We start from the raw sequence: 130,156 nt of genomic DNA on the forward strand, positions 1-130,156 counted from the left end.
ACTCAAAAGGCACATATGTAAAGATATCTGAAATCTTAGGCTTTTTACTGTTGAAATGTGACTCTAGAGAGGAGTCTAGTTACAGTGGTTCACAAGAGAAGGACCGACTTTTATTTTTACTGTTGAAATGTGACTCTCTAGGTGAGGAGTCTAGTTACAGAGGTTGTGGTTCACGAGAGAAGGACCCTTTTATTTTTGCTGTTGATGCTGATAAATCTTAGGTTTTTACTGTTGAAATGTGACTCTAAGAGAAGAAGTCTAGTTACAGTGGTTCACAAGAGAAGGACCGACTTTTATTTTCTGTTGAAGTGTGGCTCTCTAGTGAGGAGCCTATTACAGAGGTTTGGTTCACAAGAAATGGACCCTTTTATTTGATCCACAAGAGAAGGATCTGGTGGCTTGATAAAAAGATTCAGATAGTCGGGTTGAGTTAATTCCGTGAGAATCCAAGTCCAGAAAAGGTTCTCCCGACTAGACGCCAGTTGAATGGTTTAAACGACTGGGAGTCTCCTTGAGGAGAATCAATAAAATAAAATAAAAATACAAGTTCAGATAGTCGGGCAATGGTTGACTTGGCACTCAACTAGATGTACTGTGAGGAACTCAAACTGAATTCGTGTGTTGATGTTGATATGTAAATGCAAAATGTAAATGTTGAAAATGTTAACCTGAATGTTGTGTAAGATTGGCCGTTTCATGAGACTAACTAGTTGATAACTTTTAAGAGGACCACCGAGTCCTATTTTGCCTGTTATGCAGCCGCTGCGCTAAAAGCTGACTTGTACTTTTTTCCCTCTTGTGGTGTTGGTATTTCCTTAGTTCCTAGAATTAAATTGATAATTATTTTGGAAGCGCTCGAGTTTGTTAATATATTGTTCCAAAAGGGCGATTCTGATACCTTTTGGGAAAATATATAATAACTCGAATTCCTGAAAAACAATAATAACTTTTGCAAAATAATTCCCAAAATTAAATTGATAATTATTTTGGGAGCGCTCGAGTTTGTTAATATATTGTTCCAGAAGGGCGATTCTGATACCTTTTGGGAAAATATATAATAACTCGAATAACTGAAAAACAATAATACCTTTTGCAAAATAATTCCTAATAATAAGTTATTGAAAATTCTTTGTGTACGAGGGTGGGACATCAGAGATAAGTCTGAGTTGGCACCAAGAATACATTGCTGGCCTCGGCCAGTGACGGGCTAAGTACACCAAGATAGTCGGACCTTACCCGAAATTCTATATACATATATATATATACTGAAATAGCCATGGCCGTCACTACTATCCCTGATAGGTTGTGAGTTTCCACAGTTAAAAGGTCCTATTTTAGATAGGTTGTGTGGTAGGTGTGTTTTGACGTATGAGTGGATAAGATTTGACCCATCATTAGGTGGGGGAGAATCACCGAAATTGACCAGAGGTAAATGTTTGTATGTATGTTTTCTGATAGGAATTGGACTCCTGCTGGGCACTCCTTATGAGGGGTTGTTGTGTGAAGCTATTTTGAATTACTTTAAATTTACTTGTAATATAGAAGAGGTGGCTAAGGGATTTTTAACAGTACCAACCATGGGGGGGGGGGGCAAATCCTCACAAGAGGTCCCAGAATTTACTGGGGACGAGAAATGCTTGATGTAATTAAAATGGAATCCAGGGATAGCTTCAAATCTCCATTATATAACCAGGTGGAGGGAGAGGAATGGTTTTGAGGGACGTCTGGACGCAGATAAACTCGAATCCATGCTTAAAACAGATACATAAGGTGTGTAAAGGAGAAATGAGCAGTGAGAGAGAGAGAGAGAGTAGGAGGGGGCAAGTACCCACTGATAGCCTTACCTAATCGATGGGGGGGGGAATGAAAGGGGCCCCAGCAACCTTAGATGTATACAGTAATAATAATAATATGCCATTTAGCAGACAGGCCATGAACACAGAGGACGTGGCCAGAGCGGTAGAAAGAATGACCCACCCCATGACAGGAATAGTAAGGTTTGGGCTGCCGTTAGAGGGCAGTGGGTTTCAGGGGATGCCCATAGGACACTTTTGCCATGGGCCGATTACGGAGAGTATGTTGGGAAAATAACTGAATTGTGTAATAGTCTCAGAGAGACATGCAATCCATCAGACAGGAGAGAGGAGAGAGAAGTCCATCCCCCAGCTTTGAGCGTGAGAAAGAGGAAGATAAGGCGTGATTAGTCCTTGAGGGAGAAATAGTAGACTCTAGTGGGGGGAAGACTAAGGAACCCTTTTGATCCAAATTGTGAGGTGTTTGAATTGGCTACTATTGACTCAGCACTTCAACAGGAACAGAGAAACCTAATTTGGCATTGACAGTAATGGGTATGAAAATTAATTGGATGATGGGGTTTTGTGTTGAATTAGAGACAGTGAGACTATTAGTCAATACCTAGGAGAGAAGAGAGGTTACGGTAGCAAAGACAGACAAGAAGGAAATAGTAATAGTGGAGACAGGAGTGAGTGGAAGTGTTACAATTGTGACAAAACGGGACATTTTGCTAGAGAATGTGAGGAACCGTGGAGTTACTGCAAGGAAAGGGCACCAGTTAAGAAACTGTAGGCAGAAGGGGAAGAGAGAAATCAGGAGTCCTCATGACCTGGCTGTTTGGTTGTTGTTTTTTAATTGGGGTTTTCAAATAGAAAACAACACACCTAGTATGATGTTAATAAAGTCTTGTTGTTTCAATTTTGGAGGGTTTTCAGCAGGTCAAGGGTTATAGGTCTTAAAGGTGCACACAGTGAATTTTATGGATTTTTTAGGTTTTGGCTGAGTTTGGGGTATATATGATTTCTTATGAGAATGAATGTCATGAGGACTTAATGAACACTTGGGATAACTAACATTTATGAAATATTTAGAATAATGGTAATTGTTTAGTATACTATGGGATTAAACAGTTCGTTAAATGATTTCAATGGCCTCTGAACTCTGTTTTAACATTCTGGTGTTAATTAATCATCCACACTAGTACATTCTAAAGGCATGAGAGGAAGACTTTAAGATAGTTTATTTTACTAAGTTGAGGGTAATTTATAGTACTGTGAAAATTGTGAAGAAGATTATAATTTGGTAATAATATATTTGATTTGAACCATAAATAACAGAAGAGAGAGTGGAGGAATGGCAATTGGATAATGAAATACCAATATTAACTAAAGTGATTGTTTAGGTAGGTGGTAATATTGACACATGGCCAAATCATGTGTCAAAGAGGGGGATGGTTGGATTAAATATTAAATATATACGAAGGAGAGGACAAAATACTTTAAAAAAAAACATGTATGATAGTTTATTAACCACACCTGTATGTCAGAGGTTTTGTGCCCCACAGGTGAACTAAAGGAGAAGGTGACCCACTCTATCTAACCAGGAGACTGAATCAGGCCTGGCGGGAAGGGCCCTACCAAGTACTGCCTTTGCCAGCAGAATAGCTGAGAGATCCATCTGGGTGCATGTCACACACTGTACAAAACCAGCTACACCTGACGAACAAACACAGAGTTAGGAGAAAGATCCGATCACCACTAGGGTTCGGGGGTTGCCTCCTTAACGAAGATTCCCTTACCCTGTCTGATCATCCCTGTGTGAGTTCGATAGAAGGTAAAGCAATGGGTTGGCCTCTGGCATCTGACATGTTCTCAGGGCAAGGGTGGGGATTCACAGGTCTCCCGACGGTAGGTAGCTGTCTGATTGTGGGGGCCATATTCCTAACACACACGGACCCTCCTGTTTCAGCCAGAAGTGGTAGTTAACCTAACACAAGTTGAAAAGGCATAGGAGACAGCTAGACGTAGGGAGAGGGGAAATTCTAGAGTAAACCTCTCTGAGGGAGGTAGTGAGACCGGGGCTGTGGTAAAGATAGTGCAAAACTATAGACCTGGAGGAAGTAGTACAGGTGGAAACGGGGTATAGAAATCTTAACCTGTGGTTGGAATGGATTCAGTATACGGCAAAAAACTATGTCTAAAGAGGACTGTTTTGCCTGTAGGACAGCCAAACCAGGGATAACAACTACTCCGTTCCCCTTGACAGGCTTTAACTCTCTGTCAGGTTTTTCCTCCATGCAAGCCACCTGGGAATGTGGTGAAAGAGTCTTATGGTAACTTGCACTATCTGTTTCCCCCGATAACAAAGTCATCCCGACCTGGGTTGCCTCAGTTTGAAGTCACAGGGGATTCTTATTATTGTTTTTCTAGGACTAGTAAGGATAGGATACAGGGTAGGGCCTTTTAGCTCCTGCTCCCACACAGAGAATGTCACACCTAAAGAGACCATGACTAATCTCTCCTCTTTGTTGCAGCCAGAGGATTTTAGGAGCCAAAAACCAGACCCGTGCTGACATCTGATGGATGTGTGGTGATAACTGATTGTGAACTCACCTACATACGCAAACAATCAAACGTGTCAGAGACTGGTGAGTTGTCACATAGAAAGTAGGACCTCCTCCCGGGATCCTTTGATGAAAGGATATATATTGATGGGATCCACAATCAGATCGCAGCTGGGTTTGAATCAAGTATTTTCTGGTGGTCAACAATTAATAAAAATGTAGATTGGATAAATTATATTTAATATAACCAGCAAAATATTTATAAACCACACTCGTGATGCAATAAAGGGATTAGCTGAGCAGACAGCGGCAACTAGCTTAATGACATGGCAGAATAGAATAGCTTTAGATATGCTTTTGGCTGAGCGGGACGGGGTTTGTGTTCTGTTTGGATATATGTGCTGTATTTTCATCTCCAACAATATAGCACCGGATGGGCCTGTGACCAAAGCGCTTGAGTGACCATCACCACGCTGGCGAACGAACTGGTTGAGAACTCTGGTATTGATAGCTCCATAAACGGTTGGTTTGATAACATATTTGGTAAATGGAAAACTATTGTTGTGACTATTCTGGGTGAAGTTATGGCCTCTATGGGTATACTTGTTCTTTGTGGATGTTGCCTTATTTCCTGGCTGAGTGACTGGTTTGGTGAGTACTCTTCTATGGTGGTTACTGGATTTCTGACCCTAGTAATTGTGTTTTTGCTGTTAATGTGTTGTGCTGCTTGCATCGTCCCCTGTCTCAGGAGGTCAGTGGTAGGAGTGGTGCAGGCGTCAGGTATGATGCTGTTGTTACCGGCCCAGGATGATGCAGGTGACTCTGCTACTGACTCTGAGACCAAGCTGGATGATCCATGTTTTGCCTAGTAAAATACATACACGCATTTATTTTCAGTTCTTGCTCATTTATTACCTTATGTTTTTTCTAACCACTGTGATTGTTTATTCTTCCTGATGTGAAGGTAAAGGATTCCTGGGTGGCTGGTAGCCAACTCAGTACATGTTAGGTGTAGGGGAGGAATAGTGGGTTTTTTATAAACATTAAATGTTGTGATTTAATTTCCATATCCTGTTATTCTTAAGGGTGATTATACTCTGTTTAGAGTGACACCATAAAATTGTTGGCTTTTATTTTTAATCGGATCTGTATGTGATGAATAGCTTGGAAGGAATGCATTAAGGAGGAGCACTGTACTGATATGGATTGTTTCACATAACAGGCTGATAAGAACACTCTCTCTTTGTTGTCTGTGAAACTGTCCTTGAACATGGGTACATGGAGTACAGTTAGTGTCTTTTGGGTGCTGACTGTTATACCATTAATAAAAACGTCGATAGAATTAACTACATACATTAATGTTCAAAAATTAGGCAATTGGACACAACAAGGTTTTGAGGAGGTGCATGGCCAGTTGGCTGCAACCTCTCTCATGGCTTTCCAAAATCGTATTGCTGTCGACATGCTCCTGGCTGAAAAAGGAGGAGTATGTGCTATGTTTGGTGAACAATGTTGTACCTTTATTCCCAACAATACAGCCACAGATGGCAGCTTGACTGTCGCCCTGGAAGGGTTACGAACTCTTAATGGCAAAATGAAGAGCCACTCAGGGGTGGATACTTCAATGTGGGACTCTTGGATGGATGCGTTTGGTAAATATAAAACGCTTGTTTCTTCTATACTTGTATCCATCTCTGTTTTTGCTGCAATTCTAGTGCTTTGTGGATGCTGTTGCATTCCATGCATACGGACGCTGACAACCAGGATTATAACCACCGCTATTGATCCACATCCTGCAGATAACGGTCAGATGTTTCCTTTGCTTGCTATTGACGATGCTGACCAAGGATATCTGGATGATGAATAGCATTTAAGCTTTTTGTCACGTCTCTTGTGAGACGTGAAGAGGGGGAATGTAAAACTTTATCTTCTGATAAAGTTTTCCCTATTTTGCCAATTGCAGCTTTAAGCTTTTTGTCACGTCTCTTGTGAGACGTGAAGAGGGGGAATGTAAAACTTTATCTTCTGATAAAGTTTTCCCTATTTTGCCAATTGCAGCATTTAAGCTTTTTGTCACGTCTCTTGTGAGACGTGAAGAGGGGGAATGTAAAACTTTATCTTCTGATAAAGTTTTCCCTATTTTGCCAAATTGCAGCATTTAAGCTTTATGTCACGTCTCTTGTGAGACGTGAAGAGGGGGAATCAAAACTTTATCTTCTGATAAAGTTTTCCCTAGTTTGCCAATTACACTGTTAGCTTGTGTCACGTCTTAAGTTTTCCTTCTTTACTGTTACTTGGTCACGTCTCTGGGGAGACGTGAAGAGAGGGATTTGTCGTAGTAAATATATAATGTTATAGCTTGGTCTGACTAAAATCTTGTGCATGACCCATCTTGTGTTGGGCCTTTGTATTTAATACAATGCACAAAAGACTTCTATCTTGTCAGCCTTATCAGCAGGTGGCTATGGACAACACCCACGCCATAGGTCTCTCAGTTCTTCCAACTCACGAGTTCTTGCTCTGAGGACACACACACACACACACACACACACACACACACACACACACATCATCACTGATAAACACACACACACACACACACACACACACACACACACACACCACTGATAAACACACACACACACACACACCACTGTTAAACACACACAAACACACACACACACAAAAAACCCCTTCTCTTAGGCTGAACATCTGAAGACAGAGAACCCGACTCAGAGCCAATGCAACAGTGACACTAGCCTGGAGGTGACCTCGCCCAACTCATCAGGACCAATCAGAAGATCAGAACGACTAGATTCAACCTACTTCATTTTATTGTATAAAATGTCAGCACACAATGTTTAGGGGCTCTCTCAGATATCTCCCTACGAGATTGACGAACGGGTCCGTGCACGCGATTCCAGATATCTTTACCTCTGAATAAACTGCCTTATATTATACAATTATCCACCTTGTCCAAAAGTCTCTACTTGGTCTCCGTTCTCCAGTAAACTTGTTTTATCAACAATAACCACATTGAAAATCTGTGGTTTGAATTGAAGAGGTCAGTTCATGGCGCAAACTAAAGATGTCAAGGATCTGGAAAGATTCTGTAAGGTGGAATAGTCTAAAATCTCTCCCAATTTGTTCTCCAATGTCATAAAACATTTTAGAAAAAGGTTCAGTGTCTGGTGTATTGAAAATGGGTGATCCAATCATTTTGACACCTTGATTTTTTAGATTATTTAGATTCTTGTTGTAAAGATCTCTTCCTCTAAGCAATTGTATAGTATAAAATAATACAAATAATCATCACTGATTTATTAGAAAACTGTATAGCTTACTTGTTGACTGTTAACTTATCAAGAATTTGAAACATAAATTAACATTTTACGGCAGTTGGGTAACTTGAAATGTAGGTACATTAATATATGTCATACAAATTCATACTCTAACTTTAAATGAATAGCTATGATATTTAAAGTGAGTGTTATTGGTAACAATTCACATTGATGTATCCTAGTAGTTAACATGCGTGCAGTTCATAAATAATTAATTAACATATTGGCTAGGAGTCGGTTATGTTCTGGTAATGTACTTCACTGTATGACAGGGACTGGTAGATATTGTAATCAACAAGTTTAAATCAATATGTGGAAATATATCCATTAACCCTGAACTTGGATGTAGTAAATACAAGTATCTGCTTTGTAATGATTTAAACCACTATTTTGAATGAGATATTTTTTTGCTAAATATTTCTAGCTTTTATTATTTTTATTTCATTACTTTTTAAGATGTATTCTTTGTATTTTGTTTCTTTAAATCAAGTAGTAGTAGTAGTAAGTACTGCACATAAAACTAAAATGAGACACCCTGTGTACATGGTAAACACTGCCATCTGGTGGCAACATAAAGATTATGGACGACAACAAACCTGTTACGCCACCCTATTGTGTTACGTTACATTGGGCTCCTCTCGATAAAAACCTGTTTCAAGACGTTTGTGATCTAATCGAATTAGAATAGCAGTTTACTCCGTGAAACAAAAGAAACTGGTTGGTCAACTAAAACAAGTATTTTGTAGAGAAAAGGAGGAATTACATTTTTCCACCAAAACTTTTGGTTGAGTAGACTGTAGACTACACACTTAGAAATTAGGTTTCTTCATGGGTTCTTTGGTTAGGGTGATGGTTCTTTCTGTAACCATAATTAATGACTGAACGAACTCTTGGAGCCCTTCAATGATTCTTTGCCGTTCAGAAAAGGGTTCTTTACTCTTTTAGCGATAATTAAAATGTAGGGTGCCAGCTCATTAGCATATTTCGGGGCGTGGTTTGGGCTCAGCTATTTTTGCGCAACCATGAGTGAGAGTGCCATTCCAGTTTATCTAAGCTGTTGTGTTATATTACTGGAATCATTTAGGAGTGTTGCAATGTTTGCGGTTGTCCCGCCAAATTGTGCGACTTTGAAAACGTGTTGCAGGAATTTGGGATTTTCTAAATTGCACCACAGCTGCTATTGCATTTCTCTTAAAATATACAGCTGTGGAAAAAACTAAGAGACCACTGCAAATGTTCTTTAAACAGCATCTCTACATGTATGACAGCCATTCCATTCGAGTGTCTGTTGAATTCCAACACAGGCACACCTCATTCTACTGAATTAGGTACTGATTAGGTGATCACATGAACCAAATCTTATTTAACGAGGAAAAGTATAAAAACCACTGCAGTGGTCATCACTATCCTCTTGCAATAAGACCCAGCTGGATGGCAACAGTGCTAATAGGACCTCAAAAGTAATATTACTAAAAAAATAACTATTGACCATGCCAAAAGAGTTGAAAAGGAAAGTTTTGAGTGAGGAAAAGAAGGGTTCAATTCTGGCTTTACTGGCAGAGGGATACAGTGAGCGTCAGGTTGCTTCTATCCTTTAAATTTCAAAGACGGTGGTTCATAAGAACAAGGTCAAGCAGCAGACATTGGGGACAACAAAGCTACAGACCGGCAGAGGGCGAAAACGACTCTCTACTGACCGGGATGACCGCCAACTCATTCGAATGTCACTCAACAACCATAGGATGACATCAAGTGACCTACAAAAAGAATGGCAAACGGCAGTTTGGGGTGAAGTGCACGGCGAGGACGGTTTGAAACAGGCTCCTAGGGGCAGGGCTGAAGTCATGCAAAGCTAGAAAAAAGCCCTTCATCAATGAGAAGCAAAGAAGAGCCAGGCTGAGGTTTGCAAAAGACCATAAGGATTGGACTGTAGAGGACTGGAGTAAGGTCATCTTCTCTGATGAGTCCAATTTTCAGCTTTGCCCAACACCTAGTCGTCTAATGGTTAGACGGAGACCTGGAGAGGCCTACAAGCCACAGTGTCTCGCACCCACTGTGGAATTTGGTGGACGATCGGTGATGATCTGGGGGTAATTCAGCAAGGCTGGAATCAGGCAGATTTGTCTTTGTGAAGGACGCATGAATCAAGCCACGTACAAGGTTGTCCTGGAAGAAAACGTACTTCCTTTTGCTCTGACATTGTTCACCAACTCTGAGGATTGGTTTTTCCAGCAGGACAATGCGCCATGCCACACAGCCAGGTCAATCAAGGTGTGGATGGAGGACCACCAGATCAAGACCCTGTCATGGCCAGCCCAATCTCCAGACCTGAACCCCATTGAAACTTCTGGAATGTGATCAAGAGGAAGATGGATGGTCACAAGCCATCAAACAAAGCCGAGCTGCTTGAATTTTTGCGCCAGGAGTGGCATAAAGTCACCCAACATCAATGTGAAAGACTGGTGGAGTGCGGTAGTGTTCTTTGTTGTGTGTCCGTGTAAATAGCCAGTTTTTTGTATTTCTTTTGTATTTTTCGTACATATTTCCCTATCACACTTTTCATGTGTCTCTCCTCAGGCCGGTGGTTCCTGGTCCTCTGGCTGATGCCGTCCCCCGGGGTACGCCTCCTCCACCCCTGGACATTGACGGGAGTCCAGCGTATTCGGTGAGGGACCTGCGGTACTCCAGGTTCCGTGGGGGACGGCTCCATTACCTGGTGGACTGGGAGTGGTATGGTCCTGAGGAGAGGAGCTGGGTTCCGGCTGGGGACGTTCTGGACCCCAACCTAATTCGGGACTTCCACCGTCGCCGCCCTGACCAGCCCGCTCCTCGTCCTCGGGGTCATCCTCCTGGCCGGTGACGTCCAGCGGCTGGAGCCGCGCGTCCGGGGGGGTACTGTCACGTTTCCTCCCGTTGCTCCTCTCCGGCGCTCTGATTCGCCGGTCTACTGAGCCACCGGTCTGAGCGCACCACCTCAGCAACACCGGAATGGAAACCCAACGCACCCTAATCACCTCCAGCGCACCTGCACCTCATCCCCACCCCTATGCAGCCCTGGACTGTTCTGTGATAGTTGTGTGTGATTGTTTAGCTTCGTGTCGTTTACTCTGTCTTTGTTATTCCTCTTTGTCATTGTTAAGTAAACCTTGACCTTGTTAATTCCTGCGTCTGCGTCCTGCCTCTTCGTATACTGAGTACTCGTCACAAAATTGGCCATATACCCCCTTGTGCCTTATTATTTAATCATAGCAGTCAAACAAGTTAAATCGACATCCATTGATGGAAAATTACCTGGCGAGTTTAATAAGGGCAAATTATATTTTCTATTGCCACATATTCAAATTCCTTTATTATGTCATAGCTTGAAATAATTATTATTTTGAGGAAACCCACATTTTTCTTCTAACGTCGTTACCAGTTACTATGATATTCCTTCTTAATTGGCTCGATAACGTTATGGAAAAATGGTTATTGTTTAGATATGGCAACTCCTCTATTGCTGTGAAAAAATAAATTGGGCTAGTCATTGGACTGGACATTTTTTGCTTCACCTGGCAACCCTACCAGTTACAGTGTCTTGTGAAAGACTTATGTAGGGCCTTGTGTCAACAGTTGACAAATTCAGTGGTTCTCAATTCTCTCCTCAGGGACCCCCAGCACACCTGATTCAACTAGTTAATTAACACAATAATAATGCCAAAGGAATTTTAACAATATATTATGGCTAACCAGAATAAGAAACTCTGTATGGTTCTTCAAAAGGGTATTTGTAGAACCTTTGAGATTGAGAAAGGTTCTTTATAGAACCATTTTCTATAAAGGTTTTTATAACCCTTTTTCTGTGTTATATAGAACCTTTTATTAATGGTTCTTTATAGAACCTTAGGAAAGCACCAAAAAGGGATCCACTATGGTTACAAGCCAAAGAACCCTTATTTTGAGAAATTGGCCAGTGTTACCTAGTGTTGATTTTTCAGTGTAACATTTCAATTTTTGATTCAGGAGTTAAATTAACTATGTAAGTGTGAATGCAGGTTGCAGGTGAATAACATTTCAAAATGTTGGATATCCCCACTCTGTCTGAATTCCAATAGGTATTACACATCACTTTGCAAGCCAGCATAATGTGACTTGCAGGCTTGATGTGGCCTGTAAACCATTAGTTTCAGGCCACTGTATTAGGGTTAAACTAGGCCCTCAAAATAAGGCCTTATGAAATACTTATTGTATTGTCTTAAAGAATGTCATTTTAATGATAACATATTCACTTAGGGTCTTACTTGGTGAAGGCAGGGTTGCCAGGTCAAGCAAAAATGTCAAGACAATGACCTCTGAAAATCCGCCCACAAGGCCTGAAAACTTGGCAACATTTTGTTTTTGCCACATTTATCCATGAAACCCTTTTTCCATAACGTTATCGAGCGAATTAAGAAGGAATATCGACGTCATTTTTAACGACATAGGTTAAGAAGCAAAATTCGGTTTTCCATCAAGATAATAATTTTTGCAAGTTTAAGAAAATATAAATTGCCCTTATTAAACCTTCCAGATATTTTCCATCAATGGATGTCTATGTAACTTGTTTTGACTGCTTTGATTAAGCAATAAGGCCCGAGGAGGTGTGGTATATGGCCAATATACCACGGCTATGGGCTGTTCTTATGACATAGCCCTTAGCCTTGGTATATTGGCCATATACCACAAATCCCTGAGGTGCTTTATTGCTATTATAAACTGGTTAACAACGTAATTAGAGCAGTAAAAAGTACTTTTTTGTCATTCCTGTGGTACACAGTCTGATATACCATGGCTTTCAACCAATCAGCATTCAGGGCTCAAACCACCCAGTTTATAATTGTAAATAAATCCAGTTTGTGCATAACTATAGATAAATCCGACAGGAGTTTGAGTGATGAAAGATGGACAGAGGATCTCGAAATCTCTGTGCAAGAATCACTTGGAAGAACTTCAAAAAACGAATGTTTCTGGCAATTGTTCCGTTATGTGCCAGATGTTAAGACTATATTATGTGCCAGACGTTAAGACTACAAACCGTTATAAATGGCCTATTTGCGAGATTGACTTGTTATTTCAATAGGCATAGGCTACTGCCAAAAATCTGGGTTTTAATTAACGCCCCTAAAGTCCTTCTAGCGCTTTAATGTTTTATGGAAAAAGGGTGTCTCCATAATGACCAATCAAAATAGCCTACCTACAACTGGTAAAAAGTTGTCACGACATGCGCACGTGCTGCTCTGTCTCCGTGACTCAGCCTCTGCTGCAGCGCTCTCTCAACCAGTGCTCTCTCAACCAGCGCTCTCTCAACCAGTGCTCTCTCAACCAGCGCTCTCTCAACCAGTGCTCTCTCAACCAGTGCTCTCTCAACCAGCGCTCTCTCAACCAGTGCTCTCTCAACCAGTGCTCTCTCAACCAGTGCTCTCTCAACCAGCGCTCTCTCAACCAGCGCTCTCTCAACCAGCGCTCTCTCAACCAGCGCTGTCTCAACCAGTGCTCTCTCAACCAGTGCTCTCTCAACCAGCGCTCTCTCAACCTGTGGTCTCTCAACCAGCACTCTCTCAACCAGCGCTCTCTCAACCAGCGCTCTCTCAACCAGCGCTCTCTCAACCAGCGCTCTCTCAACCAGCGCTGTCTCAACCAGTGCTCTCTCAACCAGTGCTCTCTCAACCAGCGCTCTCTCAACCTGTGCTCTCTCAACCAGCACTCTCTCAACCAGCGCTCTCTCAACCAGTGCTCTCTCAACCAGTGCTCTCTCAACCAGCTCTCTCTCAACCAGCACTCTCTCAACCAGTGCTCTCTCAACCAGCACTCTCTCAACCAGCGCTCTCTCAACCAGTGCTCTCTCAACCAGCGCTCTCTCAACCAGCACTCTCTCAACCAGCGCTGTCTCAACGCACACACACCCCTCTGGTCCTTCTTCCCAGCATTCAATTCAATTCAATTTCAATTTCAATTTAAGGGGCTTTATTGGCATGGGAAACGTATGTTAACATTGCCAAAGCAAGTGAAATAGATAATAAACAAAAGTGAAATAAACAATAAAAGATTAACAGTAAACATTACACTCAGAAGTTCCAAAATAATAAATACATATCAAATGAACTGCTGCACATGCTCAGATACTTTGTGTGACTGTGTGAAGTCTTGCATCGCGATCATTGCAGATCATATCTGCAGTGCTGGTCATAGCAACTTTATAACACTAATTGTACATTTTAATAATTCAATGTAAGGATATCAGCAAGTTATATACTGTATATTCTTTTGTTATTATGTTAAGTAGGAGGGAGAATGGCGGAGCGGTTACTATGTGGGCCAAAAAGAGGACATATCAGAAGAAAACGACACATGAAATGTACACATGTTCTGATTCTCTACCCTTCATCCAGAAGTGTGCACTTGTTCACGCCCCCTCGTGCATTTGAAAGTGTTGGATTGAGGCAAGAAGGTCTCAAGGAAATGTCCACAATTTTCCTTACACCACTCCATTCCTTTTAAATTCATAAGGTGGAGTGTACACTGAGTGTACAAATCATTAAGATCACCTGCTCTTTCCATGACATAAACTGACCAGGTGAATCGAGGTGAAAGCGATGATCCCTTATTGATGTCACTTGTTAAATGCATTTCAATCATATGTTGTATGTGTGCCATTCAGAGGGTGAATGTTGAGTTGCACCCCCTTTTGCCCTCAGAACAGCCTAAATTCGTTGTGCATGGACTCTACAAGGAGTCGAAATAATTCCACAGAGATGCTGGCGCATGTTGACTCCAATGCTTCCCACAGTTGTGTGAAGTTGTTTGGATGTCCTTTGGGTGGTGGACCATTCTTGATACACACAGGAAACTGTTGAGCATGAAAAACCCAGCAGCGTTGCAGTTCTTGACACAAACCAGTGCGCCTGGCACCTACTACCATACCCCGTTCAAAGGCACTTACAGTAAATCTTTTGTCTTGCCCATTCACCCTCTGAATGGCACACATACACAATCCATGTCTCAATTATCTCAAGGCTTTAAAATCCATCTTTAACAGTCAGTCTATGTCATGGAAAGAGCAGGTGTTCCAAATGTTTTGTATACTCAGTGTACATGGAAATTGATTTCATGAAGTCCGCATACAAACACACAAACACAACATACTATAATTCATGCAGTATGAAAAACAGGAAAGTACACAAGTCAGACATATTATGCAGCCTACTGTCTGGTCTACTGTCTGGCCTACTGTCTGACCTACTGTTTGACCCTACTGTCTGACCCTACTGTCTGACCTACTGTCTGACCCTACTGTCTGACCTACTGTCTGACCCTACTGTCTGGTCTACTGTCTGGCCTACTGTCTGGTCTACTGTCTGGTCTACTGTCTGACCCTACTGTCTGACCTTACTGTCTGGCCTACTGTCTGGCCTAATGTCTGACCTACTGTCTGACCCTACTGTCTGGCCTACTGTCTGACCCTGTCTGACCCTACTGTCTTGTCTACTGTCTGTTCTACTGTCTGGCCTACTGTCAATACTACTGTCTGACCTACTGTCTGGCCTACTGTCTGACCTACTGTCTGACCCACTGTCTGATCTACTGTCTGACCTACTGTCTGGTCTGTCTGACCCTACTGTCTGACCTACTGTCTGACCTACTGTCTGGCCTTCTGTCTGGCCTACTGTCTAGTCTAATATCTGGCCTACTGTCTAACCTACTGTCTGACCCTACTGTCTGGCCTACTGTCTGGTCTACTGTCTGGCCTACTGTCTGGCCTACTGTCTGGCCTACTGTCTGACCCTACTGTCTGACCTTACTGTCTGACCCTACTGTCTGACCCTACTGTCTGCCCCTACTGTCTGGTTTACTGTCTGGCCTACTGTCTGGCCTACTGTCTGACCCTACTGTCTGACCAACTGTCTGGCCTACTGTCCTACCCTACTGTCTGACCCTACTGTCTTGTCTACTGTCTGTTCTACTGTCTGACCTACTGTCTGACCTACTGTCTGGCCTACTGTCTGTTCTACTGTCTGTTCTACTGTCTGACCCACTGTCTGGCCTACTGTCTGACCTACTGTCTGGTCTGTCTGACCCTACTGTCTGGCCTACTGTCTGACCTTACTGTCTTACCCTACTGTCATACCAACTGTCTGACCTACTGCCCTACCCTACTGTCTGACCCACTGTCTGGCCTACTGTCTGACCTTACTGTCTGACCTTACTGTCTGATCTACTGTCTGACCTACCTTCTGACCCTACTGTCTGGCCTACTGTCTGGCCTACTGTCTGACCTACTGTCTGACCCTACTGTCTGGCCTACTGTCTGATCTACTGTCTGGTCTACTGTCTGACCTACTGTCTGGCCTACTGTCTGACCTACTGTCTGACCCTACTGTCTGGCCTACTGTCTGACCTAATGTCTGGTCTACAGTCTGGCCTACCTTCTGACCCTACTGTCTGGCCTACTGTCTGACATACTGTCTGATCTACTGTCCGACCTACTGTCTGATCTATTGTCTGGCCTACTGTCTGACCCTACTGTCTGGCCTACTGTCTGACCTAATGTCTGGCCTACTGTCTGGCCTACTGTCTGGCCTACTGTCTGGCCTACTTTCTGACCCTTACTGTCTGGCCTACTGTCTGATCTATTGTCTGGCCTACTGTCTGACCCTAATGTCTGGCCTACTGTCTGGCCTACTGTCTGGCCTACTGTCTGGCCTACTGTCTGGCCTACTGTCTGGCCATGTAATTGTATAAGGCTGTACTTTTAAAGAAGTTCAAAGGAGTAAATGGAGCTACACCACAACAATAAAACTAAATGTCCTTAAATTGTCCCTGGCAAGGATTATTCTCATGAACTTCATATGGACAGTATTTAGGCAGTGATGTCAAAGTTGCAGGGCCATATATAAGTTAGTTGTAGACTCAATTACCGGTAACTTAAATTATGATTTGGCCAAATGCTGATGATCAATAATACACATTTTCCATTATATTTCTTACCCTCTATGAAAGGGCTTCCAAGAGGTACTGGTACTTTGGATCCCATGCCCAGCGTGTGAAGCTAACCTTCTCAGGAAATGAGGACATTTCTGAATATGTCACATCCAATAACCTTTGCCCAGTTTCATACTTTTTCTTAGAATTCCGAGTTGGATGAACATTCAAAACAATTTTCCCAGTCAAAGCTTTTTTTTTTTGTTAGCTGATACGTAAAATACATATCCAGACGTTGTAAGATCTGGCAGGCGTCAGCAACGCCTGGGGCAGAGGACTGGCCCAGTGTCTCTCTACCATCCGATGCAGATTAAACAAGTTAGTTGAAAAATAACTTTGCATACCTTCCGAAATCACTCACATTTCATCATTGAAAGTACTGACACAGGATTATTGAATAATTGATTATTCAGACCTCAAAATGACCCATAATCGCATATTGGAACAAAAATATACTTAGTTAATCATTACATGACTTTCTAAACTATGCTGGTATTTATTGTTTTGTCCATTATTAAATATGGTTATATTATATTATTAGCTAGAAATTGTATTTATATTAGTAGCAATAATTTATAAATGGCACCCTACAGGGTTATATATGGAACACATTTTGGTTCAGTTAAAAAGAACCCCTGGGGTTCTATATTTGTTTCAGTGAAAGAGTATAGGCCTACGAATGGAATCATTCTGTCCCCCCGCCCAAAACAAACTTTGCAATGCAAACAAATCACTTTGGTTTAACATGCGTTGTTGTTGTTCTTTTGATACTTTTCCCATTTCATATCCATTACATTGATAATACTTTTAACTCCGGTACATCCAAAGTGAAAAACATAAGCAACTGTACACCTTTATTGTTGACACATGCATTTGATAAATGTTTATTCACAATTACAGTATAAAGACCTTGAAATCCCCAAAACGCTCCAGTATAAAAGACAGAAGACGAGAGGAAAGTCTGATCATTTAAATAAACATTACAGAGCAACGTGGAAAGGTCAAGCTTTCTCATAGCAAAAACAAAAAAGTGTATCTGTTTGCCACATTGGCTCCAGACACCACCCTCCAGATCGATTGCCACTTCGAAAGCCAGCAGTTGAGGGAGATTAGAGAAGGGTAGGCCTCTTCAGGCCGTACAGCTCTATTGATGCCCTGAATGTGTTATAACGTTTCAAGATTTGCCTTGACAAACTTGTTGCCATTGCTTGACCCACTGAAATGAAAGAAAAAACAAAACAGTGTTACAGTTAGTTAGTCTTACAGTTAGTATTACAGTTTAGATAATGATATCCTAACGTGCATATAGAACTTCAACAATGGTACAAAGATTTTCATTACTCTCACCTGCATATTTCCTCATTAAGCCGCACATTAATTTACGTTCCAGAGCAGAGTGGTAGATGGTATTCGACACAGCTTTTGCCCAACGCAGCTTTGAGTATTCTGTTGGACTCAAAGCTGGCAAGTGACCACCGCTGTACCACATTATGTTTTTTCTCCATTGCCTACATCTTTTTGTCTGCCCTGATAAAACACAGATGGCAAACAAATATGCAATAAATAGTAGAAAAAGTAACGTGGCATATTTTCAAAACAGTATTCAACACAATATGGCAAATGTAAAAATCTAATGTAGAAATTACTTTTCTGTCATTGAAACCAGGTCCACCACTTTGGTTCCTCCTCCTGATGTTATGGGTTTTTCTTCTTCTGGTGAGATTATTGAAAGCATGATGGGCAATAAAAGCATGCAATGTAAAAAAAAAATTCCTCCTGACAGCTAAAGGTCCCGAAGCTTCTGCGCATGTGCGGGACCCTCCACTCCACTCACGGTCTCCGCTCCACTCATAGAGAACAGGCTAGCCTACTCTGGCGAATGGTGTTCGTTTTTAATAAAGTTAGATCAAAGCTGAGAAATAGGTGGCCGTGGTGGAAAAAGTTTGGTAAACCCTGGTGTAGTTGATGGCATTGCATCCTGCAAATAAATATTGGAAAGGGACATTGCATACATGTATCTGGGAAACTGCATGGGCCGTCTTCCTTAAGTCTCCGCTGGACCATCTTTGAGGAAGGACTGGGACTACAGTCAGATAATTAACAAAAAAACATTCCCGCAAGGTCTGAAAAACTATTTCTGCAGATGTGAAATAAATGTTTAAATCAGAAAGACCTCTCAAAGCACTTTACATACACCTTATCCCCCACCAATGTGTAGCACCCACTTGGTGATGCATAGCAACCATACTGTGCCAGAACGTTCACCACACATCAGCTATCAGGGTGGAGAGGTGAGGAGTATTATGTTGTGTGCTCTTTCTGAATGTACTCCTCAATCGGAGTTTGTCTTAGCATAACGTTCTGCTATCTATGCCTGGCCATACTGTGATACCCTGGCATTAGATTTGGTCCTACAGCTCCTTATTACACCCACCACTGTTCACTCTACGAGGAATGTAGTCTACACACTCTGACAACACACCCCAAATAAACTGTATACACACTCATTTATGACACCTTCAATTGTAAAGCCCCAATCTTCCACTCTAAACTCCTCAAGTCAGTCTACAGTACTAATGTCACTATGTTTTGGTTTTCAAAAGCATTCAGGGGCGCAACTTTCACTGGGGACGGGGGGGGCACATTCTGAAATTGCATTTTTGTCCCCCTTAGTTTTATCATTGGAATGTGATACAAAATGAGGCAACGGTGTGTTTTAGAACCATGCGGATTCCTCCGAGCGGTCGGGTAGGCTGTTTGGAGTGTTTATCCGACTGGATCAAAATTAAATAATAATGAGTTATGTGACCCCCACTTCTAAAAACCAAAGTTGCGCCCCTGAAAGCATTTATACACTCTGCTGCTACAGACCGGATCATCCGTCAACATGACTTGAGCCTCCATCAGTTTGTCTCTTTACCCCATTTTATCAACAGTGTGAATGAACCCATGCCACCGATTGGATGCTGGAAGACATCGGACACAAGCTTGACCCAAGACGGTTTGGATGCAGAAAGGGCAGGTCGACGACAGACGCCTTGGTCAGCCTCCTAGACATGAAGTCCACTGATGCAAGTAAGACCATCTGCACCATAACAACAACAGATTGCCAACGCCTTCAACAAAGTTGACCATACAGTGGTAACAAAGTGCCTGATTCAGCTATGAGTCAGAGAGTCCATTATCCCCTGGGTCTGTAGCTTCATCTCCAACAGGAAGCAGAGGGTGAGGTATTAAGGCACCCTCTCATCGTGGCAAGTTGCAACAGCTGACCTGTGGAGAGGCTTCTTAAGCCGTTTTCACATTGGCAGTTTGAAGTGACTCAAATCCAATTTTTTTGGCAGATCCAATTCGAATCTGTTCTTTCCACATGGAATCTGATATTTCAAGCCACATTTCAAACCACCTTCGTAGGTGGTTTTAAATTATACAAATCTGATTCCTGGCCATGTGACTTGTGTCTGAATGTTCAAATCTGATTGATTTGCCCTCAAGTGGTTTTTAGACTGTTGTTTGGAATATCTTGTTGCTTGCTAGCTACTCTGTTGACAGAGTACCACCACCAATCAGCCTACACCACTGCGCACACACCCATCATTACTATGACAACTAGCGTAGCTATGTCAGCAAATTACTGCTGTCTGAACACACACAAATCCGATTTGGTCACTTGTAACTTGCTGTTTGGACAGTTAGTATTCAAAAACGGATAATAATAAATAATAATGATTTCAGCATTATGGCCTGCAGTGTGAACAAGGCTTTAGACCCTTCTTGGACCTTCTTCCTGGCCCTCATTGACAGCACACTTCAGAAGTTCGATCACAGGTGGATATACACGGATGACATTTCAGAATGCATAAGGGTGGGGCAGCTCTTCAGCCTTCAACATGTTCTAGAACAGATGCGCTGCTAGGTCAATGTGCACTCCATGCAGTTCAACCCAAACAAGTGCAAAGTCCAAACAAGTGCCAAGTTTGCTTTACAAACAACCCACCCCCTTTGGAACCCATGTATCTTAATGGGCACACAGCAAACAACATCTGATATTTAACTGCTTGGACCTTGGATCAAGGATGTCCAGGTGGACCAGCAGGTGCAGTCCTTGGTGAAAAAGGGGAACAAGAAGCTCTTTGTGGTTCTCGGTGGCTCAGTTGGTAGAGCAATGGCGCATTCAACGCCAGTATGGTGGGTTCGATTCCCACTGGGGCCACCCATTCAGAAAATGTACGCACAGATGCTTCGGATAAAAGCGTTAGCTAAATGGCATATACATATTATTTTATATATATTTGTGCTGCGCCGTCTCGAGTGTTTCAGCATCAACAGACCCGGCCTGGTGACCGTCTGTAGGCCTGTACTACAGCACAGCGCCCGCTGGCATTGGCACTCCTATCTCACCTCAACCATGACTGCACAATTGGAGTGAATACAGAAGCGAGCATGCTGGAATACCCCTGGACCACGATACAGCGGCTACACATAAGCACACTCAACCCTCAACCTCTGCCCACCATCTCCCCTAGTCTGACAACAGGAACCTCTCCACCAATCACAACATCTGGATGAAAATGGCACCTGTCAAAGGTCATCCGTCCCCTACACCAGGGGTAGGCAACCCTGTTCCTGGAGTACTGCAGAATTTTGTTCCAACTACAAACCACACCTGATCAACTGAGCTAATTGATCAATTCAGTGATTGCCTAAACACACCTGGTCTTCCAGGTCGGTTAAATCAAAAACAGGGCCAGGGTTTCATACCCTTGCCCTACATGAACGCCAACTCCAAACAAATTCCACAACAATAGTTCCCTAAATGTATGTTGCATGTATGTTTTTTTTTAAATCATGCAATTCAGAGTTCAATTGTATTCTGCCATGTGAATGAATTAAATTCATTTGAAAAAATTAGGACAAAAAACTAGTCCTGTCTAATAGATATGTCACTGTAATTTTAGCCATGAATTTGCCACAAGCCACAGCATACCGATACGTTTTCTAGATTGCTTGTCATCAGGACGCCATATGAGGCAGTCAAGGCTCCCTTGCTCACAGTATGAGGGTCAACAACGTTACGATAATGGTCTTTAACTTCTCCCAATATCTTTTTAGCTATCGTACACACAGAATTTAGTTAGAGAAGGAAGGCAGGGGCTCGAGTGTAAACAATCGGCTTGTGAAATCGCCCAGTGTGAAGGCTACTATCAGGCCTTGTTGTGCAGTGTGCTTTGAATTTGAAGCAGAGATCCTATTGCATAGTGTGAGATGCTCCCACCATTTCAGATTGGTGAAATTGTACTTAACATATTTAGCTTAACATACTGTACATCTTTCCTCTTCCAAGCCTCTTCTTTACGTGTCTCCTCTTGACGAGCCTCCTCTCTACTTGGCTCCTGCACTGCTTCATAGAGAGGGAAATATTATTAGATACAAATGTAATTGATCAGATATATCATGCAACATATATACAATTTGACATTTGAGATTTTAATAGGTATTAATGCTATCACACACACTGAGGAATCAGTCTTACCTTACGATGACATTGCAAGTGCAGATATTGCCCTTCCCTTAAAGCCAAGGTAACTTGTGACCTGTGGTCAGCATCCAACCCAGCCTATAATAAGTAGCCGTATACCTGTAGCTATGTTGTATATTCATTATATAGCATGCCTACCTGCAACAGCTCTCAGCATATATGTAGGACGGTACACACTATTCAACCATGGTCCTGTAGAGCCGTGAGGGAAGCAGGCTTGAGGTCAAGCTCTCCAGTGTGTTAGTCCTCATAGTGTTAGCTGGGACAAAATCCTGCACACCCTGTGGCTTTCCAGGAACAGGGTTGCTGACCAATGCCCTACATGCCATGACAGGTCAGGAATGCCTGATCCCTACTAACCATAGTATAAGCAGTCCTACTATACTTTATAGCAAAGATAGTTTCTTGTTATTGTGGTGTTGGCCTTAAGACTACTCAAACACCCATAAATGCAGTCTAGAGTTTGAGTTAATTTTTACAGGGACAGTGCACATTAATCAACGTTTCAGTAAAAGTGCCGGTTTTAGCCAGCCGGCTAATTTTCAACTGCAGTCCCTTGATCTTGATCTGGACCTGGGCTCAGAACCCAGTGTCTTGGTCCATTGGCACGAATTCCTGAAAACCAACCGCTAGCCCCTGGGAATTTGTGGCTCTGGAAGAATTGGATAGGTGTAAACAATATACTGGTAGCTCCACCTTGACCTCTGATAGGCCAGGTGGGATTAAGGAAATGTCCTGGGTGTGATATGTTGCTCATATACTATTACATTGCTGGTACACTGGATTTTTTTTTGTTTAACTAGCTATGTCTCAAAATGCTTGCTGGAGCTCTGACCTTGACTTTGCAAGACACTGCTTCTCTCTGCAATACAGATACAGGCAGGTAGCTAGCTAGCTAAGTATACGTGCAGGTAAATATAATATAAAACCACTACTAACAATTTCCCTGTTAAATGTATCCGTTCACAAAACGGTCAGTTTACGTTTGCTTGGTTGGCTAACAAATAACGTTAACGTTAGCTAGCTACAAATAGCTAGCTAGTTAGATTGGTACGTTGGCTGACCGTTTTGTGAACGGATAAATCGTAAGCATCGCATTCAGCTTTGATTTCTTTACTTCGCAAAACTAGAAATATGATTTGTTGCAAACTGACTAACTAGCTGGCTATCTATACCCATTTCTTGATGTTCCATTCTCATCCATGACGTATTCTTGCGGTCTGTGTCGCGTGCGTCTAGCAAAACGTAAACAAATCGTTAGGACCAATTAGAGTAGAGTTGCTGACTTCGGACGTCAACGTGTTCTTCTTCTTCTTCTTCTTCGTCGTCGTCATCTTTGCAAGGTTGCCAGATCCATTACAAATTCACTTGGCTTGAAAGAAGGGATCTACCATTTGTTAAACTAACCATTTTCCTAACCTTAACCTGAGTATCCTAACCTGCTGCGTAAATTCTCCTAACCTGCTGCGAGATGTCAAATCTGACATTAATTTAACAAATCTGGATGCCTTCGAGCGATGACCATTAAAAATGGACATAGAGGACAATAGTAATGGTGTCTTTTTGTAGGCACTAACTCCGCCATGGTTCGTTGGGACAAAGCCTATTTGGGAAAATGAATACGAATTTTTGTAGGGTTTTTGGATAATCTTCATCAGCTAACATCACTTTTTGTCAGTTTTGAAGCATGTATGTAATTTAAAAAACCACATAAAGGCTTCATAATTCATAAAGGTCATGTTAACTGACTGATATTATCCCATGAAACAAAACATATAAGATCTCCTAAGCCTGTGTTAATAACCTCAGATCTTATTTTTGGTGTTTATCCCAAAACCCTATTCTTTCCCCATTAATTTTTGCCATAGGAATGGCTCAAGAACTAGAGGTAACTCACTTCTGGGTTTTAGGACTACAAGCTGGCGAGCTCTATTTTAGGCCAAGTTTTAAAAAACGCGGTGAAAATGCTTCCCACCACATCACTAGACTTGAGCTGGACGTGATCCCAATGCTGCGACCAATGTAGCGGAAGAAAGTGAAAGCTGCAACAGGGACTCTAACGGCCGTTGCTATGAAAGCCTAGTAGGCCTCTGGATAGAAGCATTAGGCCTACAATACTGGCAGATGCCGTGTTACAATAGCCTCAGTATATAACATGATTGACACGACCGTAATAATTATCATGAAACGGCCTTGGAAGTGCCATAAGTGTAAGCCAACATAATTCATTATTTTACATTAACCTGTTTAACTGCATTAATATGGCTTAATTGATCATAGTCCATACTCGTTATAGTTGCAAATACACCCATCTGAGCATTAAATACCATGCAGTTGCACCAGGGATTTTTAAACCAAACAGATTTTTTTTTGCAGGTCTTCTGTTTCCCCAAATGTATTGATGAAATAATTTCCCGTCATAAAAATTTATCCCCTTTCCCCAATCAAATACCTTTATCGTTACCACAAAAAACTGAGAAATCTGTATATTTCTCCAATCTGGCAAATTAGCCATACAGTGGCTTGCAAAAGTATTCATCCCCTTGGCGTTTTTACTATTTTTTTGCATTCCAACCTGTAATTTAAATGGATTTTTATTTGGATTTCATGTAATGGACATACACAAAATAGTCCAAATTGGTGAAGTGGAATGAAAAAAATACGGGAAAATGGTACTTGCATATGTATTCACTCCCTTTGCTATGAAGCTCCTAAATAAAATCTGGTGCAACCAATTACCTTCAGAAGTCACATAATTAGTTAAATAAAGTCCATCTAAGTGTCACATGATCTGTCACATGATCTCAGTATATATACACCTGTTCTGAAAGGCCCCAGAGTCTGCAACACCACTAAGCAAGGGGCACCACCAAGCAAGCGCCACCATGAAGACCAAGGAGCTCTCCAAACAGGTGAGGGACAAAGTTGTGGAGAAGTACAGATCAGGGTTGGGTTATAAAAGAATATCAGAAACTTTGAACATCCCACGCAGCACCATTAAATCCATTATTAAAAAATGGAAAGAATATGGCACCACAACAAACCTGCCAAGAGAGGGCCGCCCACCAAAACTCACAGACCAGGCAAGGAGGGCATTAATCAGAGAGGCAACAAAGACACCAAAGATAACACTGAAGGAGCTGCAAAGCTCCACAGCGGAGATTGGAGTATCTGTCCATAGGACCACTTTAAGAAAAAAGCCATTGCTTGAAGAACAAAATAAGCAAACAGGTTTGGTGTTCGCCTAAAGGCATGTGGGAGACTCCCCAAACATATGGAAGAAGGTACTAAAATTGAGCTTTTTGGCCATCAAGGAAAACGCTATGTCTGGCGCAAACCCAACACTTCTCATCACCCCGAGAACACCATCCCCACAGTGAAGCATGGTGGTGGCAGCATCATGCTGTGGAGATGTTTTTCATCGGCAGGGACTGGGAAACTGGTCAGAATTGAAGGAATTGTGGATGGCGCTAAATACAGGGAAATTCTTGAGGGATTCCAGAGAATTTAAGACTGGGACGGAGGTTCACCTTCCACCAGGACAATGACCCTAAGCATACTGCTAAAGCAACACTTGAGTGGTTTAAGGGGAAACATTTAAATGTCTTGGAATGGCCTAGTCAAAGCCTAGACCTCAATCCAATTGAGAATCTGTTGTATGACTTAAAGATTGCTGTACACCAGTGGAACCCATCCAACTTGAAGGAGGTGGAGCAGTTTTGCCTTGAAGAATGGGCAAAAATCCCAGTGACTAGATGTGCCAAGCTTATAGAGACATACCCCAAGAGACTTGCAGCTGTAATTGCTGCATAAGGTGGCTCTACAAAGTATTGACTTTGGGGGGGTGAATAGTTATGCACGCTGAAGTTCAGTTTTTTTGTCTTATTTCTTGTTTGTTTCACCCCAAAAAATATTTTGCATCTTCAAAGTGGTAGGCATGTTGTGTAAATCAAATGATACCAACCCCAAAGAAATCCATTTTAATTCCAGTTTGTAAGGCAACAAAATAGGAAAAATGCCAAGGGTGGGTGAATACATTCGCAAGCCACTGTAACCTTGTATAAAATACATTATGAAATAAATGGTGTAATGTACATGAAAAAGTGGAGCCTTTTATTAAATGCATTATAAAGACAATTGTAATGTAGGCTTGAAATATGAAATGCGTTATGAAAAAAATGGTGTACTTTTGCCTACACAAGTGCAGCAGTATCCCAAAGTATTAAGTGAAACAAGCATATAAAACAGTATTGGTATAAATAAACATTAGGTTACTATTATATTCTAATTATTATTATAATTATTTCGGTGACAACCTGATTGATTAACAATGTTGGGTTATTAACACGTTTGTTTTTTTATATAAATAAATGTGGGAAACAAAAAAAAGGCAGTGTAGAACAGCATTGCCCATCATGCATTGCTCCAATTACTTTCAAAAGATTGTTCCAAAATTTGCCCCAAAAAAAGTTACGTCGCACAAAAATGTGTCTTTTCACACTAATTAAGACACACAAAAACGCACAAAATCTGCTGCAATACTTTTTGTACATATTTGCATGATTTACGTGTGAAATTGATTTGCAGCAAATATTTTTAAGAGAAATGCCATGGTGGCCGCGGTGCAGTTTAGAAGTAGCCCAAAAACCCGCCACCAATACATTTTCACCCCAGACATCGTTTTCAAAGTAGCCCAATTTCAGGAAAACCACAAACATGTCAACCCCACCCTACAATTCATTGAATGGCAAGGCACTCTGGGAAATATGCAAATAAGGCTTGACACTAAGCAGTGTGTTAATTTAACACTGAAAAGTGTGGACCCGTGTAGGCACTGGAACAGTGTTAAATTTAGTACTCTCAGTGTTGATTTAACACTGGCGCATTTGCTGTGTAGCCATTTGCATACTGTATGATCTGTTTATCGGATCCTGCCACGTCCACTGTTTCCAGATGTATGTTCTTCACCTTTGTCTTCTTTTAAGGCTGTTATTTTACATCATTATCATACATATTGTTATTAAAGGCCTAAAGGGAAAATGTCACAACTCTTTCAACTTCATAGTCCTCATCTTCAGCACTACCCCAACATCAACATATGTGAAAATGGCACGTTTTCTATGTTTTGTGGGAAAAAAAGATGGAGGGAGATAAGAGGGCGATAAGTGTTTCCAATGACATCATCGGTGTGCATCATGTGATTTTAACCAATTATGAGTAGGCGTTGACTACTAATTGTCTACTAATTGGTTGATGATGTCATTGGAAACACTTATTTTCCTCAATCTTTTTTTTACTACAAAACAGAAACGCAACATTTTCACACATGTTGATGTTGCAGTGGTGCTGGACATGATGAATATAAAGTAGATTTTTTTTTTTTTTTCCCTTTAAATTAGAATGATGATACATTTGTGATCCAATGATCAGTCTAAGACAGATACAGTGTGTAGTCAGCTATTTGCTCTCAATAAATACAGTTAGTTTGTTTATTTGTTTGGTCTCAAACTAATTTGACAAACTAATCATCATCTTCGCATTAATCCAACGACTATTTCAAAAAGGAATCCAGCCCTTTAAGGACTTGCTCCTCTTTTGGGTTGCAGACAAAAGGTAGCTGAAATTACACCCTTTGCAAGAAAAGCTCTGGCCCTTTGGGTATTGTACATCAACTCTATACTCACAACGACACATCATATTGTGACTGTAGTCTCTCAATTGCTACAATTACAGTTCTGCTCGCCAGCATGAGCAGAGAGCAGGCCAATTGGGCCTTTAACAAAAGACTCCGGACCATTTTTGTTGTTGGTCAACTACTTTCCCTTCTACTCTTCAGGACCTATTCTGTGACAGCAGTAGGTAAGGAATTCAGACAATTCTGTGGATGTGTATTCAGGCTACAATTGAGGCTAGACTAATATTGTATGAGTGATCACAGTGACTAATAACAGTTGTAAACAGACAAAAAACAGCCATTAGTTGCCATTAATACATTTATGATAACATTACCTAACTATGCATGACAGACCACTGTTAAGTATTTCAAAATTGGATTCGCACTGGTTTGCAATGTCATTGAGCTGTGGATAATGCCGTTCTACCAGTCCTTTCATAAGAGCAAATCGTTGTTGTTTTTAAGAGAGTGTGTTGTACTGGACATATACAGTGGGGGAAAAAAGTATTTAGTCAGCCACCAATTGTGCAAGTTCTCCCACTTAAAAAGATGAGAGAGGCCTGTAATTTTCATCATAGGTACACGTCAACTATGACAGACAAAATGAGAAAAAAAAAAAGCCTGAAAATCACATTGTAGGATTTTTAATGAATTTATTTGCAAATTATAGCTGGGCAACACGGACTTTCAACTCCCTCCAAATATTTTCTATGGGGTTGAGATCTGGAGACTGGCTAGGCCACTCCAGGACCTTGAAATGGTTCTTACGAAGCCACTCCTTCGTTGCCCGGGCGGTGTGTTTGGGATCATTGTCATGCTGAAAGACCCAGCCACGTTTCATCTTCAATGCCCTTGCTGATGGAAGGAGGTTTTCACTCAAAATCTCACGATACATGGCCCCATTCATTCTTTCCTTTACACGGATCAGTCGTCCTGGTCCCTTTGCAGAAAAACAGCCCCAAAGCATGATGTTTCCACCCCCATGCTTCACAGTAGGTATGGTGTTCTTTGGATGCAACTCAGCATTCTTTGTCCTCCAAACACGACGAGTTGAGTTTTTACCAAAAAGTTATATTTTGGTTTCATCTGACCATATGACATTCTCTCAATCCTCTTCTGGATCATCCAAATGCCCTCTAGCAAACTTCAGACGGGCCTGCACATGTACTGGCTTAAGCAGGGGGACACGTCTGGCACTGCAGGATTTGAGTCCCTGGCGGCGTAGTGTGTTACTGATGGTAGGCTTTGTTACTTTGGTCCCAGCTCTCTGCAGGTCATTCACTAGGTCCCCCCATGTGGTTCTGGGATTTTTGCTCACCATTCTTGTCATCATTTTGACCCCACGGGGTGAGATCTTGCGTGGAGCCCCAGATCGAGAGAGATTATCAGTGGTCTTGTATGTCTTCCATTTTGTAATAATTGCTCCCACAGTTGATTTCTTCAAACCAAGCTGCTTACCTATTGCAGATTCAGTCTTCCCAGCCTGGTGCAGGTCTACAATTTTGTTTCTGGTGTCCTTTGACAGCTCTTTGGTCTTGGCCATAGTGGAGTTTGGAGTGTGACTGTTTGAGGTTGTGGACAGGTGTCTTTTATACTGATAACAAGTTCAAATAGGTTCCATTAATACAGGTAACGAGTGGAGGACAGAGGAGCCTCTTAAAGAAGAAGTTACAGGTCTGTGAGAGCCAGAAATCTTGCTTGTTTGTAGGTGACCAAATACTTATTTTCCACCATAATTTGCAAATAAATTCATTACAAATCCTACAATGTGATTTTCTGGATTTTTTTTTCTCAATTTGTCTGTCATAGTTGACGTGTACCTATGATGAAAATTACAGGCCTCTCTCATCTTTTTAAGTGGGAGAACTTGCACAATTGGTGGCTGACTAAATACTTTTTTTCCCCACTGTAGCTTATACAGTATAATGATGATTTGATAAGATTTGGTATAGAACAAATTAACTTCTCCATCTCAGAAACCTCTAAAGTTCATCCATCTCTGAACAAAGGATCAACATTACCGGTCATAATACTTTCTTTTCAGGCAATATTCATAAAAGAAAAGAACATGAATAGCCACCATCTCAATGTCACATTGAACAATGGCAACAGGGTAAGAGACATTGTCTGCATTAGAAATTAAATCTGGTCAAACTACTCCAAACAAATGTTCCAGATACTACTGATAGACCTGCTAGCTCACAGGACTGGCCTGGGGGAAGGAGCACACTCGGAGGGTCAACTGAGGGACAAAAACTCACACTGGAACGATCAATGTCAACAGGTTACCATGTCACCCCCTCACTGGGACAGATTTACTTAGTATTTACTCTAAGTGCGCTTGTTATTTGTCAGAGGAAGTGAATCATGAAATGTAAAACAAAAGCTCAAATGAAGAGGTAAAATATGACAGATCGTTTCACGTTTGTTTTTTTGTGTTTTATTCTTTTTGCAAACTCCCTGGTAATTAGTATAGTTTCTGGCAACAATGCAACCATATAAAGATATTTTGACTGGAAATCTGAAACTGATATACACCCTTTTGATATCCCACAGGCTTGCCTACAGAATGGACAACTGAAGAGAGATATGTCGCACATGAGGGAAACAACTCTGTCTCTACACCTTCTGAAGTTTCTGTCTTCCCAAACCTAGACACTGGTCCACGAACTAACTTTGCCAATCAAAAGGATCCAGGGTCAAACAGAAAAATCACAGGTAGTGCTAACTTTTCATATCTGCTGTTTACTTTGAATAATGAATGAGTTTGTGACATTAGAGTTTGTGTTATTCTGTCTCCACACTTTGGCAAAAAAAAGCTGAATTCATACTGTGTCCATTTTCTAATACACTTTTGAAATGCATTTTTCCCCCCAGTCCGTTTAGGTGTGCATGTGGCTCTCTTTGGTCCAAGAGAATTCCTTGTCCCTGAGTTACTTCTTGCCCTATACAAAGAGGTCAGTACTGTTTACACAAATGACTAAACTTTATGCGATCATACTGATACTGTAAAGATACAAATTACGTTAATAACAATAATGGTAAATGTAAAAATACCAAAAAACTTCCCAATGATGATAATCTGAATGTCAACAGTATAAATCTCAACCGAAGTTAAACTGCCCCCTGTCAACCATTAATCAGCAAGTCTAAAGTTCAATGACTGAGCAGTTTCTGTTAGCTTTGATCAGTCACTCAGGTTTATCATTCATTTACTGTGAAAGGGTCAGATATTGTTGTGGTGTTTCTATATTGTATGGCTTGGCAATTAAAAGAGCCATATACGCTCTTGTAAAGAAAGCCATATCAAGAAATGACTACACTAATGTTATCAGAGATTGTGGCTAATTAATGGTTTAGGTTTCAGTTAGGGTTCTTCACACTGAAAAGGCACACATTTGATTAAGAAACACAATGTAGCAAGCAAGCAAAAACACTAATACGCGAGTGCAGTAAGAACAAAGCAACAGCAGGACACACTATGGATTAACTAGGGATTCATGATACTGTAATAACATAGTGCATAGTCAACTGTGTCTGTCTACTCAAGTTATGTTCATAAAGTAACTTCATGATCTCTCTTTTCTTTTTGAGAAGCCCATTCTCTACAGTCTTGGAGAGAAGAAAGGGGTGCTTTCCCTGCGAATAACTGGAATAAGAAAGAGTGACCTCTGACCCCTGAGATTGCATCACATTGGACTCTTCTGAACCTCTCCACCTGAAGATGCAGACCTCCTTCAATTCTTTATTCTCTGTTTTCTTCTTGTTTATTTATATTCTATATCTGTAGTGCTGTCAAGATTACTCTCAAGTTGGTTTATTTGCCTGTTGTATCAGATGTATTAAAAATGAACTTCATTATGATGAAAAATCTTACCGTATAAGTGTTGGCTCACAGCACGAGATAGACAACCCTGCCCATAAGACTAGCTAACCAATAGCAATAGGCTTAGAGTCTTTAATCCCACCCTTTCTTCCTGTGCTTCTTTCCTTCAGCGCTTTGGAAGTTTATTATGTACACATTTCATGTGTGTCTGTAAATAGAGCTCGCACGGACAATAGTCCATGTAAATAAAACGTTTCTTTTGACGTTTTTCTGAACTCTTTGGAGCGTGCCCTGAGCGGTGTGCGCTGTCTTTTAGCTAAATACTAAAGAGCAAAGAGGGCGATTTACTATGGCTTGTCCGATCTATCCAAAGGACACACCGCAGCCACCCGAAGACATCGAATTTCAGCAAGTACTGCGTCAAATTGGAGGTAAAGAGAGTATATACTTGATAAGTGATGCGGTCAAATCGGACGAGGAGGACGAAGACAGTGGGATATTAAAGGAGTTCATTCAGGACATGTTTCATAGCGGGCGCACTGAAAACCTTGGTACGAGCCATGCCAACAACAACACTAATGGTCAGGTTTATTCCTCTCCAAATAGTCAAGGCGATACTACAAAAGAAAATAATGGTACATGCGAAACAGTAATCGACTGCAAGACTTTGCCTCAAGCCCAGGGGAACAAAATACCTCTGTCAACGAGGCCAAAGGATTTAGTATTGAGTGCCAAGTCTGTGGGGGAGGATAAAGGACCACTAAGGCTCAATGGGAACGTTCAAAAGACCAAAACCTTAAGCATGAACAGTTGTAGACGAAAGCGAATAATAGACTATCCTATTATAATATTCATATTCAGACACGAGTTTTTCAGTGGCAGTGCAAACGCAATTTGCCTGAAAGAAATTCTGAAGGACGTTAGGGCACGTACGAAACGTGCCAATGTCCTCCCAGCACTAGTCGGGTTAATACGCTCACTAGGTGAGAGCAAGGAGTCGCGTGAATCTGTGGGAATTCTGGAGGGCCTGCTTCGTTCAGTGTTTCGGAAACATCCCCCAGAAGCCATCTGGGCAGGGCATTTCATTCCCAAAACGGAGGATAGGATGCTCGCCATCAAGAAATATGCCAGCAAAGCCATCTATTCGTCTAAATCGTCAGGTGAAATACACATTTTCAAATGTTTGTGGTTTGTAAACCATGGTCAGTTATTTTATGCACTGTGTTATAGGCCTCATGAATTGTTTGTACTTTTATCATTTTTATGAATGTATGCACACATGACTGTAAGTCGCTTTGGATAAAAGCGTCTGCTAAATGGCATATTATCATAACTCATGTTTAGCCATAGGCCTATAGCCTATGTAGGTCAGTTCATGACACCCATAAGACTGGGGGGACATTTTTCATGCATTCAATATTCTCACAGGCTAGTGGACTTCAGAACAAAGTAAGCATTCAGTAAGCAAACTGCCCCATAGATTTGCTGCCAAATGTTCATGCTCATTATTGCCTTTGCAGATAATTCTGGGGAAAGAGGGAACATGTTTTTCAGGCCATTCCAATGTTTGCCTTGGCCTAGAAGAAGACATGGCTGCCAGGCCAACAACACTTCAGCAAACAGGCAAAGAGGTAAATGTTGTCCTCTTCCAATTCCACTCTCCGTGTACGTCCTTGACAGTAAATGGGGGTACATAACAGTTCAATGTTGTTGTTTTTCAGGTGACACAGGAAGTGCAGAGGAAGGGATTCCTCTGAAGACTGGTGTTCTGTCCGCTGGACCCCAGGCAGATTCAGACTGTGGTGTAACCAGAAAGGACAGTCATGATGACACTCATGGGTCATGAGTTCCCATGTTCAACTGTGGACAATGCTCTCAGTCAAACCCACAAAAGTTGGGCTCAAGGAACATTGGCGTCTGTACGTTTGCTGTTAAGTCACATGACTGACACATTGGCCTTGCAATGGGTTGATGATCAGTCACAGAAGAGTTGATACATTAGCCTGTGATTTAGAACAATTTGAATTTAGAGAGATAACTCAAGTTACGCAACTTAATACATTTAGTGTACATGCGTATCTTGTGAGGTTACTCTGTTACATAGCCATCCATGTATGTTGTCACTTTATATAATTGTAAATGTAATATCTGCTTTTGTTGAGATAACATAGTTACAAAGAGCTCATCTTGAAATGTAAAACAACAATGAAAAAATGTGACCGACAAACACTATGACCATTTACATCATGCTGTTCGGTAAGTATATTGATGTTGTTTTCTTTTGCTTCAGTTTATACTTGACTTCAGTTAACATTAAGCAACTAGTTAGATTGAAAATATTGTTCTTTAACCCATATAGATTTAATAGGCACAATGAAAAAGTGTTAGAAACAATGAGAAACTCAGAAATGTGAAACATTTAGGTGCCTTAGAATTTCAGACTACACTAAATAAAAATGCTTGGTTAAAAACAACCCAGTGCTGGGTAAATAATGGATATGTTTTTGACCTAGCCAGTTGGGACACTTAGTTGGGTTATTGAGCTATGATCCACCGAGTCAGATCAGAAGACTGGTGTGGCTTAGTTGGGGCGTGGCTTTCAGATGGTTCTTTTTGGCCACCTGTGAGAGTAAATGTAATTCCGGTTAATCTGTTCTGTTGTATTGTCAACACATGATAAGGTTGAGTACTGACACTTTTGTAGCTTAATGAGGTTTACACAAGTTGAGTTCCTCAAGTGCCAATGTTTGGATAGTTACCAGTTTGTTATGATATTTAAATAATAATGTAATTAATTGTATATAAAAATATGTAATATGCAAAAATATCTAAGGCAAATTTACATTTGCATTGTACAAACATCATGATGAACAGGAATGACGTTTAACGCTCATGGGTGTCCCAAAATACCTATCTGAAAGTCACGCCCCCAATATGCCACGCTTCCCGAAAATAACCTATGGATTACATAAAAAAAGACCCATCTGATAGGTCAACCAAGCATAAAGGTTAATTAAAAACCCAACATATGGTTAAATTAATCGAAAGGCGTGGCCTATTGGATGCATGGCTTTCGGATAGTTATTTTTGGCCATTTGTGAGAGTAAATGTCATTAATGTTCATCATGTTAAGTTTGTACACTGCAAATTTCAATTTTCCTTAATATTTTTACACATTACATATTTTTATATAAAATGTATAACATTATTATTTAAATAATATAACAAAGTGGTAAATATCCCAACATTGGGATATGCATAGGCACTTAAGGAACTCATACTCTTGGTGTAAGCCATATTAAAGCTACAAAAGTGTCAGTGCTCAACCTTAACATGTGTTGACAATCCAACAGAACAGATTAACCGGAATGACATTTACTCTCACAGGTGACCAAAAATAACTATCTGAAAGCTATGCCTCCAGTCTTCTGATCTGACCCGGTGGATCATAGCTCAATAACCCAGCATCAACAACCCAATTTAAAGAAAACAATGGGTTGTTTTTAACCCATCATTTTTTTAGAGTGTAATGACAATAGCAATTGCACTAATCCAACGGGTTATGGGTTTACTTTAACTTTATGATTTTAAACTAAAAGATTGTATAATTGCACTGTATATAGTTTGTATATGTATTGCTACATTATCTTTCTTGTATGCTTCATTCACTGTTTTCATGCAGTTCATTAATAGTTTTGAAGCCGCTGCTTTGTGATGGAACCAATGGAGTAAAACTACCGTAGTTAATTAATTACAATAAACTTTATCAAATAACACATTTTATTTTCAAAGAGCAACCATGTACTGCATCTTTCTTTAAGTTATGTGGAATGACTGATAAAAAGGGGTTGATATCAAAAAGTTGTATTTTACTTTAGTGTAACAAATGCTTGCTATATAATAATAATAATATGCCATTTAGCAGACGCTTTTATCCAAAGCGACTTACAGTCATGCGTGCATACATTTTTGTGTATGGGTGGTCCCGGGGATCGAACCCACTACCTTGGCGTTACAAGCGCCGTGCTCTACCAGCTGAGCTACAGAGGACCACCTGCTATCTTGACCTACAAGTGATATTTTGCTTTTTTTTCGAAAACAAGACATTATTGCTTCAGGGGCCTTTTATTGCAGGTTCACTAGGGTCATCCATTATAGTAGTTGACTCCCGACATGTTCCTCTGCCCAGGTGTTGCTGATGCCTACCAGATCTTACAACGCCTCGATAAGTATTTTACATACAGTGCATTCTGGAAAGTATTCAAACCCCTTCCCTTTTTCCACATTTTGTTACGTTGCAGCCTTATTCTAAAATGGATTAAATAATGTAAAGGTAACTCGGGTAACTTGTGTTTCCATTGATCATCCTTGAGATGTTTCTACAACTTGATCGGAGTCCACCTGTGGTAAATTCAATTGATTGGACATGATTTGGAAAGACACACACCTGTCTATATAAGGTCCCACAGTTGACAGTGCATGTCAGAGCAAAAACCAAGCCATGAGGTCGAAGGAATTGTCCGTAGAGCTCCGAGACAGGATTGTGTCGAGGAACAGATCTAGGGAAGGATACCAAAAAATGTCTGCAGCATTGAAGGTCCCCAAGAACACAGTGGCCTCCATCATTCTTAAATTGAATACGTTTGGAACCACCAATAATGCAATCATTTTACTAATATTTGCCATATTCTAATAATTATTGTGCCAAGGTCTGTGCAATGTGAAACTTGCACAACTGTAGATCTGAAATAATTGGATGGTGAAACTTGCATCCTGCCAACCAGAAAAGCAAGGCGAAGCAATTCAGGCATTCTTGAAAGTCAGGACAATCCTTGTACTGCCAAGTGACATACTTTTTTATTTAAATTTTTAGTCATTTAGCAGACGCTCTTATCCAGAGCGACTTACAGTTAGTGAGTGCATACATTTTTTTCCATACTGGCCCCCTGTGGGAATCGAACCCACAACCCTGGCGTTGCAAGTGCCATGCTCTACCAACTGAGCTACAGGAGTGAAAAAAGCAGTAGGCATTTAGAATTAAATGTGGAGTGGAGTTTATAGTTACGTGATGATATCTCGTCCCCCGAATACCTTCAAAAGTATTCGGCAATCATCATTAATCGTAAAAACACCGTTTCCATCATCATTTGTCGCAATAAAGTTAGACAAAAGAAAAATCCACCCCTCTCGAACTGATAAAAATGTTGTCTCCTATATCTGACTTTTCCATTACCCATGTCGCAAAGATTTTTTTTGCGACGTTGATTTAGTCGAAACCTGTCTAACATGAACATCATACTTGAAAACTTTAAAGAGGCTATAAAGAAGGGAGAACTACCTGCAGAAGGGAGAACTACCTGCAGAAGGGAGAACTACCTGCCTCTCTGAAACAAGGCGTTATTACTCTTATACCTGAACCACAAAAGGATCTCTTAATTATTGATAATTGGCGTCCAATCACACTCCTAAATAACAACGATGCATTTGAAGTTATGGTAATTTTTTTGCTGATGCTGTTAGAACTCTGCATAATGGCAGAAATGTATCAACCTCTGTCATGGAACATCCTCAAGGTTTAACATAAAATGACCCCGATACCTTTGGGGTTCTGATGGCACTGAGGCTGGTCTGTTCTGAAATGAGGCTTTCGGTCTGCCTACAAGGGCGGCTGTAGGAAGTCGATGATATCCGAGGCTGCCATCACCTCTTCAGGAGTTGGGTGCTGCAGTCTGGTGTCAGTCTATGTGAACTGCCCTCACCCCATCCCTCAGGTGTGCTGCAGTCTGGTTGGTCAGTCTGAGACCACATGACCTGTAGCCTACGGCCCAGACTCCTCCATCACACACAGCCCTCTGGTTCCATAGAGAGGTGGAGGGGCTTCCCACCATAATGGCTGCCCATCCTGTGTTTTCTCTTGACGTGTTGCGGTGCAGAATCAGGTTGCTGACCTACTCCCTACGTGTTCTCCAGACCCTGAAGGGCAGGTTACTGCCTATAGCTGTTAACCGTGTGGTCGGTGTATCAAACTAAGCAGCTCATTCGCGAGACCCTGAATATTGTATTGAATGCAATTTGAAGAGATTAGTATGAAAATGTAGGCACTAACTGTAAATCGCTCTGGATAAGAGCGTCTGCTAAATGACAAATGTAATGTAAAATGTAACATTTACAAAGGAATACGACAAGGTTGTCCAATCTCACCTTTTTAACATTTTTGTTAGTTTCTCAAACCTTATGCTCATTAGTTTATCAATGTCAATTTGAAGGCATTACATTCCAGGCCAGAGAGATCAAGATATCCCAACTGGCGGACGACACCTCACTTTTTTTTTGATAAATATGTTACAAGCTAGATTAGTATTGGATATTGTGAAGCAGTTCTCCAAAATCTCAGGTATTAAATCTTTCCAAATGTGAGACGTTTGTTCTGAAAGGAGCTGTCAATCCAGCAGATTGTAACATCTCTGAAAAAGATACTGTAACGTACCTCGGTGTAAAGATCACCAAAAATCCTAAGGCTGTGAATGATCTTAATTTGAATCCTGCAACTGAATCTATCAAAAATACATTTTCCTCATGGTTAGGGAGGGATTTAAGTCTTCAAGGGAGGGTGCTTTTATCCAAAGCTGAGGGGCTATCTCGTGCATCCTATCTTTTTAAATCTATTGACATTCCCAAATCCACTTGCTGTACCTTAGATAGGCTATTGTACAACTTCATATGGAAAAACAAGCCACATAAGATAAAAATAGATGTTATCACCAACAGGGTTTGTGATGGCGGTCTAAATGTCTTAGACTTCACTCTCTTTAATCAGATATCAAAAGTCAATTGGGTTAGAAGGTACTTTAAAAATCCTCATAGTTTCTGGAATATTATACCTCATTTTGTTTTTCAGAAGCTCGGAGGGCTTGATATTTTACTACAATGTCCCTATATTGTGGGTAAATGTCCTGTGAAATTGGCGGCTTTTCACAAGCAGGCTTTAATGGGCTGGGCTTTGCTGTATAAACACAACTTTTCACTTCATAAATGTTTTATATGGAATAATGGGTCGATATTACAGAGAAACAAGATGTTATTTTACTGTAACTGGTTCTCGAAAAACATTGTCCTTGTCAGCCAATTACAGTGGCTTGCGAAAGTATTCACCCCCCTTGGCATTTTTCCTATTTTGTTGCCTTACAACCTGGAATTAAAATTGATTTTTTGGGGGGGTTTGAACAGTGAGAGACAGAATAACAACAACAAAATCCAGAAAAACGCATGTCAAAAATGTTAGAAATAGATTTGCATTTTAATGAGGGAAATAAGTATTCGACCCCTCTGCAAAACATGACTTAGTACTTGGTGACAAAACCCTTGTTGGCAATCACAGAGGTCAGACGTTTCTTGTAGTTGGCCACCAGGTTTGCACACATCTCAGGAGGGATTTTGTCCCACTCCTCTTTGCAGATCTTCTCCAAGTCATTAAGGTTTCGAGGCTGACGTTTGGCAACTCGAACCTTCAGCTCCCTCCACAGATTTTCTATGGGATTAATGTGCCTCTTCTTGAGCCACACCTTTGTTGCCTTGGCCGTGTGTTTTGGGTCATTGTCATGCTGGAATACCCATCCATGACCCATTTTCAATGCCCTGGCTGAGGGAAGGAGGTTCTCACCCAAGATTTGACGGTACATGGCCCCGTCCATCGTCCCTTTGATGCGGTGAAGTTGTCCTGTCCCCTTAGCAGAAAAACACCCCAAAAGCATAATAATAACCTCCATGTTTGACGGTGGGGATGGTGTTCTTGGGGTCATAGGCAGCATTCCTCCTCCTCCAAACACGGCGAGTTGAGTTGATGCCAAAGAGCTCGATTTTGGTCTCATCTGACCACAACACTTTCACCCAGTTCTCCTCTGAATCATTCAGATGTTCATTGGCAAACTTCAGACGGGCCTGTATATGTGCTTTCTTGAGCAGGGGGACCTTGCGGGCGCTGCAGGATTTCAGTCCTTCACTGCGTAGTGTGTTACCAATTGTTTTCTTGGTGACTATGGTCCCAGCTGCCTTGAGATCAATGACAAGATCCTCCCGTGTAGTTCTGGGCTGATTCCTCACCGTTCTCATGATCATTAGAACTCCACGAGGTGAGATTTTGCATGGAGCCCCAGGCCAAGGGAGATTGACAGTTATTTTGTGTTTCTTCCATTTGCTAATAATCACACCAACTGTTGTCACCTTCTCACCAAGCTGCTTGGTGATGGTCTTGTAGCCCATTCCAGCCTTGTGTAGGTCTACAATCTTGTCCCTGACATCCTTGGAGAGCTCTTTGGTCTTGGCCATGGTGGAAAGTTTGGAATCTGATTGATTGATTGCTTCTGTGGACAGGTGTCTTTTATACAGGTAACAAGCTGAGATTAGGAGCACTCCCTTTAAGAGTGTGCTCCTAATCTCAGCTCGTTACCTGTATAAAAGACACCTGGGAGCCAGAAATCTTTCTGATTGAGAGGGGGTCAAATGATTATTTCCCTCATTAAAATGCAAATCAATTTATAACATTTTTGACATTATTTTTTTTTGAATTTTTTGTTGTTATTCTGTCTCTCACTGTTCAAATAAACCTACCATTAAAATTATAGACTGATCATGTCTTTGTCAGTGGGAAAACGTACAAAGTCAACAGGGGATCAAATACTTTTTTCCCTCACTGTAAGACAAAAAAACAGAAAACTTGAGCGTGCATAACTATTCACCCCCCCCCCCCCCCCAATGTCAATACTCTGTAGAGCCACACCTTGCAGCAATTACAGCTGCAAGTCTCTTGGGGTATGTCTCTATAAGCTTGGCACATCTAGCCACTGGAAGTTTTTCCCCTTAAACCACTTGAGTGTTGCTTTAGCAGTATGCATTGTCTTGCTGGAAGGTGAACCTCCGTCCCGGTCTCAAATCTCTGGAAGACTGAAACAGGTTTCCCTCAAGAATTTCCCTGTATTAAGCACCATCCATCATTTCTTCAATTCTGACCAGTTTCCCAGTCCCTGCCGATGAAAAACATCCCCACAGCATGATGCTGCCACCACCATGCTTCACTGTGGGGATGGTGTTCTCGGGATGATGAGAGGTGTTGGATTTGCGCCAGACATAGCGTTTTCCTTGTTGGCTAAAAAGCTCAATTTTAGTCTAATCTGACCAGGGTACCTTCTTCCATATGTTTGGGGAGTCTCCCACATGCCTTTTGGCGAACACCAAATGTGTTTGCTTATTTTTTTCTTTAAGCAATGGCTTTTCTCTGGCCACTCTTCCGGAAAGCCCAGCTCTGTGGAGTGTACGGCTTAAAGTGGTCCTATGGACAGATACTCCAATCTTTGCAGCTCCTTCAGTGTTATCTTTGGTGTCTTTGTTGCCTCTCTGATTAATGCCCTCCTTGCCTGGTCTGTGAGTTTTGGTGGACGGCCCTCTCTTGGCAGGTTTGTTATGGTGCCATATTCTTTCCATTTTTTTATAATGGATTTAATGGTGCTCCGTGGGATGTTCAAAGTTTCTGATATTTCTTTATAACCCAACCCTGATCTGTACTTCTCTACAACCTTGTCCCTGACCTGTTTGGAGAGCTCCTTGGTCTTCATGGTGCCGCTTGCTTGGTGGTGCCCCTTGCTTAGTGGTGTTGCAGACTCTGGGGCCTTTCAGAACAGATGTATATATATTGAGATCATGTGACAGACACTTAGATTGCACACAGGTGGACTTTAACTAATTATGTGACTTCTGAAGGTAATTGGTTGCACCAGATCTTATTTAGGGGCTTCATAGCAAAGGGGGTGAATACATACAGTGGGGAAAAAAAGTATTTAGTCAGCCACCAATTGTGCAAGTTCTCCCACTTAAAAAGATGAGAGAGGCCTGTCATTTTCATCATAGGTACACGTCAACTATGACAGACAAAATGAGGGAAAAAAATCCTGAAAATCACATTGTAGGATTTTTTATGAATTTATTTGCAAATTATGGTGGAAAATAAGTATTTGGTCACCTACAAACAAGCAAGATTTCTGGCTCTCACAGACCTGTAACTTCTTCTTTAAGAGGCTCCTCTGTCCTCCACTCGTTACCTGTATTAATGGCACCTGTTTGAACTTGTTATCAGTATAAAAGACACCTGTCCACAACCTCAAACAGTCACACTCCAAACTCCACTATGGCCAAGACCAAAGAGCTGTCAAAGGACACCAGAAACAAAATTGTAGACCTGCACCAGGCTGGGAAGACTGAATCTGCAATAGGTAAGCAGCTTGGTTTGAAGAAATCAACTGTGGGAGCAATTATTAGGAAATGGAAGACATACAAGACCACTGATAATCTCCCTCGATCTGGGGCTCCACGCAAGATCTCACCCCGTGGGGTCAAAATGATCACAAGAACGGTGAGCAAAAATCCCAGAACCACACGGGGGGACCTAGTGAATGACCTGCAGAGAGCTGGGACCAAAGTAACAAAGCCTACCATCAGTAACACACTACGCCGCCAGAGACTCAAATCCTGCTTAAGCCAGTACATGTCCAGGCCCGTTTGCTAGAGTGCATTTGGATGATCCAGAAGAGGATTGGGAGAATCTCATATGGTCAGATGAAACCAAAATATAACTTTTTGGTAAAAACTCAACTCGTCGTGTTTGGAGGACAAAGAATGCTGAGTTGCATCCAAAGAACACCATACCTACTGTGAAGCATGGGGGTGGAAACATCATGCTTTGGGGCTGTTTTTCTGCAAAGGGACCAGGACGACTGATCCGTGTAAAGGAAAGAATGAATGGGGCCATGTATCGTGAGATTTTGAGTGAAAACCTCCTTCCATCAGCAAGGGCATTGAAGATGAAACGTGGCTGGGTCTCTCAGCATGACAATGATCCCAAACACACCGCCCGGGCAACGAAGGAGTGGCTTCGTAAGAACCATTTCAAGGTCCTGGAGTGGCCTAGCTAGTCTCCAGATCTCAACCCTATAGAAAATCTTTGGAGGGAGTTGAAAGTCTGTGTTGCCCAGCGACAGCCCCAAAACATCACTGCTCTAGAGGAGATCTGCATGGAGGAATGGGCCGAAATACCAGCAACAGTGTGTGAAAACCTTGTGAAGACTTACAGAAAACGTTTGACCTGTGTCATTGCCAACAAAGGGTATATAACAAAGTATTGAGAAACTTTTGTTATTGACCAAATACTTATTTTCCACCATAATTTGCAAATAAATTCATAAAAAATCCTACAATGTGATTTTCTGGAATTGTTTTTCTCATTTTGTCTGTCATAGTTGACGTGTACCTATGATGAAAATTACAGGCCTCTCTCATCTTTTTAAGTGGGAGAACTTGCACAATTTGTGGCTGACTAAATACTTTTTTTCCCCACTGTATGCACGCACCACTTTTCCGTTATTTATTTTTTAGAATTTTTTGAAATTAGTTATCTTTTCATTCCACTTCACCAATTTGGACTATTTTGTGTATGTCCATTACATGAAATCCAAATAAAAATCTATTTAAATTACAGTTTGTAATTGGCAAACTTCAGACGGGCCTGGACATGCGCTGGCTTGAGCAGGGAGACCTTGCATGCGCTGCAGGATTTTAATCCATTACGGCGTAGTGTGTTACTAATGGTTTTCTTTGAGACTGTGGTCCCAACTCTCTTCAGGTCATTGACCAGGTCCTGCCGTGTAGTTCTGGGCTGATCCCTCACCTTCCTCATGATCATTGATGCCCCACGAGGTGAGATCTTGCATGGAGCCCCAGACCGAGGCTGATTGACCGTCATCTTGAACTTCTTCCATTTTCTAATAATTGCGCCAACAGTTGTTGCCTTCTCACCAAGCTGCTTGCCTATTGTCCTGTAGCCCATCCCAGCCTTGTGCAGGTGTACAATTTTATCCCTGATGTCCTTACACAGCTCACTGGTCTTGGCCATTGTTGAGAGGTTGGAGTCTGTTTGATTGAGTGTGTGGACAGGTGTCTTTTATACAGGTAACGAGTTCAAACAGGTGCAGTTAATACAGGTAATGAGTGGAGAACAGGAGGGCTTCTTAAAGAAAAACTAACAGGTCTGTGAGAGCCGGAATTCTTGCTGGTTGGTAGGTGATCAAATACTTATGTCATGCAATAAAATGCAAATTAATTACTTAAAAATCATACAATGTGTTTTTCTGGATTTTTGTTTTAGATTCCGTCTCTCACAGTTGAAGTGTACTGTACCTATGATAAAAATTACAGACCTCTACATGCTTTGTAAGTAGAAAAACCTGCAAAATCGGCTGTGTATCAAATACTTGTTCTCCCCACTGTAAACAGTGAGTAGCAGCAGCATAAAAAGGGGGGGGGGGGGGGTCAATGCTAGTCCGGGTATTCATTTCATTGACTGTTCAGCAGTCTAATGGCTTGGGGGTAGATGTTGTTAAGGAGCCTTTTGGACCTAGACTTGATGTGGTTAGCTGATACTTAAAATACTTAAGTATTAAGAACTCCTTGGCAAAAACGTCAAAGTTAATTACAGATTTCTTGATTATCTTAGACAAAGATTATGGATATACTGACAAGATGTCTCTCCGCCCAATGGGAGTCATTGTCCTCAAAGCGGCACAGAGGGCTGTCTAGCTCCCGCCTATCCTTTCTTTGGATTGGTGGATACATGTCAGTATTGTAATCCTTTTTTAAATATTCGATTACGGTTGTGGACGTCAACCGCCTGTATTCAATGGAGAGAAATGCTATGCTACTAGCCTCATACCATGAATATGCATAGCCATCTTGAGACAACGGCGATATAAAGTGCTTTTTCTCAAAGTTGCCGGGATGTTACGCGCCCTACTTATATCAGTACACTAGTAACAACTTTATCATTGCGAAACTTCTATTAGATCAAATAAACCTCACGTAGCAAATAACCCATTATTTTTTTGTTTACCAAATTCGACACTCAATGACCTACAAAAACTGCTCGCTTGGTGGGCTAAACAACGAAAAAACACCACCTGCTGGAGGGATACAGATTTTCCGCCGAGTTGGGCCTCTCGCTTCCTCTTCCTCTGTTTTACTGCTTCTTGTTCTTCAGTGGATTTTTTTTAATGGCGATTGGCAACCAACTTTAAGATGCATTATCGCCACCAACAGGATTGGAGTGTGGACCAGAGACAGGGAAGGTCTAAATCCTACCCAATATTCTCGTCTCTCTAAGGAAACTAAATACATCATTAAATACTATACATCCCCTGAAGATTTCCCCAGCAGTTAACTTAATCCTGGCTCTTCAACCCCATTGCTCCTCAAATCTAATAACAATCACTCCCTTTCCCGCCCATATTTTGAGGAAGTATTACTGGGTATGTTGTTGCTCTGGTGGCTCAAGAGGGACAAAACAACAGTAATATTGCCCCTTTTTTCCTCATTCTTCAAGCTAAGGTCTTTAGGGAGTATGCGAGCGCAGACAGTCGCGTCGCATAGCCAAGTTCTGCTAGGAGCAAACTGAACCTATGTATGTGGACGCCTTTACTCAATACAATGGAGTCTCTTGTGAGAGGTGGGGATAAGAGATATCCAACTATTATCTGATATTTCTTACCACATCCTCCACATTTTTATTCTCATGTTTAACTGCTATATGTTTACCTTGTAATTACTCATGGATCTATAATTAACAACTGATGTGAGTGAATTCACTGTCATTATTTCTGACAGAAATGTTATGTCATTATTTCTGACTATACTTGTATTTTTTCTTTCTTTTTCTCTCTCTTCTTCGGTGGGGTTTATCGGCAGTTGGCTCCCAACGTTATGGTGCATTACTGTCACCTATTGTACTGGAGTGTGGGACAGAGACACAGAGACACAAAATCCCACCTGCCAGCCCCGTTTCTCTTAAAAAAAGATAACAAAATATTTGAGACTGTATCTAATGACGTTCTACTCAATATACTCTTTAAACTAATTTCCTGTATCCCCTTCTCCCTCATACTAGATCTCAGCCTCTCTCTTTCCCTATCACACTGCCCACACTGTATCAATACATGCTCCACTGTCTCTGTTTCCTGGCAATAATCACACTTTCCTGTTGGATGCTTTCCTATCACTTTTAATGTCTTATTCAACCGGCTGTGTCCCACCCTTAATCTTGTAAAAATAGCCTCCTCTCTTCTGTCTCTTCCTGCCGTCCTCCCCTCCCCGACTTTCCTCTGTACTTGAAATAAATGCCTGCCCTTAGTATCTCTATTCCACTGCTCCTGCCATCTCTGCACCATCACTGTCCATATCAGGCTTTTTGCCTCTGCCTTGCTCATTGAAACTACAACATCAACATCCCCACTACTAAGTGCTTGTTTAGCCAGTACATCAACTGCCTTGTTCCCCTACACTCCCACAAGGGCTGGGACCCAAGTAAATCTTATCTGTATACCCATCTGTCTAATCCTGCCATGGATTTGTAGTAAATCATAAAGCAGGTCTTGTCTGCTATGTGAGCTAAAGGACTGCAGACTCATCAACACTGCACATGAATCAGAGCAAATAACTACTCTGTCTGGCTTTACTTCCTACACCCACTGCAAGGCCAACAGTATGGCCATCAGCTCCGCCGTATATACAGCCAGATGATCTGTAATACGTTTCCTGACTTCCACCCCACATTCCTGCACTACAAATGCTGACCCAGTACATCCTGTCCTTGGATCTTTTGAACCATTTGTGTAAATGGCCATAAAATCCTGATACACAGTATCCAGACGTCTATTAAACAAATCAGATGGATCAACACCCTCCCTATCTTTCTGTAGTCTCTCCAACACTTATAGATCAACTACTGGAGGTGGGAGTAGCCATGGTGGGTTTACAGGAATAGCTACCGTTGGACTAAACTCCCTTCCAAACAGTCCCATCTCCCTCGCCTGGGTATTACCCAACCACCCAAAGCTTGTGTTCTGTCCCAGCATGCCTGTAAAATCCCTTTCGCAGGATGAGACACCCACTGTTCCAGTAGGTTGACCCAATAATGAATTGCCAGCTGCTGTCTCCTAATCTGCAATGGCATATCCCCCACCTCCACCTGTAGTGCAGGCACTAGTGATTCCTATGTTGTTGATGTGAAGAATATTTGTTGGTCTGTGGTGTGTAATGACGAGCAACCAGACGCTGCACTTGACACAGTTATGAAATAGCTTATCCCAGTTACTAATAAGCATGCACCCATTAAGAAAATGACTGCAAAAAGTGTTAAATTATTATAATAATTTAGAAATTATATGGTTGAGAGGCAAAAGAGATGGCTAATGTCTCCTGAGTGGTGCAGTGGTCTAAGGCACTGCATCACAGTGCTAGCTGTGCCACTAGAGATCCTGGTTCGAATCCAGGCTCTGTCGCAGCCGGCCGCGACCGGGAGACTCATGGGCGGCGCACAATTGGCCCAGCGTCGTCCAGGGTAGGGGAGGGAATGGCCGGCAGGGATGTAGCTCAGTTGATAGAGCATGGCGTTTGCAACGCCAGGGTTGTGGGTTCGATTCCCACGGGGGACCAGTATGATTTTTTTTTAAAAATAGAATATGTATTCACTAACTGTAAGTCGCTCTGGATAAGAGCGTCTGCTAAATGACTAAAATGTAAATGTCTAATAGGTCTGGCTGTACAACCGATTGGCAAACATACTGAAAATTGAGAAATCATGTGACTGAATAAAAAGAAGAAGAAACGACACTATGAAACAAAGATAAATGACATAAAGAATAATAGTAAAAAAAGCTTTGGAGCACGTTAAATCAATTTTTGGGTAAAAGGGCAAACATTCATTGAATCAGATGGCTCATTCATCACAAAACCCACTGATATTCGCAACTACTTTAATGATTTTTCATTAGCAAATTAGGCATGACATGCCAGCAACAAACGCTGACACTACACATCCAAGTATATCGGACCAAATTATGAAAGACAAGCATTGTAATTTTGAATTCCGTAAAGTAAGTGTGGAAGAGCTGAAAAAAGTATTATTGTCGATCAACAATGATAAGCCACCGGGGTTATACCACAGTCGACTGCAGTTTCAAAACTACAATATTTTTCTGTAAGTGGCGCTAGGGGGCAGAAGAACAACGTGTGTAGGACAGGTAAAACAACTGAATCATTCGAGACTGGCTGAATAGAAGCCGGTTTGTGGATAAAAATATACCGAAATGATGTTTTAAATGTTCTAGCTAAGAATAAAAATGTACAGCCTTTTACAATGATTTTAGTCATCATTTTTCTTACCCATGTCCAAGAATCAGGATGGGATGAGCTGTAATTTCATCAGGCACTATCTAGGTATACCTACTATGGGTTTTTGGAAACGGGGCTTTCGTTGTCGAACAAAAATCATTTTCAACAAACAAGTGTCGCACTGTTGTGGACAACGGACAATTTTACTGTCCTTTCAAGGTTTTGATGTTCCATAATTTAATTGTCGCTAACTGAAACGGTAACCTGGGTTCGTGGAGTTGAGAGGGGGATAATAAAGAAAACCATGATAACGTCTGCCGGTAAGCAGTAACATAGCAAATGTCAGCGTTTTGGAAAACGGGAAAGATGGCTAGCTGGCTAACGGTAGCAAGCTAGCATCCATTGATTTAGCTGAGTCACATAGCTAACTGGCTAGCTAACTAGCTATCTACCCAGGTTACAAACGTTTAGCTAGCTAGATACTGTAAGTTAACTAACGTTAGCTAGTTACCTAACTGGCTAGATAATGTTGTTCCTATCATATTGTTTCATGTCTACAGTCGCCATTAACGTTAGTCGTTGGACAATGACGTTAGTTAGCTAGTTGGTTAGCTAATATAGCTAGGCAGTAAGCTGCAGCACATTTGTGCCCAGGCAAACTAGCTACTTTATAAAGTAATGTAGCTGGATCGAATCCCCGAGCCGACAAGGTAAACATCTGCCCCTGGTCAAACTCGGAAGGGAAAGGGGGATCTATAGTCACCTGTACAACTGAATGCATTCAACTGAAATGTGTTGATTAAGGCAGTCCCCCCGCACCTCTCTGATTCAGAGGGGTTGGGTTAAATGTGGAAGACACATTTCAGTTGAATGCATTCAGTTGTACAACTGACTAGATATCCCCTTTCGAGTTTGACCTGTTTAGGCTTCACATGAAACTTGGCTGTGACAGTCACAAATGAGAGGGCGAACGTTAACGTTTTCTGTCTAACCTAGCTAGCTACGTTACATACACTGAAGTGCATCAGGGTACACACACGTATCAGGTTTTATCCATGATGTTGAAACTGACTACACATTCATTGATTTCAGCTGGAATCATCTCTCTGCTGGATGAGGAGGAGCCCCGGCTCAAGGTATCATAAACTTAAGCTTGTTATCCAGTGAGAATACACCAGTGGTCACCAACCCTGGACCTAGAGAAGACGAAAAGCTTTGTACAATAACATTAAAGCCCATAAGTAGCTAGTTAGTGGAAGCAGTTGTGTTAAGTGCTGGACACTGTATCTCCTGGACCAGGTTTGGTGACCACTAACATTCATGTTGACTTGGCAATGATTATCCTCAACTATTGTTTGCGTAAAGTGTGTCTAACATTGTTTTGGTTTTTTTGCTTGTAGGAGTTTGCTCTGCACAAGCTGAACTCCATTGTCAATGACTTCTGGGCTGAGATATCGGGATCTGTTGACAAAATGTACGTTTTAAAATAAGGAAATAAAGCTAAACATATTTGCATGGTCAGTTTAAAGTGGCAATTTTACGTTCGTTTTTTTTACACCAGCTTCAAACAGCTGAAACAACAATATTTTTGTTTATGGAAAATATTTTTCACAGCGTTTTCGGTGGTATGTTGATTCACTACACTATACTATCTTATTTTGCCACATAAACTGAAATGAGGCAAACTAGAGTTTTACCAACCAGGAAATGGCGGAGCGATTTCTGCATAGTGCAACTATAATTAGAATAAAACAATTACTTAAGGGAAAGTTTTGTTAAATGGCTTTATTTATAAACGTTGTTCTCTCCTCACAGTGAGGTCCTGTATGAAGATGAGACATTTCGGAGCAGGGCATTTGCTGCATTGGTGGCTTCCAAAGTGTTTTACCACCTCGGAGCGTTTGATGAGTCGTTGAACTACGCTCTGGGTGCAGGAGACCTTTTCAGTGTCACAGACGACTCTGAATATGTGGAGACCATTATCGGTGAGTGATGTCACAACTGCATGTTTTGGTATGCCCAAGTACACAATCAAATCAAATGTTATTTGTCACATACACATGTTTAGCAGATGTTATAGCGGGTGTAGCGAAATGCTTGTGCTTCTAGCTCCGACAGTGCAGTAATATCTAACAAGTAATATCTAACAATTTCACAACATATACCCAATACACACAAAACTAGTAAGGAATGGAATTTAAGAAAATATACATATATGGACAAGCAATGACAGAGTGGCATGGACTAGGATACAGTAGAATATTATAGAATAGAATACAGTATATACATATGAGATGAGTAGTGCAAGATATGTAAACATTATTAATGTGACTAGTGTTCCATTTCTTAAAGTGGCCAGTGATTTCAAAAGGCAGCAGCAGCCTCTGTGCTAGTGATGGCTATTTAACAGTCTGATGGCCTTGAGATAGAAGCTGTTTTTCATTCTCTCGGTCCCAGCTTTGATGCACCTGTACTGACCTCGCCTTCTGGATGATAGCGGGGTGAACAGGCAGTGGCTCGGGTGGTTGATGTCCTTAATGATCTTTTTGGCCTTCCTGTGACATCGGGTGCTGTATGTGTCTTGGAGGGCGGGTAGTTTGCCCCCGGTAAATGCGTTCGGCAGACCGCACCACCCTCTGGAGAGCCCTGCTGTTGCGGGCGGTGCAGTTGCCGTACCAGGCAGTGATACAGCCCGACAAGATGCTCTCAATTGTGCATATGTAAAAGTTTGTGAGGGTTTTAGGTGCCAAGCCGAATTTCTTCAGCCTCCTGAGGTTGAAGAGGCTCTGTTGTGCCTTCTTCACCACACTGTCTGCGTTGGTGGACCATTTCAGTTTGTCAGTGATGTGTATGCCAAGGAACTTAAGCTTTCCACCTTCTCCACTGCGGTCCTGTCGATGTGGATAGGGGGGTGCACCCTCTGCTGTCTCCTTTGTTTTGTTGACGTTGAGTGAGAGGTTATTTTCCTGGCACCACACTCCCAGAGCCCTCACCACCTCCTTGTAGGCGGTCTCGTCATTGTTGGTAATCAAGCCTACTATTGTTGTGTCGTCTGGAAACTTGATGATTGAGTTGGAGGCGTGCTTGGCCACGTAGTCATGGGTGAACAGGGAGTACAGGAGGGGGCTGAGCACGCACCCTTGTGGGGCCCCAGTGTTGAGGATCAGCGAAGTGGAGATGTTGCTTCCTACCTTCACCACCTTGGGGCGGCCCGTCAAGAAGTCCAGGACCCAGTTGCACAGGGCGGGGTTCAGACCCAGGGCCTCGAGCTTAATGATGAGCTTGGAGGGTACTATGGTGTTGAATGCTGAGCTATAGTCAATGAACAGCAATCTTACATAGGTATTCCTCTTGTCCAGATGGGATAGGGCAGTGTGCAGTGCAATGGCGATTGCATCATCTGTGGATCTATTGGGGCGGTAAGCAAATTGAAGTGGGTCTAGGGTGACAGGTAAGGTAGAGGTGATATGATCCTTGACTAGTCTCTCAAAGCATTTCATGATGACAGAGGTGAGTGCTACAGGACAATAGTCATTTAGTTCAGTTACCTTTGCTTTCTTGGGTACAGGAACAATGGTGGCCATCTTGAAGCGTGTGGGAACAGCAGACTGGGAAAGGGAGAGATTGAATATGTTCATAAACACACCAGCCAGCTGGTCTGCGTATTCTCTGAGGACGCGGCTAGGGATGCCATCTGGGCCGGCAGCCTTGTGGGGGTTAACATGCTTAAATGTCTTAATCACGTCGGCCATGGAAAAGGAGAGGCCACACTCCTTGGTAGTGGGCCTTGTCAGTGGCACTGTGTTATCCTCAAAGCGGGCAAAGAAGGTGTTTAGCTTGTCTGGAAGCGAGATGTCGGTGTTGGTGACGTGGCTGGTTTTCCTTTTGTAGTCCGTGATTGTCTGTACTCCCTGCCACATACGTCTTGTGTCTGAGCCGTTGAATTGCGACTCCACTTTGTCTCTATACATGTTTTGCCAGTTTAATTGCCTTGCGGAGTGAGTAGCTACACTGTTTGTATTCTGCCATATTCCCAGTCACCTTGCCATGGTTGAATGTGGTGGTTCGCGCTTTCAGTTTTGGCGAATGCTGCCATCTATCCACGGTTTCTGGTTAGGGTAGGTTTTAATAGTCACAGTGGGCACAACATCACCTATACACTACCTGATAAACTGTCACCGTTTCAGTATATTTGTCTAAATTATTTTCGGAAGCTACCCGGATCATATCCCAGTCCGCGTGATCAAAACAATCTTGAAGCGTGGATTCCGATTGGTCAGACCAGAATCGTAATAATGACCTCAAGGGCTTCTAATGCTGATCTTTAGGCTTCCCTTTTGTTACATTACACATATTCACCTCAACAATGTTCAATTTATGTATACCCACTGTTGCTAATTTAGATATCAACACACTGATACCACAAATCATGGCAATTGATTATTCCACAGTGATATACAGTGCCTTTGGAAAGTATTCAGACCCCTTTACTTTTTCCACATTTTGTTAAGTTACAGCCTTTTTCTAAAATCGATTAAATAAATAAAAATCCTCAGCAATCTACACACAATACCCCATAATGACAAAGCGAAAACAGGTTTTTAGAAAATGTTGCACATTTGAGCTCAGGTGCATCCTGTTTCCATTGATCATCCTTGAGATGTTTCTACAATTTGATTGGAGTCCCCCTGTGGTAAATTCAATTGATTGGACATGATTTGGAAAGGCACACACCTGTCTATATAAGGTCCCACAGTTGACAGTGCATGTCAGAGCAAAAACCAAGCCATGAGGTCGAAGGAGTTGTCCGTAGAGCTCCGAGACAGGATTGTGTCGAGGCACAGATCTGGGGAAGGGTACCAAAACATTTTGGCAGTATTTGAAGGTCCCCAAGAACACAGTGTCCTCCATCATTCTTAAATGGAAGAAGTTTGGAACCACCAAGACTCTTCCTAGAGCTGGCCGCCTGGCCAAACTGGGGGAGAAGGGCCTTGGTCAGGGAGGTGACCAAGAACCCGATGGTCACTCTGACAGAGCTCCAGAGTTACTCTGTGGAGATGGGGGAACCTTCCAGAAGTACAACCATCTCTGCAGCTCTCCACCAAATCAGGCCTTTATGGTAGAGTGACCAGACGGAAGCCACTCCTCAGTAAAAAGCACATGACAGCCCGCTTGGAGTATGCCAAAAGGCACCTAAAGCAAAGCTGTCATCAAGGCAAAGGGTGGCTATTTGAAGAATCTCAAATATAAAATATTTTGATTTGTTTAACACTTTTTTTGGTTACTATATGATTCCATATGTGCTATTTCATAGTTTTGATGTCTTCACTATTATTCTAAAATGTAGAAAATGCTAAAAATAAAAACCCTTGAATGAGTAGGTGTCCAAACCTTTGATTGGTACTGTATGTAAATGTGATATTTCAGTTGTAATATTCTTTATTAATTAGCAAAAATTCAAAAAATCTGTTTTTGCTTTGTCATTATGGGGTATTGTGTGTAGATTGATGAGGGGAAAAAAACAATGTAAACAATTTTAGAATAAGGCTGTAACCTAACAACATTTGGAAAAAGTCAAGGGGTCTGAATACTTTCCGAAGGCACTTTACAGTAGTTCTTTGATGACTTCTGGTCTCTTCCCCCGTAGCCAAATGCATTGACCACTACACCAAGCAGCGGGTGGAGAACGCCGAGCTTCCTGAGGACGAGGAGAAGAAGAGCATCGACCCCCGGCTAGAGGGCATCGTCAACAAGATGTTCCTGCGTTGCCTAGGCGACCACAAGTACAAGCAGGCCATCGGCATCGCCCTGGAGACACGCCGCCTGGACATCTTTGAGAAGACTATCCTTGAATCGGTCAGTGGTTCCCGGGTCGTCTTTTGAACACGTTCTGTTTTGGTTCCACAGATTTTTAAATTTGGCGCCACTTCTACTTAATGTAATAAATTACAAAATGATTAGCTTAATGAAAATCCAGAGATCCATGACTTTTGGTTTAGTGTACATTTTATTGGAATGTTTTTATTGTGGTTTCAAACGTTTTATTTTTTTCAGTAACAACTTACAACATTTCATGTTGAAATCCTAACCCTCTTCTTTCTTCTTGTCTTGTACAGAACGATGTTAGTGGCCTACTGGCCTACAGCCTGAAGGTCTGCATGTCGCTGATGCAGAACAAGAAGTTCCGCAACGAGGTCCTCCGAGTGCTGGTCAAGCTCTACATGAATCTGGAGAAACCTGACTTCATCAACGTTTGCCAGGTAACAGGGAGAAAGGACACTTCAACTTGGGCTCTGATTTAAAAGAATATCCATTCAGCTGCCTGCAGTTTGGTGGTGCGTTGGTTCTCTGATTTCACCATCTGAAACAGGACCATCCTGACCCAGCGGAATTACATAGTAATTCAATAGCAAATTACTTTGAAAATAAAATAGTCACGTGCACACATTATTGTTAGGTGGTAGGTGAGAAACTCTGCATGATGAAATGAAAAGACCCACAAAATATTGTTCACCTTAATTGTAACAATGTTTCCGTCTGCGGTGGTAGATGTGCCCAAACCCACACGTGTTGCCAGCAGAGGCAGTCCCTTTGAGGCTGACTAGAGTCTGTTGCTCTTCATTCACCCCCACCTGAATCTCTTCGGTTACTGCAATTCAGCTTTTAGCTGCAAATGTGTACAATATAAAATAAATCCACCATACTAATACAAGGAAGTAACCATTTGACCACCATGCATCACACTCCAATTTAGTCTCTTTTCCTTCTCTTTCTCCTCCACAGTGCTTGATCTTCCTGGACGACCCACAGGCGGTGAGCGACATCCTGGAGAAGCTGGTGAAGGAAGACAACCTGCTGATGGCCTACCAGATCTGCTTCGACCTGTACGAGAGCGCCAGCCAGCAGTTCCTCTCCTCCGTCATCCAGAACCTGCGCACCGTGGGCACACCCATCCCCGCCGTGCCCGGATCCACCAACACGGGCACCGTGCCCATCCCAGACAAAGACAGGTGGGTGAGGGTGCAGTGACAGGGTGGGAGGGGTAGGTTGAGGAGAGGAAAAAGGGTTGGGGAAAGATATTAAGGGAAAATGGGAAGGAAATGTAGTAAGATCGCTTTAGGTAGAATATCTTGACACATCACAGGTAATTTATTGTGATACAAAGTTCATTTAGCCAATATGTTTTCTCCTTTGTCTCAGTGATGCTATGGAGACGGACGACAAGGCCGCAGACATTGTGAGTACCTCTACTTGGTGCTTCTCTGTGGCTGTGCAGAGCTGTTGGCAATTTTAAATAGTTGTTCTTGTCACCCAAAATAATGGATCTTCCTTTCCTCTGCTTGCGTAGAAGGACGAGCCTAAGGATCAGAACGCAAAGATGATCAAAATTCTCAGTGGAGAAATGGCCATCGAATTTCATCTGCAGTTCCTCATCCGGAACAACAACACAGACCTAATGATTCTCAAGAACACAAAGGTAAAGGATGCCAGTATGAGTATTAAACAGGCTACATATTGGATGTTAAATAGGCCTATGACATGTACTGCAATATAAAAAGGCTTTCACTCAAGTTTTTGTTGCTTTGTCTACCAGGATGCGGTCCGAAATTCAGTGTGCCACACAGCCACGGTCATAGCCAACTCCTTCATGCATACGGGGACTACAAGTGACCAGTTCCTCAGGTAGAGCCACTATGCTATACCATCACCAGCTATAGCATAAACACATTGAGAATATCACCTTCACACTTGATAACATACTCTCCAGGAATTCACATTTTATATAGAAAAAAGTAATGTATCTTTACTTGTGATGGTGGTAATGGGGTACATTCTATTGGTGTGTGGCAGACCTGGCTTCTGAAATATTTTTGAAATAACGTGGCCGAAATCAACCACTTCTATTGGAAGTATTTCAAATAACTCCTATAAATAGGATGCTATTTGAAAAATACTTATTTCCAAATGCATTATTTCAAATACTCCTAGGACCTGGGTTCAAATGCATGGGAGTACTTATGTGAATTTGAAAGTACTCTGTATTAAAGGAAAAGTTTATTTCCAAATGCATTCCAATATTCAACTACTTGTATTTCCCCCCCAAAAAAAATTATTATTTGAATACTTACTTTGAAATGTTTGTGAAAATAATTGAAATAGTATTTGACCGAAGCCTGGTGTGAGGATATAAAGGGTCAATGCTGTGTTTGGCTGTGTGATGTGATTTTATTCATTATTTCAACAGAGAGAACTTGGAGTGGCTTGCAAGAGCCACCAACTGGGCCAAGTTCACAGCCACAGCCAGTCTTGGCGTCATTCACAAGGTAAACTTTTGCTGAAACAATTAAAAACATAAATGGATATCTGAGACATCTTTTGGTTTTCGGATTTTATATATAAAAATAATAATAATAACAACAACATATTTTCAGGGCCACGAGAAAGAGGCGCTGCAGTTGATGGCCACCTATTTGCCCAAAGACACCTCCCCTGGATCGGCCTACCAGGAGGGAGGCGGCCTGTACGCCCTCGGGCTAATCCACGCCAACCACGGGGGGGACATCATCGACTACCTGCTCAGCCAGCTGAAGAACGCCAGCAACGACGTGAGTGGCAACATGCAGACACGTCACATTTCCCCTTGCTCAATTCCAAATCAACCCATAGCCCCCCTACCCCTTTGGTCACTTTAGATTTGATTGGATGTGTGTGTAAAGGCATCCGCATATTTCCCAGCCGAAGCAATTCGGAAGAGTTTGTGCATATATTATAAAAACTTTGAGGACTCGTTTTCATGCACATTTTTAAATTGAGAAATACTGAATTAAATATATTAGATGTATAATTGCGCGACTAAGATCTCTTCGGCAAAAACATCCAAATTAATGACAGGTTTCTTGAATTATCTTAGATTAATTCTGACTATTTTGAGGAAGTGTATACTGGCTACGGCGTCTCAAAATGGACAAACAGCACTATTGCCACTTTTTTCTTGTTTTTCAACTGAAGGTCTGTTAAGGGACTATGGGAACACACTCGTTCAGCGCCAGTCGAACTGAAGCATTAAGCAATACGTAGATAATTCCACGAAGCCCATCAAAGGGACATCATGTCACATTTGAGTTGAATACAACGTTTTATTCATGTCTGTGATGGCCATTTTGTTTGGTTTGCTTTGTTTCCTCCCACAGATTGTCCGTCACGGGGGAGGTCTGGGCCTGGGATTGGCTGCCTTGGGTACAGCCAGGCAGGATGTGTACGACCTGCTCAAGTCTAACCTGTACCAGGACGACGCAGTCACAGGTACACGACCTGTTGCAGTTCATATAAGGAAATCAGTAAATTGAAATTAATTAATTCGGCCCTAATCTATGGATTTCACATTATTGGGAATACAGATATGCATCTGTTGGTCACAGATACCTAATTAAAAAATGTAGGGGCGTGGATCAGAAAACCAGTCAGTATCTGGTGTGACCACCATTTGCCTCATGCAGTGCGACATCTCCTTCGCGTAGCGTTGATCATCAGGCTGTTGATTGTGAAATGGTGTCCCACTCAGTTGCTGGATATTGGTGGGAACTGGAACATGCTTTTGTACATGTCGATCCAGAGCATCCCAAACATGCTCAATGGGTGACATCTCTGGTGAGTATGCAGGCCATGGAAGAACTGGGACATTTTCAGCTTCCAGGAATTGTGAACAGATCCTTGTGACATGGGGCTGTGTATTATCATGCTGAAACATGAGGTGATGGGGGCTGATGAATGTGGTCACACGTGGTCTGCAGTTGTGAGGCCAGTTGGATGTACTACCAACTTCTCTAAAACGACGTTGGAGGCGGCTTATGGTAGAGATTTGAGCATTAAGTTATCTGGCAACAGCTCTGATGGACATTCTTGCAGTCAGCATGCCAATTGCGCACTCCCTCAACTTGAGACATTGTGTTGTGTGACACAACTGCACATTTTAGAGTGGCTTTTTATTGTCCCCCAGCACAAGGTGCACCTGTGTAATGATCATGCTGTTTAATCAGCTTCTTGATATGCCACACCTGTCAGGTGGATGGATAATCTTAGCAAAGGATAAATGCTCACTAACAGGGATGTAAACAAATGTGTGAATACAATTTGAGAAAAATAAGCTTTCTTTGCATATGGAACATTTCTGGGATCTTTTATTTCAGCTCTTGAAACATGGGACAAACACTTTACATGTTGCATTAATTTTTTTGTTCAGTATGTCTCTGTAGCCCTTAGAGTGTAACATGGGATGTCAATTCCCCATTGGTAGGGGATTCAGAAAAGCATCTTGAAATATTTACATCTGTTGATATACATTATGCTTACAACAAAAACTGCATTGCATGTGCAATTTATAAGAGATCGGAGATACTAGCAACTTGTTAGAAAATCAACACTGTGCTCCTATTGCCAGTTGTTCAGATTAGAAAGGACTTTTCTTTGGTGCCATCATGCGGCGTTCATGTTTTCCCCTCTGTTCCCAGGCGAGGCGGCGGGGCTGGCCCTGGGGTTGGTCATGCTGGGCTCTAAGTCGGCCCAGGCCATCGAGGACATGGTGGGCTACGCCCAGGAGACGCAGCACGAGAAGATCCTGCGCGGCCTGGCCGTGGGCATCGCCATGGTCATGTACGGACGCATGGAGGAGGCAGACACGCTCATCGAGAGCCTCTGTAGGGACAAGGTAACAGTCAGACTTGGATTCACACGCACAAGGGCTGACCCCATTTAGACTTGGAATGCATTCACACGCACAAGGGCTGACCCCGTTTAGACTTGGAATGCATTCACACGCACAAGGGCTGACCCCGTTTAGACTTGGAATGCATTCACGCGCACAAGGGCTGACCCCATTTAGACTTGGAATGCATTCACACGCACAAGGGCTGACCCCATTTAGACTTGGAATGCATTCACGCGCACAAGGGCTGACCCCATTTAGACTTGGAATGCATTCACACGCACAAGGGCTGACCCCATTTTAGACTTGGAATGCATTCACGCGCACAAGGGCTGACCCCATTTAGACTTGGAATGCATTCACACGCACAAGGGCTGACCCCATTTAGACTTGGAATGCATTCACGCGCACAAGGGCTGACCCCATTTAGACTTGGAATGCATTCACGCGCACAAGGGCTGACCCCATTTAGACTTGGAATGCATTCACGCGCACAAGGGCTGACCCCATTTAGACTTGGAATGCATTCACACGCACAAGGGCTGACCCCATTTAGACTTGGAATGCATTCACACGCACAAGGGCTGACCCCATTTAGACTTGGAATGCATTCACGCGCACAAGGGCTGACCCCATTTAGACTTGGAATGCATTCACGCGCACAAGGGCTGACCCCATTTAGACTTGGAATGCATTCACGCGCACAAGGGCTGACCCCATTTAGTCGATTGTTTGGTTGATAGGCTGTTGGTCGACCGGGATTTCTTTAGTCCAGCAGTCGCAATTATTTGTAGTTTTTTTTCATGGTGCACAAGATGCCCGTCTGATTCACGCCTGTGTAAGTGGACTAATCCATTGTGGAGGCAGTCATCACTCTAAGACGTGATTCTGAAATTGTATATGGTTATATTATGTAAAAAAATAATGCTGCAACACTAATACATCTAATATACTGTATAAGAAATGCTATTTGTCCCGCGTTGAATATGGTCGCTGTCTGTGGTTCTGAAACATAATCTTCAGTGTGCCATAGAATTGGCACCTTTCCCTATGTTGCTATGTGCATATTAGCAAAATTAACCAGCATATTGGGATTGAGAACAATGCCTGAAGCCCTATTTGGACGGGATTAGTTTTACTGGGGGAGGTCAGGTAATGTAATTATGTGTACAAGCACAACACCACATCTGTCATTTTAGTCCCTTCCGAATCTGCCATGTCAGTAATTTGTACATGGCAGGAGAGTAACAATTCCAGCCAGAATAACCTACTGTTTTTTGGCGAACTCCAAGGACCTCTGATAATACTAGTCCCGTTCGAATCAACATCCCTGTGTTTTGAGAGTTTGACAGGTGTTGCTCATGGTTTGAGCAAGAAAACAATAACTGATTGGATAAATTGAAAGAAGTGCTGCGCGTAGCCTATATGTGAAGTGCTGCGCGTAGCCTATATGTGAAGTGCTGCGCGTAGCCTATATGTGAAGTGCTGCGCGTAGCCTATATGTGAAGGGCCTTAATGTATTAACTTTCATATGTTTTGTGTGTATGGATTGAATATTGGCAAATACATCAGTAAAAAATATTGCGCTTAGTTAATGTAACCCTTGCTGTTAATAGATCGCAACGCAGCATACGACTGACCTAAACGTTTGAAAATGATAAGCTCACTTTTGCATCCATAGCCTTAAAACGCATCTCAAGTGCAAGGACGCTGTTTAGCTCACATCTGAAGGCTGGGGGGCATTTAGGATTTCTACGGCGGATCGCTAAAATTACATAACCAACGTTCTCTGGTAATACTAGTCCCGTGCGAATGGGTCTCTGCCTAATTGTCTAAGAAAATTGAGGAGAGAGCGAACCCCAACTTTTAATTAGGTCTATAATCAATAGCCTAACTGTTAAATGTTCCTGGCTTTATAAATCATCCATAAACTGTATGTCTACAGAAATAAGACAGATCCTGCTTCTGTTGCCTGTTTGAGTGTTTGTTTAATAGCCTATCGATTCAGTGAGCACCAAGCCTCACGCAACGGCGAAATGTTGGATCAAGCAATTTCACAGATATGGCTGTTTTGAATCTTTGCTTTGCTGTAATACAGGCTGGTGTTACTTATACTTTATTTAGTGTTTACACTGTTCCAAACAGGCAGAAAAATATTGTAACCTAGCAGCACCTGTTTGTCACACACACACTACTCACGCAAAGCTTGCTCCTATACCCTCCTTTTTCTTGATCTCCAGTAGTTTCCACAACTAAGTCAAATGTCTTCCACAGATCTGACCTCCCCTTTCCCTCCTGAGCAACCAGTAAACATTTGCCCGTTTTCAAGTTTCTTTTTCACGTCCCCCCCCGCATCCATTTTGCAGTCGACATTACCGTGTTCGGATTTGTTATAACCCATTTATTGACGTGATTATGATAGGCTATAGGTCAGGCCCTATTGTGTCGCGTGCGATTGCTTGCATGTTTCACGTAAAGAGAGCAAAGGGTTGAGGGAATGTTTTTTCCTAAACAAATTAGGGATTTCGGTAACAACTTTTCAGTCAGAAACAAGAAAAACTAAATGGCTGAAAGGTTGTTGCAGCTTCAGCACAATAATCACTTGCTGTGCTGTGGTGCCTTTTGGCTGCAGTAGGGAGGAGAGGGAGACGACGTGCGCCAGCCAGTCACCCAGGCACTCGCTGTCATTTTTATTAACACAGCGTGACGATCGGGCTCTTTCTTGAGTAATTTGTGTGTCTTTTTAATTATTTAATCAAACAGTGTGCTTATGAACACAAGCTCAGTTCATATGTAGTTGGGTTTTATTCAAACACATAGGGTGTGTCTGTCCTATATAATATGGAAAAAATAAGTTTAAACATTTCGACCAATTGATTGGTCGAAAGAACAGGACTACTCTCGGTCGACCAAGATATATTTTTAGTTGGGGACAGCCCTAACACACACTACTTCCACTATGCCTGGCGGTGATGGGTTCCACTATGCCTGGCGGTGATGGGTTCCACTATGCCTGGCGGTGATGGGTTCCACTATGCCTGGCGGTGATGGGTTCCACTATGCCTGGCGGTGATGGGTTCCACTATGCCTGGCGGTGATGGGTTCCACTATGCCTGGCGGTGATGGGTTCCACTATGCCTGGCGGGGATGGGTTCCACTATGCCTGGCGGGGATGGGTTCCACTATGCCTGGCGGTGATGGGTTCCACTATGCCTGGCGGGGATGGGTTCCACTATGCCTGGCGGTGATGGGTTCCACTATGCCTGATGCGGTGATGGGTATATTACTTTTTACCACTTTTCATTGTAGGGCGCCGAAACTCGCCTAATACCGATATATTGACCTTCATTCCTTTTTTCCTTGGCTATGCACCCATGACTGTTGACCTTGTTGCCTATTGTGTGTGATTTTGCTTTTTTTCCAGCCTGTAGTCATCTCCGTTTCAATTTTACTGCGACAGTGAACAGTGTCCTGAACAGTAGTATGAATTGTACATGCAGTACCCATACTTAAATGTTCTAGATGTCAAATAAGTGGTATACCTTGTTGACCCCACATTGTTGCCATGACTACCTACTGCTGCAGACTCTTGTCTCTTGGCTAAGGCTCTGTGTTCTGTCACTGTGTCTGTTCTAGGACCCCATCCTGCGCCGCTCTGGAATGTACACAGTGGGCATGGCCTACTGCGGCTCCGGGAACAACAAGGCCATCAGACGGCTGTTGCACGTGGCTGTAAGTCTTCCCCTTCCTCACGCAAAACACCGACAACCAAGAATCAGAGTAGGGATAGCCAAGGTATTATGTATTGGAATTGCGAGGACGGTTATGACAGACAATAGTATACCTCACAGTAAATTAAAATGTGTTGGTATGTTAATCGCCATAATGAAAGTCTTTGGTTGTACAGGAAGCCATAATATATATATATAATTTTTTTGTGTCATTTAGCAGACACTCTTATCCAGAGCGACTTACAGTTAGTGAGTGCATACATAATTTTTTAATTTTTCATAAAAATTCAAACCAGGATCTCTAGTGGCCTTAGACCACTGCGCCACTCGGGAGAATTCATTAATGTTATTGTTGCTGGGGAAGATGGTTGAGTTGGTATTCCTACAGATGGCATCCGGCACAAGCTAAAGATGCTGTGATATAAGAGCTGTTTATGAACCTAAGTATAGTAGACTCCTGAGTGGTGCAGTGGTCTAAGGCACTGCATCGCAGTGCTAACTGTGCCACTAGAGATCCTGGTTCGAATCCAGGCTCTGTCGCAGCCGGCCGCGACCGGGAGACTCATGGGCGGCGCACAATTGGCCCAGCGTCGTCCAGGGTAGGGGAGGGAATGGCCGGCAGGGATGTAGCTCAGTTGATAGAGCATGGCGTTTGCAACACCAGGGTTGTGGGTTCAATTCCCACGGGGGGCCAGTATAAAAAAATATGTATTCACTAACTGTAAGTCGCTCTGGATAAGAGCGTCTGCTAAATGACTAAAATGTAAATGTATAGGCTTTCCCGAAATCTTTGATATCTTGGCTGATTGGGAGTTTTGCATTTTGGTGTTTGGGCAGGAAAAGTATTATTATTGGATGTTATCTCCTCACCCTACTACGTTCTTTCTGCTATTAATACATTGTTGTCTACCTGTCAGGTAAGCGACGTGAACGATGATGTCAGAAGGGCAGCGGTAGAGTCCATTGGATTCATCATGTTCAGGTAAGGCCCTATGCTATCCCCTTTCCTGCCAGCAGAGGTCCCCCTACTTTCAGCGTCTTGGTCCACTGCTAGTCTCCTAGCCAAGCTAACTGATCAATCAGCCCCTACATGTATACACAGACGGCATTCCTCTCATAGCCTGGGCATAATTTCCAAATGCGTTTGGAGAATGTCAGTTTATGTAGCCTTATGTAGTTTATTCATCCCGATCGTTAAAACAACTAAAACAAACAGTGAGATAGATTTCTTCCGCCTAGACCTCAGATAAATAGATGTGGCTTTTCCACTCCTGATTGCCACTGTGGCCGTTACCCATCTTTGGCCCTGAGGTTAACCCACGTTTCCACATTCCAAGAATTGGGTTTTCACAAGTCCCACAACATAGCCTGTGGAATTTTCACCCTGCATGGCTAAAGAATCGATGTTGTCTGAACACTGTTTTCGGTTTTAAGTAACCTAGGGCATGCAGTAGGGTTAACTTTTAGCCCAGATAGAGCTCTGGGCTGATCTGCGTTTTCTTATAATAATAATAATATGCCATTTACGCGGAATTGTTTATGTAAGTGCCAGGTTTGGGCTCAATTCAGAATTAAGTTGAGAATGCCTCATAAATTCAAATTCTTGAATTTGAATTGAAGTGGTAAACAGGATGCAGAATTGCAATTTGAATGAAAGGAAATAGAATAGAATTCAGTGAAATTCAAATTCCTCTTCTATATTAGGTGTAGTCTATACAAATATACATCTTGTTCATAAAACATCATCCATGTCATAATTTATATCTATCATATATGTATGTACAGTACCAGTCAAAAGTTTGTACACAACTACTCATTCAAGGGTTTTTCTTTATTTTTACTATTTTCTACATTGTAGAATAATAGTGAAGACATCAAAACTATGAAATAACACATGGAATCATGTAGTAACCAAAAAACTGTTAAACAAATCAAAATATATTTGAGATTCTTCAAATAGCCACCCTTTGCCTTGATGACAGCTTTGCACATTCTTGGCATTCTCTCAACCAGCTTCACCTGGAATGCTTTTCCAACAGTCTCGAAGGAGTTCCTACATATGCTCAGCACTTGTTGGCTGCTTTTCCTTCACTCTGCGGTCCGACTCATCCCAAACCATCTCAAATGCGACCCAACCAAATTCACATAGAAATGTGTGTTTTAGATCTGTCATTCTCGCTGAAAGCAAGTCTAAGTAGCTTGTTCTATGTGCACTATTTCTATGCTTCCCGTTCAGTTTCATTTTTTATTTTCAGTTTTGTACACCAGCTTCAAACAGCTGAAAATACATTATTTTGGGTTAGGTATTTCACAGCGGTTTAGATGGTACAATGATTCTCTATATTACACTTTGCTTGTTTTGTCACATAAACTGAAATTAAGCGAACTATTAGAATTTTAGCAACCAGGAAAAGGCGGAGCGATTTCTTCATATTGCACCTTTTTGAGTACCTTACTGTGATTTGTTTTAAATAAAAATGTTCAAAATTAGCTTCTTAGCAAAGAGCAATTTCTCAAGCAAGAATTTTGCTAGGACTGTCTGGGAGTGGTCTGAGTGGGGAGGGGAAAACAGAAAACGATCTGTTATTGGCAGAGCGGTTTGGAACTCTCTTTCTTATTTGTCTATTAACTAATTAACGCCTGGTGATGTCACCAGGCAGGCCAAAACTCCATGGCTCGGTAGTGTGATAGACGTGCTGCTGTGCGTGTGTCTGTGCGTTAGCCAGATGGCAGCCACAGATCGATAAGCAGGATTTTTGACACTTCCTCTGTCCTCAGAACGTAGTTACTTTCCACGACGAGGGAATGTTTGGCCTTGACATTCCAGGCAGTCTTTTCAAACAGCTCTTACACTAAAGGGCATATCATCATTTTCACAATTTCAGTGTTATTCCAACCTCCTAGTATGGAAATATATATGAAACACAGGAAAATCTTGTTTTTGAGTGCACTGGGCCTTTAAATTCTGTTCAATATAGGGAAGATACGACATTTCCCAGAATGCATTAGTTTAACCGCAAGTTGACCCTGAGGACTTCAAAAAGAAGCCAAACAAATGAAATGGTCTGATAGTGAGAGCAATTGTCCCATAAGTTTTAAATGGGTTGTTAAGGTATGTAAACAGAAATAAAAGGTTTATAATGATGATGATCAGTAGTTCTAAGCTCATCAGGCTACACAGTCTGAGTAGTAATCTCCAAGAATCAATGGGTTTACATTATATCCAAAAAGTACATGTCCACAAAATCTTTGCACCTATATATATATATATATATATATATATATATATATATAAGGTAGGGTCTAATATAACTGCGTTGTTTGTTAAGAAAATATAATTGGCTATTCTAAGCACTAAGGTTAATATGGAACGTTGTTTCCGCAGAAAAGTGATATTATTTGGTATCTAGAAGTGTGACCTGTCATTCAATGAAACGCATGTTCTATGACTGATTGAATTAGATTCTACTTCCTGTCACTCAAATTCTACATCCTGTGGGGTGTGGCCAATTCAAATTCCAAGTCATGAGTTGAATGGGATTCAATTCCAAAATTCTGAATTGAGCCCAACCCTGTTAAGTGCTGGGTATCTATTGTCATTTGAAAAACCAACACAGTTAAATGTTTTGAAAGTGTGCTTAAGTTTCAGCAATGTGAGAATTTGTTTCATGTCCAAGTTAAATCTATGGGACATGAATAATCTTTGAACCACCCTTGTTTTGGTCTGTGCAATGGTTTTCGGTAGTCTTGTGTAATTAAGTGCAATTCATGATCAAAGATATTACACATTTTGAAGTGATTTTACTCTTCAGAAAGCCTAACCTACATCAAGCAGCTGCAAACTATCCCTCACTTTAATAGTGTTGGCACTCTTAAGTGATCCTGTGATTGGTTTGCGGAATATCAAAATGACATAATGATCAGCGTCTCCTCAAATGGACGACAGAATTTAGATGCACTTTTAGCTGAGAGGATATAATTACTTCTTGGCTCCTTACAGGTAGTTCAGTGTCTTGAGGACGTTGGCTACATGTCGTCCTCCCGAGTCACACATAATTATTTTCGGTCTGTTTACGGAGGCTCATCATTCATTCTCTGACGTGAATTTACCCATCAGGCAACACTGCAGCATTAAACAGCATCAGGCAGCACTGCAGCATTAAACGGCACTGGGCCAAGCGAAGGAATATGGGGGGGACTATTTTAAGCCCAAAAAAGGCTATGCGATATTGCCATGATCAATTGGCTGTTAGATAAACCTTGTGTAAGTCCTTCCTGTGTTTAGAGATCCTCCTGAGCGGCAACAATTCAGCCGAGCCCTCACTCCCCCATCGCTTCCAGGCCCCCTTACAGTCTTGGGAAACCAGGACGTGGTGCTCAGAGCTGCTGTCTCTGAGTGGGTCAAAGGTCACTCCCCAACTGCTCCGAAAGGCCATGGGTATATTCCTCCCCACCGACTTGTCTCATGATGGCAGAAATATGCATTGGAAGTTGTATATGAACCGAACATGGGCTCTTGCAGTACGTTTCTGTCCACATGGTACACCCTGGGGACTTCCTATTATTATAGATTTTATGCTGTGGACTCCCTTTTAATTTGTTACACTCAACATAGAAATCCCTTTTTGGTGTATTATGTAAATTGTTTTTGAGTTGTAACGTCACTTAATTCACTGGTACGGCGAATGAATCAAAATGCTCTCCTTTTTTTATGGCCACTCATAAAGCAATCGTGACCCTATGCACTTACTTTCAGGATTCAGCCTCCGCGTAGTCACTGTTTGTGACTATGAACTGCAAGCGCAGTGGTTTATGGTGTGTTTACTTTGGCTCCCGTGTCCAGTTAGCTTTGCTTCCTTCGTTACCACCCCATCAAGGAGACACTATGTAAACTCTGATGAAAGTGAAACACTAGATCGGTCGTTGCGGCCACAAAACATTTTCAGGGACAAAGACAACGTGTTAAAATAAAGGTGACTTGGTCTGTAGTTACATCTGCATTTCAAGACCTATTAAGAACTGTAAAAAAAAAAAAAAAGACAGTTTGGGCTTTTCTTTAAGCCAAGCACAGTTTTGTACATTTATAAACCATCACATATCCATCCGTAGGCTGTACATTTTATAAACCATCACATATCCATCCGTAGGCTGTACATTGATAAACCATCACATATCCATCCGTAGGCTGTACATTGATAAACCATCACATATCCATCCGTAGGCTGTACATTTATAAACCATCACATATCCATCCGTAGGCTGTACATTGATAAACCATCACATATCCATCCGTAGGCTGTACATTGATAAACCATCACATATCCATCCGTAGGCTATACATTGATAAACCATCACATATCCATCCGTAGGCTGTACATTTATAAACCATCACATATCCATCCGTAGGCTGTACATTTATAAACCATCACATATCCATCCGTAGGCTGTACATTTATAAACCATCACATATCCATCCGTAGGCTGTACATTTATAAACCATCACATATCCATCCGTAGGCTGTACATTGATAAACCATCACATATCCATCCGTAGGCTGTACATTTAGTTTTTGACAAGCTTCCCATTTGCAAAGGTTTTGTCTATGTTGCATTTACATATAATAATCCACTTGGATGTTATAACACTTTGGGAAAATAGAATTTGTGACTTTATAACAAATCTGTTCACGGTTATAAAAGCACTTACCAATACATTGCAGTTAAAATGGGTGGCATTTATAAAGTGTATTCTTCAGAACTCTGTGTGATGTGGAGGGCTGAACGTGTAGTTTATATGGGAGTGAGTGTTTGTCCTCTCAATAGGTAAGCATGTCATCTCCCCCATGGGAATTGTCCATAGCAGAATACCAAATAGCCCAAGGTGACAGGAGTAGCATGGGAATACACATTGTATCCACTGAGAGAGTTTCCAGACAGTCGTATGTCTTCATTCCTTACATATCTGTCTGGCGGCCTCGTTAAGGACAATCCGACCTGAGCTTTGTCGGGTCTTTTTATTGAGGGTAACTTATCTCGACGCACCTATTTGCTCTCTCATTTTACTCATAATGTTCAGCAATCTCTGTACAGACTCTGAGGGCCTCTTCTTTCTGGCCAAAGTGTTTGACAGAGATGGGCATCTCCTTTCGTTTCGCCCTTGTGAGCACACAGTGTCTTCTTTTAATAGCACCGAATCCACAAAAGTGATGCTCATGGGAAGGTGTCTTGTCACCTGAACCCCTGGACAACTCAAGCCTGGTCCGTCTTTTACACATGACTTTCTGGTTCCAATTATTTCCCTTTTTTTGCAGACTTAATTTTTCTGAAAGCACTACACATAACTGACATGCTCTTCGGGTTTGCAATCCTCATTCTCTGTAAGGAGCAGGGTGTCCAGTACAACGCTAGCGGAGGACTGCATGTGTGCTTGCCGTCGCCTCAGCGGGCTCTGATAGCTCACCGTCCCGATGCCGTTCATCCCCCGCTTCATGAACAGCTTAGAGTTCTCCGCCACAGATGAATGGAAGGAGATCCGTGTCAGATTCCTGCAGCCATGCTGTTCCCTAGTTTGCCTGGCTGGCCTGTTAGTAGTGGTGCTGCTGTAGTTGCAGGTGATGTAGCGTGTGAAGGCCTGGCGGAAGGTCTTGTTGAAGAGGGTGTAGACCAGCGGGTTGATACCCGATGACACGTAGCCCACCCACACGAAGATCTCCATCAGACGGCCGATCACGTTGACGTCGCAGCTGGCGCAAAGCACAGAGGTGACGTTGGTGATGAAAAACGGGCACCACATGACCACGAACAGAAGGAAGACGATCCCCAGCACCTTGGAGGCTCGCTGCTCATTGGTCAGGTTCTGCATGGACTTCTTGCCCATGGTGGACATGCGGCGGATGGGGATCTCGTCACCCGTGATGGGGTTGGCGGGAGCAATGGATTTTCCCGGCGGTTTCTCAGTTGTGGGAGAGGCCACGGACTGCTCCCTCTGGAAGACTGAGGACACGGTTGGGCGAGTGAAGCGTTGGGTCACCTTTGACCTGAGCAGAAAGGCTTTCTTGCGCAGCACCTGGATGGTGAGCAGGTAGATGATCATCATGATAGTTAAAGGGATGAAAAAAGCTGTCATGGAGCCAAACATGATAAATTCTCTGAAGCTGTCTGGTTTCAGGAGGCAGGTGTGGTTGCTGTTAAAGGTGACATTGTTTGGAAGATGGTAGTTTCTCAGCCCCTTGATGGGAATGGGAATTGCGATACCTGTGTGAGAGAGAGAGAGAGAGAGGTTTGGTCAGTCAAATCATCAATCCAAACTTGGCTGTCTACAGTGTTAGATGGAAAGACTAATACTTGGTTGTTTTGGGAGTAGATACAGGATCTTCTCACAGCCTAGTTTCCCACAGTGGTCACTTTATGCTGCTTTGTTTTTGCATTTTATTGTTGGACATGAAATCTTCACATCTGCTTTTCCTTTTGATGTTGCCAGAGTATAAAACTGTTTTAAAGCTTCAAGCTTTCACGACTGAGGACAGCGGAGGTAGCGCAAAGGGTAAGGAAGAACAACTTCGTTCTGTGACTTCTGGAAGTTCTCATTCTTTGCTTAAAAATCTAATAAACGAACCATATATTGCCAGCTATAATACAGTGACAGTGAACACTACACCCTGGACGAAGAGACTCTTCTACTGTCGTGGCGTCTAAGTGCTGCTCGCGTAACTCTTAAGCAATCATCTGGTTTTGCTCAGGAAAATAAAGTAAATGTGTAGAACCTAGTCCTGAGTGAAAACTGGGAGCGTCCTGTTGTGGAGGAGTCTGAACGCTCTATGAATACCATTAACCTGCAAGTCTGCATTTCGTTGGACGGTGTATACCATGTGTGTCCTGTATATGCGACTAATAAAGCTTTAAACTTGATTAATACCAGGCTGAACTCTGCCAAGTCCTCACACCAGTCTCCCAAATGCTTCAGCCAGAGGAACAAGTCATGGCTAACGATTGTTAACGAGCATAGGGGTGTTTAATTTCCTTTCATACCGGGAAGCTAATATATAACGGATAACATATCATTAAAAGCAAACCAGTGTGCTTATTTACCAAGGGTTCACTGGCCAGTCATCAACAATACAGACTCGGGCAGTGGACGCTGAAATAATAAGAAGACATTCGATCAGGAAAATAAAACGATGTTTATGTCTCAAACTGTCTTGTTGGACTGTGTCAAATAACCCATTTGGGTATAGGCTTAACATTGGGCCAAATATGGGAAACCGGTTTGAGTCTGACATTCCCTCGTATGAAACATGCTCTGTGTGAAGAGGATTCCAGTGGTTCAGCTGCCCCATCTCCACCTCGTTTATGGTCTAAGATGAGGGCCTTAGCTTTATCCCCTGGCCCTCATCCTCTCTTCAGTCTTTATCCCATGGCCCTCATCCTCTCTTCAGTCTTTATCCCCTGGCCCTCATCCTCTCTTCAGTCTTTATCCCATGGCCCTCATCCTCTCTTCAGTCTTTATCCCCTGGCCCTCATCCTCTCTTCAGTCTTTATCCCCTGGCCCTCATCCTCTCTTCAGTCTTTATCCCCTGGCCCTCATCCTCTCTTCAGTCTTTATCCCATGGCCCTCATCCTCTCTTCAGTCTTTATCCCCTGGCCCTCATCCTCTCTTCAGTCTTTATCCCCTGGCCCTCATCCTCTCTTCAGTCTTTATCCCCTGGCCCTCATCCTCTCTTCAGTCCAAATGTCCTTTTGTCTCGTAGCCTAATTTTACTGAAAATACCAGAGGCTCTTTAGGGTTGCTTTTCTATTCAGTTTTGTAAAATTGCGGATTCCTATCTGTTCTGCAGTGCACATTGATGTTTATTGTGAAGAGTAAAATGGTTACTGGTCCAGGAGTCCTGAAATATGGTTGTAGTTTGAATGCTTGGTTTGTCTTACATTTACATTTTACATTTTAGTCATTTAGCAGACGCTCTTATCCAGAGCGACTTACAGGCACAATTAGGGTTAAGTGCCTTGCTCAAGGGCACATCGACAGATTTTTCACCTAGTCGGCTCTGGGATTAGAACCAGCGACCTTTCGGTTACTGGCACAACGCTCTTAACCACTAAGCTACCTGCCGTCTTGAATGTTATTTTGGCTGAAAAACGTTTCTGGAATAAAAATATGTGATCCATAGTGTTGCAGCAACATTTTAAAGCCGCTGCATATTTTGCAATTGTAATCCTTGTGTTGTGTCACTACGCTTTTTACAAGGGCAGTGATGTGAAATAATTACCTTCCTGGGGTCATACTCTCAAAATCATTTAACCTCACTTTTTAATTTTATGCTATTTTTGTGTAAATCTCTCTGGCTCATTAACTGGGTTTTCCCACAGGTCCCCTTGACTGCTACCACTCTGATGCGCTGTTACTCTTTACGAAGTGTTATAGTGGCGGGTATAGTTTTAAGGGAGGTACTGTATGTAAACGTTTTATATAGCTTTTGCTTTTATTGCATCCGGCTTTCTTTTCTGACCATAAACCAGGCACGTCACATCACAGACGCTAAGGAATTGAACTGCAATGACATAGCTTAAAGAAAGTTGTTCAAATTAACACTTTGGAGACATTGCGGAATGCTCCTGATATCAACACAGGACAAAAAACACAGAGCAGCTTACCAATAGATATGAGCCACACCACCGCTATCTTGGCCATGGCTTTGGCCCTGGACTTATACTGGCTGTGCTGAATGGGCTTCTTGATGGCGATGTAGCGGTCCAGTGAGATGGCACACAGGTGCATGATGGACGCTGTGGAGAACAGGACGTCCAGGAAGAGCCAGATTGGGCAGAGAAACTCTGGAAGAGGCCACCCGGAATCTGAGAAACAGACAGACGATGGAAAGCATGGGATTGTTAGCTGCTCTCATAGGCCAATACGGAACCATTTTAAGATTAAAACTATGCCTTTCTAGACAAATTCTCAAACTTGATTACTGTGGTGCTAAATCTTTTTAATGTTTTCACCCTGAGATAAGCCTAATTGAATTTGGATTTCAGTGACTAAGTCATTATAAACAGGATAGTAATAAGTTACTTGAATGGCTATCTACACTGAACAAAAATATAAAAGTGTTGATCCCATGTTTCATAAGATGAAATAAAAGATCCCAGAAATGTTCCGTATGCACAAAAATGCTATTTCTCTCAATTTTGTGCACAAATTTGTTTACATCCCTGTTAGTGAGCATTTTCTCCTTTGCCAAGATAATCCATCCACCTGACAGGTTTGGCATATCAAGAAGCTGATTAAACAGCATGATCATTACACAGGTGCACCTTGTGCTGGGGACAATAAAAGGCCACTAAAATGTGCAGTTTTGTCACAACACAATGCCACAGATGTCTCAAGTTTTGAGGGAGCGCGCAATTGGCATGCTGACTGCAAGAATGTCCATCAGAGCTGTTGCCAGAGAATTTAATGTTCATTTCTCTACCATAAGCCGCCTCCAGCGTCGTTTTAGAGAATTTGGCAGTATGTCCAACCGGCCTCACAACCACAGACCACGTGTAACCACGCCAGCCTAGGACCTCCACATCCGGCTTCTTCACCTGCGGGATTGTCTGAGACCAGCCACCTGGGCAACTGATGAAACGGGAGTATTTCTGTCTGTAATAAAGCCCTTTTGTGGGGAAAACTCATTCTGATTGACTGGGCCTGGCTCCCCCAGTGGGTGGGCCTATGCCCTCCCAGGCCCACCCATGGCTGCGCCCCTGCCCAGTCATGTGAAATCCATAGATTAGGGCCTAATTCATTTATTTCAATTGACAGATATTTTCTCATATGAATTGTAACTCAGTAAAATTGTTGAAATTGTTGCATGTTGCGTTTTATAATTTCAAGGACTCTGCGTGGGCTTGTATGTGTAGGAGGCAAATAGAAATTTGTCAAAGATGCCCAAATAAAAGTGGAAATCTGGGAAGTGTGAAGATGTTCGACATTCAGTCATGCCAGTTCTCTTACTTTAGTGATGCAGGTGTTTTATGTTTTTAATTCCTGAGGAGGAAGTAGCCCGTTTTGAAAATGGGACTAATGGGACATTCTATATAGAGCTTGTGTTGTGGATACACCAGTGATGCCACCAGCATTGGGGAGATTCACTTCAATAGCTAATGATTAAAACCAGCTCTGATGTAGGGAATTGGCTATTTTAGTAAATAATTAATTTACTGCAGAGAAATGCTTCTTAGGACTATGTATGGAGCTGAATGCGCTATGTTCTTGATGTAGATGTGTTCAGACCCCTTCTCACCAGACGTGTTTGTTTATTTTGGGTCCCAGGCGTGAAATTGGCGCATAATTGGGCTGGATTGTGTCCCATTTCACATTAGCATTGTAAAATGTGCTGTTGGAAAGGTTCTTGATTGATTTTCTTGTTAACTTGTTTTGCTGATGGCTTGTATTTCATAATTCAAACATTAGTGGATATGTTTGTTTTTATATACAAGTATTACTTGTAATATAATATAATAAATGGGCTTTTGAACACATTGTTATCTAAGCACAATATTTTAGTGTTCTCCCTTCTACATGTTTTATTGGGGTCAACTGCGCACCATTTCATGGGCTTTGTTCAGCTCCACGTCTACTGAGCACCATTTCAGGGGCTTTGTTCAGCTCCACGTCTACTGAGCACCATTTCAGGGGCTTTGTTCAGCGCCACGTCTACTGAGCACCATTTCAGGGGATTTGTTCAGCGCCACGTCTACTGAGCACCATTTCAGGGGCTTTGTTCAGCGCCACGTCTACTGAGCACCATTTCAGGGGCTTTGTTCAGCGCCACGTCTACTGAGCACCATTTCAGGGGCTTTGTTCAGCGCCACGTCTACTGAGCACCATTTCAGGGGCTTTGTTCAGCGCCACGTCTACTGAGCACCATTTCAGGGGCTTTGTTCAGCGCCACGTCTACTGAGCACCATTTCAGGGGCTTTGTTCAGCGCCACGTCTACTGAGCACCATTTCAGGGGCTTTGTTCAGCGCCACGTCTACTGAGCACCATTTCAGGGGCTTTGTTCAGCGCCACGTCTACTGAGCACCATTTTCAGGGGCTTTGTTCAGCGCCACGTCTACTGAGCACCATTTTCAGGGGCTTTGTTCAGCGCCACGTCTACTGAGCACCATTTTCAGAGGCTTTGTTCAGCGCCACGTCTACTGAGCACCATTTCAGGGGCTTTGTTCAGCGCCACGTCTACTGAGCACCATTTCAGGGGCTTTGTTCAGCGCCACGTCTACTGAGCACCATTTCAGGGGCTTTGTTCAGCGCCACGTCTACTGAGCACCATTTCAGGGGCTTTGTTCAGCTCCACGCACCACTTGCCCTTTTCTCCTTTTTTCATTTTCCGAAATATTTTCAGTGGGATATTTAAATAAACTTTGATAGGTAGGTTACTTCTTAAGAGTATATTTTTGTGGGCCCTTTTGTAATTGCTGTCATCTGTCTACTTAACATGGGCAGAGATTTTCTATTTTTTTCCTATGGGAATAAGCTCATACTCAACTAATTATACATGGGATGATAGTGTGCTTAGACCAGATTTTAAAAAAAATCTGTCTGCTGGTAACGTTTCTGATGTATAAGTGTTGCCAAGGCTACAGAGGTGTCCATCCAAGGCCACATTTCTAAGACAAACTTGTGAAGTCATTGCAGTGGACCAGCTTTGAGAGTGAGAGAGATGCAGAGAGAGGGAGATGGAGAGAGAGAGAATTCTTTGAAAACAGAGCTACCAACCTCTAGGGTGAGGTCACCATTCCAAAGTGGGGGAAAGGCCAGTTTGGACTCAAATAAAAACAAAGCTGAAAATGCTGTCTTGCTGTGTCTGAGTAGTATTATTGTCATTATGATAATCATTATTGTTGCTTACTTTAGAAAATGTCCCCGTTCCAGCAAATACCGGGGTGTAAACGATTTGACCTGAGCCGTTGACGTCTGTCAAACTCTGATTATACAAGACATGCACACAGTTCTGAGGGGCCTTCTTACTTTATATGGGAATTATTTTGTTCTTCTCTTTGAGTGCGTCTGTAAACGCATCCTAAATCTGGTCAAAGCTGATCTGGTTATCAAAAATTGTTTTATGATCTTTCTGTATGATATTGATCAGGGGTGTCTCACTCATTATGAAGGTTTTTGGTTTTTCCTTTAAGACCTAGAAAACCAGGTGAGGGGAGTTCCTTACTAATTGGTGACCTTAATTCAACAATTAAGTACAAGCGTGGAGAGAACCCGCAGACACTCGGCCCTCCGTGGAATGAGTTTGACACGTGATATATAGTGAGGGGAAAAAAGTATTTGATCCCCTGCTGATTTTGTACGTGTGCCCACTGACAAAGACATGATCAGTCTATCATTTTTAATGGTAGGTTTATTTGAACAGTGAGAGACAGAATAACAACAACAACAAAATCCAGAAAAACGCATGTCAAAAATGTTATAAATTGATTTGCATTTTAATGAGGGAAATAAGTATATGACCCCCTCTCAATCAGAAAGATTTCTGGCTCCCAGGTGTCTTTTGTACAGGTAACGAGCTGAGATTAGGAGCACACTCTTAAAGGGAGTGCTCCTAATCTCAGTTTGTTACCTGTATAAAAGACACCTGTCCACAGAAGCAATCAATCAATCAGATTCCAAACTCTCCACCATGGCCAAGACCAAAGAGCTCTCCAAGGATGTCAGGGACAAGATTGTAGACCTACACAAGGCTGGATTGGGCTACAAGACCATCGCCAAGCAGCTTGGTGAGAAGGTGACAACAAGTTGGTGCGATTATTCGCAAATAGAAGAAACACAAAAGAACTGTCAATCTCCCTCGGCCTGGGGCTCCATGCAAGATCTCACCTCGTGGAGTTGCAATGATCATGAGAACGGTGAGGAATCAGCCCAGAACTACACGGGAGGATCTTGTCAATGATCTCAAGGCAGCTGGGACCATAGTCACCAAGAAAACAATTGGTAACACACTACGCCGTGAAGGACTGAAATCCTGCAGCGCCCGCAAGGTCCCCCTGCTCAAGAAAGCAGATATACAGGCCCGTCTGAAGTTTGCCAATGAACATCTGAATGATTCAGATGAGAACTGGGTGAAAGTGTTGTGGTCAGATGAGACCAAAATTGAACTCTTTGGCATCAACTCAACTCGCCGTGTTTGGAGGAGGAGGAATGCTGCCTATGACCCCAAGAACACCATCCCCACCGTCAAACATGGAGGTGGAAACATTATGCTTTGGGGGTGTTTTTCTGCTAAGGGGACAGGACAACTGCACCGCATCAAATCTTGGGTGAGAACCTCCTTCCCTCAGCCAGGGCATTGAAAATGGGTTGTGGATGGGTATTCCAGCATGACAATGACCCAAAACACACGGCCAAGGCAACAAAGGAGTGGCTCAAGAAGAAGCACATTAAGGTCCTGGAGTGGCCTAGCCAGTCTCCAGACCTTAATCCCATAGAAAATCTGTGGAGGGAGCTGAAGGTTCGAGTTGCCAAACGTCAGGCTCGAAACCTTAATGACTTGGAGAAGATCTGCAAAGAGGAGTGGGACAAAATCCCTCCTGAGATGTGTGCAAACCTGGTGGCCAACTACAAGAAACGTCTGACCTCTGTGATTGCCAACAAGGGTTTTGCCACCAAGTACTAAGTCATGTTTTGCAGAGGGGTCAAATACTTATTTCCCTCATTAAAATGCAAATCAATTTATAACATTTTTGTCATGCGTTTTTCTGGATTTTTTTGTTGTTATTCTGTCTCTCACTGTTCAAATAAACCTATCATTAAAATTATATACTGATCATGTCTTTGTCAGTGGGCAAACGTACAAAATCAGCAGGGGATCAAATACTTAATTCCCTCACTGTGTGTGTGTGTGTGTTTTTTATTTATTTTTTTACACTGTTTGTATTTAGGTGACCCGAAAAAACGCTTAGGCGACCCGCCCAAGGATTACAATGGTAGAAAAATCCCTGCTGTCATTTTTACATTTTAGTAATTTAGCAGACGCTCTTATCCAGAGCGACTTACATACATTTTCATACTGGCCCCCCGTGTGAAACGAACCCACAACCCTGGCATTGCAAGCGCCATGCTCTACCAACTGAGCTACAGGGGACTGCGATAGCGTTCAATAATTAATCAATTATCAGTTCTAAACTTGTATTTTTCTTCTCTATGCTGCAGCATGATCTGTTTTCCTGCTCACGTGACAGTTGGTGGTCGGAGCATGTCTCCGGAGCTGCTAAACTGGAGTAGCGCATATTCATCCTGAGTGGCGCAGTGGTCTAAGGCACTGCATCGCAGTGCTAACTGTGCCACTAGAGATCCTGGTTCGAATCCAGGCTCTGTCGCAGCCGGCCGCGACCGGGAGACTCATGGGGCGGCGCACAATTGGCCCAGCGTCGTCCAGGGTAGGGGAGGGAATGGCCGGCAGGGATGTAGCTCAGTTGATAGAGCATGGCGTTTGCAACGCCAGGGTTGTGGGTTCGATAATAATATATATATGTATTCACTAACTGTAAGTCGCTCTGGATAAGAGTGTCTGCTAAATGACTAAAATGTAAAATGTAATCCTGCTATTTTCATTGTGGCCAACAGGTCAAACATTCCACAAAAAATGAACAAGTCACTCTGGAAAAAAGTAATTACAACTCTTCGGTCAGTAAAAGAGTTGTTCAAAAAGAACGAAAACGTTCGAACTGCACATCAGTAGTTTTGAGGCAAGAACTACTCGCGGTTAGTCTGAAATGTCTCCCGCAGCCAGGGTTTGGGATGGAGAGGAGAGATTTATCCGGGCAGACGCAGAAGAAAGTGGATAAATGGTCAAAAACTGAATTGCTATTGCTTTCTCTACGTTTATTTTAAGCAAATCTAGTTGTTGTGGTTTATTTGGAATGTAGAGTCTCTAGGGTTTAATGGTAGTGGTGTATTAGCGATGACATGTCGCCGTCCTCTGGGAAATTTCAGGTGGTATTTGGATGTTAGCACTGATCCCCTCTCTCGCGGTTTGCCTGTTCTTAGCGCCGCCGGCCTGGTTGTACACGGGCCGTAACTGGCCCACCCTGCCGAGTGGCTGTAAAGGCTCAACGTGAAGCACTGAACTCTGTTTATGTCCCCCCCCCCCCGGCTGTGTGCTCAGTCTCCAGCCAGTAGAGAAATGACAGCTGCCCCTGCACAAACGTACCTTGCGTCCATTCACACATTCAGACATGGAGCTCTGTGCGAACGTACATGTGCACACACACACACAGCCCCCCTCCCTCTGAACATGGGCTACTGCTCTTCAGAAGCCTCTGGCTGTTATTTATGTGATCACATGGCCTTGACTTTGATGATCCCCTCCTTTCCCTCCGTCTAGGCCCGATGGACATCCATTAAGATTATCCCCTCCTTTCCCTGCCAAGCACAGACTAGGTTGTGTGTATGTGTGTCACAGGACCGTTTACTCCAACAGAGTTAATGAGGAGTAGTGGCTCAGCTAAAAATTCTGCGTCAGGAAAAAGCAGACTCTGCTAGAGAGGGGGTGTTTAATTCTGCACTTTGAAGCACAGCTGCATTTGTAAAGCTACGCCACTTAGTGGAATCGAATGCAAATGTTTTTCCAGTTCGCTCTTGTATATTTTTTTATTTTCCCCTCGTGACCTAAGTGAATGAGTGTCCGAGCTGAGGGAGAAGATTGGTTTGTGATTGGAAGTCGTATGTGAAAGTCATGCAGAAATTGGGTCGTCGTGATCATTGGTACCTGATGGGGCTGTGCCTCTTCTGTGATTACACAGCCAAAGGGAAGTACCTTGTTTATTGTCCACTCTCTTGTGTTTTTGCCATCTGCTATAATCTGTTTATACTGTAGCTGGCGGAGATTCAGCAGTATCTCTCATGGTGTTTTTTTTTTTTTTTTAACTGCTGTTTTTCAATTATTGTCAATATGCATGCTTACGGTTGTTCAGTTAACAAAATAAGGCGGCAATTCTTGTCGTCATCGAATGAGTACTAGATCCAATTTAAATGTTTTGGCTACCTACATTTACATTTACGTCATTTAGCAGACGCTGTTATCCAGAGCGACTTACAAATTGGACTACTGTGGTGGATTTCTGCTTTGCAATGCACATTTTGTGAAACAGTGTGCTCAGGTGTTTCTCTGGTCTCAACTGACAGCGGCTTTTTATAATAGCGGGGACTGGGGTGACCAAGTGCGATTTAAACCTGATTGATGGGAGCCAAGCCAAGCTAAGCACAAGTACGAGGCCAGCCTCTGTGCTTGAATCAGCAATTATGCTGCTGTGTTGGGGCCAAAAATAATCATTCAAATGTATGTTGACGTCGAGGCAATCGACTAAAGATAGTTAAACTTATAGTTATAAGATATTTAGCTGGCAAACATTAGTAGGATCGTCACGAAAGTTTCCATTTGCTTCGTGCATGTGCTCTTTGAGCCAGTCACATGGTATGTTTTATGTTGAATGGCTTCATAATGAAAAAAATAATGCAACAGGCGAAATGAAGAATGCCATCTGCTTTATCTGTTAACCTAGTGCACAAGTTGACTGCAGGTATTTATTTTAAATAAACAAATTGAACATTTTGGTATTGAAAATCATACCGTGGGGATTTCAGAATACCCCAGTGTACGGTATACCACCCAAGCCTCGTATCAGTGGTGTCTTGAGTTACAAGTGGTTGAATGTACCAGGTGAAGGGGTCCTTTCTGATGGCACGGCAAGAGGGCAGCCATGTTGGGGTGACTTACTGTAGAGCACGGTGATGAGGGCGATGGGCATCACCAGGAGTCCCACCAGCAGGTCGGCCACCGCCAGGGACATCAGGAAGTAGTTGGTGGCGTTCTGCAGCTTCCTCTCCAGCGACACGGCCAGGATGACCAGGATGTTGCCCCCGATGGTGGGGATGATGACCAAGATGATGAGCAGGGAGGCCCAGCGTGGCTGAACTCCGGCCACCTCCCCGGACCCCGAGCCGTTGGCCGCCAGCGGGGCCGCCTCTGGCTGGGACATGCTGCTGTGGAGGGGACGGCTGGCCTGGGCGCGGGTCGGGGCTCTGCTCTGGCTGCCTCAGGGGGCTTGGTCAGCATGGTCACAGGGTCCCAGGGGCAGGAGTGGGCAGCTCAGGTCCAGCACACAGGGCAGTGGCTCATCCCCGGGCACAGCGTATAAACCAAAAAAACGGCCACTTCACAATCAAAAAAGCCCAGCTGCTCCAAAACTGAACAGGTCGCCTCGAAAAAATGTGTTGAAAGCAGTAATCCAAGCACAGAATGGACCTCCACTGTAAAGGGGTTGTTCGGTCAAGAGTTGGTTGTCTGAATCATAGTCTGGGCGCCGTTGTCTTCTGGTTTGTGTACATTCTAGAACAGGCCAGTTTCTACTAAAAGTTTTAGAAGGAAACAAAAGTGACTATGTTAAACCCCTTGGACATTAGTTTCAGTTTGAAGACCTAATGATGAGTGACATTTATCATAGCAAATGTCATGGGATTTTCCTCCACAGTCATTAGCATTGTTTCTAGATCATGGCTGAGTAATTAACCAAGGAAACGGCTATCGGCTGTAATCACTGCTTGCTTGCACGCTTAACTCTGGCATGTTTATCTACATGTTTTTTGTGTGTGTTGGTTAAAGAAAAAAAAAGAAGAAAAATAACCTGCTGTTTGTTCTGGGTCTCTTTTGTGTAGTGGTTTGAAAAGTACATTTTCAAACGAAATGGTTAACCCATAAGGTTGAAAACCATTGCATGTCATTAAAACAACACTAAGCTATAATTATTTCGAACATACAATTTAATTAAGCTTATAGTTTATTTTCATTTCACTTTTGAAATGCGATTTTTCCAATTGCTTTGTAGTGTATATAGTTAGTTGTATCCTAGTGGCTTAAGTCTTAAGGCACTAGGGTCATTATGAATCCCCCACCTCCATATTTATAGATCAAAGTTATGCAAACACAAGCATATTTGGCCATTATTTAATTGACAATAGTATTACTCTCAATATATTCACGTCCTCTAAATAGCCTATACATGTTATTTCCATGTCATCATCTCAGAAGTAATTGACTCATACATTTCTCTTCCTTTTTAAAGTTAACTGTCTGATGTTAAAACAAGCACAGCTCAGAAGTTCTTAAGACTATTTTACCAAAACGTTAACAATTTCCTGTAGATTTGACTTATTTATTTTAGATGAACAAATAGTTCGGGATTTACTGAGTTTCTCTTTCTTACCTTCACCGAAGGCAACAGCCCTTGTGTTCTCCTTTTAGTTTGTCCGGTTCATTTGTATCGCCATCTGAGCTGCTAGCTATAATCCTCATTTTTCAATCATGCAAAACCTTGCACGTTGGATGAACGGTGCTGTTCATCACCAAACAACTCAATCCTCAGGACTCCTTCAGTGGCTGCTTTTTTTCTTGTCCGCGCTCACGTTTTTATACATAGAACCCCTCCGAAATCTGAAAATGTCACGGGCAGCCATCCCCTTGTGAAAATAATTGCCTAACATTATCTCACTTCGGTGCGTTCCATCCTGCGGAAATTCCTTTGTCCTGCGTGTTGGATGAGCCCCCCGGTTTTGATTCGCATCACCTACCGCGATCACAGGTTGAAAACTTTCAGATGTCCTGTTTCCCCTCTCTCTCACTCCCTGTCTATCCCTCCCTCATGCTGCTTCTCCCTCCCCCTCTCTCCCTCTCCCTCTCTCCCTCCCCCTCTCTCCCTCCCTCCTATCTCTCTCTTACCTCCTCACTTACCCATGAGTCAGGCTAGGGAGAAGACAGATGAATGTCTCAGAGCTGGCCAAATGCCAGTGTTTCTGGGAGGCAATTTCCTTCAACACAGCCGACTTACTGTTTATATTTGTCACTTTCTGTTCTCTCCTCCAGTAGGGGTTGGGGGTTGGAGGAGGATGGAGTTGTTAGTGGTGCAGGCTAAATGTTGCTTCACAAAGCTTGTCCTATTGAAACAGCATTTTGACTTCTTGAAAAGAATTTGCATACTCTCCACAATTTTTTTTGCATCTCAAATCTCGCTAAACTTTACAACTGGTGTTAAGGGACTGGCCTAACCACCCCCGGCCAAGTCGGAGCAATTGCCTTTTGATTAGAACAAAGGCCCAAAGTCACCCCCCCCCCTCGCCTGATTCCTATGTGTTGGATGCTCCTGATCCTCTGATGTTATATCTTCTAGCTAGACAGGATAACAATGGGAATGTTTTCACTTTGATTTGCTGCCCTGTCAACTCTTGATGAAGTCTGCAGTCATTTCTAATTTGAGTGGGATTGATGGTGCACAATGAGATAAGCTGCCAAACGTCCTTATGTCTCTGTGTGTTGAAAGCAACACTACACAGGTGCTTTTCCATGACTAATTTGGATCGAATGGAATGACAAAGTGAATCATATCTGCTTTTTTTTGGCATGTATGAACTGGTGCTGGTTTCATTTATCCTTAGTGTTTCCCTGCTTCCTACTTACTAATTTATGTGTGCCACTATGCTGGTCATCTCTGGAGGCTGAGAGGAAGGGACCGGATGGATCGGGCTGGTGCTACCGTGCTTGTTTTTTATTTTTTCCTTGTTCGCTCAGCGTCAGACGCCGTCGGGACGTCTGCTGAAGTGAAACATGTTAGGCGCACACACAGAGGCATAGCCTATGCTCAGTTGGTGTTCAGCTAACTCTTGGAGCAATGTTTATGAACTCCAAAATGTCATCAAATCAAAGTTTATTGGTCGTGTACACAGATTTGCAGATATTGCCGGTGCAGTCGAAATGCTTATGTTTCTAGCTCAAACGGTGCAGTAATATCTAGAAATACAATAATTCACACATAATCCAAAAAGTAGCTAGAAACAGGACGACCTTGTCTGTCGGCACCATCTTGTCGATCATTTATATTGCTACGGTAGCAAAGCAAAAGGCACATTCGACCTCAAGCAATTGCGTTGCCAAACAATGGTTGTAAACCTTAAATGTATAAAGCATTGGCTCATTGGAAAGTTCGTATTTACCATACCCTCATTCATATTTTGCACACACAAAAAAAAATTGGATGGATGATATTTGTGGCATTGACACTTTTGCCACTGGCAGAAATGTTTTTGCTTAGTCATACAATGGACTATCTAACTGTCGACCCCAACGGCAAAGTCTGTGCTTGGCCACAGGCCCCGCTCTACTCCATAAGTTGTGGATCCAAGAATAGACCGGTAGTTGTTATACATCTACCACAGTAGCATCTCATATCCTTGTTGGTGAAATTGAAAGGCAATCCAGATCATTTGTGATCAACGGGTTGGCAAGTTGAGATGAGCTGCTAAATCAAATTGTATTTGTCACACGTGCCGAATACAACAGGTGTAGTAGACCTTGATGTGAAATGCTTACTGACGAGCCTTTAAGCCCTTAACCAACAATGCAGAGTTTTTAAAAAGTAAGAAAAAATTGTTACACAATAGCGTAATAACGAGGCTATATACAAGGGGTACCGGTACCGAGTCAATGTGCAGGTGTACGGGTTAGTCGGGGTAATTGAGGTAATATGTACATGTAGGTAGGGGTAAAGTGACTATGCATAGATAATAAACAAAGTAGCAGCAGCGAATGTGAATGTATACTGAAAAAAAAATATTAAAGCAACCATTTCAACGATTTTACTGAGTTACAGTTCATATAAGGAAATCAGTCAATTGAAATAAATTCATTAGGCCCTAAACTATGGATTTCAGATGACTGGGCAGGGGCACAGCCATGAGTGGGCCTGGGAGGTCATAGGCCCATCCACTTGGGAGCCAGGCCTACCCACTGGGAAAGCCAGGCCCAGCCAATCAGAATAAGTTTTCCCCCACAAAAGGGCTTTATTACAGACAGAAATACTCCTGTTTCATCATTTGCCCGGGTGGCTGGTCTCAGACGATCCCGCAGGTGAAGAAGCCGGATGTGGAGGTCCTGGGCTGGCGTGGTTACACGGGGTCTGCGGTTGTGAGGGCGGTTGGACGTACTGCCAAATTCTCTAAAACGTTGTTAGAGGCGGCTTATGGTAGAGAAATGAACATTCAATTATCTGGCAACAGCTCTGGTGTACATTCCTGCAGTCACATGAATTATTCATGGCCATTTAGCTAGCTTGCTGTTGCTAGCTAATTTGTCCTGGGAGATGAACATTGGTTTGTTATTTGACCTAAAATGCATAGGGTCGTTTTTGTTAGTTTTTTCTTCGTTTTTTTTTTGCTGGATCTTTGTATAATATTTTGTCATACAGTACCACCACCAACTGGACTGGCGTGTGGACCTCATTCATCTTTCGATCACCCACGTTGGTATATGCTCGTAAAAAACAGTGAGTAGATGGGAGAGGTGGCACTTGCAACACGTCAAGCAGATAAAATAGAACCAAGTTGTATTTTAGCGGATAATAATAATATGCCATTTAGCAGACGCCTTTATCCAAAGCGACTTACACGGATGAAATGATTGAATGACATGTATGTGTACATTTATTTTGCAACGCGGCCAGTTTGGTCAGCATGTAAGGGGCTTAATGTAGTGTCTGATTACAGCAAGCGATTCTACTCTGATTAAATCTTTAAAGATGCACAATGGAGAAATCGCTCCGCAATTGCCTGGTTGCATAAATTCGAATAGTTCGCCTAATTTCAGTTTGTAACAAAACAAGCAAGGACAGTGTAGAGAATCATTGTACCGTCTAAACCGCTGTGAAATATATTTTCCATCACCAAAAATATTGTGTATTCTGCTGTTGGATGCTGGTGTACTAAACCAAAAGGAAAGACGCAAAAACTAAACTTTAAAACGGAATCATAGAAAAGCGCATGTAGAACAGATCTACCGCGTCTTAGACTTCCTTTCAATGAGAATGACAGATCTATAACACATATTTCTGTGTGAATTTTGAAGTTGGTTAGACACTCGTTTTGTTAATTTGTTTTAAAATCAAGACGGCGCAACTCGCGAACATGAATTTGGTTTCTGACGTATAGGCAAGCTATGCCTGTTTTTTTGTTTTTGGTTTGAAGGTCTATTCCTCTGAGCTTTCTTAAGCCGCTTGATAATTATCACGTCCTCCTGACCTCTTCACTCCATCAAACCGATTTCTGGGTGAGTTGTGACGACGTTGTGAGTTAGTGGCCGGGGGGTCATGGAGAGGGATTTGCGACGTTGACGATTTATGCTTGTTTTTGGAAAAGGCTGAGGAGTCTGTTTTATAGGGGATTGGTTTTACCGCCTATCGTTTTTCGGGTAAATGACGATTAAAACCTAACTGATAGACTCCCAGTGACCATTACGGAGAACTGAACCTTTCTGGGAAATCTGAAGGCATATGGTAATCTCCTCATCGGTTTCACCGTCCATGCCGAGGCAATATTGGTCTTATCAACCGCCTTTTACAGCATAGCAGGCCGGATAACACGCTCAATATAACGCTGCTGACCTCATCCCATGGTGGCTGTTTGCCTCTGTCTCTGTCTTGACAGATTCCCTAATTCAAGACATTACCATGGGCTATGCTGTAATACATTTCCAACGCTGGTAATGTAGCACACATTGTAGTGATTTGAGTAAGAAGTGACTTCTGAGGAAATCCCTTTCTCAGGCGGTATTGTTCCATACCAGTTGTAATTGCGTTCCCTTTTTTGTGACCAAATATGTGTAATAAATGTTCCGTTTAGCTGAAGGTTCGCAGCCAGCTCATTTGCATTGCATTTAACAAAAAAAATGTTTTTATGTATTTTATAATAGTTACAGGGGAGAGGAGGGGGGATGAATGAGCCAATTGGAAGCTGGGGATGATTAGGTGACCATGATGGTACTGTATGAGGGTCAGATTGGGAATTTAGTTTGCGTTTTCAATTTCACTTTCGTTTCCCCTCCTTGTGCTCTGATTTGGTTCAGGTTAAAAGCCATCACCGACAACTTACGAAGAATTGGGAAAGATGGTGACTGCTCGGAAATGATGGTCACTGACCGTTTCTGGCCGATCATCGGCCGTGTGTCCTCCCTTTTAAAGAGCGCACCGATTCCGTGTTGCTCATTAAGAAAAATAAATAAATATTATTATTATTAAGAAAAATGAGATTTCAGTCTTGGGGGTTGTGGTTTGATGTGGCAGTTACTGATGTTTGTCCCTCTGAGACACCATAGGAACAAAGCCAGTATCGCTTCCTCAAAATAGTCAGAATGAATCTGAGACCTAAAGAAATCTCTCATTAATTTTGACATTTTTGACGAGGATGTTTTAGTCGCTCAATTTGACGTCTAGCTAAGGCAGCGTTTCCTAAACTAGGGGTCATATGAAAATGGGGTTGCGGGAGAATTTCCAAAATCCTGAAAATAATTGTTTTTTAGTTTTTAAAAAAAATATATCATCTTTGTATCTTAAAATCATTGTAATGTGGTTAACCTTAAAAATCTAAATGAAAATGATTGAAATCTAAAAGATAAAATTCAACCAGAGTGCCCTTAGATTGTGGGCAAAGGCCACACTTGACTGTTGCACTTGAATTGGAATGGTTAAAGTGCGGCCTTTCGAGCTGTCATGTCACCGAATGCTGCAGACAAAGCATTCACGGGTCGTTACGAAGGAGTTTTGGTTCTTGACTCAAAGGGAATAAATACCCTGCCATCTCCCTCAGAGCATTAAACCTCATGGTACCCTTCGTCAGCTCATATCTGTGTGAAGCTGAATTCAGCAGTGCTCTCGTCTGCATTAAAACCAAATGTCGATCCAGGTGGGATGTGACAGCAGAGATGAGGTGCGCACTGTTGACCACGCCCTAAAACTATGACACGACATGCATCAAGCACACCCATCTCATCAGTGGTGGGTGAGATGAGACATTGTCAGACTAATTTGCAATCGACTGTCAAAGCCCCACATTTAAAGTATGAGTTAAGACGATCAGAAATACTGTTAGAATATTTTGTAATTGACTGCCGTCGCCCCAAGTAAAAAAAAGTAAACATTGGCTGTTCATTGCATAATCTGTTTTGCATGGTTGGGGTCGTGAGATTTTTCACAAATCAAAATGGGTTCGTGGACGACAAAAGCTTGGGAACCCCTGAGCTAAGGCATTTGGTGCAGTATTTCTCAAGTAAAAAAAAAAAAAGAGATCCGCTACGCTGCTGGGCAGGTCTGTCTCCCTGTCTGTGTTCTGCGGTAGGATTGGATAGAGCTCAATCACTGCAGCTGTGTATCCTGTGTTAGTGGACAAGTGAACATTGTCAAAATCAAAACCCAACCCTCAAGTCATGACAAACTCACTTACAAAAACTCTTGTTTTGGACGACACTGACTTTATGACCAAAATTATCCTCTTTACACTTTGTAGTCAATTTCGACAGTAGAATAAATGTTTCCGTTTTTCTATCAGATAAGTTGTTCATTGCCTTCAGTTGCTCTTTTAAGACCTACCTTTCTTGTCCCAGCAACAGTCAGGTAGCCCAGATTCCAGATCTTTCTCTCCATTCATACTTTGCTCCTCTTAGAGTCGATGGGCTCCCGAGTGGCGCAGCGGTCTAAGACACTGCATCTCAGTGCTTGAGGTGTCACTACAGACCCCCTGGTTCGATTCCAGGCTGTCCCATAGGGCGGCGCACAATTGGCCCAGTGTCATCCGGGTTTGGCCGGTGTAGGCCGTCATTGTAAATAAGAATTTGTTCTTAACTGACTTGCCCTAGTTAAATAAAGGTTAAATAAAAAATTAATAAAAGAACAGAGCCCATTTTAAATTCACTTCAAATCTCAAGCGCCTAATGGCAAATGGCCCTTACCCTAACGGCACGTTGAGCGTTAAGTAAAGATGAGGTTGGGGTCCAAAATCTACATCCCACCCTGCTCTTACCTCTATTTTCTCAGCCCGTACTCTTGTTAGGGTGCTAGTGGGTGGGGGGTGGTAAAACCATAATTACCTTGTGTAAATTGTTTAAAGAAACCATCTTGACACAGCTGCCTGGACTTGGGAGAGTTTGGAAAGGGTATTTGACTCTTGGTTCAAAACGAACATGTGAGGAGGCTCCTCATAGTGAGACGGTTGGACCCGTGGAAACCAGGAAAATGTGATGAGGGAAGAAACCCTGGCATTTACATGTAAAGCGCGATGGTCGAAGGTAGTGGATTTGGAAGGGTTAGACTGAATATTCACTTACACTGGCGGTGTTTAGACTTAAGCTAACATTCTGCCAAATGACTCCATAAGTTGCCATGGGGCACAGTTTTCTGCCCACATCCCATCACTTAAATGGTGTTCTTCATCATGTTGTTGTTTTTTAAATAAAAAAAGCATTCTTTATTAACAGTGACTGTTGGATGGGCGTTATATTGTTCGAGCATGCCTGTTCTTTTTGTAAGACTAAAAGGGAGTCTCCCCTGCTGTACGTTTTAATTGTCTTGGCTCAGTCTTCACTTCAGTCAGCAAAGAAATAGCCATTTATACTTAGCAGAGATTTTTAAAAAAAACATTTTGCACTAGACCAATGCATTATACTTCAAGCCAAAGATTTCAATCTAGCAAAATGGTTAAGCACAAGGTTTTCTCTTTCCCTATACAGCACCATCAGATAAAATTCATAAAGGCTTGCAGAGGTGTCAGACCTATAATTGCCCCTTTTCACACACCATACACGCCCCCCCCCCACAAGTTCCCCCCTCCAACACCGGTTCTGAGTTGCTGCAATCCCTTTGGTGTGCTTTAGCCTGAACAATTCTGTAATGATATTAAAGCCTTGGACCTGGTCCAATTGGATTAATTCCTATGACCCGTAATGTTGATACAACCCCAAGTCTCTTCAAAGATGGTCAAAACAGTTAATAATAATGATTTTATTAGATATGGATTTTTATTTAACCCTGTTTACATTGCATCTGTACAAAACAGGGTTTAAATAAAAATCCATAACTAATAAAATCATTATTATTAACTGTTTTGACCATCTTTGAAGAGACTTGGGGTTGTATCAACATAACGGGTCATAGGAATTAATCCAATTGGACCAGGTCCAAGGCTTTAATATCATTACAGAATTGTTCAGGCTAAAGCACACCAAAGGGATTGCAGCAACTCAGAACCGGTGTTTGGGGGGGGGGGGGGGGGGGGGTATGGTGTGTGAAAAGGGGCAATTATAGGTCTGACATCTCTGCAAGCATTTATGAATTTTATCTGCAGACTATCTCTCTGATGTTTGATGTGAATAACAATGAGCGTAATTGAATAACAATGTGTCTCTCTGTGTGTGTGTGTGTGTGTGTATGTGTACAGGACCCCAGAGCAGTGCCCCAGTGTGGTGTCCCTCCTGTCAGAGAGCTACAACCCCCACGTGCGCTACGGGGCCGCCATGGCACTGGGCATCTGCTGTGCCGGGACAGGCAACAAGGTGAGTGCCCCTTCTTCCAACTCATCCACTTCCTTACCCGACCCTACCCCGCTTCCATCTTCACCTCTCTGTGAACAAGCTGCCAACTCCATTGTCCAGTCCAAAATAATCCCCTTGGCCTTCCTCTAAACACTTCTTAATGCGGCCTCATGATTCTGAAATAATCAAAAGGGTCTATGCAATATTGGGAAAGCTCCTTCTAGCCAGCTCCTCCCTGCTCCTAGCCTGCCACAGGGCTCCTAGCCTGCCACAGGGCTCCTAGCATTCCACAGGGCTCCTAGCCTGCCACAGGTCTCCTAGCCTGCCACAGGGCTCCTAGCCTGCCACAGGGCTCCTAGCATTCCACAGGGCTCCTATCATTCCACAGGGCTCCTAGCCTGCCACAGGGCTCCTAGCCTGCCACAGCGCTCCTAGCCTGCCACAGCGCTCCTAGCATGCCACAGGGCTCCTAGCCTGCCACAGGGCTCCTAGCCTGCCACAGGGCTCCTAGCCTGCCACAGGGCTCCTAGCATTCCACAGGGCTCCTAGCCTGCCACAGGGCTCCTAGCCTGCCACAGGGCTCCTAGCCTGCCACAGGGCTGTGGTGTATCCCTCCCACACACCATGTGTGTAGCAAAACAAACAAACACCACCGGATACCAGTGTATCCTAACTAGGCAGCTGCCCCCCAGGGAATTTTTAGCAGCTGTTGGTGTCTATCAGACTGAATAGAGTGGCAGGACTCTGAGGAAACCGCTCTGCTGGAATAGGGGCCATGATCACGCCTCGCACACAGCGAGAATCACAGCCAGGATAGGACCTAGCATGGCTCCTATGTGGAGACTGGGCTCAGAGGGGCTCCAATCTGAACCAACACTGATGAAGCATTCAACTGTTAAAAATCCCGATTTTATTGGTCACATACACATATTTAGCAGATGTTATTACGGGTGTAGCGGAATGCTTGTGCACTAGTGTTTACATGGAGATCCTAGAACCCGCCTGGTTGACCATCTCCTTCTCATAGAGTTGATCAGGCTGTTGATCGTGGCCTAAGGAATGTTGTCCCACTCTTCTTCAATGTCTGTGCGAAGTTGCTGGATATTTGCGGGAGCTGGAACACGTTGTCGTGCACGTCGATCCAGAGCATCACAAAAAAAAACGTGTGGTGTAAGTGAATTACAAAGGGAATGCCTGAGGTACATTTGATATATTGCGCAACTGGGGGGTGAGTTTGGTTTCTGTTTGGTTGGCATATTGCCACTGAGCTGTACCCTGTCGGCCAGACGAGGACATTGTGGTCAGGGATAGAAGAGAGGCTGCCGCCAGGCCCAGAACCGCTTAACGATGTGGGTTGATCACTCTCAGGTGCCGAAGCCCAAGCAGAGTCACAGCCCATTACACTCGGGCCCTGGTGCCCAGAGGGAGAATGTTCTAGGCCCTACACTAGTCTGGGCCAGACCAGGACTCCAGTGTTCACACAGCCGGTCTCCTCCAGTACGTTAGCTCCTTCCTTCGGGGAGTGGAGTGGTGTTGTGGCTGGAGAAGTGGGTCACCTAGCTATTACATGGAGCTCATTCCCTCTGCCATCATTTATTCACCTGGGGGTTTGGAGATTTTTTTATTGCCCTGTAATTTCGGTTCTTGCTGCCTGGTGTTGAGTAAAAACATTAAGAGGAAAGCGATTTGGACCCCATTTCATGCTCCCTATACGTCAATACAAAGGTGTGCGTCGTCATGAAAATTCAAGCGACGTGCAGTTTTTGGGTTTCACGAATTGGGTAGAAAATGCACTCTGTGTGAGAAGCCACTTTTTTTTTTTTTACCAGCCTTGTGTAAACATTCTAATTATTCTAATTCTACTGAGTGACTACGCAGTCCTTTTTAAAGTTTTAACATGAGATATTCTACACATTTCAAATAGGCAAGTAATAGCAGCAGTTATGTTTGACTCAATCAATATATAGAACACTCTGACCAGTGTAGAATTCTCATCAAGCCCGAAGGAGTGATGTCACCCTACAAGTACTACTGAGGCCCCTGTATGCCATTGGTCTGCATCAGCCAGCTCTGCTGATTGGACCTGACAGTAAATACTCTCAATTAAAACCTACGCCGACTAGGGGTGTAATGGTTCACCAAACCCACGTATCGGTGCGTATTGAGGTTTTTTTGGATCACGGTTCGTTTACAGTACAGTGGGAAAATTTAAATGCCGACCGTTACTGTAGTTAATTTTTCTTTATTTGTTGAAAGACTAAAAAGCACCCTATTTTTGTGGCCCAAGTCCAGCTTCTGTGACAGCATTCACAATGTTGCTGGCATTGTCTGTTGTGACATGAATTGTAATGTTGTGCCTCAAGTGGAGGTCTTCACGGGTCCAAAAAGTTGGACCCATTTCGAAATGGACCTGGTGCTTTCCCACCCGGACCCGATATGCATAAATAATTTTTTAAATATAGAGACCTGTTCCGAACTGACCCGAGAACAACTGGACCAGTTCCGTATAGACCTAGTCAGATCCAGACCCGGTTCCGATCCCAGGTGAGGGAAGCATTAGAAAAGTACATTTGTAAGCTACTTTATTAACCAGAGCTCATGAAGCGCATGGGAGGGTCACTGTGTTTACTGTGAGTGACACGGGGCACAAGAAGGAGGGAGGTAGATTCAGAGAGACGGCAACCAACCATAGCAAGCCGACTCGTGCTAGTAGACTAACTTCTAGCTTGTCATAGCTAGGTTATTTATCATCCAATAGGATTCCGTAGTACCCGAGAGAAGCAAGTTAGCTAAGCTAGCTAGCTAGGCTAATTGAGGCTTCATGCGCTTTCTCCCTGTCCTACAGTTACAAATAACACCTCCATCCAGATTATTGTGTAGCAGCCTACCTGTTGGCTCTTGGTCGTTGTAGCCTATCCTTCTCATTAAATGTTTAATTCCATCATTTAAATTCCGTTTTGACATTGATTAGATAATCTCCTAACTTGCTTTGCCACACATGAAGGCCCTATGACTGTAGTACTGCTTTGATGACTTGTGATTGGCCAACAACAACAAGCTATCTACACGTGCCATTCTGCATAGGCTATTCTCGTTGAGCAGTGGCGACATACTGTTAACGTTTTATCCACAACTCTCTGTCCGTCGCCGTTGTAATCTGTGAAGCCAAAAATGTTTGCAAACTGGAGATTTAAACGATGATGGAGGATCCTCCAATTCTGGTTTATCGACCCCCCCCCGCCACCACCACTCGCCATCGTACAGAACTAGTTCCCGGCTGCACAAAAGGATAGTTTGAAATGCGCCAGTAAAGATTGGATTACAATGTGTTGCATAGGCACTAGTTGTTTAGCCTGAAATGCCTGAAATGTTTTATCAGCTCAGATTTACAACGCAGCGTAGGCATAGCCTATAGGCCTAGTGTTTAATTGAAGTTTTTTTTATGTATTCATTTGGGTTTATTTTCTCCATCTCGTGTCGTCGATATGTTTTCTCTCGTGGAGAGTGGATTCCGCCCTCTGGGGGGCCGGCAGTGTGGGCTACAGTGGAACAGCTAAGAACAGTGAGGGAGGCCCTCTCCTTGCTCCTCATTGACGTGGCATGATGGGAGGAAGTAGTAGGATTCTGCTGACCTAGGAAGACCACTGCGAAGAAACTAAATCCAAAGAGATCAGATTCTGAGTTGTTCAGTTCTTAAAGCCTTTCTTTTTGTGTAGTTTTCAGGGGATGCTCACCCATCCTTTTATATTGTTTTAATATGCAGATTGTACATTTAAAAAAATCATTTTAAGGACAATAAGGTTTCAATCTATGATTCCGATAGAGATCTGAAGTGATTGTAGACCTCATCTTGGATCCTCACTGCTCAGTGCCAAGGTTTTTCCTAGCAACTTCTGCCAGCGCTAAACTCTTAATACAACAGAAGAGCGCTGGTCCAAACACTGGCGTAGAGGTTCCTGAGCCAGGCTGAGAGAGTTCACCGTTGACCTTCCTGAGCCTCTTCTCCCGTACGGAGCTGAGGCTTATACTCCGGTAGTACTGCACTCGTACTTGGGGAATTGCACCAAACTTGATGTATCTGTTTACTTAGACTCTAAGCGAATCAGCACGATAACCTCTCATCTTTAGGGTTTGGCCGTTTGCTGGTCAAGTGGTCATCTTAGGTGTTAGTTTAATTAGTGTATTTTATGGTCATTGACAAGTTGTTCTGTTTTTCTTTCTCCCTTCTCAGGAGGCCATCAACCTGCTGGAACCGATGACCAACGACCCAGTGAACTACGTCAGACAGGGTGCTCTCATCTCCTCTGCACTCATCATGATCCAGCAGACCGAGGTCACCTGTCCCAAGGTGGGTGGGTGAGAAACGGGTCATCCCATTCACAGCACACATTTAGCAGAGAAATTGGCCACCAGTACCTTTTTGTTATTCACCTGACTACAATATATTGAAGTTGTATGGCTAATGGAATTATCTGTTTAAATGTGATGCTAGCCTATAGAAATGTTCTCTATTTTGAGTCCAGTCCTCTACTTCTCTCCTGATGAACCCTAACCCCCCCCCCCCCCCCCCCCCGTGGAGGCTCTGGGTCCTAACCAAATGGTGTCTGTGTTTCAAGCTTTCAGCTGAGTGATGATGTGCCTAATATGACCACAGCTTATACTGACTACAATGAGGGAGCGAGAAAAGGAGGCTAGCTAAAAGGAGCTCCTTTTCTTTCTCCGTTTTGCACAACTTCTGTCATAACCGTTTTAAGAAATGCCAGACACATTTTCAAGCTTCCTCTGGTCACGGCCTGTAATGTTACAGCAACAGGCTCGGGGCGTTGTGAGAGATTGTTCAAGAGAGACTGGTTTTAAACTGGAAACATCAGGAGGCACTACACTTGTTCAAGCAAGACTGGTTTGAAGCTGAAATAGTTCCAACTTTTTGGACGACCCGACCAAAATCTCAGAAATGTGAGTTATAGCTCTTATTCTCATGGAAAGCCAGTCTAAGAAGCGGTAGATCTGTTCTATGTGCGCTATTTCTATGCTTCCCGTTAAAGTTTTGTTTTTGCGTCTTTTACTTTCTGTTGTGTACACCAGCTTCAAACAGCTCAAAATACAATATCTATGGTTATGGAAAATATATTTCACAGCGGTTTAGATGGTACAATGATTCTCTACACTATACTTGCTTGTTTTGTCACATAAACTGAAATTAGGGGAACTATTAGGATTTTAGCAAACAGGAAACGGTGGAGCGATTTATGCATAGTTCACCTTTAAACTGGAAAGGGCAGGAGGCACTACACTTGTGACTGTGTTTGCTCTGGGGGCTGGCCTGTTTAACGTCCAGCATCTTTCCAGATTTAGTTTAGTGTGCTCTGTCACTGATGATGATGATGATGGTGGCAGTACGGCGGGCGTGTCTGTGCACCTTGGGCATGCAGATTGTTTATGCACATACTGCTATACAGTTAGGGGACTGCTCGCCTGCTGGCTTGTTTCACAGCGCACATTTACAGTGCATTGGGAAAGTATTCAGACCCCTTGACTTTTCCCACATTTTGTTACGTTACAGCCTTATTCTAAAATTGATTAAATCGTTATTTTCCTCATCAATTTACACACAATACCCCATAATGACAAAGCAAAAACAGGTTTTTAGACAATAAAAAACGGAAATATCACATTGACATAAGTATTCAGACCCTTTACTCAGTACTTTGTTGAAGCACCTTTGGCAGCGATTACAGTTAGTCTTGACGCTACAAGCTTGGCACACCTGTATTTGTAGCGATTCTCCCATTCTTCTCTGCAGATCCTCTCAAGCTCTCAGGTTGGATGGGGAGCATCACTGCACAGCTATTTTCAGGTCTCTCCATAGATGTTCGAGCGGGTTCAAGTCCGGACTGGGCCACTCAAGGACATTCAGAGACTTGTTCTGAAAGCACTCCTGCGTTGTCTTGGCTGTGTGCTTAGGATCGTTGTCCTGTTGGAAGATGAACCTTCACCCCAGTCTGAGGTCCTGAGTGCTCTGGAGCAGGTTTTCATCAAGGATCTCTCTGTACTTTGCTCAGTTCATCTTTGCCTTGATCCTGACTAGTCTCCCAGTCCCTGCCACTGAAAAACATCCCTACAGCATGATGCTGCCACCACCATGCTTCATCGTAGGGATGGTGCCAGGTTTCCTCCAGATGTGACGCTTGGCATTCAGGCCAAAGAGTTCAATCTTGGTTTCATCAGACCAGAGAATCTTGTTTCTCATGGTCTGAGAGCCCTTTAGGTGTCTTTTGGCAAACTCTAAGCGGGCTGTTGTGTCTTTTACTGAGGAGTGGCTACCGTCTGGCCACTCTAGCATAAAAGCCTGATTGGTGGAGTGCTGCAGAGATGGTTGTCCTTCTGGAAGGTTCTCCCATCGCCACAGAGGAACTCTGGAGCTGAGGGGAAAAAATAATTTAATCAATTTTAGAACAAGGCTGTAACTTAACAAAATGTAGAGAAGGGGTCTGAATACTTTCCGAATGCACTGTATATACTGTGTATTTCGAGCCACACACACCCGGTACATATGTGCCACGAACGTAAACGCACACGCTCAACTCAACTTTTCTCTCATATACACACACACACACACACACCCTCTATGGGTTATTTTGTGAGACCACGCTGTCATTAATTGCAGTCGGCCTGTTTTTAAATGTGAAGTCAAGCTGAGGTTTTCAAGTATTCAATGAAACAGGAAGGATGTTGGGTGCAGTTGTGTTAAATCGTGTTCCCCGAGTCGTGTCTCACGCTCGCAGGTGGATCACTTACTTCACATGTCCATCACTCTTTAATTTCCCTTTTAAATATGTTACATGGAAATATGAACGGTAGTGTTTTAGCCATTTCACCCTTTCTTCTTATAGATTTAATTATGTGCCCCTATCTCCAAATAGTGAAGCTAAAAGATGCCGGTTCCAGCAGTTTTCCATGCTAATTTCTAATGCTAATGAGTCAGAGAAACATAAAAGGGTTTCTAGAATAGTCCTTACCTTCCACCAGCAGTGGCTCTCGTCAAAGTGTTTCAACCCGTTTTAATGTTAAGGGGGGAATGGGCGTCTCATGCTTAATGTCAGTCCCAAATGTGGGCCCTGGCATGCACATTGACTTAATCAGAGCCAAAGCAACGTGGCAGACAAAAGGTTTCCCATATGCTGCAAAAAAAAAAAACTGACAACAAAGAACTTCTTAAGTATATTTCCTTTAATAAGAGTGCTATATTGTAATGTGGAGGCCCACCAAAAGAACTGAACAATGGGTTTGAGTCGTAATGTTTTTTGTTGTTTTCCCGACACACAGGTGAACCAGTTCCGGCAGCTCTACTCTAAGGTCATCAACGACAAGCACGATGACGTCATGGCGAAGTTCGGGGCCATCCTGGCCCAGGGCATCCTGGATGCAGGTCAGTGTCTTGTATCCAAGTGTGTGTTGTGACTGACATTTGGAGGCAGGGGTTGGATTTCTTCAGAAGACGCGAGGGTGTATATATCTGTTTCTGTCTGCTGTTAAGGGGAGGTGTGCCTGCGTATGTGTGTGTTGGCAAGGTTTACAGGGGGTCCGGTCCCAGCCGCCCCCCCAGGGCTTGCCCCCCCCCCCGTCCCCCCGTCCTGTGATCTTTCCCAACTCCCTTCTTCTTTGGAAGTGATCGTGCTACGATGCATTAGCGCCTGGCGGACCAGCAATGAGAACAGCCACATTACTCTTGTGATTACTGTTAGTCTGACGGCAGTGTGTGTGTGTGTGTGTGCAGAAGCGTACAGTGTGTGTGTGGGGTCCCAGAGAGCTGCACATCATCACATCAAGCGCATACACACACACACACACACACACACACACACACACACACACACACACAGATGTGTATATGCAAACTCCAAACGCAGGCTGGAGCAGTAAGGTATTCTCCAGTGCTAACATTGGGCCTTGTGTATTAGCTTGAGAGAAACCAGCAAGGCCCCTATGTGTTAAACGCTGTCTGAATACACCATCAGGTGTATAAAACAACCAAGCCTTGTTTCATTTATAAGAATACTTAGTCAAATTTGACCCTCGCAACACGAGTACATCTGAATTGTGTGTGTGTGTGTGTGTACTCTTTGTGTGTGTGTGTGTGTACTCTTTGTGTGTGTGTGTGTACTCTTTGTGTGTGTGTGTGTGTACTCTTTGTGTGTGTGTGTGTGTACTCTTTGTGTGTGTGTGTGTACTCTTTGTGTGTGTCGTACTTGCTCTCGTACTGCAGCAGTGTTTATTTTTGTTCCCATAATGCTTTCAGCAGATCCTTGTCACTATAGCAACGGTCGAGACCAAACTGGGAGCCCTCGTTCTCCTGCCAAGATAAAGAACTCCAGAATCCCCCCCCCCCCCTGTTTTCCGTCGCGTGAAACCGCCCAGACAAGATCTTAATATGGGGTCATTTGCCAGATAGCACACTGAGGCTCTCTACTCTCCCTCTACTACCCTTAACAACTGTCAGGCCACTGCTCCCTGATACACATCCATGTGTTGAGCCTGGAAGGCTAGGTGTTGAGTGACGTCAGGACGGCAGCTTCCCCCCTAAAGAACCATCACTTCACTTCTAGTGTACCACTTTGATTTCAGATAAGGGGATGTGGAGTATTAGTCTTTAGTTACAAGTGGGGTTGGGGTTTTGGGGGCAGTTGGATAATCGTATGAAATATGACAGGCAGAAGCCATTTGGGTTCCGTTTCATGATCTCTGGTGTTCATTACAGAGGGTTTAGACTTCGGAAGCAGCTCTCGCAAACAACCACACGCCCAACCATTCCCCCCCTCTCTCTCCAGACGTTCCCCCTCTCTCTCCAGACGTTCCCCCTCTCTCTCTCCAGACGTCCCCCCCCTCTCTCCAGACGTTCCCCCTCTCTCTCTCCAGACGTTCCCCCTCTCTCTCTCCAGACGTTCCCCCTCTCTCTCTCCAGACGTTCCCCCTCTCTCTCTCCAGACGTTCCCCCTCTCTCTCTCCAGACGTTCCCCCTCTCTCTCTCTCTCCAGACGTTCCCCCTCTCTCTCTCTCCAGACGTTCCCCCTCTCTCTCTCCAGACGTTCCCCCTCTCTCTCTCCAGACGTTCCCCCTCTCTCTCTCTCTCCAGACGTTCCCCCTCTCTCTCTCTCTCCAGACGTTCCCCCTCTCTCTCTCCAGACGTTCCCCCGCTCTCTCTCTCTCCAGACGTTCCCCCTCTCTCTCTCTCTCCAGACGTTCCCCCTCTCTCTCTCTCTCCAGACGTTCTCCCTCTCTCTCTCCAGACGTTCCCCCTCTCTCTCCAGACGTCCCCCCTCTCTCTCCAGACGTCCCCCCTCTCTCTCCAGACGTCCCCCCTCTCTCTCCAGACGTTTCGCCCCTCTCTCCAGACGTTCCCCCCCTCTCTCCAGACGTTCCCCCCCCCTCTCTCCAGACGTTCCCCCCTCTCTCCAGACGTTCCCCCCCTCTCTCCAGACGTTCCCCCCCTCTCTCCAGACGTTCCCCCCTCTCTCCAGACGTTCCCCCCTCTCTCTCTCCAGACGTTCCCCCCTCTCTCTCTCCAGACGTTCCCCCTCTCTCTCTCCAGACGTTCCCCCTCTCTCTCTCCAGACGTTCCCCCTCTCTCTCCAGACGTTCCCCCCCTCTCTCTCCAGACGTTCCCCCCCTCTCTCCAGACGTTCCCCCTCTCTCTCCAGACGTTCCCCCCCTCTCTCCAGACGTTCCCCCCCTCTCTCCAGACGTTCCCCCTCTCTCTCCAAACGTTCCCCCTCTCTCTCTCCAGACGTTCCCCCTCTCTCTCTCCAGACGTTCCCCCTCTCTCTCTCCAGACGTTCCCCCTCTCTCTCTCCAGACGTTCCCCCTCTCTCTCTCCAGACGTTCCCCCTCTCTCTCTCCAGACGTTCCCCCTCTCTCTCTCCAGACGTTCCCCCTCTCTCTCTCCAGACGTTCCCCCTCTCTCTCCAGACGTCCCCCCTCTCTCTCCAGACGTCCCCCCTCTCTCTCCAGACGTTTCGCCCCTCTCTCCAGACGTTTCGCCCCTCTCTCCAGACGTTCCCCCCCTCTCTCCAGACGTTCCCCCCCCCTCTCTCCAGACGTTCCCCCCTCTCTCCAGACGTTCCCCCCTCTCTCCAGACGTTCCCCCCCTCTCTCCAGACGTTCCCCCCTCTCTCCAGACGTTCCCCCCTCTCTCTCTCCAGACGTTCCCCCCTCTCTCTCTCCAGACGTTCCCCCCTCTCTCTCTCCAGACGTTCCCCCTCTCTCTCTCCAGACGTTCCCCCTCTCTCTCTCCAGACGTTCCCCCTCTCTCTCCAGACGTTCCCCCCCTCTCTCTCCAGACGTTCCCCCCCTCTCTCCAGACGTTCCCCCCCTCTCTCCAGACGTTCCCCCTCTCTCTCCAGACGTTCCCCCCTCTCTCCAGACGTTCCCCCCCTCTCTCCAGACGTTCCCCCTCTCTCTCCAGACGTTCCCCCTCTCTCTCTCCAGACGTTCCCCCTCTCTCTCTCCAGACGTTCCCCCTCTCTCTCTCCAGACGTTCCCCCTCTCTCTCTCCAGACGTTCCCCCTCTCTCTCTCCAGACGTTCCCCCTCTCTCTCTCCAGACGTTCCCCCTCTCTCTCTCCAGACGTTCCCCCTCTCTCTCTCCAGACGTTCCCCCTCTCTCTCTCCAGACGTCCCCCCTCTCTCTCCAGACGTCCCCCCTCTCTCTCCAGACGTCCCCCCTCTCTCTCCAGACGTCCCCCCTCTCTCTCCAGACGTTTCGCCCCTCTCTCCAGACGTTTCGCCCCTCTCTCCAGACGTTCCCCCCCTCTCTCCAGACGTTCCCCCCTCTCTCCAGACGTTCCCCCTCTCTCTCTCCAGACATTCCCTCTCTCTCTCCAGACGTTCCCCCTCTCTCTCTCCAGACGTTCCCCCTCTCTCTCCAGACGTTCCCCCCCTCTCTCTCCAGACGTTCCCCCCCTCTCTCCAGACGTTCCCCCTCTCTCTCCAGACGTTCCCCCTCTCTCTCCAGACGTTCCCCCTCTCTCTCTCTCTCCAGACGTTCCCCCTCTCTCTCTCTCTCCAGACGTTCCCCCCCTCTCTCCAGACGTTCCCCCTCTCTCTCTCTCTCCAGACGTTCCCCCCCTCTCTCCAGACGTTCCCCCTCTCTCTCCAGACGTTCCCCCTCTCTCTCCAGACGTTCCCCCTCTCTCTCTCTCTCCAGACGTTCCCCCTCTCTCTCTCTCTCCAGACGTTCCCCCCCTCTCTCCAGACGTTCCCCCTCTCTCTCCAGACGTTCCCCCTCTCTCTCCAGACGTTCCCCCTCTCTCTCTCTCTCCAGACGTTCCCCCTCTCTCTCTCTCTCCAGACGTTCCCCCTCTCTCTCTCTCTCCAGACGTTCCCCCTCTCTCTCTCCAGACGTTCCCCCTCTCTCTCTCTCTCCAGACGTTCCCCCTCTCTCTCTCTCTCCAGACGTTCCCCCTCTCTCTCTCCAGATGTTCCCCCTCTCTCTCTCCAGACGTTCCCCCTCTCTCTCTCTCCAGACGTTCTCTCGCTCAATTCAATTCAATAGACTTTATTGACATGGCAAGTTAAATTACTTACATTGTCAAAGTAGGCTCCTGAGTGGCGCAGTGGTCTAAGGCACTGCATCGCAGTGCTAACTGTGCCACTAGAGATCCTGGTTCGAATCCAGGCTCTGTCGCAGCCGGCCGCGACCAGGAGACTCATGGGCGGCGCACAATTGGCCCTGGAGGGAATGGCCGGCAGGGATGTAGCTCAGTTGATAGAGCATGGCGTTTGCAACGCCAGGGTTGCGGGTTCGATTCCCACGGGGGGCCAGTATAAAAAAAGATGTATTCACTAACTGTAAGTCGCTCTGGATAAGAGCGTCTGCTAAATGACTAAAATGTAAATGTAAATGTAAAGTATACATATAACAACAGCAATACTAATAGTAGTAGTGGAAATGTGATTACCAATAACAGCAACTACAACAACAATATTAATGACAATAATAATATATTAAAGCAATAGTAGTCGACCAGTCTCAACATGACTGAGAAGACACATGACATGGTATGAAAGCCAAAACAAAATAGGAAATATTATTGACATTACATTACACTTTTCACTGGCTGTCCCTCAGGTTGTAGCAGGAGGACACATATTTGGCTGCCAAAATTGCACATTTTGGCTTTTCACCCAATAAATATTTGTAAATATTAACTCTTTTATAGTTTCAAATTCTAGGTACTGAATGATAATTTTGGCAAAGAAAGATTCTCTTAGGTCTGAGTATTTGTCACAGTGTAATAGGAAATGCAGCTCTGTCTCTACCTCTCCATGGGGGCAGAGTGAGTGCAGCCTGTCCTCTCTTTGCATCCAGGTTTGCCTGTGACGACCGGTCTCTATAGCTAGACTGTGCTCACTGAGTCTGTACCTAGTCATTGTTTTCCTCAGTTTTCTATCAGTCACAGTCGTCAGATAGTCTGCCACCATGTACTGTCTGTTTAGAGCCAAATAGCATTGAAGTTTACTTTGATTTTTTGTGGTGTCTTTCCAATAAGTGATATATTTTTCTTTTTGCTTTGTGATGATTTGGTTGGGCCAGATTTTCTGAGTGCTGTCCTGAGGCTCTATGAGGTTGGTTTTGATTAGTGAACTGAGCCTCAGAACCAGCTGGCTGAGGGGACTCTTCTCTTGTTTCATCTCTTGACATAGTAGAGCTGTGTGATGGAATGTTTTGGGATCACTTGTTTTTAGATGGTTGTAAAATTTGATGGCTCTTTTTTCTATTAGAATAAGGAGGGGGTATTGGCCCAATTCTGCTCTACATGCGTTATTGGAGTTTTTCTTTGCACTTGCAATACAGTCTTGCAAAACTCTGCATGCAGTATTTCGATTGGATGTTTGTCCCATTTGGTAAATTCGGTATTAGAGAGCGGCCCCATACAATTGGTTCTATAACTGATTGGAACATTTTGAGCCAGATTCTAATTGGAATTTCGATTTTAATATTCCTTTTAATGGCGTAGAATGCTCTTGCTTTGTCTCTCAGCTCATTCACAGCCATGTGAAAGCTACCTGTGTTGCTGATATTTAGTCCTAGATACGTGTAATTTTTGGTGTGTTCTAATAGAACTGTGTCCAAATAGAATTTATATTTGTCATCCTGATTTCCGGACCTTTTTTGGAATATCATTATATTCCGTTTTTTTTTTTTTGATCTCTCTCTCTCTCTCCAGACGTTCCCTCCCTCTCTCTCTCTCCAGACGTTCCCTCCCTCTCTCTCTCTCCAGACGTTCCCTCCCTCTCTCTCTCTCCAGACGTTCCCTCCCTCTCTCTCTCTCCAGACGTTCCCTCCCTCTCTCTCTCTCCAGACGTTCCCTCCCTCTCTCTCTCTCCAGACGTTCCCTCCCTCTCTCTCTCTCCAGACGTTCCCTCCCTCTCTCTCTCCAGACGTTCCCTCCCTCTCTCTCTCCAGACGTTCCCTCCCTCTCTCTCTCTCCAGACGTTCCCTCCCTCTCTCTCTCTCCAGACGTTCCCTCCCTCTCTCTCTCTCCAGACGTTCCCTCCCTCTCTCTCTCTCCAGACGTTCCCTCCCTCTCTCTCTCCAGACGTTCCCTCCCTCTCTCTCTCTCCAGACGTTCCCTCCCTCTCTCTCTCTCCAGACGTTCCCCTCTCTCTCTCTCCAGAAGTTTCCCCCTCTCTCTCTCTCCAGACGTTCCCCCCCTCTCTCTCTCTCTCCAGACGTTCCCCCTCTCTCTCTCTCTTTCTCCAGACGTTCCCCCCTCTCTCTTCGGACATTCTCTCTCTCTCTCTCTCCGGATATTCTCTCTCTCTCCAGACGTTCTCTCTCTCTCTCTCTCCAGACGTTCTCTCTCTCTCTCCAGACATTCTCTCTCTCTCTCCAGACGTTCTCTCTCTCTCTCCAGACATTTTCTCTCTCTCTCTCCAGACGTTTTGTCTCTCTCTCTCCAGACGTTTTGTCTCTCTCTCTCCAGACGTTTTGTCTCTCTCTCTCCAGACGTTTTGTCTCTCTCTCTCCAGACGTTTTGTCTCTCTCTCTCCAGACGTTTTGTCTCTCTCTCTCCAGACGTTTTCTCTCTCTCCAGACGTTTTGTCTCTCTCTCTCCAGACGTTCTCTCTTTCTCTCTCCAGACGTTCTCTCTTTCTCTCTCCAGACGTTCTCTCTCTCTCCAGACGTTTTCTCTTTCTCTCTCTCCAGACGTTTTCTCTTTCTCTCTCTCCAGACGTTTTCTCTTTCTCTCTCTCCAGACGTTCTCTCTTTCTCTCTCTCCAGACGTTCTCTCTTTCTCTCTCTCCAGACGTTCTCTCTTTCTCTGTCTCCAGACGTTCTCTCTTTCTCTGTCTCCAGACGTTCTCTCTTTCTCTCTCTCCAGACGTTCTCTCTCTCTCTCCAGACGTTCTCTCTCTCTCTCTCCAGACGTTCTCTCTCTCTCTCTCCAGACGTTCTCTCTCCAGACGTTCTCTCTCCATTTCTCTCTCTCTCTCTCCAGACGTTCCCCCCTCTTTCTCCAGACGTTCCCCCCCTCTCTACAGACGTTCCCCCTCTCTCTCTCCAGACGTTCCCCCTCTCTCTCTCTCTCCAGACGTTCCCCCTCTCTCTCCAGACGTTCCCCCTCTCTCTCTCTCTCCAGACGTTCCCCCTCTCTCTCCAGACGTTCCCCCTCTCTCTCCAGACGTTCCCCCCCTCTCTCTCCAGACGTTCCCCCCTCTCTCTCCAGACGTTCCCCCCCTCTCTCTCCAGACGTTCTCTCTCTCTCTCCAGACGTTCTCTCTCTCTCTCCAGACGTTCCCCCCCTCTCTCTCTCCAGACGTTCTCTCTCTCTCTCCAGACGTTCCTCCCTCTCTCTCTCTCCAGACGTTCCCCCTCTCTCTCTCCAGACGTTCCCCCCTCTCTCTCCAGACGTTCCCCCCCTCTCTCTCCAGACGTTCTCTCTCTCCATTTCTCTCTCTCCAGACGTTCCCCCCCTCTCTCTCCAGACGTTCTCTCTCTCCATTTCTCTCTCTCCAGACGTTCCCCCCTCTCTCTCCAGACGTTCCCCCCTCTCTCTCCAGACGTTCCCCCCTCTCTCTCCAGACGTTCCCCCCTCTCTCTCCAGACGTTCCCCCCCTCTCTCTCCAGACGTTCCCCCCCTCTCTCTCCAGACGTTCCACCCCTCTCTCTCCAGACGTTCCCCCCTCTCTCTCCAGACGTTCCCCCCTCTCTCTCCAGACGTTCCCCCCTCTCTCTCCAGACGTTCCCCCCTCTCTCTCCAGACGTTCCCCCCTCTCTCTCCAGACGTTCCCCCCTCTCTCTCCAGACGTTCCCCCCTCTCTCTCCAGACGTTCCCCCCTCTCTCTCCAGACGTTCCCCCCTCTCTCTCCAGACGTTCCCCCCCTCTCTCTCCAGACGTTCTCTCTCTCTCTCTCTCTCTCTCTCTCGCCAGACGTTCCCTCTCTCTTTCTCTCTCCAGACGTTCCCTCTCTCTTTCTCTCTCCAGACGTTCCCCCTCTCTCTCTCTCTCTCCAGACGTTCCCCCTCTCTCTCTCCAGACGTTCCCTCTCTCTTTCCCTCTCCAGACGTTCCCTCTCTCTTTCTCCCTCCAGACGTTCCCTCTCTCTTTCTCCCTCCAGACGTTCCCTCATTCTTTCATGTCTAGAAACAATACACTTCTTAGTACATGCTCCTAAATGTGAAGCTGTTTAGTGTCTGTCTTTTATACACTGAGTGGACAAAACATTAGGAACACCTTCCTAATACCCTTTGCCCTCAGAACAACCTCAGTTTGTTGGGGCATGGACACTAGGTGTCAAAAGTGTTCCACAGGGATGCTGGCCAATGTTGAATCCAATGCTTCCCACAGTTGTGTCAAGTTGTTTGGATGTCCTTTGGGTGGTGGACCATTCTTGATACACATGGGAAACTGTTGAGCGTGAAAACCCCAGCAGTTTTGCAGTTCTTGACACAAACCGGTGCGCCTGGCACCTACTACCATACCCCGTTCAAAGTCACTTAAATATTTTGTCTTGCCCATTCACCCTATGAATGGCACACATACACAGTCCATGTCTCAAGGCTTAAAAATCCTTCTTTAACCGGTCTCCTTCCCTTCATCCACAATGATTTGATGTGGATTTAACAAGTGACATCAATAAAATATCATGGCTTTCACTTGGTCAGTCTGTCACGGAAAGAGCAGCCGGTGTTCCTAATGTTTTGTACACTCAGTGAATGTGTTCAGTTCTCAAGGCCCCTTTTTTATAGCCTTTAAAAAATCTATTTGATTTATCATTTAGTAGACATTCTTATCCAGAGCGACAGAAATCCCTCTGCTCTGTCGTGCCGAAGGACCTTATGCCACCACGGAAAAATGCTAGTTGATCTAGGAATTACATAACACCTTATGGATTCTGGGAAAGGATGTCCTCTTCCCCAGGAATAAAAATTAAACTGCCATAAAGGAGGCTGACAAAAACCGAGGATACCCCTCCTTCCCCCCTAGTACATTGCACACTGCTGTCAAGACGCGTCTCAAGTTTTAAGAGAAGTTTGTGCTCTCATTGTGGCGCAGCAACTAGAATCTGTGAGTCACTCTGGCGACCAGTAAATCCATTTGTTCGGGGCATTAGGAGGCCATTTCAGCCGTCAAAATCAAGTAATCAAATGACCCACAAGTCATCACTGTAATTACCTTTAAAAAAGTCAACTGTGCTGATGTGCCGAGAAAACAGCCTGTGATTCAACCACCATTTTCTGATCTGATTTCACATTGGAACAATTTCCAGCTGTAATAATGTATTTTTAATCAAAGGGTTCCTCTTTAGTAGCTGTTGTTTTGAAAATATTTGTATGAGGATTGGGGAATGACCTCCCCGTTTCCCGACACTGATTCCGATCCCCCTACTTTTTCCATCCATCGTGTCACTCCTCCGCACCTCTCTTCCTCCCACTCCCTCGCTCCCTTCGTCTTCTCCCAGAGGGCAAAGAAGGTCTATTGTTCTACCTCTGCACCCTGACCCTTGACCCACTGATTACACACCACGCGCTGCGCTGGAAAAAGGCTTTATTATCTCACACTAGACACGCCAGATCATTGTTTTACTGGCCTTTTGTTCCCTTTTTTAATCTTGTTAAGCTAAAATGTCATAAATGATTAATGGAAATGTTAGTGAGGCCCTTAACCTGGGATTAGGAGTAATCACGCTGATTTAGTGAAATGGGTGGCTTTGTCAGTTTAGTTAGTTAGTTAGTTAAGAGCACAGTTAGAAAGATATGGCATATAGAAGCATACCAGAGGAAGTTCAGGAGTAAAAACAAACAAAATATAATTATTGACTGTGTCCATAAAATTTATATAGTATGTATAAGCATGAAGTAGAGGCCTAAGCATTGTTGTTAACTAGTTTACTCCAATTAGGGAAGGCATTGTGCGGTTGTAAAGTAATAAAGGGAAATATATATATTTTCAAAGGATGTGTATATATATATATATATACAGTGAGGGAAAAAAGTATTTGATCCCCTGCTGATTTTGTAAGTTTGCCCACTGACAAAGACATGATCAGTCTATAATTTTAATGGTATGTTTATTTGAACAGTGAGAGACAGAATAACAACAAAACAATCCAGAAAAACGCATGTTATAAATTGATTTGCATTTTAATGAGGGAAATAAGTATTTGACCCCTCTGCAAAACATGACTTAGTACTTGGTGGCAAAACCCTTGTTGGCATTCACAGAGGTCAGACGTTTCTTGTAGTTGGCCACCAAGTTTGCACACATCTCAGGAGGGATTTTGTTCCACTCCTCTTTGCAGATCTTCTATAAGTCATGAAGGTTTCGAGGCTGACGTTTGGCAACTCGAACCTTCAGCTCCCTCCACAGACTTTCTATGGGATTAAGGTCTGGAGACTGGCTAGGCCACTCCAGGACCTTAATGTGCTTCTTCTTGAGCCACTCCTTTGTTGCCTTGGCCGTGTGTTTTGGGTCATTGTCATGCTGGAATACCCATCCACGACCCATTTTCAATGCCCTGGCTGAGGGAAGGAGGTTCTCACCCAAGATTTGACGGTACATGGCCCCGTCCATCGTCCCTTTGATGCGGTGAAGTTGTCCTGTCCCCTTAGCAGAAAAACACCCCCAAAGCATAATGTTTCCACCTCCATGTTTGACGGTGGGGATGGTGTTCTTGGGGGTCATAGGCAGCATTCCTCCTCCTCCAAACACGGCGAGTTGAGTTGATGCCAAAGAGCTCAATTTTGGTCTCATCTGACCACAACACTTTCATCCAGTTCTCCTCTGAATCATTCAGATGTTCATTGGCAAACTTCAGACAGCCCTGTATATGGCCTTTCTTGAGCAGGGGGACCTTGCGGGCGCTGCAGGATTTCAGTCCTTCACGGCGTAGTGTGTTACCAATTGTTGTCTTGGTGACTATGGTCCCAGCTGGCTTGAGATCATTGACAAGATCCTGCCGTGTAGTTCTGGGCTGATTCCTCACCGTTTTCACCGAGCTCTCTGCAGGTCATTCACTAGGTCCCCCCGTGTGGTTCTGGGATTTTTTGCTCACCGTTCTTGTGATCATTTTGACCCCACGGGGTGAGATCTTGCGTGGAGCCCCAGATCGAGGGAGATTATCAGTGGTCTTGTATGTCTTCCATTTCCTAATAATTGCTCCCACAGTTGATTTCTTCAAACCAAGCTGCTTACCTATTGCAGATTCAGTCTTCCCAGCCTGATGCAGGTCTACAATTTTGTTTTTGGTGTCCTTTGACAGCTCTTTGGTCTTGGCCATAGTGAAGTTTGGATTGTGACTGTTTGAGGTTGTGGACACTGTGTGTATGTATGTATGTATGTATGTATGTATGTATGTATGTATGTATGTATGTATGTATGTATGTATATGCGAGAAGAAAAAAAAAATCATATGGGGGATTGGAAGTGATGCAGACAATTACATTGATGGAAGTTACAATCTATCTGCAATATTAAAGCTGATCTACCCCCTAGAAGAAACACCCTCCTGGTTAACCCCCTCCTAGTTTAACCCCCTCCTAGTTTAACCCCCTCCTCACTATTCACTTTTTGTTTGTGGGTGTGTCCCTAATGGCACCCTACTCCCTTTATAGTGTAATACTTTTAGCCAAAGCTCTGGTCAAAAGTAGTACACTATGAAGGGAATGGTGGGCCATTATGGACGCAGCCTTTATCTTTATAAGCATGAGAGTAGAGGGACCGCCAGAGCATCATATAATGCCATAATAGGTACCAAAGTTTTAAAAGGAGATTTGAGCGTCATAATGGAAGCAATACATATCAAAGTGAAATGTCAAAACTCTCTACTTCCCTGCTTCCTGTGTGTGCAGGTGGCCGTAACGTCACCATCTCGCTGCAGTCAAGGACGGGCCACACCCACATGCCGTCAGTGGTGGGCCTGCTGGTGTTCACCCAGTTCTGGTTCTGGTTCCCTCTCTCCCACTTCCTCTCCCTGGCCTTCACCCCCACCGCCATCATCGGACTCAACAAGGACCTCAAGGTAAACATCCCACCCCACTGTATCCATGCCATTCCCACTCCACTGTATCCATGCCATTCCAACCCCACTGTATCCATGCCATTCCAACCCCACTGGCTTGCAAAAGTATTCAACCCCCTTTGCATTTTTCCTATTTTGTTGCCTTACAACCTGGAATTAAAATGGATTTTTCGGGGGTTTGTATCATTTGATTTACACAACATGCCTACCACTTTGAAGATGCAAAATATATATATTTTTTCTGGCCACTCTTCCGTAAAGCCCAGCTCAGTGGGGTGTACGGCTTAAAGTGGTCCTATGGATAAATACTCCAATCTCCGCTGTGGAGCTTTGCAGCTCCTTCAGGGTTATCTTTGGTGTCTTTGTTGCCTCTCTGATTAATGCCCTCCTTGCCTGGTCCGTGAGTTTTGGTGGGCGGCCCTCTCTTGGCAGGTTTGTTGTGGTGCCATATTCTTTCCATTTTTTTATAATCGATTTAATGGTGCTCTGTGGGATGTTAAACGTTTCGGATATTTTTTTATAACCCAACCCTGATCTGTACTTCTCCACAACTTTGTCCATGACCTGTTTGGAGAGCTCCTTGGTCTTCATGGTGCCGCTTGCTTGGTGGTGCCCCTTGCTTGGTGGTGCCCCTTGCTTAGTGGTGTTGCAGACTCCGGGGCCTTTCAGAACAGGTGTATATGTACTGAGACCATGTGACCAAGGTAATTGGTTGCACCAGATATAATTTAGCGGATTCGTAGCACAGGGGGTGAATACATATATACGCACCACTTTTCCGTTATTTATTTTGTAGAATTTTTTGAAATAAGTTATTTTTTTCATTTCACTTCACCAATTAGGACTATTTTGTGTATGTCCATTACTTTTGCAAGGCACCTGTATCCATGCCATTCCATCCCAATGCAGCCTTGCCATTCCCACCCCGAAAATCGGTCTTCTCACAAATGTCTGTAGCGTCCGAACGGTTTGGCCTAGAAACTAATATGACCACTCTATGGAAAGATGACTCTCACGAACACGATTGTTTTTGCTCTAGGATGCCCACAAGGCTCATCTGAAGATAGTCCGGTGCCAGTTTAAAAAATGAAAGGAAGTATATATGGAAGTAGTTTAATGCCCCAAAGAAAGGGTTACATATGTCCTGATCTTATATCTCTCAGATATGGGACAGACACTTTAAAACAAACTTCCTTTAGATGTATTTTTGGACTATCTGTTTTTCCATGTATGAGTCTGTTATTCAATGCATTTCTATGTGCTAATAGCAGTAAGGCCAAATTCAATGTTTCATCAAATAATGTTTTTATATATATTTTTGATACCTAAATGGGTCCTAAAATTCCAAATGAAATAGCTAAATTATCCTTGGTATGACAATCTTTAAACAGTTCCGTATGTTAGCTTAGTAGATTTGCATATGAATCCTCCTACTTTGATGGGCTAAGCAGGTAGGCTCTAGAACAGAGTCTAGACGATCCTATCCGCCAATCAGGGCTGTGTATCTAAATATATAAAAATGTGTATCAACACTCCCACACGATCAGACTGAGCATTTCAATGGCAAAAGGAGGCTCAGGGAAATAAATGATAGAAAATATATTTAGAGTTATTTTTGTGAAATAAAGTGATTTTTTTTATTAAAAAGACTGTTAAATTAAAAAGTGAGTTATGACGCAACATTAAACTAAATGAAAGCGCCTCTGGTCAGTGGTGGGAAATATAACCTCTTAAGGATCGGACCCTTTTTTTTTCCCGCCTAAAATGACATAACCAAATCTAACTGCCTGTAGCTCAGGACCTGAAGCAAGGATATGCATATTCTTGATACCATTTGAAAGGAAACACTTTGAAGTTTGTGGAAATGTGAAATTAATGTAGGAGAATGTAACACATTAGATCTGGTAAAAGATAATACAAAAAAAAAAAAAGTGTTTTCTATTATTTTATTTTTTCCATCTTTGAAATGCAAGAGAAAGGCCACAATATAATATTGCAGTTTAGGCGCAATTTAAATGTTGGCCACTAGATGGCAGCAGTGTGTATGCAAAGTTTCAGATTGATCCAGTGAAGCATTACAATACTGGACTATTTTGTATCAAGTCTGCCCAAATGTGCCGAATTGGTCAATTGATACCTTTTCAAGTACATAACTATAGAGAACATACAAAAATGATATGGTAATACAAAATGTAAGTTTACACACTCCCAGGAATGTCATACATGATGGATCATTAGCTTATACACTAACTTTCACACATCTAGATGGCCGGGCGGGGTGGGTGTGGAGCCAGAGACAGCAGGGGTTCAAACTGTAGAACCCAGTTCCTACATTTGACTATAAAAATTGATTTTATCATACAAAACTATGCTGCGTTTTATCTCTGGGACCCTTAGGATGACAAATCAGAGCAAGATTACTGAATGCAAGTACATTATTTACCTTCATAGGTGAATGTATCAAACCAGTTGCCATGATAAGTTCTGTTGTTGTGCACTCTCCTCAAACAATAGCATGGTATTTTTTCACTGTAATAGCTACTGTAAATTGGACAGTGCAGTTAGATTAACAAGAATTTAAGCTTTCTGCCCATTTAAGACATGTCTATGACCTGGAAAGTTTCCTGTTACTTACAACAGTCATGCTAATCACATTAGCGCACGTTAGCTCAACCGTCCCGTATACGGGACACCGATCCCGTGGAGGTTAACACCATTGATTTCCTTAGGGCGTATGAATAAGTTAAACGGAACATCACTTTTCATAGGGTGCTGGGCCCGGACTTTGCTACTGTTGCTTATTATTGATGTTTGACCACCACACTGTTGTCTTTCCCGTCCAGATGCCCAAGGTGCAGTACCGCTCCAACTGCAAGCCCTCCACCTTCGCCTACCCTCCGGCCCTGGAGGTGCCCAAGGAGAAAGAGAAGGAGAAGGTGAGAGTCCCCCAGTAGTGACATGACGTCACCCTGTTTTGATCGACTGAAGTCACATTCGCTGCTACTCACGGTCATCCTGAATGAAGTGACCTCAGCCAAGATCAATTTCTTGGAGGGTTTTGTTATTAAGAGTCCCTTTTTGAACTCTCATCATTTCATTTCCACGTTGTCAGTCTGAGACCATGTTATTTTGGCTACTCAGCCCGAGTCTTGGCTCATTTTAGAACAAGGGAACGTTTTAATATTGTCATAAAAAAACCGGGCGATTTTTTTGCAGTACTCCCTTCATTTAGTCTCTCTCTCTTCCTCCATTACAGGTGTCTACTGCTGTTCTCTCCATCACAGCCAAAGCTAAGAAGAAGGAGAAGGAGAAGAAAGAGAAAGAGGAAGAAAAGATGGAAGTGGTGAGTGATGTGAACACATCCTTTATTAGAGGTCTGCCAGCCCCATAGAGAACACTTTCAAATGCTTTTTTTATTTATTTATTTTTGTGTTTTTTTTGTTGCTTTCTATGTAGATGTTTTTAACCTTCCTCAAGCAAGAATCTTGTAGCCCCTGTCCCAAACAGAGCTCTGCTCATATTGAAAAGCCTATTGAGGAATGATCAGTGTAATTGGTTGTGAGGTGCTAATGGTTCACAGACCTTAACAACAGTCTCCGATACGTCCCGGCCTCTGCAGTCTGCAGCTTCCGTCACTGATAGTTCTGTCCCTTTAAAGTAGCAGTTCTCAGGAAATGAGTGAACTATTCCCCCGCTGAAATCTAATTAGCATAACACAAACATCCCCATCAAAATCTGTCAGTTTAAGCTAGAGACATCTGTTTTTTGCATGTGCATCACCTTCAGTCCACCGCATCCGCCAATGGCAGCCTTCCGCATCTGAGGTGGATGGTGGCCGAGCTACAGCAGTGTTTGTCAGACCATGAGACACATCCCGAAAAACAGGGCTTAGACTCTTATGGGTTAATGTAGCAGTTCTCAGGAAATGTAAGTGAACTATCCCTTTAAGGAGCAGTTCTCAGGAAATGTAAGTGAACTATCCCTTTAAGGAGCAGTTCTCAGGAAATGTGAGTGAACTATCCCTTTAAGGAGCAGTTCTCAGGAAATGTGAGTGAACTATCCCTTTAAGGAGCAGTTCTCAGGAAATGTGAGTGAACTATCCCTTTAAGGAGCAGTTCTCAGGAAATGTAAGTGAACTATCCCTTTAAGGAGCAGTTCTCAGGAAATGTGAGTGAACTATCCCTTTAAGGAGCAGTTCTCAGGAAATGTGAGTGAACTATCCCTTTAAGGAGCAGTTCTCAGGAAATGTGAGTGAACTATCCCTTTAAGGAGCAGTTCTCAGGAAATGTGAGTGAACTATCCCTTTAAGGAGCAGTTCTCAGGAAATGTAAGTGAACTATCCCTTTAAGGAGCAGTTCTCAGGAAATGTGAGTGAACTATCACTTTAAGGAGCAGTTCTCAGGAAATGTGAGTGAACTATCCCTTTAAGGAGCAGTTCTCAGGAAATGTGAGTGAACTATCCCTTTAAGGAGCAGTTCTCAGGAAATGTGAGTGAACTATCCCTTTAAGGAGCAGTTATCGGGAAATGTAAGTGAACTATCCCTTTAAGGAGCAGTTCTCAGGAAATGTGAGTGAACTATCCCTTTAAGGAGCAGTTCTCAGGAAATGTGAGTGAACTATCCCTTTAAGGAGCAGTTCTCAGGAAATGTGAGTGAACTATCCCTTTAAGGAGCAGTTCTCAGGAAATGTGAGTGAACTATCCCTTTAAGGAGCAGCTATCTGTCAGCCCTGGCAAGGCCCCACAGCCCCTCTCCACTGATGTGACCAAGTTACCCATGAAGCACACAGCTGGAATACACAACATCACCGACAGCCCCTGTCAGCCCAGCGCCAGTATTCCTTTCAGTGGGACGTCGACTGCTGGGCGTTATCGCTATGTTTGATGGTGTCCACCGTGCTAGATTTCACGTCCTCGTTGAGGGATGGCTCTGCGATCTCAGGCGAAGTTGGATCGGCTGAGTTTGATTGATTGGGCTTGGCGTCATCGAGGTTAACGAGAAGGGGGAGTATTTTAGCCCTCGGTTATATCAGTGTGTTAGTTTAACCAAAGGCATTGGACAGTGGAGATTTGTTTCATTCTCTCACACAAACACTGTGTGGGAGTGTGTTTGTTTTAGTGAAAATACACACGTAGACAAACAGGAGTGCTGATACGAGTCATTGCACCGCTATGGTCCAGTTTTCAGCCTAGCGTCAGATGGTGCAGGGCATTGTGGTAACAGCCGGTTCCACACATGCATGGTAGAGGCCTGGGCAGGGGACAGATAGGAGGCAGGGAGAGCCTAACACATGCATGGCCACCAAGTGCAAGACAACCGATAAGGAGTGTATCACCCATCTCAAGATAAACACATCTTCCAGAGATTAAGCTTTTGGTTGTGTCAGGAAACGTGTGAAATGAAGGCACACTTTATTCCGGGGGTGACGCTTACTGCCGTCGACCATCTATTTTATCATCCCAATGCATCATCCCAATGCATGGTCCTCTGTAGCTCAGCTGGTAGAGCACGGCGCTTGTAACGCCAAGGTAGTGGGTTCGATCCCCGGGACCACCCATACACAAAAAATGTATGCACGCATGACTGTAAGTCGCTTTGGATAAAAGCGTCTGCTAAATGGCATATTATTATTATTATTACGGACTCACTGAGTCGTGGGTTTTCCTCAGGAAAAGGGGGGTGAAACGCTCAAAATTGTGTTTGTTGGACTCTCAGGAGGTACAGGAGGCTGAGAAGGAGAAGAAAGATGAGGAGAAGGAGAAAGAGAAGGAGAAAGAGAAGGAGAAGGAGAAGAAGAAGGAGCCTGAGCCCAGCTTCCAGCTGATGGAGAACCCTGCCAGAGTGATGCCCGCCCAGCTCAAAGTGCTCAACATGCCCGAGACGTGCCGCTACCAGCCCTTCAAACCGGTACGTACGGTTGGTGTGTGAGTCTGTGAACGTGTGTGACTTTAAGTGTGTATCTGGTAGGAATGTGACACATTAACGTTTTTTTTTTTTTTTTTTATGAACTGGTGTTATAAAAATCATTAAATGACGTGAATTCACAATTCAGATATGGTCCTGCGTATGACCGCTAGGGGGCAGTGCAGTTGAATCTACCGCATCCTGGCTAGCTACCTTACTGCTGTCCCCCACCTACTCAGCAACGATGGTACTAATGCCGTGTTAGCTTCTCTGTCATGTTCCTCTCCATGTTCTCGGTTGTCAGTCCCACTGTTCATCAGTGTAATGGCTCGTTGCAATGATGTATGACGGCGTGTTCATAGACGTTCAACAATCTGTTGTTGTTTGAGAGCTCGCGCTTTGTACTTCATTGTACAATTTCTCCATCAGGGCCGTCACTGTTTTTCGACATGTCATCTTTTAGTCTGGTTCTAGATATGCCATCAGGGCCGTGAAGCCGACATCCTCTACCATTTGACAATGGCCGCATATCAACTGCAATCAGCGCTGTGATTTTCTCACTCCGTCCTTTATCGCACTGCTGCCAGCAACGGGTTGGGTCTCACGGTTCCTCCCTTTAAGCATTGCACCTGTACTGCCACTGTAGCTCAATTCCACCTCGCAAAGTTTGCATTTCATCACCTTCTGATTTAACTTCTCAAAGGACTGCCAGACAAGACTTCCCTGCCGTCGCTTCCCTGTCTCACTCTCTGCCATTTCCCCGTCTCACTCTCTGCCATTTCCCCAACTGTTAACGATGATGACGTGCAGAGCGCTTTATACAGTGCGTTTGGAAAGTATTCAGACCCCTTGACTGTTTCCACATTTTGTTACGTTACAGCCTTATTCTAAAATGGATTAAATGTGTTCTCCCCTTATCAATCTATACACAATACCCCATAAGGACAAAGCAAAAACAGGTTTTTAGAAATGTTTGCAAATTTATTAAAAAAAATATAAAACTAAAATATCACATTTACATAAGTATTAAGAGCTTTTACTCAGTACTTTGTTGAAGCACCTTTGGCAGCGATTACAGCCTCGAGTCTTCTTGGGTATGACGCTACAAGCATGGCACACCTGTATTTGGGGAGTTTCTCCCATTCTTCTCTGCAGATCCTCTCAAGCTCTGTCAGGTTGGATGGGGATTGTCCCTGCACAGCTATTTTCAGGTCTCTAGAGATGTTCGATCGGGTTCAAGTCTGGGCTCTGGCTGAGCCACTCAAGGACATTCAGAGACTTGTCCCCAAGCCACTCCTGCGTTGTCTTGGCTGTGTGCTTAAGGTCGTTGTCCTGTTGGAAGGTGAACCTTCGCCACAGTTTGAGGTCCTGAGCGCTCTGGAGCAGGTTTTCATCAAGGATCTCTTTCCCTTGATCCTGACTAGTCTCACAGTCCTTGCCGCTGAAAAACATCCCCACAGCATGACGCTGCCACCACCATGCTTCCTCATAGGGATGGTGCCAGGTTTCCTCCAGAGTTAACTCTTGGCATTCAGGCCAAAGAGTTCAATCTTGGTTTCATCAGACCAGAGAATCTTGTTTGTCCTTTAGGTACTTTTTGGCAAACTCCAAGTGGGCTGTCATGTGCCCTTAACTGAGGAGTGGCTTCCGTCTGGCCACTCTACCATAAAGGCCTGATTGGTGGTGTGCTGCAGACATGGTTGTCCTTCTGGAAGGTTCTCCCATATCCACAGAGGAACTCTGGAGCTCTGTCAGAGTGACCATCGGGTTCTTGGTCTCCTCCCTCACCAAGGCCGTTCTCCCCCGATTGCTCAGTTTGGCCGGGCGGCCAGCTCTAGGAAGAGTCTTGGTGGTTCCAAACTGCTTCCATTTTAAGAATGATGGAGGCCACTGTGTTCTTGGGGACCTTCAATGCTGCAGAAATGTTTTGGTACCCTTCCCCAGATCTGTGCCTCTACACAATCCTGTCTCAGAGCTCTACGGACAATTCCTTCGACCTCATGGCTTGATTTTTTCTCTGACATGCACTGTCAACTGTTGGACCTTATATAGACAGGTGTGTGCCTTTCCAAATCATGTCCAATCAATTGAATTTACCACAGGTGGACTGCAATCAAGTTGTAGAAACATCTCAAAGATGATCAATGGAAACAAGATGCACCTGACCTCAATTTTGAGTCTCATAGCAAAGGGTCTGAATAATTATGTAAATAAGATGTTTCTGCTTTGTCATTATGGCGTATCGTGTGTAGATTGATGAGGATTTTTATTTATTTAATCATTTTTAGAATAAGGCTGTAATGTAACAAAAGGTGGAAAAAGTCAAGGGGTCTGAATACTTTCCGATTGTACTGTATCCTTGGCAAATAAGTTTAAAGATTTTTATCTCGTCCTACTTACAGCATTGTTGTGTTACATATTTGTTTTATTTATTTTTGCCTTTATGATGATGATGATCCGGACCTGTTGGTGGTAGTTTTAGTTTTGTGATAACTGCACTGTGTTTTAAATTTGTACAAAAATAAAACATTTCGGTTAGCGTTTTTTTTTTTTTTAAGTTAATGATCCCAAATTCGTTTAAATGTCACACCCCTAGTTTCTGTCTCCAGCGATGAAGCCGTCTTTTATCAGCCATCTTTTATGAATCTTTCCAACCAAGTTTATAAGCCCTAGTTGGTTGGTTTTGGCCCAGATATTTTATATCCACACAGCCCCTATCGTCACCCGCTGAGTCTTAAAGTTGCCGGACAATAAACCACTGTACTCTGGTCCTGCGCAAAATGTTGACAGCTTTCCTCAGTAAATAACATGAGATATGTAGTCACCCACACACTTATCCTAATCCCCACTCCTATAAAGAGCAGTATCGTTTGGTTACATGTCAAATCAACACACGTCGAGCTGAGAGCAATGCATCATGGGTCATATCATATGACACTGGAGTCTTTTTGCTCTTTGCTGTCCTTTAAATTATTTATTATTTTATTATTATTATTTTTTTAGAAAGGTGGTGTCTTAACATAAAGCGAACCATTGTTGTGGGGCCAGGGTATGCCTCCCACTGACCTTCCCACCAAATTGTGGCGATTCGATTTCAGCCAATCAGAGCACACAGCAACTGTGACAAAGATCTTGTAGTGTGGTCTGTGAGTAGATTAGTGTTACTTAGCTGCGTAACGTAGATAATGTAGGAGTAAGAATCTAGTCTGGGCAGTGCTCACCATACCTGATGCTTTAGTCTGGACCTGAAACAGACCATATCTGTAACAACCATATCTATAACAACCTTATCTATAAAAGGGATGTACAGTGATAACCAAGCTGCTTGATGTACAGTACTGTACAACCACTGCAAGGGCAATGTGATAAGAGTATGAGGCAACCATCCCCTCAAAATCCTCACAAAAACAAATACCTGTGCTTTCTTGCCGTCATGATAAATCTCTTCACTGTGTAATCCCTCACCACGTCTGTGTAGTGTTTTGAAAGTTCCTCTCGGCTTCAGCATTATAAAGACCTGTTGCAGTCCCTCACTTCTCGGGCTTCAGCATTATAAAGACCTGTTGCAGACTCTCACTTCTCAGCTTCAGCATTATAAAGACCTGTTGCAGTCCCTCACTTCTCGGGCTTCAGCATTATAAAGACCTGTTGCAGTCCCTCACTTCTCGGCTTCAGCATTATAAAGACCTGTTGCAGTCCCTCACTTCTCGGGCTTCAGCATTATAAAGACCTGTTGCAGTCCCTCACTTCTCGGGCTTCAGCATTATAAAGACCTGTTGCAGTCCCTCACTTCTCGGGCTTCAGCATTATAAAGACCTGTTGCAGTCCCTCACTTCTCGGGCTTCAGCATTATAAAGACCTGTTGCAGTCCCTCACTTCTCGGCTTCAGCATTATAAAGACCTGGTGTAGTCCCTCACTTCTCGGCTTCAGCATTATAAAGACCTGTTGCAGTCCCTCACTTCTCGGCTTCAGCATTATAAAGACCTGTTGCAGTCCCTCACTTCTCGGCTTCAGCATTATAAAGACCTGTTGCAGTCCCTCACTTCTCGGCTTCAGCATTATAAAGACCTGTTGCAGACTCTCACTTCTCGGGCTTCAGCATTATAAAGACCTGTTGCAGTCCCTCACTTCTCGGCTTCAGCATTATAAAGACCTGTTGCAGTCCCTCACTTCTCGGGCTTCAGCATTATAAAGACCTGTTGCAGACTCTCACTTCTCGGGCTTCAGCATTATAAAGACCTGTTGCAGTCCCTCACTTCTCGGCTTCAGCATTATAAAGACCTGTTGCAGACTCTCACTTCTCGGGCTTCAGCATTATAAAGACCTGTTGCAGTCCCTCACTTCTCGGCTTCAGCATTATAAAGACCTGTTGCAGTCCCTCACTTCTCGGCTTCAGCATTATAAAGACCTGTTGCAGTCCCTCACTTCTCGGCTTCAGAGGTTTACATGGACATAAGCCTTCTGTAAAGCCTTGTTAAAATGTGTCCAACTGTTGCATAAGCATGCTAGTCAGTGTTGACAGTGGAGAGTAAGTGAGAATTAATCAGCGTGGGGTGCAGCGTGTTTTCTGAAGTCGAGTTGAGGTTATTGTGGGGCGGGTGATGTTTGATGGGTGGTACCGCTCAGTTGGGGAGGCAGACAAGATAAAAAGAGATTAAAATAAGACACCCATCATTGGTCGAACAGCTTACAGTCGCTCATGTCATTGGTCGAACAGCTTACAGTCGCTCATGTCATTGGTCGAACAGCTTACAGTCGCTCATGTCATTGGTCGAACAGCTTACAGTCGCTCATGTCATTGGTCGAACAGCTTACAGTCGCTCATGTCATTGGTCGAACAGCTTACAGTCGCTCATGTCATTGGTCGAACAGCTTACAGTCGCTCATGTCATTGGTCGAACAGCTTACAGTCGCTCATGTCGTTGGTCGAACAGCTTACAGTCGCTCATGTCGTTGGTCGAACAGCTTACAGTCGCTCATGTCGTTGGTCGAACAGCTTACAGTCGCTCATGTCATTGGTCGAACAGCTTACAGTCGCTCATGTCATTGGTCGAACAGCTTACAGTCGCTCATGTCATTGGTCGAACAGCTTACAGTCGCTCATGTCATTGGTCGAACAGCTTACAGTCGCTCATGTCATTGGTCGAACAGCTTACAGTCGCTCATGTCATTGGTCCGTGTCCCCTATCTGTCTCCAGCTCCACACCGGCGGCATTATTATCATGAAGGACACCAGCGAGGAAGAGGAGGAGCTGGTGGAGCCCGTCTCCGCCCATGGCCCCAAGATTGAGGAGGAGGAACAGGAGCCCGAGGCCCCTGAGCCCTTCGAGTACGTCGATGAGTGAACGCCCTCCACGCAAAAGGTATGTGTCCTGCACCAGTGTTTACCAAATGATGGATCTGGATCCATTGATGGTTTGCAGCTCATTTGTAATGGGGTTCACTCTGAAAGTGTGAGTTTAGCTGTGTAAACAATGCTGCCATCGCCAAACCCTTCATCTGTACAGCATAGAGAGCCCAGCTAGATTGCTTTGTCGTTTTTGTTCCTCATTCCCTCCCATGAAGGGTTGTACATACATGATGTATGTTAAACAAGATACCATTAGATAGTGTCATGCCCTTTTGGATTAGAAATGCTCTGCGAATAAGATGATTTCAAAAAACACACCAGTGTGGTCAATATATAAATACATTCTTAAAGTAACTGTCCAATGTTTCCAGAGTTCTAGGTGAAATAGTTTTCCTACCAAAAAATTGTAATTGAGTATATTAAAAAGCAGCTTTTCTGTGTTGAATGGTGTGGGCGTACCCAAACAACAGAATGGTGTGGGCGTACCCAAACAACAGAATGGTGTGGGCGTACCCAAACAACACAATGGTGTGGGCGTATACCTGCAATTAAAAATATTAATGTCAGTAAACTGCTGATTGGCCGGCTCATCCTCCTCAGGAGGAGGACATCGTCCTCTATGAGGAAATGGCAAGCATTTTTTAAACGATCTGATATACAAGTTTGAGGTGGGTTTTTTATTTTTTATTTTTCATGCAATTTATGCTTTGGTCAACAACATTATTTGGGTACGAGTTAACAGAATATGACTTTTAAAAGTAAGATTTTTACTGGACAGTTACTTTAATGACAGTCTTTAAGTTATAAAAATTAAAAGTTAATTGCCATTTAATAAACATTTGAATATAGATATGCCAAATTAACAAAACTTTATTGTAAAAAGAAGCAATGAATTAGGGGTGTTTTGTGATCAAACACAGAGCCTGTTCAGGTGGTATCCTAACCGCTCTGTCCTTTTTGTTCCACAGGTGGCGTTACCAGGCTTCTACAGGAAGAAACTTCACATCCCAGAATGCACCTCTGTCTCCCCTCCCTCCCTACTTATTTTACACGTTCCTTCCCAGTCCCGGCCCCCTTTTACATTCTCTTGTTAAATGCTATCATTTTCTGTCAGTACAATAAATAAAAAAAAGTGGAGCATGTGTGCTTATTTTTGTTCCTGTGTGTATATAGCGTAATCCCCCTAATCCTACACATTTAAGCTGGTTTATATTCTCTCAGCCTGCAATTATTCTGCCCAGTCTATCTTACACAAAACACAGTGAACAGTCTCCCTATCACACTGTGTCCTTGCCATACCCATGGCTTGAACACACACTCACATTGAATGCACAAGGACATACTGACCCACGCTTAGACATACATGTCAGATTTGAAGGAGCGTAAACGTAGACAGAGGTTTTAGTCTTTGGCTGCAAAGTGCGAACCGTTAACACTTGTTGACGGGAAGAACGACGTCGAACTAGATGAGGCTGTTTCAAATTGAGTTTAAGTGGCACATGGTGTTTGTTTCCCCAGTTGGTTTTGGTTGTTTATGAAAGCCTGTGGAATGCCAGTTGGGGGTATGGAGGCAACGTTTGATATTTAACATTAGAAGCAACTGTTCTTAATACTTTAAGGTCGTTAGTGTTTATTGAGTGGCTGCTGTTAAAATGTGCCCTCTTTATTCCACTGCCATCTGGGGAAAAGATGAGAGTTCACATGAATTGCTGCTGGGCAAGAATGAAGGAAGCAAGTGTGGTGACATGAAGCTGCCATAGAATGTGTTGCATGTCAGAAAACAATTAACTTAGTTCATTTTATGTAGCTACAAATGTTTGACCTCAGTTATTTTGGGGAGAGAAGTGTGCTTCACTGCTTGAAAACAATCAATAGTTATTCCTCCTCACTAGTCCTTTCTACCTCAGCTATTTAGTAACACTAACCCATGTACAGTGAGGGAAAAAAGTATTTGATCCCCTGCTGATTTTGTACGTTTGCCCACTGACAAAGACATGATCAGTCTATAATTTTAATGGTAGGTTTATTTGAACAGTGAGAGACAGAATAACAACAACAAAATTCAGAAAACGCATGTCGAAAATGTTATAAATTGATTTGCATTTTAATGAGGGAAATAAGTATTTGACCCCTCTGCAAAACATGACTTAGTACTTGGTGGCAAAACCGTTGTTGGCAATCACAGAGGTCAGACGTTTCTTGTAGTTGGCCACCAGGTTTGCACACATCTCAGGAGGGATTTTGTTCCACTCCTCTTTGCAGATCTTCTCCAAGTCATTAAGTTTTCGAGGCTGACGTTTGGCAACTCGGACCTTCAGCTCCCTCCACAGATTTTCTATGGGATTAAGGTCTGGAGACTGGTTAGGCCACTCCAGGACCTTAATGTGCTTCTTCTTGAGCCAGTCCTTTGTTGCCTTGACAGTGTGTTTTGGGTCATTGCCATGCTGGAATACCCATCCACGACCCATTTTCAATGCCCTGGCTGAGGAAATTTGACGGTACATGGCCCCGTCCATCGTCGCGTTGATGTTGTCCTGTCCCCTTAGCAGAAAAACACCCCCAAAGCATAATGTTTCCACCTCCATGTTTGACGGGGGGATGGTGTTCTTGGGGTCATAGGCAGCATTCCTCCTCCAAACACAGCGAGTTGAGTTGATGCCAAAGAGCTCCATTTTGGTCTCATCTGACCACAACACTTTCACCCAGTTCTCCTCTGAATCATTCAGATGTTCATTGGCAAACTTCAGACGGGCCTGTATATGTGCTTTCTTGAGCAGTGGGACCTTGCGGGCGCTGCAGGATTTCAGTCCTTCACGGCGTAGTGTGTTACCAATTGTTTTCTTGGTGACTATGGTCCCAGCTGCCTTGAGATCATTGACAAGATCCTCCCGTGTAGTTCTGGGCTGATTCCTCACCGTTCTCATGATCATTGCAGTTATTTTGTGTTTCTTCCATTTGTGAATAATCGCACCAACTGTTGTCATCTTCTTACCAAGCTGCTTGGCGATGGTCTTGTAGGGCATTCCAGCCTTGTGTAGATCTACAATCTTGTCCCTGACATCCTTGGAGAGCTCTTTGGTCTTGGCCATGGTGGAGAGTTTGGAATCTGATTGATTGATTGCTTCTGTGGACAGGTGTCTTTTATACAGGTAACAAACTGAGATTAGGAGCACTCCCTTTAAGAGTGTGCTCCTAATCTCAGCTAGTTACCTGTATAAAAGACACCTGGGAGCCAGAAATCTTTCTGATTGAGAGGGGGTCAAATACTTATTTCCCTCATTAAAATGCAAATCAATATATAACATTTTTGACATGCATTTTTCTGGATTTTTTTGTTGTTATTCTGTCTCTCACTGTTCAAATAAACCTACCATTAAAATTATAGACTGATAATTTCTTTGTCAGTGGGCAAACGTACAAAATCAGCAGGGGATCAAATACTTTTTTTCCCTCACTGTAGCTGTGGTGTGTGTCGTATTAATACATTTACATTTTAGTCATTTAGCAGAAGCTCTTATCCAGAGCGAATTACAGTTAGTGAGTGCATACATTATTTTATTTTATTTTTCATACTGGCCCCCCGTGGGAATCGAACTCACAACCCTGGCGTTGCAAACGCCATGCTCTACCACCTGAGCTACATCCCTGCCGGCCATTCCCTCCCCTACCCTGGACGACACTGGGCCAATTGCGCGCTGCGCCATGGGTCTCCCGGTCGCGGCCGGCTACGACAGAGCCTAATGTGTCAAGCAAGGTTAAAGAAATACAACCCTGGTTGGTTAAGTCTACTGTGCACCTGATTCCTAGCTTTCTTTCCTATGTGATGCCCCTACAATGGAAAAACTAAAAAACAAACAATTTAACTCAGATCTTCCTGCTTGTCATGGAAGCATTTTAATGCTCCTAATCAAATTAAACTTTGAATGAATATTTTTCATTCCTTTATGTTATATGAACCAGCTGCTGCTATGTGCTTTTGCTACTGTATCATTGAGTGCGTGCAGAAAATGTTGATCTACAGTGCCTTCGCAAAGTATTCAGACCCCTTAACTGTTTCCAAATTTTGTTACGTTACAGCCTTAATCTAAAATTGATTAAATTGTTTCCCCCCCCCACACTATACCCCATAATTACGAAGCAAAAACAGGTTTTTAGAAATGTTTGCTAATTTATAAAAACTAAAAACACTTAAATATCACATTTACATAAGTATTCAGACCCTTTACTTAGTACTTTGTTGAAGCACCTTTTGGCAGCGCTTACAGCCTCGAGTCTTCCTCTTTTTTTTTTTTTCTTTTTTTTTTGTGGGGGATGGATCAGCTTAATATTGCAGATAGATTGTATCTTCTATCAATGTAATTGTCTGCATCACTTCCAATCCCCCATGTTTATTTTTATTTTTTATATATATATTCCCCTTTATTACTTTTCAACCCCACCATCCTTTCCCTACTTGGAGTAAATTAGTGAACAACAACGCCCAGGCCTCTACTTCCGGTCTATACTTACTATCTACACCTTATGGACAGAGTTAATTTTACAATAATTATATATATATATATATATATATATATATATATATATATATATATATATATTTATATATATATTTATTTATTTTTTTGCTCCTGAACTTCTTCTACTCTCAACCTCTCCGATCATTTTCATGATGTCCATCCGGTTTGCTTCTAAATGCCATATCTTTCTAACTGCTCTTTCCCAAAAGCTCCCAACATACAACCTATATACTTATTATGGACACAGTATGCTTACATTATTAGCTATCTTTGTTGTTATTTGTTATTAGTCCCATCCTTCAACTCTATTCAATACCTCCCATCTATCTCTTAACACCATCCATATAGGATTTCTATTTGCCATATATATTTCAACCGTACTGTGATGTTTTACAAAAGTTCTGAACCTTTCTATTCTCATTGCTTCTACAGATTGTGAATTAAAAATAAACATTTTTGCTAAAAGTATTATTATATTATTGATTGATTGACTATGACTTTTCAGATCACCCAGTAATGCTATCTGCAAGGTTAGTTCCAGGTAAATATTGCAATCCTTTAGCCATTCCTGGACCTGTGTCCAAAAACAAGCTACAAATGGACAGAACCAAAACAAATGATCTAATGATTCTATCTCTTCACAGCAAAATCTGCAGAGGTGGGAAGATTGTATCCCCCATATAAATAACATTCTATTGGTAGCAAGAATTTTATATAATAATTTAAATTGAAAGATTCTAATTTTTGAATCCGGTGTCGTTTTGCGTGTCAGTTCATAAACACTATGCCATGGGATCGGTACGTCAAAGATCTCTTCCCAACTATTTTGCAATCTATATGGGACGGCTGTCAATCCTTTGGTCCTTAAGTGAAACTGATATACTTTTTTATTTATCACAGTTTTCCTTAACCAATTATGTTCTTTAATGCAAGGCCGACAGACAAGTTCCTTACTTTCTCCCCCTTCAACTTTCCTCTTCCACTTTTGCGGTAAGGCTGCAATTATTTGGTTGTAATTCTGGGTAGAGCAGACATTTCCATATGTTTTTGTTAGCTGCATGTGCGACATAACTCCACCAGTCCTACCGATGATATCATTTACGAAGATTATACCTTTTTTAAACATTCTGTCAAAAAATAAAGGTTTTTTGTCAATTAGTATATTTGAATTTAACCACAATATTTGTTGCATTATTTGTTCTGTCGTTTCTGGAGGATTAAATTGAAATTGCAACCAACTTTCTATGGCTTGTTTTAGAAATAGTGACATTTGGGAGATTATTTCCTTTTCAAATAACTGAAAGTGAGAGGTTGTAATCTGAATAAAGGGGAAAAGGCCTTTCTTCAGCCTCGAGTCTTCTTGAGTATGTTGCTACAAGCTTGGCACTCCTATATTTGGGGAGTTTCCCCCATTCTTCTCTGCAGATCCTCTCAAGCTCTGTCAGGTTGGATGGGGAGCGTCGCTGCACAGCTATTTTCAGGTCTCTCCAGAGATCGGGCTCAAGTCCGGGCTCTGGCTGGGCCACTCAAGGACATTCAGAGACTTGTCCCGAAGCCACTCCTGTGTTGTCTTGGCTGTGTGCTTAGGGTTGTTGTCCAGTCTGAGGCCCTGAGCGCTCTGGAGCAGGTTTTCATGAAGGATCTCTCTGTACCTTGCTCCGTTCATCTTTCCCTCGATCCTGACTAGTCTCCCAGTCCCTGCTGCTGAAAAAGATCCTCACAGCATGACTCTGCCACAACCATGCTTCATGGTGCCAGGTTTCCTCGCTTGGCATTCAGGCCAAAGAGTTCAATCTTGGTTTCATCAGACCAGAGAATCTTGTTTCTCATGGTCTGAGAGTCCTTTAGGTGCCTTTTGGCAAACTAAGCGGGCTGTCATGTGCCTTTTACCGAGGAGTGGCTTCCATCTGGTCACTCTACCATAAAGGCCTGATTTGGTGGAGACCTGCAGATATGGTTGTCCTTCTAGAATTTTCTCCCATCTCCACAGAGCAATTCTGGAGCTCTGTCAGAGTGACAATCAGGTTCTTGTTCACCTCCCTGACCAAGGCCCTTCTCCCCCGATTGCTCAGTTTCGCCGAGTGGCCAGCTCTAGGAAGAGTCTTGGTGGTTCCAAACTATTTCCATTTAAGAATGATGGAGGCCACTGTGTTATTAGTGACCTTCAATGCTGCAGAAATCTTTTGGTACCCTTCCCCAGATCTGTGCCTCAACACAATCCTGTCTCAGAGCTCTATGGACAATTCCTTTGACCTCATGGCTTGGTGTTTGCTCTGACATGCACTGTCAACTGTTGGACCTTATATAGACAGGTGTGTGCCTTTCCAAATCATGTCCAATCAATTGAATTTAGCACAGGTGGACTCCAATGAAGTTGTAGGAACATCTCAAGGACGATCAATGGAAACAGGATCTGAAAGGGTCTGAATACTTATGTAAATACGTTTTTTTATAAATGTGCAAAAAAATAAATAATCTAAAAACCTGTTTTCGCTTTGTCATTATGGGGTATTGTGTGTAGATTGAGGAAAAACATGTATTTAATCCATTTTAGAATAAGGCTGTAACGTAACAAAAATATGGAAAAGGGGAAGTGGTCTGAATACTTTCTGAATGCACTGTATATAACCGTGGTCTAAAATAATACAGGTTGTTGCAAGATATCTAAGCTCTGTCGCAAGGGTTCTGTCTACTTTATGTGGCCTCTCTGACCTATAGTGGCCTATAGTGGCCTATAGTGGGCTATAGTGGCCTATAGTGACCTATAGTGGTCTATAGTGGCCTATAGTTTATAGTCACGTTGAATACATGTTTATTATGGAGGAAATGATGGGCTTTTGGGAAACTATAATAATGGACAATTGATTTCTGCATGATTTGGTATATTTACATTTTTTACATTTACGTCATGGATCTCTGGGGATAAACATCATGCTACTTACATTTTGTATCCATAGAAAATGAGTGGAAAAGCCTGGTGCTACTCGGTAATTGCTTGTCAGAAATGTTTTGTTGCTGTCCAGTCCCATCAATTAACTGGCGTGTCAGTAATATTACCGGTATATTTTTGGCCCACTACTTTCACCTTCAGATATTGAGTCATGGATGTCTTCGTAACAGTCGTTTATTGAGAGTGAGAGTTCCTCATTCCTAAATCTCTACTCATGTGAATCCGGTCTCCATTCAGGTCTATACAGATGGAAAGAACTCATTACCAAAAGACTGACTGGGCAGTCAACAGCTGTTTTTAAGTACAGTAGCTATCTTACATCACCATCATACACAACTAATGAGATTGTAAATGCCTCCCTTAACTAATGGACAGTGATATCCTGCTTTGAAGAGATGGATGTCTGATTGTACATGTTCTAATTATCAGTGGTGTAAAGTTGTTAAGTAGTACTTTAAAGTATTTTTACTTAAGTCGTTGTTGTTTTTTACTACACTGAACAAAAATGTAAACGCAACATGTAAAGTGATGGTCCCATGTTTCATTAATTGAAATAAGATGCCAGAAAGGTTATTTCTCTCTAATTTTGTGCACAAATTTGTTAGGTGAGCGTTTCTCCTTTGCCAAGATAATCCATCCACCTGACAGGTGTGGCATATCAAGAAGCTGATTAAACAGCATGATCATTACACAGGTGCAACTTGTGCTGGGGACAATAAAAGGCCACTCTAAAACGTGCAGTTTTGTCACACAACACAATGCCACAGATGTCTCAAGTTTTGAGGGAGCGTGCAATTGGCATGCTGACTGCAGGAATGTCCACCAGAGCTGTTGCCAGATAATTGTATGTTAATTTCTCTACCATAAGCCGCCTCCAACGTCGTTTTAGAGAATTTGTCAGTACGTCCAACCGGCCTCACAACCGCAGACCACTTGTAACCACGCCAGCCCAGGACCACCTCATCCAGCGGGATCATCTCAGACCAGCCACCCAGACAGCTGATGAAACTTTGGGTTTGCACAACCGAATAATTTCTGCACCAACTGTCCGAAACTATCTCAGGGAAGCTCATCTGTGTGCTCATTGTCCTCACCAGGGTCTTGACCTGACTGCAGTTCGGCGCCGTAACCGACTTCAGTGGGCAAATGCTCACCTTCGATGGCCACTGGCACGTTGAAGTGTGCTCTTCACGGATGAAGTTTCAACTGTACCGGGCAGATGGACGAGCGTGTGGGCGAGCGGATGTCAACGTTGTGAAAAGAGTGCCCCGTGGTGGTGGTGGGGTTATGGTATGGGCAGGCATAAGCTACGGACAACTAACACAATTTGCATTTTAAATGCACAGAGACACCGTGACGAGATCCTGAGGCCCATTGTCGTGCCATTAATCCGCCGCCATCACCTCATGTTTCAGCATGATAATACACAGCCCCATGTCACAAGGATCTGTACACAATTCCTGGAAGCTGAACATCTCCCAGTTCTTCCATGGCCTGCATACTCACCAGACATGTCACCCATTGAGCATGTTTGGGATGCTCTGGATTTAGTGTATGACAGCGTGTTCCAGTTCCACTAACAGGGATATAAACACATTTGTGCACAACATTTGAGAGAAATATGCGTATGGAACCTTTCTGGCATCTGTTATTTCAGCTAATGAGACATGGGACCTACACTTTACATGTTGCGTTCATATTTTTGTTCAGTGTAGTAAATAAAAAACGACTTAAGTAAAAATACTTTAAAGTACTTTACACCACTGATAATTAGAACATGTACAATAAGACAAACATGTACAATCGCTGCCAAACCTGAACTCCACTTGGTTTAGCCTACTTGGATTTACTCTTTGACTCTCCCAGTGTAGCGCTTGCCTCCCTACCGGCTTTCCACCAGCCTGTACCAGAAACGACATCCCCTCCAAGGTGCTTCTCTCCTGGCTATCATACTGGTAACACGGCCTCCGTAGCGTTGCTGTTTTGATGGGCCCTCGCATTTAATCGCAAGTCACCGCTCCCCTTGCAAATCTAACTGCCTGAAGCAAGGATATGCATATTCTTGATACCATTTGAAAGGAAACACTTTGAAGTTTGTGGAAATGTGAAATGAATGTAGGAGAATGTAACACAATAGATCTGGTAA

The 130,156-nt window shown here is 43.4% G+C and overlaps 3 protein-coding genes and 2 long non-coding RNA genes across 6 annotated transcripts; 3 read left to right on the top strand and 2 right to left on the bottom strand.

Annotated features, from left to right (window-relative positions):
• The first annotated feature begins 8,902 nt into the window (after positions 1-8,902).
• LOC311136913 lies at positions 8,903-10,863 on the top strand. Its single transcript, XR_014613900.1, has 2 exons — positions 8,903-10,170; positions 10,276-10,863. It is a non-coding gene; the product is annotated as an uncharacterized lncRNA (long non-coding RNA).
• A 6,643-nt stretch (positions 10,864-17,506) lies between these two features.
• LOC311137744 lies at positions 17,507-19,765 on the bottom strand. The gene is made up of 3 exons (XR_014613974.1): positions 18,342-19,765; positions 18,043-18,222; positions 17,507-17,911 (listed from the first exon to the last, which is right to left on the bottom strand). It is a non-coding gene; the product is annotated as an uncharacterized lncRNA (long non-coding RNA).
• Positions 19,766-30,196: 10,431 nt separating this feature from the next.
• On the top strand, positions 30,197-35,512 carry LOC311137743 (uncharacterized protein). The gene is made up of 6 exons (XM_084172316.1): positions 30,197-30,307; positions 30,465-30,626; positions 30,786-30,865; positions 31,506-32,894; positions 33,255-33,365; positions 33,456-35,512. Exons 4-6 carry the CDS (start codon positions 32,084-32,086, stop codon positions 33,578-33,580), a joined length of 1,047 nt encoding a protein of 348 aa, XP_084028442.1. The 5' UTR covers positions 30,197-30,307; positions 30,465-30,626; positions 30,786-30,865; positions 31,506-32,083; the 3' UTR covers positions 33,581-35,512.
• Positions 35,513-48,084: 12,572 nt separating this feature from the next.
• On the top strand, positions 48,085-121,685 carry LOC311137447 (26S proteasome non-ATPase regulatory subunit 1-like). Its single transcript, XM_084171953.1, has 25 exons — positions 48,085-48,260; positions 49,033-49,076; positions 49,341-49,414; positions 49,756-49,925; positions 53,588-53,796; positions 54,057-54,200; positions 54,724-54,950; positions 55,141-55,177; positions 55,289-55,417; positions 55,535-55,623; positions 56,186-56,264; positions 56,373-56,546; positions 57,132-57,243; positions 58,449-58,645; positions 62,279-62,374; positions 63,291-63,355; positions 89,673-89,787; positions 93,998-94,114; positions 97,093-97,195; positions 109,120-109,289; positions 112,133-112,225; positions 112,546-112,632; positions 115,004-115,195; positions 120,392-120,556; positions 121,512-121,685. The coding sequence occupies exons 1-24, from the start codon at positions 48,245-48,247 to the stop codon at positions 120,536-120,538; spliced, it is 2,886 nt and encodes a 961-aa protein (XP_084028079.1). The 5' UTR covers positions 48,085-48,244; the 3' UTR covers positions 120,539-120,556; positions 121,512-121,685.
• Positions 67,480-81,781, bottom strand: htr2b (5-hydroxytryptamine (serotonin) receptor 2B, G protein-coupled). 2 transcript variants are annotated; one of them, XM_084172407.1, is made up of 4 exons: positions 81,629-81,781; positions 80,143-80,774; positions 72,025-72,225; positions 67,480-69,627 (listed from the first exon to the last, which is right to left on the bottom strand). In XM_084172407.1, the coding sequence occupies exons 2-4, from the start codon at positions 80,402-80,404 to the stop codon at positions 68,705-68,707; spliced, it is 1,386 nt and encodes a 461-aa protein (XP_084028533.1). In that variant the 5' UTR covers positions 80,405-80,774; positions 81,629-81,781; the 3' UTR covers positions 67,480-68,704. The 2 variants fall into 2 exon arrangements, with proteins under 2 accessions (XP_084028533.1, XP_084028534.1); XM_084172408.1 differs by lacking the exon at positions 72,025-72,225.
• Positions 121,686-130,156: the final 8,471 nt, after the last annotated feature.

Source organism: Coregonus lavaretus (assembly GCF_964263955.1).
Source record: "Coregonus lavaretus genome assembly, chromosome: 11".
Classification (NCBI taxonomy): Eukaryota; Metazoa; Chordata; class Actinopteri; order Salmoniformes; family Salmonidae; genus Coregonus; species Coregonus lavaretus.

Excerpts from the sequence above, each read along its gene's own strand:
- LOC311137743 (XM_084172316.1), top strand. The coding sequence starts at position 32,084 with ATGGCTTGTCCGATCTATCCAAAGGACACACCGCAGCCACCCGAAGAC. Across the intron at positions 32,895-33,254 it reads CTATTCGTCTAAATCGTCAG|ATAATTCTGGGGAAAGAGGG; the intron begins GTGAAATACACA and ends TTGCCTTTGCAG. Across the intron at positions 33,366-33,455 it reads TTCAGCAAACAGGCAAAGAG|GTGACACAGGAAGTGCAGAG; the intron begins GTAAATGTTGTC and ends GTTGTTTTTCAG.
- LOC311137447 (XM_084171953.1), top strand. Across the intron at positions 58,646-62,278 it reads AGAGCCTCTGTAGGGACAAG|GACCCCATCCTGCGCCGCTC; the intron begins GTAACAGTCAGA and ends TGTCTGTTCTAG. Across the intron at positions 112,226-112,545 it reads AGGAGAAAGAGAAGGAGAAG|GTGTCTACTGCTGTTCTCTC; the intron begins GTGAGAGTCCCC and ends CCTCCATTACAG.
- htr2b (XM_084172407.1), bottom strand. The coding sequence starts at position 80,404 with ATGTCCCAGCCAGAGGCGGCCCCGCTGGCGGCCAACGGCTCGGGGTCC. Across the intron at positions 72,226-80,142 it reads CCTCATCACCGTGCTCTACA|ATTCCGGGTGGCCTCTTCCA; the intron begins GTAAGTCACCCC and ends TCTGTTTCTCAG. Across the intron at positions 69,628-72,024 it reads GGTGTGGCTCATATCTATTG|GTATCGCAATTCCCATTCCC; the intron begins GTAAGCTGCTCT and ends TCTCTCACACAG.